At 44.3% G+C, this 122,620-nt stretch overlaps 5 protein-coding genes across 6 annotated transcripts; 3 read left to right on the top strand and 2 right to left on the bottom strand.

Moving 5' to 3' along the window:
* Positions 1-42,519: 42,519 nt before the first annotated feature.
* On the bottom strand, positions 42,520-54,894 carry c18orf25 (chromosome 18 open reading frame 25). The gene is given in 3 exon segments (NM_001016028.2): positions 42,520-43,105; positions 46,613-47,408; positions 54,840-54,894. Coding segments are annotated over 2 exon segments (786 nt in total). The 5' UTR covers positions 47,334-47,408; positions 54,840-54,894; the 3' UTR covers positions 42,520-43,040.
* Positions 54,895-55,439: 545 nt separating this feature from the next.
* fdx2 (ferredoxin 1-like) lies at positions 55,440-64,940 on the top strand. Its single transcript, NM_001126738.1, is given in 6 exon segments — positions 55,440-55,491; positions 58,253-58,515; positions 61,639-61,690; positions 63,028-63,134; positions 64,024-64,111; positions 64,200-64,940. Coding segments are annotated over 5 exon segments (582 nt in total). The 5' UTR covers positions 55,440-55,491; positions 58,253-58,337; the 3' UTR covers positions 64,357-64,940.
* Positions 64,941-66,589: 1,649 nt separating this feature from the next.
* Positions 66,590-78,275, bottom strand: haus1 (HAUS augmin like complex subunit 1). The gene is given in 9 exon segments (NM_001112969.1): positions 66,590-66,986; positions 67,256-67,303; positions 68,452-68,523; positions 69,721-69,786; positions 70,688-70,811; positions 71,662-71,796; positions 73,052-73,187; positions 74,245-74,419; positions 78,200-78,275. Coding segments are annotated over 9 exon segments (861 nt in total). The 5' UTR covers positions 78,221-78,275; the 3' UTR covers positions 66,590-66,902.
* Positions 78,276-81,117: 2,842 nt separating this feature from the next.
* On the top strand, positions 81,118-88,408 carry atp5f1a (ATP synthase F1 subunit alpha). 2 transcript variants are annotated; one of them, NM_001030439.1, is given in 12 exon segments: positions 81,206-81,325; positions 83,212-83,290; positions 83,919-84,088; positions 84,276-84,449; positions 84,531-84,697; positions 85,093-85,241; positions 85,454-85,605; positions 85,899-86,123; positions 86,207-86,314; positions 87,521-87,665; positions 87,768-87,918; positions 88,186-88,408. In NM_001030439.1, coding segments are annotated over 12 exon segments (1,662 nt in total). In that variant the 5' UTR covers positions 81,206-81,265; the 3' UTR covers positions 88,268-88,408.
* A 5,112-nt stretch (positions 88,409-93,520) lies between these two features.
* pstpip2 (proline-serine-threonine phosphatase interacting protein 2) lies at positions 93,521-122,259 on the top strand. The gene is made up of 15 exons (XM_031894933.1): positions 93,521-93,668; positions 101,442-101,542; positions 104,790-104,867; positions 105,715-105,749; positions 106,939-107,045; positions 110,733-110,795; positions 112,335-112,433; positions 113,217-113,262; positions 114,234-114,313; positions 115,582-115,680; positions 115,793-115,889; positions 118,708-118,789; positions 119,149-119,177; positions 120,870-120,924; positions 121,692-122,259. The coding sequence occupies exons 1-14, from the start codon at positions 93,636-93,638 to the stop codon at positions 120,914-120,916; spliced, it is 996 nt and encodes a 331-aa protein (XP_031750793.1). The 5' UTR covers positions 93,521-93,635; the 3' UTR covers positions 120,917-120,924; positions 121,692-122,259.
* Positions 122,260-122,620: the final 361 nt, after the last annotated feature.

Here is a 122,620-nt window from a genome sequence, read left to right as displayed (position 1 = left end):
CCTTCCCCATTATCCCACCCTTCCTCATACCCCTATATCCCACCCTCTTTCTCCTCCCTCCCCCATTATCCCACCCTTCCTCATACCCCTATATCCCACCCTCTTTCTCCTCCCTCCCCCATTATCCTACCTTACTCCTCCTCCCTACCCCATCACCAAATTCTCATTCTTCCTTCCTATTACACTTCCTTTTTACCCCATTATTCCACCCTCTCCTCCCAACCCCATTACATTGACCTTCCTCTTCTAACTTTCTACCACATTAACCTTTTACCCCACTTCCTAGTGCAGATAATACTAATTGCGTTTAATAGCAGTTACATTTACAAATAACTTTAAACCCAATGAGAATGATAAATTCATGAATATTGTGATGTAGCTTAGAATTATATTTTTTAATTAGGCAAAAAACCAACCGTTTTGGGTGTAGTTCCCCTTTAACAAAACTTCTTGTCGTGCCATCAGTGTCGGACTGGCCCCCCAGGATACCAGGAAAACTCCCGGGGGGCCCAGGTGTCAGTGGGCCCTCCTGCTCCTGACTATTTGGCCTGTTTCATGGTCATTTGCTATTTATGAATGGAAACACAGAGGAGAAATAGATGGAAGAATAGATGCCAGCGTGTAATTAAAAATAATAGGAGAATAAAGAGGTTGGGTGAGGAAAGGAGGAAAAATATTTTGGAGAGTGGGCCTATGATATAAGATTTTCTGGTGGGCCCTGGGGTCCCAGTCCGACACTGCGTGCCATCTTCCCATCTGGACACTTTGCTTTCCAGGCTCCCTGCAGTCTCAGCGATAATGATAACTGGGCCCAGCAATGATCCCTGTGCGACTCCCCCTATAGCAGTGGCCCAGTTGCAATAAGTTCCATTAATAACCACTCTCCCCTCTCTGTCCTTCAGCCCAAGTTCTACCCAACTACAACCCCCTGCTCGTCACTATATCCGCCTCGTATGTGGCACAGTAAATGTCCCATATCGGCTGATTAGCCTTGAACTGACTGCCTTTCTCCCCATTAACGCTCTCATATCAATGTATTGGCAGTTTTATAAGCTCCTCCTTATCAGTAAAACTAAGACACAGACATTAAATGTTGAATACAAATGACACAATGACCCGTCGGTGCTTTATAATGACAGGAATAGGCCAGTGTGGCGCCCAGGGGCACAGTGTGTGCGGCTGCAGGAGCGCAGGGTAAGCAGTAACATTCTCACAAAGTGATGAAGATGATGCTGATAAAAGTGCAAAGGCGCCATTAAGGGGCCCTCTCCCTTCCCAATGGATTTGCCTAATGGGACTACTAAGCGCTGAATGTGTATTTATTTTCCATTTATTGTCCACCAAGCTCCTGTGTAGGTATTACTGGCTGAGCTTGCAGTTTTACCCTCGTGTAAGCAGTCCCTGTCTCATTAGCAGGCTGCCCCCGACATCCCTGTAATCCCATCCCAATAATCCAGAAAGGATACAGAGAGATACAGAACCAGCATACTGTAGGTATTCCCCTGTACTAAGCACAATTCAGCAGGAACAGCCCCCTGAGTTTGCTCATAGCCTGTACAGAGAGATACCATAAAACTATGGCACATAGGGATTCCCCTGTACTAAGCACAATTCAGCAGGAACAGCCCCCTAAGTTTGCTCATAGACTGTACAGAGAGATACCATAAAACTATGGCACATAGGGATTCCCCTGTACTAAGCACAATTCAGCAGGAACAGCCCCCCAAGTTTGCTCATAGCCTGTACAGAGAGATGTAATTATTTGTATATGACTGATTTATCTGCACTATTTACATTATGATGAGTCCCTATCCCCGCCATAGCACAATACAGCCGCTTCTCTTTACCCCCCCATGCGTCTCCATAGCTGCTGACACTGAGTAATACACGCCTATTTACAGCCCCTATATAACACTCTAATAAACGCTCTACATTTCATTTTACTTCCAATAAGCCGACATCTCCGCTGGCCGTCACTTTTATTCCTGATATAAACGGAGGCGCATTAAACATCTGAGCGTTATTTACTAAGGGGGGCTAAACCGTAGGGATTGATTGCGCTCATATCCCGTTTAAATAGACAGTGATTAACGAGCCATAAATGTGATTCTATCCCTGCGTCAGGAACTCCTTGGGAGAAATCCAGTAATAGATATTTCCATAGCGCCGCCAGGCTGGGGACTCATTAATATCTCTCCATATCATTTGTGGCGGCCGCTGGCACTGCCCGGCCGGGAATGAAAGCTATCATTTATATGAGTGCGCTAATGTATTTCCAGTGGGTATAATATCATGCTTCCAGCCGCACATAATCAGGGATATAGGTCCTCCAGATATTGCTTATGTGCAAATGTAATCAGACACATCAGTCCCACACAGCTCTGGGCCTAAACTGGCACTAATGGCACTGTGGGCTTGCTTGCTGCCAGCTTTACTAATCATATATATGTTATAAATGGTAATAATATCCTTATTATTATATATAACCATGTAATGCTGTAATAGTGACCCCTAGTGGCCAGGGTGTGATTAGCAGTGGGGGGGCCAGGGTTAAACAGATTGGTGGGATGGGATATGGGCACTAATGGCACTGTGGGCTTGCTTGCTGCCAGCTCTACTAATTATATATATGTTATATATGGTATTAATATCCTTATTATTATATATATCCATGTAATGCTGTAATAGTGACCCCCAGTGGCCAGGGGTGTGATTAGCAGTGGTGGGGGCCAGGGTTAAACAGATTGGTGGGATGGGATATGGGCACTAATGGCACTGTGGGCTTGCTTGCTGCCAGCTCTACTAATTATATATATGTTATATATGGTATTAATATCCTTATTATTATACATCCCATGTAATGCTGTAATAGTGACCCCCAGTGGCCAGGGTGTGATTAGCAGTGGTGGGGGCCAGGGTTAAACAGATTGGTGGGATGGGATATGGGCACTAATGGCACTGTGGGCTTGCTTGCTGCCAGCTCTACTAATTATATATATGTTATATATGGTATTAATATCCTTATTATTATACATCCCATGTAATGCTGTAATAGTGACCCCCAGTGGCCAGGGTATGCTTAGCAGTGGTGGGGGCACTGGTGGGCACTACATGGTATACCCCCAGCTTGCACATCACGTGATTGATGTGTTTTACCACGATGAGAACTTTAGAGTTACTACTTAAAGCTATATACACGGGGCTGCTCTATTTCCTTTGTACAGCAGCCCTATGCAACTTAAAGGGAAAATTCGACTTTTCAAAATCTTTCCGTTTTCAGAAAATACGTCACAAATAAGTACTTTGCAACTAACTTCTTTTTTTGTTATTAAACATTTCTCTGAAATGGTTGTTTTCAATATGGATGTTTCACTTTCCCTCTAGTTTCCGGGTAGAAGTAATAAGCCATCACTGCCATCACCAGGTCTCCGGAAAGGGGGTTAAGACATCCACTACCCAGTAAGAGAGGGCATATTTTTCTATTCTCACCCCATCTGTACTGCACTGATGGATTCAGCAGTTCATAATCAAGAAGTGACTGCTACAGTCAGATTTCAGTAGAGAGAGGTCAATGATCGGAAAGAGAGGTTTCCTGGGAAAGCAAGGTCATCTGACACATGAAGGGAAAGTCTACCTTGGGCTTTTAGACCAGAATTGTTCAGACTTATTTGGGCTGAGACCTCCCTTTGTGACCCAGAATTAATTTATCAAATGAGCAGATCTTCCCTGAGAGGCCCACCTTGACCTAGACCCTCAGCAGCTTGTACAGCCATCCTTCATCTATGGTTGTAAGGATATCCAAGTCAGCAAATGTCCCCTTCCAAATGTCAACTAGCTTTCAGACTGGACTCCCAGGGCACTGCATTGGGCTCCTCCAGGTCAGTGATCCCCAACCAGTGGCTCAGGGGCAACATGTTGCTCACCAACTGCTTTGATGTTGCTCCCAAAGTAGGTGCCCATTCTTAAATTCCTGGCTTGGAGGCAAGTTTTGGAGGTATGAAGACCACATGGGGCTACCAAATAACCAATCACTGCCCTTATTGGTCTCTCCCATGGAACCTTCTTCATTGTTCCCCAACTGTTTTTTATTTAAATGTTGCTCATGGGTAAAGAAGGTTGGAGACCCCTTCTCTAGATAAACCAGCCACCCAGTTTGGAGACCACTGGCCCAGACAATGCTAACCAGCTATCTTTGGGCAAGCTCTGTAACTAGTACGGCTGCAAAAGGGAACTCATTACGTCCCTACAGGTACATAGAGCAGATCAGCGAGGGGTTTTATAGAGGCTCTTACGGTGGCGGAAATGTCATATATTGAGCGTCTGATTTAATGAGACAATTTCAGCTCTGAATCAGCTCATAAAGTTGTATCTAACAGGAAGGCAGATAATAGGATGTTTAATGCAGATAACATACATTCTGGGCCGGAGCCAGGCGGTCACTCAAAGCCCATATTAGACACGGGGGCAACTGATGAGGTAAATCACAGGCCCAGTTAGATCTCTCACTCGCGGGATTTCTAGGAGCGGAGCCAATGTTCATCACTAATATTGGCATTTGTCAAAAATGAAACCGTGAGATGAAAGGAGAAGAGACATGATGGTTATTCACGAGGCCGGATTAGCTGGGTTATCTCCAGTAACAGCAGCTCGGCAGGGCGCCCTCTCCGGAACCGGGGCAAATACATTAACAGGTCAACACTTGTCAACACAAAGCCCAAGGGTTGGAGGCTAAAGAAGAACTTGCAAGTCCACCATCATCAAGTTCCTTGTGGTGCCTACAGGATTGAGTAGTGACTGCCCACTTCCACACAGGAAAGGGGAATGGAAAAGTTGGAAATGGACTGAAGAACAGGCGGTGCTTTACTAGAGCACTAATTGGTCCAAACATGGGTGTAGACTAGGGTGTTAGGTCAGCATGACTTGGATCTTTTCTCTCTGTTTCTCATAGAAGGGACCTTCTTACCATAAAAGGTGGCACCTGAGGTGAGTTCATATTCTGACTGACCAACGAGGAAAAGTCCTGGTGGAAATGGAGTGTGCTAAGCAGTCTCCAATGGAAGAACAGGTGGTGCTTTACTGGAGCGGTAATTGGTCCAAACATGGGTGTAGACTAGGGCGTTAGGTGGAGCACGACTTGGATCTTTTTTCTCTATTTCTCATAGATGGGACCTTCTGACCATAAAAGGTGGCACCTGAGGTGAGTTCATGGTCAGACTGACCAACGAGGAAAAGTCCTGGTGGAAACGGAGTGTGCCAAGCAGTCTCCAACTGAAAAACAGGTGGTGCTTTACTGGAGCTGTAATTGGTCCAAACATGGGTGTAGACTAGGGCGTTAGGTGGAGCACAACTTGGATCTTTTTTCTCTATTTCTCATAGATGGGACCTTCTGACCATAAAAGGTGGCTCCTGAGGTGAGTTCATGTTCTGACTGACCAACGAGGAAAAGTCCTGGTGGAAATGGAGTGCACTAAGCACTCTCCAACTGAAGAACAGGTGGTGCTTTACTAGAGCAGTAATTGGTCCAAATATGGGTGTAGACTAGGGTGTTAGGTGGAGCACAACTTGGATCTTTTCTCTCTATTTTTCATAGAAGGGACCTTCTGACCATAAGGTCATGGTCAGACTGACCAACGAGGAAAAGTCCCGTTGGCCCCAGGCGTCGGTCAGTCTCTCCTGTTCATCCAACTATTTGGTTTTCTATGCTTCTAGTCTGACTACTCATCTTTATCTACAAGGCAGGTCTGAGGATAGTGAAGATAAATCCAGAATGGGAGAGAATGAAGGAGACAAATAGGAACACCATTCAAATAATTACCATTCATAAGGTAATTTGAACCCTAGCAACCAAATAGCTGCTGAAACTCCAAACTGGGGAGTTAACAACCCCTTTCGGAACACCCCCAATGGAATCAGGCCACACCCCACTGGTTTCCAGGTTACACCCTCTACTGGTGTTTTGTAATGGCTTATGATGGACCCTACACTGAAATGACCCTGGAATTGGGGGAATAATAGTGGACACATGACTCCCCTTCCCATTCCCGCATTCCCTCGCTATTTCTATTACATGTAATTGTGGCTTTGTGCCTCCGCGCGTCTGTAAGGCAACAATTTATTGGCAGTTTATCTTCATTTTCATGAGTCAGAAAGTAACTGCACGGTAAATGGCGCCGATTATGTGGAGCTGTTTGAAAGAGCTCGGTGCTGCGATTCTCTGAAATGACAGGTTGGTTCCCCGGCGTCCTGAACAACAGAAGCCATATGTCTGTCTCAGTAACAAGGCCGGGAATGGGGGGGGGGGAGTCGCACTCCGAGGGGCCACTCGGCAATTACATTTGATTCCAGCACATGTGCCTCTCACCAACAAGTCATCATTCATAACAGCCGCCATTATCTCTCATACAAACATGTCAGTCTGTGTTTCTGCCATAAGTCCCTTATCAGCATTGCTGAACTACATCCCCCTTGTCTTGGTTGCTCAAGCATCAGTGCCTAAAGCCAGTGATCAGTAATGAATTTAAAGCTCCCCAATTGGAGGACATGTAAGGGAACGCCCCAGCCCTGCCCGAATGGCACCCATAATGGCGTATGTGCAACTTGTGTTCCATTGGTGCTCAATTTGGGTGTGAGTTTCTGCCATTGCAATTACGCTGGAATTATGGGTAAAACCTTTATCCTCTGTAGTTTATTATGGGTGAGACCTGGCTGAGATAAGCCTGAGCCTTTCCTTCTGATAAAAGACTTGGACCCAACAGTCTAAAGAGACATCCCACACGGAATAGGGTTTCTCCTTGTACCTTCCCTTTGGGGCTTCCCAACGGCACCTTCATGATTGCTGGGACTCTGCCCATCTTGCTGATGCTCATTCCCTTCCTATTTCCCCTTTAACTCTCCTGGCTGGTCTTTTCCAACAAACAGACCCTCCTCCAAAATAACTGGGCCTCTATTTAGCCATTTTTGGCAGAATATCCAGTTTGATGTGGTCTCAAAGGTCTTGACCAATGCTAGAGAGCTTTCTGGTCCTGCATTTCTGGTCCTGCTTCTTTGATCTTTCACATCCATCCTGTTATTTTGCTTTTTCTTCAGCAGCTCTCCAGTTTGGATTTTCAGCAGCTATCTGGTTGCTAGGGTCTTGTTTACCTAAAGGTCCTCATACACGGGCCAATAGTGGCTGCCGATATGGGTCCCTTGGACCAATTCGGCAGCTTATCGGCCCGTGTAGGGACAGAACCAAGTGGCCTGGCCGACCCATATCTGGCCTGAAATTGGTCAGATATCGATCGACCAGGTTAGAAAATCCAGTCGGATCGGGGGCCACATTGGCTCGTTGATGCAGTCCCCAAACTGGCTGTCCCATGGCCGCAAATGTAATTCAATCGTTTGGCCCTGGGGATTTTTTTTTTTTTTAGCTACTTGCTACCCGATATCGCCCACCCGTAGGTGGGGATATCGGGTGAAGATCCGCTCGCTTGGCGACATGGTGCACCATTAGCAACCAGGCAGTTGCGTGAATGAGAGATTGGAATATGAATAGGACAGGGACTGAATAGAGAGGATTAAAAAGACATGAACTCTAACGCCATGCTAGTTACCTTGACCTTATGTCCCAGCCCTCCCTTTTAGAATGTAAGCTCTTGCGAGCAGGGCCCTCCCCCTAGTGTCTCCGACCCTCATCCAATGTAACTGAACTGTTTATATGTATATGTTAACTGTTCTGTCTTTTGTACCCTTCAAGTGCTGCGTAAATTGATGGCGCTATATAAATAATAATAATAATACAATAATAATATAATAATTATGAAATTATAAGCTCACAGAGCAATAGCTTATAGCTTTTTGGCTGCAGGGGTCAGTGACCCCCCCCCCCATTTGAAAGCTAAAATGAGGTAGAAGGGAAAGTCAAATAATTCAAAATGTATAAATAACAAAGACCAACTGCATTCTATAACATACTTAAAGATAAAGGTGAACCACCCCATTAAGTCATATGTACAACTAATAGTCAGTTAGTGTAGCCACAGGTGAGTCAATATCACTGCAGGAACTGTGGCTCTATCGACCCCATAAGGAATCATGGAAGTGGGGGTCATTTATAAAGACTGGCAAATTTGAACCCAGGCAGCAACCAATCAGGTATTTGCTACTATTACTCAGCCTGCAGCTATTCACTGATTGGTTGCTATAGGTAACTGCCCAGCTGCAGTCTTCAAAAATGACCCCCACTGTGCGTGCAACTTTTTGCCCCATTAAACACATATTTTATCTAGGTGGATATTGAATATAACCTCAAGTTTTTATATATATCAAAGCACCGGGTTGTTCCTTTTTTGTATGGACAGGAAGTAGAGAAAGTCATGTGAGTAGCAGCAAATACATTTCCCCACAAGAGCACGGAATCCCATGTTTCCCTTTACCAAGTGCTAAAAACCTCACCCCGGTAAATGTAGCGGCATTTTCCCTCCATACACATCTTGTGCCTGAGCCGCCTTCAATACTCTTTCTATTTATATAGAGATATTGATCGGAGCAAGGCGAGCTCCCCATAGAGCTTCATCAGGGAGAGAATAGAGAAGCCGCCTTAGTGACTGGGTCTGGAATCAATGTCTCTGTATGACTCAGTAGTACTCTGTATTACTCTATAGTAGCTAAGGCTGCCAGAGAGTTGTAGTACCACAAGAGCTGCAATGATTTATGTATTTCCTGGCATTTCCTGGGGGGGCGCTCTTACCTGACTGATATGTCCTTGCCCGAAGTCTCTTGGGGTGACCCAAATTCCTGCGCAGATCTACCATCCCCCCCTGGGAGTATCTGGCGCTGCATTCATTTTCCCAACAATATGCCCAGCCCATGCCTCACAGTCCCAGTGAATGATGGGAGATATATATATATATATTTCATTTACCCTCCAGAATCAGGTGACTATGTGGCCTAGGTGCTGGACCTGTGAGAGAACTTCTTTTCCAAGCTAAAGCCCATGGGCCCAGTTATATTTATAGTGGCCATATAGGGGCTGATATTGCCTACTTACTATTCAGCTTATTGGCCAAAACAACAGCTTTACAGGCCGACACCCAATTGGGGCTTGGTCACATATTAATGGGCCTGGCCATGGCCGCCATCAAAAATCACGGGGCTCCCCACAACAAGATTTTCTGGGCCCCCCTCCTCCCACACCCCCAATGGCCCCTCCCATCAATACAAAGGAAATACAGACTTTGGTAGCCAGGGCCCCCCCCCCAAGCATCCTCCTGCTCCCCCAAGCATCCTGCTGCTTCCTCCAGGGCCCCCCCCCCCAGCATCCTGCTGCTTCCCCCAGTGCACCCCCAGCATCCTCCGGCTCCCCCCAGCCCCTCCCAGCATCCTGCTGCTTCCTCTAAGGCCCCCCCCAAGCATCCTCCAGCTCCCCCCCAGGGCACCCCCAGCATCCTCCTGCTCCCCCCAGGCCCCCCCCCTGCATCCTGCTGTTTCCTACAGGGCCCCCTCCAAGCATCCTCCAGCTCTCCCCCAGAATCCCCCTGCTTCCCCCAGGGCCCCCCAAGCATCCTCCTGCTTCCCCAGGGAACCCCCCAAGCATCCTGCAGGGCCCCCAAGCATCCTCCAGCTCCCCCCTTCCCTCCCCCAGCGGTCTGCTCCTTCCTTATGCTCCGGTGGTGTCCTCTGCTATGTGCCGCGGCTCCCCGCTACTTCTGCGCTTTTATAAGGTTGCGCCCCGTACGTGTGACGTCAGTACGCATGGGCACAACCTTATAAAAGCTCAGAAGTAGCGGGGAGCCGCGGCACATAGCTGAGCACGCCAGATAAGGATAGGGCCCATACTTGATTAAAGGGGGCCCGAGCTAAGAAAACTCTAGCACGGCCGGGCCCCCTTCAAAGTTAAAAACGCCCGGGATGATTGTACCCCCTGTGCCCCCCTGATGGCGGCCCTGGGCCTGGCTGATATATCAGTTTGGGTGAAAACCTCACTGAGCTATGGATACAGCCCTCCCCATTGTGCCCTAGGGTTGGCAGCATGCCCTGACCAGTTACCCTACCGCCTCCATCTTGCCCTGCTATCACCAAATTGCCCTAGTTTCACCATCTTTCTCCAACTGGGCTTATCTCCCCGAGGGCCTAGGTGACCAGTGAGCAATCAATTGTGACCCTATGGAGGGCAGACCCTGCTAATGCATCTTACCCTCCTGTTACTACTACTGTACCCGCTATGCCCTCCCATATTAGCAGCCCCCCTAAATCCCTTTCTTTCTCCAACTGGCTCTTCTGTCTCCACTGAACCCTACTGTCACTATCAGGGCTTATATCCCTGGCCCCCTACATACAAACTTGGGGCTCCTCCACCTGGAGACACAACACACAATCCCCCACCATCAGGGGGTACAGAGGGTACTTCAGTCGGTGGGTTTATGGCAGACAGGGGCCTTCAGACGAGAAGGTGTGATTAAATGGTCTGAAAGGGGACAGGGGTGGACGGAGTTTGGGAACATTGTGGGTGGAGTTTGGGCATAATGGGGCGTGGCCAGGGCGGATCAGCAGACCATGTGTATGTGAGGATTTTTATTTCCTGAATTGACTAGTTGGCGGGGCTCATCTCCCAGAGGGCCTAGGTGACCAGTGGGCAATCAATTGTGACCCTACGGAGGGCGGACCCTGCTAACACATCTGACCCTAGTGTTACTACTACTGTACCCGCTATCCCCTCCCACCTTTGCTACAATTGCTGCCTGGCGGAGCCCACACCCATATTTGCAATCCCCCTAAATCCCTTTCTGATTCCTGGGGCAGGATATATAGAAGCCAGTGTACAATAATAATAATAATGTAACAAGGCAGCGGCATGCTTGGGGCAATTCCTACAGGGCAGACAATAAGGCGCAATGCAGTCCTGCTCTGATGTCATTGGCTCGGGGTTCCAATATTAGCTCAGCGCCGGGGTTAATCACCAAGGTAAATTGCCAGATGGATTTAGGGCCATTATTACAGGCAGCGGAGGCTCTGCACCCCCCCCGAATGGCTGACAGGAGCGAGTGATGTAGCCTGAGCTGTGCCGGGAATGTGCAATTAAACACGCAGGGCTTCCATCATAAAAGCAGCTCAGGGCACAAAGGGAAGAGATGCTGATGTAGCGGAGCTGCCTGTCGGCCAATAGACTGTCGGCTGCCTCTGAGCCCTTATATATTGTATGTCAATCCCAGTAAACTTGGGCCTTCCCAGATATTATAGTACGGCAGCACCCGGACCCCCGGCTGAATAGGTAACCGGCTAAACATGCTCATTATCTAGCTGTAAGGATCCCTATTGTAAGCAGCAGTCCTGCCCTGCTTTATGGCTGAGATTCTAGCTATCTGTGTAACAAAGCATTCTGTCACAGTGGCACAGATCCTATCTGATCCCCCCCCCATTGTAAGCAGCAGTCCTGCCCTGCTTTATGGCTGAGATTCTAGCTATCTGTATAACAGAGCATTCTGTCACAGTGGCACAGATCCTATCTGATCCCCCCATTGTAAGCAGCAGTCCTGCCCTGCTTTATGGCTGAGATTCTAGCTATCTGTATAACAGAGCATTCTGTCACAGTGGCACAGATCCTATCTGATCCCCCCATTGTAAGCAGCAGTCCTGCCCTGCTTTATGGCTGAGATTCTAGCTATCTGTATAACAGAGCATTCTGTCACAGTGGCACAGATCCTATCTGATCCCCCCATTGTAAGCAGCAGTCCTGCCCTGCTTTATGGCTGAGATTCTAGCTATCTGTATAACAGAGCATTCTGTCACAGTGGCACAGATCCTATCTGATCCCCCCATTGTAAGCAGCAGTCCTGCCCTGCTTTATGGCTGAGATTCTAGCTATCTGTATAACAAAGCATTCTGTCACAGTGGCACAGATCCTATCTGATCCCCCCATTGTAAGCAGCAGTCCTGCCCTGCTTTATGGCTGAGATTCTAGCTATCTGTATAACAGAGCATTCTGTCACAGTGGCACAGATCCTATCTGATCCCCCCATTGTAAGCAGCAGTCCTGCCCTGCTTTATGGCTGAGATTCTAGCTATCTGTATAACAGAGCATTCTGTCACAGTGGCACAGATCCTATCTGATCCCCCCATTGTAAGCAGCAGTCCTGCCCTGCTTTATGGCTGAGATTCTAGCTATCTGTATAACAGAGCATTCTGTCACAGTGGCACAGATCCTATCTGATCCCCCCCATTGTAAGCAGCAGTCCTGCCCTGCTTTATGGCTGAGATTCTAGCTATCTGTATAACAGAGCATTCTGTCACAGTGGCACAGATCCTATCTGATCCCCCCCATTGTAAGCAGCAGTCCTGCCCTGCTTTATGGCTGAGATTCTAGCTATCTGTATAACAGAGCATTCTGTCACAGTGGCACAGATCCTATCTGATCCCCATTGTAAGCAGCAGTCCTGCCCTGCTTTATGGCTGAGATTCTAGCTATCTGTATAACAGAGCATTCTGTCACAGTGGCACAGATCCTATCTGATCCCCCCATTGTAAGCAGTAGTCCTGCCCTGCTTTATGGCTGAGATTCTAGCTATCTGTATAACAGAGCATTCTGTCACAGTGGCACAGATCCTATCTGATCCCCCCATTGTAAGCAGCAGTCCTGCCCTGCTTTATGGCTGAGATTCTAGCTATCTGTATAACAGAGCATTCTGTCACAGTGGCACAGATCCTATCTGATCTTTTGAATGTACAGTATATTGGGAATTTGCTTATGGGTTTACATCCCCTTTAATTCTCCTTTATCAGAAGGATTGGGTGTCGGTAGAGATAAAGAGAAGGAAGCTTGGGGTATCCTACTTACACCTGAAAGCAGAGACGCCACAGGGAGGGATTAGGAGCCATTACTGGGCTTTCTCCTAATGAGCAGGAGTCGTGTTTCCTGCTATTTGTTCCTTTCACAGGGCCGGGGATGGAGTTACCTATCCTTCCCTCCTGTCAGGGCCCGGCTCATCTCCCTACCGAGTCCATCCACGTGCAGCCACAGCTACTTCCCACGGCTACTAAACACCAAAAAATCCCCTGCCATAGACAATACTGAGAATTGCCCCTGCTAAACACACGTAGGGACAATTATCAGTAAATGATCAGCATTGTCTGTTTCTGTGGCTGCTACTAGTAGCTGTGTGTCTTCACCCTAAAGGTCCCCATACACCGGCCGATTCTAGCTGCCGATATCAGTCCCTTAGACAGATTCAGCAGCTAATTGGCCCGTGTATGGGGACTACCGACGGGCCTGCCCGACTGATATCTGGGTCAAACGATCAAATTAGCCTAAATCCCCCCGATATCATCCACCCGTAGGTGGGGATATCGGGAGAAGATCCGCTCGCTTGGCGATGTGTACCTTAAGAGCTGGCAGGGAAGGGGTTACTGCTGAGACAAGGAGATGTATGTAGATTAATGCAGGTGATTAACCCATCAGATGCTGCCCAGGCAGGTGAGGGGCAAAGCTCTGAGCCCCTGTTAGAGAGGAGCGGTGCAGTCTGGTCCTGTAGCTGTAGGGAACACGGGGGTTTGTGGGTAGGAACCCCAGGGATTTCTGTGACATGTAATTATGGGAGAGATGAATGAAGGAACACACACAGTTGGGTGCTGCTGCTGCACAGGGCTTATAATGAAGGGAAAGCAGTCCCCAATCAGGCCAGGCTGACTTGCCTCGCAGCACAGGGGTAATTATCAGCCTTCTGGTTCCCAGCAGCCAACCAACACCCAAAGGCAACTTACTGTTGCTATGTTACCCTACTATCAACCCCTATCCCTTTGTCTCCATCTTAGCCAGTTCCACTCATCTGCCCCGAAGCCCCCGTAGTTGCCCCAACTCCCAGCCCAGCTCTGCACTGAAGGTCATTTTTGTTTATAGGGTGTTACTGGCCCTTTAAATAACATTGGTTAATTTATTGAGAAAAAAAAAAGCAGTTCATATAGGGGGAAATCTTCTTCCAAAGAGTAAGCATGTGCCCCACCTAGTGGTGTCTGTGCAAACTGCAGCAGTTACCAGGCTGGTCCCTCAGGGAAGTTACCCCAGTTAATCCATTACAAAGCATGGAGGACTGACTGTAACTACTGTAAGTGTGCAGTCCCGGACCCTGAGGGCCCCACAGTGTATACAATGGAGCAAATTTAAAAGCAGCCTTGTATGCAAGGACCCAGGGGAACCCTGAATCCGGGGGGCAGGGGTGCTACCAAGCTGCGGCAAATCTGTTACTGATACTGCAGCAACACATTACACAGTAAATGAGCCAGGGAAATGCTTGTGTCAGCAGCCAATGGGAATCCTTCAGTTCTGCCAACCTGCACTCTGCTGCCCCCTTGAGGGGAGAATTGGTACACTAGGCAACATACACTGTGCAGCTCTCTGGACTACATATCCCAGCATTCTCAGGTGGCCTTACTATACAAAAAGTAAATCTTCAAATGCAGATGAATACAAATCAGAGAGAACACAGAGGGATTAAATAATTCACTCTAGTTTATTCGGTCTTAAAATAGTTCTTACCTTTTTATGCTACAGACTTATTTCAAAAAACAGAAGGTCTCATCTCGCACCAAAAATATATGTATTTATAATAACACTCTCGTTCCATTCCCTCCCCACCCCGCAGAGCGAAGCTAAAAGAGGTGAGGTAAATGCATGTGAGGAGAAATTAAAAAATAAAATAAATGTGCCTTGTGAAGTATTTAAACCCAGAACCCCCGGCAGGGGTTTAAAGGGGAAGTTCATTCTGATTAAAAAAAAAAAAACACCCCCAAATCCTAGAAGGTGGTTTCAGAACTAAAAGAATCAGGCTAGAAATGCTGTATTTTATATTCTGCGCGTACTGTACCAGCCCAGGGGTTCCGCAGCCCTATAGCAGGAATGACCCCAGCATGCATTTTTAGGCATCGTTTGAGTGTCAGTGGCACTGCACGTGCTCAGTGGGCTGCAGATGAGATGCTAAGTTTAGGGGGGGGGGGGGGGAATGACCAAGCAAAAAATTAAGTTCATCTTGATGCTACAGGGATGATGATTAAATTCTGATGTGACTGCACTGGTTTCTGAGCTACCATGCAACGCGACTCAATTCATTGCTAATTAACGCTGCACAGTGAATGTTATATTGTATATATACTGTATATTGGAGTTGGTCCCTAAGCTCGGGTGCCCAGAGCACGTGCAGATAAGATGATGGGGGGGCACAGATCTCTGCTAAAGGGCTGCGGTAGCCTCAGCTGGGGTAGAACTCAAATCCATGCAGCATTTCTGCCCTGACTTCTTTAGGCTTCCTTTAAAAGGGGTGGGTTCACCTATACGTTTACTTTTAGTATGTAATAGAATCACCTATTCTAAGCCACTTTTCAATTGGTCTTCATTGTTTATTTGTTATAGTTTTTGAATTATTTGCCTTCTTCTTGTAACTCTTTGCAGTTATTAAATGGGGGTCACTGACCCCGGCAGCCAAAAATCTATTGCTCTGTGAGGCTCCAGTTTTGTTGTAACTTTCTTTTCTATTCAGTCCCTCTCCTATTCTTATACCAGTCTCTCATCCAAACCTTTCCCTGGTTGCTAAGGTAACTCATACCCTAGCAACCAAATACCTGCTGAAACTCCAAACTGGACAGCTGCTGAACTTAGAAATAACTAAAACTATTGTAAGCTCTTTTGGGCAGGGCTCTCTTCACCTCCTGTATCGGTTACTGATTGCTTTATATGTTACTCCTTGTAGATTGTAAGCTCTTTTGGGCAGGGCTCTCTTCACCTCCTGTATCGGTTACTGATTGCTTTATATGTTACTCCTTGTAGAGTGTAAGCTCTTTTGGGCAGGGCTCCCTTCCCCTCCTGTATCGGTTATTGGTTGCTTTATATGTTACTCCTTGTAGAGTGTAAGCTCTTTTGGGCAGGGCTCCCTTCCCCTCTTGTATCGGTTACTGATTGCTTTATATGTTACTCCTTGTAGATTGTAAGCTCTTTTGGGCAGGGCTCCCTTCCCCTCTTGTATCGGTTACTGGTTGCTTTATATGTTACTACTTGTTGAGTGTAAGCTCTTTTGGGCAGGGCTCCCTTCCCCTCTTGTATCGGTTACTGGTTGCTTTATATGTTACTACTTGTTGAGTGTAAGCTCTTTTGGGCAGGGCTCCCTTCCCCTCTTGTATCGGTTACTGGTTGCTTTATATGTTACTACTTGTTGAGTGTAAGCTCTTTTGGGCAGGGCTCTCTTCCCCTCCTGTATCGGTTATTGGTTGCTTTATATGTTACTCCTTGTAGAGTGTAAGCTCTTTTGGGCAGGGCTCTCTTCCCCTCTTGTATCGGTTACTGATTGCTTTATATGTTACTCCTTGTAGAGTGTAAGCTCTTTTGGGCAGGGCTCTCTTCCCCTCTTGTATCGGTTATTGGTTGCTTTATATGTTACTCCTTGTAGATTGTAAGCTCTTTTGGGCAGGGCTCTCTTCCCCTCTTGTATTGGTTGCTTTATATGTTACTCTGTATGTCCAATGTATGTAACCCACTTATTGTACAGCGCTGCGGGATATGTTGGTGCTTTATAAATAAATGTTAATAATAATAATAAAACTACAAATAATAAAAAATAAAGACCAATTGCAAAATGTCTCAGAATATCACCCACTACATCATACTAAAAGTTAACTCAAAAGTGAACCCCTTTAACACTATACAAAAAAATATTGGGGCTACCATACGAACAAGTGCTTGTACTTTGGGCCTGAAAATGGCTCCACATCTCCTTACCCCCCCCACCCCAAGAGGAATAGGGAAAAGCAATCAAAGCTGGGCAATTCTAAGCAAGAAAACAACAGCCACATACATCCAGTGATTGTATCTGCGGATCTGAACGCCACAACGTTGGCTACAGGAATAGAAGTAGTGTCTTAAATTAAATTAAAAACAGCAACAGACTAAAATACATGATCAGTCGGAACGGTAACAGTGCACAGTCGGAGGAAGCCAACCTACAGGGTCTCCATATTTACACGCTCGTTGGGGCTCATTTACCAATACCGGGCAGTAACTAATAGCAACCAATAAGCGATTGGCTTTTTTCAGCCAGCTGCAGGTAGAACGATTGCAGCAATTTGATTGGTTGCCGCCCATGGGTAAATCTGCCCAGTGTTGATAAATGACCCCTATTGTTTCCATGATGCACAGCAAAAACGCTCAACGCCCAACAGGCGACGTCACAATGGGCTGTATGGAACAAGGGCGTCACTTACTGACTGGGCCAAGAGCACGGTATTTAAGGAAACGGCAAATCTGCTCTGGATGAAACACAACTCCTCCTTAAATTATATAAAAAAATAAAAAAGCAGCAAAAATCAAACTGTATTAGGTGTTACGGTGGTGCATGTCCCTTTAATGGTGATCGAAGGCGAATATGCAGGTCGGGACTAGTGGGAAGATTTAATGAGAATGGGCTCAGCTGGTTCCGAACGGATTGGTGGAACAGAACACTCTAGCAAAGGAGCTTTCTAATTATTCCCAGGTAATGGCCGACAGCTACAGCCTCAGCACCCACATTACTACATAACTGCCCCCATATTCCCATTATGCCCCATTAAGGGGGTGGATCTGTGCAGTTCCAAAGGAAGGGCCTTCCTCCTGATGCTGAGGTGTGCATACGGCCCCCCCAACACTGCCCATGTGCCCCTCAGCATCAGGAGGCAGCAAGCTTGGGATTGGCTGCCATGGGTTGGGGGCGCTAGGACTTGCCAAAACAAGCTTTAATTAACAAAGATGAACCTTTTTCTCTATATTGAAAATTAAAGAAACAGTAACACCAAAAAAAAGTGTTTTAAAGTCATTGAAATATAATGTACTCTGGTACAACTGGTGTGTTTGCTACAGCTACTGTGTAGCCATGGGGGCAGCCATTTATGTAGGGGGAAATAGTAGAAAATAGTAGAAAAAACACAGGTTATATAGCAGATAACAGATACACTCTGTAGAATATAATGGGGCTTTATCTGTTATCTGCTATGTAACCTGAGCCTTTTCCCCTTTCAATGGGTGCCCCCAGTGCAGGGCAACTTTTATACACTTTTACGGTGTTACTATTCCTTTAGGGTAAAGACACATAGAGCTACTTAATAGCAGCTACTTGTCACGGCTACTTAATGCCAGAAAATACCCTGCCATAGACAGTAAATGATTAGCATTGTCTATTTCTGTAGCCACAATAAGTAGCTCCTACTAGTAGCTCTATGTGTCTTCACCCTTAAAGTTGCAAAGTAGCTGACATATAGTGTAAGAGCAAGTGGGGCCTGTGTGGCTTCAAGCTGCATGGCGCACCCCGACTCACATACTGCCCAACACTCACATTACCCATTTGATTTTACTGGCCTATTGCAGTTAGAATAGCGAGCACCTACATACAATTAGTTACCCCCCCCTCACACCCTAATTACAGACAGGCCCCTCTTCTCCCTTACTTTATGGGAATGGAGCTGATAGTTTTGCTCAAGAACAATTCCCTCCCATCCATCAGTAGCACCAAGGGTAGAATCCATACTGTATATTTCTATAGAACAGGGGTACCCGGACTGTTTCCCCCGGCCATTGACTTTTGGCTCCTCACCGCGTACTTACGCATACCCAATAAATGTGCGGGACCGCCGCACTTCCCGGCTTCGACACGGTCCACCAGAAATCCACGGGGGATCGACTGGTGGACCGCGATCGACGTTTTGGCCACAACTGCTATAGAAGCTTAAGGGCTTGTTTGTGCAAAGTGGCCAAATAACCAATGAAGTCAATTAAACCAAATGCCCAGGATGTTGGTATTTAAAAAAGGGACCCTATGAGCTAACAATCAGCACTCGCATGGAGGCTAAACCACTGTGTGGCCTATGGGTCATGTTCATACAATGTTAGCACAGACTCCTAAAGCCAATGTCTGACTTGGCCTAAACCATTATGAGCTATGACCTGTCCTGCTGGGAAAGCTGGGAGCTACCACTCTGCAGGAAGGTGGAATTCTGGGTAGTGAGAGGCACCATGAAACAACACTGACCTTTCCGACATGGGAAACCAAGCTCTCGCCATGTAAATGCCATGATTAACCCTTATGCGCCAGTGGGATCTTTGCTGAGAATAACCAATCATGTGCTTTCACTATTCAAACGGTTATTTTTTTTTTCTGTATTCCCTGAAACAAAGTTTTTTTCTAAAATGAAACAAAAGCAAATAACGTTAAGGTTCGGTCTCCTCAGTGTTCATGTCGCAAGAGTTACATTATTTCTGTTTATTTCCTAGCACGGTATAAATAGGAATATTTCTGCATATATTAATCTTTCTAAACAAATGCATTCCAATTCTGCGAGGGGGGGGGAAGACCTGATATGGGGGTGCTGCACCCAATTTAATTGGCGTAACGGGGGGGGGTATATAAGCTAGACTTATATCTCTGACCTACAGGTCACTGGGTCATGAAATCACTACTAGGCTCCACTTGGACAAACCTGCCCATAAATCATGTGATATCCAGCAACAGAAAAAATATAACAGTAATTCCACTGCTCACAGGAAGGCGAGAGTGTCGGTAACTTTACGGGGAAGATCTGCGCCACAAAAGGGAAAAAAAAAACCCGATGGGTGGAAAACACAGTGGGACCGATATTACAGTAAATATTTGCGTCTTGTATCCTCATCCAGAGTCAGATCAACTACTTCCTGGGGAGAAGTCCAGTTTGGCTGGGGGGCCACAGCCGTCCATGATGGGTTTTGGTGGGAGCTGTGGTACTGGTTGCTGGCGGTGTGCTTCCAGGAAGACACACTCTGTATGACGCCCCCTCTTGGATGAACAAACCTGGCAAAGATGAACGGCAAAAGCCCAGATTAGGGAAGAAGCACTGGTGTCTTGTGATAGAGCAGTAAAGCATAATCAGCCCTCGGGTCTAATGTATAATACTGTACTGTCTAAGGGAAACACTATGGCACCTCCTACCCATATGTATAAATACAAATATACAGAGAAGGAATGTTCTGGGCACACAATAAGCTGTACCCCCATACTGTACTGTCTAAGGGAAACACTATGGCACCCCCTACCCATATGTATAAATACAAATATACAGAGAAGGAATGTTCTGGGCACACAATAAGCTGTACCCCCATACTGTACTGTCTAAGGGAAACACTATGGCACCTCCTACCCATTTGTATAAATACAAATATACAGAGAAGGAATGTTCTGGGCACACATTAAGCTGTACCCCCATACTGTACTGTCTAAGGGAAACACTATGGCACCTCCCTCCCATATGTATAAATACAAATATACAGAGAAGGAATGTTCTGGGCACACAATAAGCTGTACCCCCATACTGTACTGTCTAAGGGAAACACTATGGCACCTCCTACCCATATGTATAAATACAAATATACAGAGAAGGAATGTTCTGGGCACACAATAAGCTGTACCCCCATACTGTACTGTCTAAGGGAAACACTATGGCACCCCCTACCCATATGTATAAATACAAATATACAGAGAAGGAATGTTCTGGGCACACAATAAGCTGTACCCCCATACTGTACTGTCTAAGGGAAACACTATGGCACCTCCCTCCCATATGTGGGTACACACAGACAGTCTGGAGATCTTGATAGTTGGTTTAAGCCTCACCATTCAAGGTCCAGCTCAGTTGTTGTTTAGAAAGTAACATTCCTTTGCTAATTATACTATAAAAATCACAGAGAAGGAAAAATCTGTGCCCACCTACCTCGCATGTTCCTGAACACCCACAATCTCCACTTCGCTGTCGGATGAAATGTTGATTTTGTCATTATTCTTCGCCGTCTGTGAAGGTATTTCTTCAGAAGCCGTCATGCCCGCTTCCAAATTAACTGCAGGAATTAAACATATAAATCATTAGACAAATGACATAATCTGCCCACGCCAGTGGCTCCCAGGCAGACGGCAGTTACGAGTGGGTGCAAGTGATATACAGAGACGACTATATGTATCACTTTATTACACTTGCAATTTCCCAAAGTGATTCAAACCTTTGCCACGGGGACGCCTACACATTCATTTAAAGGTGCTACCCCTTCCGTGATACACCAGCCAGATAATAATAAAACAAAGGGGGGTTATTTATAAACAATGGGCAAATTCTCATCTCAGCACTAACCCATGGCAACCAATCAAATGATTCATTTCAGTCTTTAACCTCCACCTTGCTGAAAAAATCTAAAAACTGATTGGTTGCTACAGGTAGCTGCCCAGTGTTTATAAATGAACCCCACTAGTGTCTATTAGAGATACTAAATTGTCCAGGGTTACTATGGAGAAACCCAACGCAAATAGCCAATTATGATTATTTCTGCTATTAATATAGCACCGATATATTCAATGGCACTTTTATAGATATTACACAGCGGCCTTACAAGGTAGGTATTTGATAGGTATCAATTGGTCATTTTTAAACATTTTTTTATTTTAATTCTGGGTAGTCTTGTGGGGTTCCTTAAGATATTATTGACCAACAGCATTAAGATAAAAAGCAACAGTTCCTATAACTGGGGTTTGGGGTGTTCTTTTCTTTTGCCATTTGTAATACAGTTTATGTAATTTGAACCCAAAGCCTTAAGGTCCCCATACACGGGCCGATTCTAGCTGCCGGTATGGGTCCCTTAGACCGATTCAGCAGCTAATTGGCCCGGGTATGGGCACTGCTGACGGGCCTGCCCGACCGATATCTGGCTGAAATCGGCCAGGTTTAAAAATCTAGTCGGACCGACTTTGCCTATGCCCGTCATTATAATTCGATCGAATTAGCCTGGATTCTCCAGATATCGGCCAACCATAGGTGGGGATATCGGGAGAAGATTCGCTCACTTGGTGACATCGCCAAGCGAGCGGATCTTAAGGTGTATGGGCACCTTTAGTAAACATTTTTGCCAGTAATAGCTTATCTATTATGATTTTCTAAACATTTCTGGGTAGGGTCCAAAACCTTTCAAGCCCACCCCCTCAGTCTATGGTTCCCATTGCTTTAACTTGGGTCAATTTGATCAGGAGACAATGAATCTGCATGTATGTTTTTGGATTGTGGGAGAAAAAAAAATCATTTGACTTCATTATAAGCCCTGGTTTGGGGCCCAGATTATTCTAAACCAGTAATGTTATATTAAAGGGGACCTGTCACCCTAAGAAATAATTCCAAATCCTTTTCTATCAGGTTAGTAGAGCCATTTAACTTTACTTAAACTATATAAATTATTCATTTTTTTCCCTTCAGGCTTGGAGCCCGCTGCCGTTTTGTGTACACTTATTAAGAGAAGCTTTGTATCCCCCCAAAATCTTTTGCATTTGCCATCTAGGATGTGCTGAATGGAAAGTAAAAGTAACTGTAATTAAATATCTGAGCTGTCAGTCATATATTGCCTGCCCTGCCTCTATGCCGGAGGCATAGAGGCGGGGCAGGCAATATATGATTGGTAGCTCAGATTTTTCAATACATTTATAACAGGGTGTGGATGATTTAATTAAAAAAAGAATGATTTTTATGTGTGGTTGACAGGTCCCCTTTTAAGAGGTGTATGGATAATGTGGATATGCTGGGGGGGGGGGTCATACAAATCTCTAGGAGAACTGAACCCAGGCAGCGTCCTCCAGTGGGATAGGCCTGATGTAAATATCAAAATTGTTATTGTATTATCAGCATTTTCTTACTGTGTATAGGCTACAGTGGAAATAAGGGCTAATGAGTATTCTCCTTGACTGGAGCCTACTGGGAGCCCCTATAATAGTGGTTCTCAACCTTCCTAATGCTGCGACCCTTTAATACAGTTCCTTATGTTGTGGTGACCCCCAACCATAAAATTATCTCTAAGACCATCGGAAATATGTGGTTTCAGATGGTCTTAAGTGAAACCTGTGAAGGCGTTGTTTGACCCCCAAAGGGGTCCTGACCCACAGGTTGAGAACTGCTTGCCCCAAACAACCAAATCGAGAAGTAGTACGATACCTGAGTCTGCGTTCAGCTCTTCAAGAAGCCCCCGCGTACGCCACGGCGCAAGCTCATCCTGGTTGGACAGAGAGTTGTTCAGTTCCTTTACGACCGTGGCTGCCAACATGCTGTGCACGTTCAACACGTCCGGGTCGGAATTGGTGTCATAGAGGTCAAAATGGGCCGCTACCGGGGGACCATCTGTAAAGAAAGAAAAGGGGCGTTTCATTAAGTGGCACAGTAACAATTAAAATGCCGTATATACACAGCATACAGTGTACAGAGCCAAGTTGCCCAGCAGAACCATAAAGCAATCTGTGCCTTACCCAGTCAGCTTCCAGGTAATGTTAAGTCTAAAAAGTTGGTAGTCAAGTCCCTAACAGCTGTAGACGTGGAGTTTTAGGGCAAGTAAGCAGTTAAAGGGTAAGTTTATATTTGAATTAAACTTTAATATGAGAACAGCAATATTCTGAAAGAAATTCCATTTCCCTTTATTGACAGCCACAAAAATTCCACCTTACATTTGTCCCACATAAACGTATCATAAATGGCTTAATAACCAGACAGTGTTTTTGAGACTGTACATCCAACATTAGACAATCCACCATTTTACCGAGGTTGGTTTTTTTACTATTAATATTATCACTTTCTCTTCTATTTATTTTTATTCATACCACTTTGTGGTTGCTAGGTTAAGCGGTCCCATAGCAACTAGAGAACAGCTTAAATCTCAAACTGGAAAGCTATCCATTAAATGTGTGAATAAAAAGGGGGAAAATCATGACAGCATTATTATTATGCAAAGCCAATAGGCAAAAATGGCCAATAAGCAGGGTCCCACTGGCCTTCCCTATTACCAGTGGTTTTCCTAGTCAACCCAGGACCCATAATACACACCACAGAAACCAATTTAACATAGGTTAGAAGTTCTCTGCAATTACAATTGGTTCATTAAACTGCTTGGTGGCCACAGAAAGGAGAATGCAATGAACATTTAGGGGCAGTGTGCAAAGCTAAATCAGTTTTAAAAAGAGGTGGATAGAGACAGAGATTGGTTTCTTGGCAAGCATATAAGGCATTGGGCACAACGGCATTTTACAGTCAAACCAGGTCAGAGTAAGGCAAATGTATCCTGCTAGTCCAGGCCACTGATTGGAGCAAATAGACAAACATATCGGATATAACCAGCCAACTTAGAAACCACAGAGCTGGCAATATACAACTGCTCGAATGGACTGATATAGGATAGTGATTAGGTAATAATAATAATAATAATAATAATAATAAACTCTATCCAGTCTTTCGGATGGGAGTGTCAGAGGCCTGCAAGACTATTGCTTTCCTGAAAAATCATCAAAAAAAAAAAAATCACAATAATAAAACATCACAAAGTTACTATTTTTTATTTCATCCTCAGTAAGGAAACCATAACAGTAAAGTTCTATGAAGTTCTTTGAATCAATCAGTTCTACCCCACCGCTCTTTTAGTCACCATTACACAAGGATTCATGCACATTTCATCATGAAAACATAATTTAGCATAAGGGAAACTATACCCATGGGAATAACTGGCTTGGGCATATACAGGACTTACTATAAATCTATACCAACCTGCCCACTCATTTTGTGCTACAGAAGGTAAATATTCGATGAGACTGGAAATATACAACCTACAGAATACATATAATGTATTAGCTATTTGACAAATGCGGGCACATTTATTTCAAAGGGTATAGTTTCCCTTTAACATTCAGTGATGCTGGTAATATGTTTAGTGCAGAAGATACAAGGGTCAAGTACAATATTGACAATAGTAAAGATGTATTGATATTGGGATGCTCACAAGCATGTAATTTATATACTGTATATATATATATATATATATATATATATATATATATATATATATATATATATATATATATATATATATATATATATATATATATATATATATATATATATATATATATATGAAACTGCACTGACCAGGGGCAATGGGGTCATCCCATCACAAGTATTAGGGGGGTAATGTGGCCGTAACTGCAAGGGCAACTATTGCACATCTATGGACCATACATGGCTGGCAGTTTGGCCGATTTATATCATGATGCCATGTCACCTATATACAGGTATAGTATGTATATAGGTATAGTACCCATTATCCGGAATGCTCGGGACCAAGGGTATTCTGGATAAGGGGTCTTTCCATAATTTGGATCTCCTTACCTTAAGTCTACTAAAAAAATCAATAAACCATTAATTAAACCCAATAGGATTGTTTTGCATCCAATAAGGATTTTTTTTTATATCTTAGTTGGGATCAACTACAGGTACTGTTTAATTATTACAGAGAAAAGGGAATCATTTAACCATGAAATAAACCCAATAGGGCTGTTCTGCCCCAATAAGGGGTAATTATATCTTAGTTGGGATCAAGTACAGGTACTGTTTTATTATTACAGAGAAAAGGGAATCATTTAACCATTAAATAACCCCAATAGGGCTGTTCTGCCCCCAATAAGGGGTAATTATATCTTAGTTGGGATCAAGTACAGGTACTGTTTTATTATTACAGAGAAAAGGGAATCATTTAACCATTAAATAAACCCAATAGGGCTGTTCTGCCCCAATAAGGGGTAATTATATCTTAGTTGGGATCAAGTACAGGTACTGTTTTATTATTACAGAGAAAAGGGAATCATTTAACCATTAAATAACCCCAATAGGGCTGTTCTGCCCCCAATAAGGGGTAATTATATCTTAGTTGGGATCAAGTACAGGTACTGTTTTATTATTACAGAGAAAAGGGAATCATTTAACCATTAAATAAACCCAATAGGGCTGTTCTGCCCCAATAAGGGGTAATTATATCTTAGTTGGGATCAAGTACAGGTACTGTTTTATTATTACAGAGAAAAGAGAATCATTTAACCATTAAATAAACCCAATAGGGCTGTTCTGCCCCAATAAGGGGTAATTATATCTTAGTTGGGATCAAGTACAGGTACCGTTTTATTATTACAGAGAAAAGGGAATCATTTAACCATGAAATAAACCCAATAGGGCTGTTCTGCCCCCAATAAGGGGTAATTATATCTTAGTTGGGATCAAGTACAGGCACTGTTTTATTACTACAGAGAAAAAGGAAATCAGTTTTAAAATTCTGAATTATTTGATTAAAATGGAGTCTATGGGAGACGGGCTTTCCGTAATTCAGAGCTTTCTGGATAATGGGTTTCCGGATAAGGGATCCCATACCTGTATATAGCAAGTTGAGCTGTGGCTATGGCTGTGGTGTTATAGCCAGCCATTTGGGCTGCGGCCGATCGGTCAGGTACAGGTGTATGGCCTTCATCAGACTAACTGTCCTGTATTGCAGTTGGTCATGGCCTCCAAAACCACTACCACTGCTAGCTGGCCAAAGAAAGACTAAAGGTCCCCATACACCTTCAGATCTGCTTGCTTGGCGATGTCGCCAAGCGAGCGGATCTTCTCCCGATATCCCCCACCTACGGGTGGGCAATATCGGGAGAATCCAGGCTAATTCAATCTTTTGGCCCAGGGGCCAAACAATCAAATTATAAAGACGGGTATAGGCAAAGTCGGTTCGGGGACCGCATCAACGAGCCAATGTGGCCCCTGATCCGACTAGATTTTTTAACCTGCCCGATGGATATCTGCCCGATTTCAGGCCAGATATCGGTCGGGCAGGCCCGTCGTTAGTACAGATATCGTCAGCTAGAATCGGCCCGTGTATGGGCACCTTACTGCCTTGGAACACTGAGTTGGAATGACACCATGTCCCCAGGGTCCCAACGATCCCCACGTACATAAATTATCCCGTGTTCCTATTTTTTGTTGAAACATGCAAAATTTAAATGTTTAAAAACCGAAATCTGCCAGATTAGGAAGGAAATGATGTGTGTGTGTTGGATCAAATCGTTGCACGTCAAGTCAAATTGTACCACTCCTACATGTATAATCATGCAGAAAATGTATTGGAAATGTATATACATGCAGAGTGATGGTGCCACCTACCCACAGAAAATACACTCGGAAAGGGGGTTACGTCAAATCTTCATCAGAAGGGAAAACAAGTGCAAACGTGTCTTTTTTTGTAGCTCCACACTGGTATCTTCCACACTTCCCAACAGCAAACCTTATAACTTATAATCTTTAAATACATGTACAGAATGAGCAGACAGAAATTCCATTCACAAGGTACAGTGCTTGCATGCAAAAGGAAACAAGTCACAGTAACGGCAAACAGACTTAAAAGGCATTTCATAGCAAAGTTCTCCCCCCCCCTCCTTAAAATGGGTCGGTCCCGTCTCAAAGGCTGTAAAAGCTGAACAATTCAATGGATAAATCATAGACAAACATTCCAGAAAGTGACAAATATTTCAATATTTTGTTCGGTTTCCAAGGGAAAGTCTACTATCTGAACACCTGGGTGCCCACCATTTTTTTTTTTTTTTAAAGGGACAGTAACAGTATAAAAACATGCAAGGCAAACGTCAGTCCATGCCCACACAAGTGAAAATGCAGCAAGAAGCAGAGAAACTAAAATAAAGAGCAGATTTGAGTTATCCCATAGGGCCTTGCCATGGCCTGTGCTATAATGACAGAAAATATATATATATATGTTTCTAAGCAATGTTCAAATACCTGCCTTACATTTTACTCATGGACTTATATTTATTTGTAAATGTAATTGATATTGAAAGCAGTTAGTCTCTTTTTGTGGTTCTGTTAACTAGGGATGCACGGAACCCACTTTTTTGGGTTCGGCCGAACCCCCGAACCCACCCTGAAGGATTCGGCCGAATCCCGAACCGAATCCTAATTAAAATGTGCTGATTAGGATTCGGTTCGTCCGGGACTGCGGATTCGGCCGAAGCCAAATCCTTAAAAAAAAAAAAAAAAAGCCTGGATTCGGCCCGATTCCCTACTGTTAATGTAGCAGAGATGGGTTCTTCCATAGATTTATTCCTCCAATGGTTTCTGCCATACAGATACAAATAGCAATTACATTTACAAACCACTGAAAATGGTTAAATATAATATAATAGTATATTGTCTCTTTTTGCAAAAGTATTTTTGGGTGTTAGAACTCTTTAAAACATCAACAGTATTACATGCCTACACAATATTTTACAGAAAACATACCATTTATATTTTCCAGCTGAAATACAAGTGCCAGGATAGAGAATACAGACAATTTGCTTAATATACTATTTTCTGGAGCCTATCTTCTCAAATTAATGCAATTAAATAACCTAGTAAGGAAAGGCCAACTAGTGATCAACTAGTAACCTTTGAGTATAGAGCAGGAGAGGCTGGGCAGATTGGGGGTGTTCCCCCCTCTAAAAGATACAGGTATGGGACCAGTTATCCAGAATGCTTGGGGCCTGGGGTTTTCCAGATAAGGGATCTTACAGTAATTCAGATCTCTCAGTCTAGTACAAAAATGACTGTTCTGCCCCCAATAAGGGATAATTATATCTTAGTTGGGATCAAGTACAGGTACTGTTTTATTATTACAGAGAAAAGGGAATCATTTAACCATTAAATAAACCCAATAGGGCAGTTCTGCCCCAATAAGGGGTAATTATATCTTAGTTGGGATCAAGTACAGGTACTGTTTTATTATTACAGAGAAAAGGGAATCATTTAACCATGAAATAAACCCAATAGGGCTGTTCTGCCCCCAATAAGGGGTAATTATATCTTAGTTGGGATCAAGTACAGGTACTGTTTTATTATTACAGAGAAAAGGGAATCATTTAACCATGAAATAAACCCAATAGGGCTGTTCTGCCCCCAATAAGGGGTAATTATATCTTAGTTGGGATCAAGTACAGGTACTGTTTTATTATTACAGAGAAAAGGGAATCATTTAACCATTAAATAAACCCAATAGGGCTGTTCTGCCCCAATAAGGGGTAATTATATCTTAGTTGGGATCAAGTACAAGTTATTACAGAGAAAAAGGAAACCATGTGAATTTTTGATTAAAATGGAGTCTATGGGAGATGGCCTTTCCATAAGCCAGAACTTTCTGGATAATGGGTTTCCGGATAAGGGGTCCGAAACCTGTACAATGATAAAACTAAGAAAATACACAGGGCTTTCCAGTTTTAAATATTACCATTTTCTGCTTTAAAGGTTCGGTGTATATTGAAATAGGTGCATGCACAGTGCTGGTGTCCTACTCAGAAGTGGAACAGGCAGTGAAAACAATCACAGCTGCACGATAAAAACAGTACCAGTCCAATGTGCCGGACAGTTATTAACCATGTCCTACTCCAGCCTACAGCCCTGTTTTTTTTTTTTTTTTTTTTTTTTTAACCTTGGGTCCCAAGATGTGGCTGGACAACTATCCCAGCATTCTTCAACATATAATAAAGGTTTAAAGGAACAGTAATACCAAAAAATGATAATATAATTTACTGTTGCCCTTCACTAGGGTGTTTGTTATAGCAGTGTTTTTCAACCTTTTTTGGGCAAAGGCACACTTGTTTCATGAAAAAAATCACGAGGCACACCACCATTAGAAAATGTTAAAAAATTTAACTCTGTGCCCAGCAGCAGTGCCCCCCTAGTACATTGGTGCCAAGAGCAGTGCCCCCCTAGTACATTGGTGCCCAGCAGCAGTGCCCCCCTAGTACATTGGTGCCCAGCAGCAGTGCCCCCCTAGTACATTGGTGCCAAGAGCAGTGCCCCCCTAGTACATTGGTGCCAAGAGCAGTGCCCCCCTAGTACACTGGTGCCAAGAGCAGTGCCCCCCTAGTACATTGGTGCCCAGCAGCAGTGCCCCCCTAGTACATTGGTGCCAAGAGCAGTGCCCCCCTAGTACATTGGTGCCAAGAGCAGTGCCCCCCTAGTACACTGGTGCCAAGAGCAGTGCCCCCCTAGTACATTGGTGCCCAGCAGCAGTGCCCCCCTAGTACATTGGTGCCCAGCAGCAGTGCCCCCCAGTACATTGGTGCCCAGCAGCAGTGCCCCCCAGTACATTGGTGCCAAGAGCCAGCCCCCCTAGTACATTGGTGCCCAGCAGCAGTGCCCCCATAAGTCAGTGTGCCCCGTGGCCCCCCCTAATACATTGGTGCCCAGCAGCATTTTACTCTTCGGCGGCTTCAGCAGCATCTTCCCCTCACGCGCGCCGCCTCTGCACTTCTGCCTACACGCGACCGCACACAGGCCCTTTTATAACGTTGCGCCCCGTGCGTACTGACGTCACCCGTACACACGGGGCGCAACCAATGACAGGGCCCGGATTTTTTTTTTTTTAAAGTAAAAATTGCGGCCCTGCCTACGGCACACCAGGCAACATCTCGCGGCACACTAGTGTGCCGTGGAACAGCGGTTGAAAAACTCTGTTATAGAACCCCTACTATAGTTTATATCAGTGCTGTCCATCAGTGCGACCCCCCTCTGTGTGGCCCCCCACCTGTCTGGCTGCTTTGATGGCTTACCTTTGTGTAAGCTTTAAATGGTATCAGTACTGCCCCCCCTGCATGGTTAACACCCCAGATTCAGGCTGTAAACCCCCTGTATTGTTTAAAAAGGTAATCCACTGTGTTGTTCACACCTTTTAATCTTTGTATTATTCACCCCCTGCAGTGTTCACACCTCAGGCTCAGGCTGTAATCACCCACATTCTTCCCCTGTTCACACCTCAGTAGAGGTGTGCAGTAGAAACCCACACATAAACCCTACACACTATAAAAAGAACATATACTGAGGTGGTACTGCAATTAAAAAGTTTTTTTAATATATAGTTATTGTGCAGACTGTAGGAACAGTGCCAGCATTGCGTCACTGTAGGCTGCCTGTGTGTGCCATACACACACATCATAGGGCAAGCAGAGTATGGCACACACAGGCAGGGTAGGGCAGGCAGAGTATGGCACACACAGGCAGGGTAGGGCAGGCAGAGTATGGCACACACAGGCAGGGTAGGGAAGGCAGAGTATGGCACACACAGGCAGGGTAGGGAAGGCAGAGTATGGCACACACAGGCAGGGTAGGGCAGGCAGATTATGGCACATACAGGCAGGGTAGGGCAGGCAGAGTATGGCACAGGCAGGGTACGGCACACACAGGCAGGGTAGGGCAGGCAGATTATGGCACATACAGGCAGGGTAGGGCAGGCAGAGTATGGCACATACAGGCAGGGAAGGCAGAGTATGGCACAGGCAGGGTATGGCACACACAAGCAGGGTAGGGCAGGCAGATTATGGCACATACAGGCAGGGTAGGGCAGGCAGAGTATGGCACACACAGGCAGGGTAGGGCAGGCAGAGTAGGGCACACACAGGCAGGGTAGGGAAGGCAGAGTATGGCAGGTTTTTGCGGTACTACCACCATTAATATGGCTATGGTCATGTGATAACGTGGGTGTGGTTTTAAAAAGGGGAGTGGTCAAAACTAGCTTCCATTATCGGCCCTCCACCACGTAGGTCGGAAAAATTCCGGTGCCACAGAAGTTGGACAGCACTGGTTTATATAAATACCCCGCTGTGTAGCCCCTGGGGCAGCCATTCCTGCACTGGTACAGCTGGGGTGTTTGCTACAGAAACCCTACTATAGTTTATATAAATACCCCGCTGTGTAGCCCCGGGGGCAGCCATTCCTGCACTGGTACAGCTGGGGTGTTTGCTACAGAAACCCTACTATAGTTTATATAAATACCCCGCTGTGTAGCCCCGGGGGCAGCCATTCCTGCACTGGTACAGCTGGGGTGTTTGCTACAGAAACCCTACTATAGTTTATATAAATACCCCGCTGTGTAGCCCCGGGGGCAGCCATTCCTGCACTGGTACAGCTGGGGTGTTTGCTACAGAAACCCTACTATAGTTTATATAAATACCCCGCTGTGTAGCCCCGGGGGCAGCCGTTCCTGCACCGGTACAGCTGGGGTGTTTGCTACAGAAACCCTACTATAGTTTATATAAATACCCCGCTGTGTAGCCTGTATGTAATTACCATATATACACTTTTTTTTGGTGTTACTGTCCCTTTAAACCTCTTTAGGATATGTAGCCCAACTTCTAGGGACCCATGTTTCAGAAACCTATAGGGAAGGTACTGCACCCTAAATGTGGGCACAAATAATGTCCTAAAGGCATCAAATGAGGCTCTACTTGCCCCCTTGAGAAGTAGGGAAAAAAACAAACAAACCAGGAGTCAGAATTCCATAAAAGCAACGTATATTTATTTCTTCTAACTTACAGTAGTTACATGTGGATGTCTTACAGGATTGTTGCAAAGGATATACATTGTAAATACAGTAACACTTATGCTCCAAATCAGAGATCTGCTACCTGTAGCTCCATTTCCCGCATCTATAGTTGCTTCCTGACCGGTATTTTCAGTACTGTATGTGCTCAGCCATTAGAAAATATACTTATATAATATGAACAGGGGAAAATGCTTACTGCTTTGTGCCTATATTCTGTTAAATCCTTCATGTAACACACTAGGCAGCGGATGATAAACACAACTAATCCTGTCCCGTCGAGCTTAAATTCCTTCTCTGGGAGATGAACAACATGGAGGGTCTGATTAGGGGACCTGTCACCCTAAGAAATAGTTTGAAATCACCCCAAAATCTTACACATTTGCCATCTAGGACATGCTGAATGGAAAGTGAAAGTAACTGTAATTAAAAATCTGAGTTGTCAATCATATATCGCCTGCCCCGCCCTACGCCTCCGGCGGTTTCATGTTCAGGACTTATTATTCAGCTTTTTATGTGTGGGTGACAGCTCCCCTTTAAGTTCAACAGCTGGAAGGACGCAGCTTGCTCACCCCAATTTAAATGAACAGCTGGAGGGATGCAGGTTGAATTCTACTATCAAGCATTTCTATAGGTTAGCTTTGTACAGGGAGATTCCATTCTGAGTTAGTACTGGGGTATAATTGGGTTCGGGATTATGGAGGGAGCAAAAACGCTCACATTATTAAATCATGTCATGAACAGCCCTTGCAGATTATTAAATTCATTAGTAACCCCTAATCATCTCCTATGACACCCCAATGCCCCCTACGCCCCGCTAAGGGTGGCGTTAACTGACAGAAAGCAATCAGAGGAAAAGATCACAAAGAACTGGCCAGCAGTAGCCAGTAGGATCAAGTACTAGATTTTTTAACCTGCCCGATTGAGATCTGGCCGATTTCAGGCCAGATGTCGGTCGGGCAGGCCCGTCGGTAGTGCCCATACATGGGCCGATTAGCTGCCAGGGTCCAATATCGGCAGCTAGAATCGGCCCGTGTATGGGGACCTTTACTCTTGGCCTGCACTGGTAAAACTGTTGCAAAAACTGTCATTTACATAAATATTTATATAAATATCCTGCTGTGTAGCCCTGGGGACAGTCATTCAAGCTGAGAAAAAAGTAGAAAAGTCACAGGATACATAGCAGATAACAGATAAGCTCTGTAGACTACAATGGTATTTTATCTGTTATCTGCTATGTAACCCCATCCCCTTTATCTAGCTTGAATAGCTGCCCCTATGGCTACACAGCAGGGTATTTCATAAACGGAGTATCAAAAAGCTTTTACCAGCACAGGGCAATAGTACATTATATTTTGATTACATTATAAGAGGCTGATGTTATACAGAGGGTGACCATCAAATTCATTTACTGCTGGTCAAGAGAATTCGCCAGGCAATGGGTGGTGCAATAAAGGAAACTATTTAGTATATTTTGTATTTCATGCAGTACATATGGGAGACCATCAGCAGTAGCTGGGCTTGGCAACAAGCATTCAAGTGGCTTATCTATTTGCAATTCCAGTCTGGGAACCCCTAAACTCTTTACAAAATTGATGCCAACGAAACAAACTCTGAGAGCATGTTAAGGCCTGACAAAGATGGCACGAAGAGAACACTGGTTTCTAAAGGCAAAAGCTGCAAGCAATTTACAGCCTGCAAGAAAATAAACTTTTTTTTTAATTTATTTTTTTAAAATATTTTCTTCATTAGCCATGCATAAAGTAAATAAAGATGAATGCAATCAAAAACTATTTTTACATCAATCGATTCCCCAGGACAAAACCCCTATAAAAATTGGGTTGGTGTGTCATTAAAGGGGTTGGTTACCTTTGAGTTAACTTTTAGAATGCTACAGAGAGTAATATTCGGAGATCATTTGCAATTGGTCTTAATTATTTATCATTTTTCGTTTAAGTTATTTTATTTTTATTTTTTTTGTTCAGCAGCTCTCCAGTTTAGAGTTTCAGTGGCTTTCTGGTTACTAGGGTCCAAATTACCTTAGCAATCAGGGTGCAGTTTTAATTAGGGATGCACCGAACCCAGTTTTTTGGGTTCGGCCGAACCCACCCTGATGGATTCGGGCGAATACCAAACCAAATCCGAATCCTAATCAGCTATGGACATGGAAGGGTAAAAATTGTTGTGCGCGGAGCAAAAATTAGGATTCTAATTAGGATTCTGTTCGGCCAAAACCAAACCCTGCCCAAAAAGGCAGAATCCTGGCCAAATACAGAACCGAATGCTGGATTTGGTGCATCCATAGTTTTAATGAGTATGATAAATGAATAGCAGAGGGGCTGAATACAAAAATAAGTTATAAAGAGTAACAATAAAACTGGAGCCTCACAGAGCAATAGTTTTTGGCTGCCGGGGTCAGTGACCCCCATTTGAAACCTGCTTAAAAAAAAAAAAAAAAAAAAAACACACAGATAAAAGAAATAATGAAGACCAATTGAGAAGTTGCTTATGAAAGGCATTTCCATAATATACTAAAGGTTAACTTAAAGGTGAACTACCCCTTTAAAGTGTGGAACTGGCTACAGCATACAAATAGCCATCAGTGATCCAGGATTCAGATCAATAGCCTATTGGCCCATTAGAACAGAGCGCAGCACGGTTACACACATCATTTCCAAACAAATGTCTACCCTACCTATAAATGTCTATCCTAAATCTAAAGGGAGACTATTTCATTTGGGTGCAGGGAAGCGACGATGATTATATTTATGAATAATGCAGTCTGGACGAGACAACAGCTTTCAAATGGGGGTCTCTGATCCAGGCAACCAAAAAAAAAAACTATTGCTCTGTGAGGCTACAATTTTATTGTTACTTTTTATTACCTATCTTTCTATTTAGACCCGCTCCTATTCATATTTCAGTTTCTCATTTAAACCACTGGCTGGTTGCTAGGGTAATTTGGCCCCTAGCAACAAGAGCTCTACCATTTAAAATGTTATTCTTCAACCAACAATTGTATGTGTAGCTGTAATATTGGTGTGTAGGCGCCATCTCAGTGCCTTGTGCCTGAGTCTGAGCTTTCAGCCAGCGCTACACATTAGAACTGCTTTCAGCTAACCTATTGTTTCTCCTACTCCCATGTAACTGGAGGAGTCCCAAGCCAGACTTGGATTTCTTACTATTGAGTGCTATTCTGATACCTACTGGGAGCTGCCATCTTGCTCCCTTCCCATTGTTCTGCTGATCGGCTGCTGGGGGTGAGGGGGGGGGGGGTATCACTCCAACTTGCAGCGCAGCAGTAAAGTGTGCCTGAGTCTGAGCTTTCAGCCAGCGCTACACATTAGAACTGCTAACCTATTGTTTCTCCTACTCCCATGTAACTGGAGGAGTCCCAAGCCGGACTTGGATTTCTTACTATTGAGTGCTATTCTGATACCTACTGGGAGCTGCTATCTTGCTCCCTTCCCATTGTTCTGCTGATCGGCTGCTGGGAGGGGGGATCAAATGAACTAAACTCGGTTTACACTTGCGATAAACTGTTCTAACAAGTGCAAGCATCTTGTGAAATACTGTGAAATGTATGATAAATACTGCCTGTGAAGATCAGATTTAAAAACCCAAGTGCAAAAGTGCATGAATATAAACACAATTCACATCCAGGTATTTGCTCCTAGTACCAATGCCTTATTGCTATCTGCGCTAGTAAACTGGACACATGGAGGAATTCTGGGAAAAACACTGCATTGTGGGGGATAAAACCATGGCAATATGCATGTTAGTTAGTACTTATGATAGTACATGAACCTCTATAGGTTTAGAAAGGGCTATAAAAGGCAAATTCTTTCTCCATATAATAACCTGACACACATCAATACCAGCTGGACTAAATCATAATTAAATGATAGGGGTTAGCATATACGTTCTTCATTGCCCTGGGATACCCTGCAGCCCTCCAGCTGTTGTTAACTAATAAACTGTGATCCAACCTTCCCCAAAACCTACTGTAATGGGACATATAAAGTAAATGACAGCAGCCAGCAATAGGGACCATTCGGGAACAAGCAGCACTGTGCAGAAATCCACCAGTTAGAGCAGGTGAAACTGTCAGGGGCAGACAGCATGAGTGGGGTTTTGTGCAGCCGGGGAATAAATGATGGATTGTAAAACTCACCAATCATTAAATGTCTAGCCAACGGTAAAGGAAAATCAAATAGGGACAACTGGTGCAACAGATTAAACACCCACTATTTCCCCTTTAACTAAAAACAGTTTATGCCCTTGCTGCAGTTGCAAGAAGGCTACAACACTAGGGAAATTCAGCGAGCCACAGTTTAGGCTAGCTACTAAATCAATAAAGCTATTAAGGTCCACATTAAGATTCGCTTGTTTGGCCAAGCAAGCAGATCTTCCCCTGATATCCCCCACCTACGGGTGGGAGATATTGGGGAGCGTGTAGGCTAATTCGATCAAATTATATTGGTGGCAATGGGGCAGTCGGTTCAGGGACCGCATCAACGAGCCGATTTTGTGCCCCTACACGGGCCGGATAAGCTGCCGAATCTGTCCAAGGGACCCATATCTGCAGCTACAATCGGCCCGTGTATGAGGACCTTTAGTAAGAGGCATGGGCAATCGCCAGCTCTCCAAATATTATTGACCAACTTCACCCCCACCCCCAGCCTGGAGCCTTTAGCTCTGGATAGCTGCAGGTTTCCCATAACCATATTAATTAGAATAACACCATAGCTTTAAAAAAAAGCTCCCATATAAAAGTATTTTGTTACCTGTACAGACACAGATGGGAGAGACCTGAAGATTTTGCCTGAAAGAACAGTAACATCAAAAAATTAAAGTGTATAAAAGTAATTACAATATAATGTACTGTTGCCCTGCACTGGTACAACTGGGGTGTTTGCTACAGAAACCCTACTATAGTTTATATAAATACCCCGCTGTGTAGCCCCGGGGGCAGCCGTTCCTGCACTGGTACAGCTGGGGTGTTTGCTACAGAAACCCTACTATAGTTTATATAAATACCCCACTGTGTAGCCCCGGGGGCAGCCATTCCTGCACTGGTACAGCTGGGGTGTTTGCTACAGAAACCCTACTATAGTTTATATAAATACCCCGCTGTGTAGCCCCGGGGGCAGCCATTCCTGCACTGGTACAGCTGGGGTGTTTGCTACAGAAACCCTACTATAGTTTATATAAATACCCCGCTGTGTAGCCCCGGGGGCAGCCATTCCTGCACTGGTACAGCTGGGGTGTTTGCTACAGAAACCCTACTATAGTTTATATAAATACCCCGCTGTGTAGCCCCGGGGGCAGCCATTCCTGCACTGGTACAACTGGGGTGTTTGCTACAGAAACCCTACTATAGTTTATATAAATACCCCGCTGTGTAGCCCCGGGGGCAGCCATTCCTGCATTGGTACAGCTGGTGTGTTTGCTACAGAAACCCTACTGTGTTTTATATAAAAAAAAAAAAAGCTGCCATGTAACCACGGGGGCAGCCATATAAAGGAGAAAAGGCTCAGGTTACTTTACAGATAACAAATAAAACCCCATTATATTCTACAGAGCTTATCTGTTATCTGCTATTTAACCTGTGCCTTTTCTCCAGCTTGAACGGCTGCCCCTGGGGCTACACAGCGGGGTATTTATATAAACTATAGTAGGGTTTCTGTAGCAAACACCCCAGCTGTACCAGTGCAGGAACGGCTGCCCCCGGGGCTACACAGCGGGGTATTTATATAAACTATAGTAGGGTTTCTGTAGCAAACACCCCAGCTGTACCAGTGCAGGAATGGCTGCCCCCGGGGCTACACAGCAGGGTATTTATATAAACTATAGTAGGGTTTCTGTAGCAAACACCCCAGCTGTACCAGTGCAGGAATGGCTGCCCCCGGGGCTACACAGTGGGGTATTTATATAAACTATAGTAGGGTTCCTGTAGCAAACACCCCAGTTGTACCAGTGCAGGGCAACAGTACATTATATATTTTAATTACTTTAAAACACTTTCATTTGTTGAAGTTACGGTCCCTTTAATCAGCCATCTTTTATCAATAAACCCAATAAAGTATCAAGCAGCCAGTGGGTCAAGGCTTCAATAATATCTGCTCTACCTGAAGCAGTTTCTATAAATCACTTACTGTATGAAGTGAACTTTATCTGCTGAACAGGAAGTTGCCCATGGTTTCCTGTTGTAAAGCTTTTGAAAAACAAGGCAGGGCCATTGCCACAGACCATAACCAGTGTCAATGCCAGACAAGAAGCACAAAATACTTTCTAATAGGAGCAAGGTGAACAATAGAATGCATAGAATTACATTTAATACAAAGGGGGGTTGCTGAAGCGGTGATCCCCAACCTGTGGTACTCCAGATATTTGTGAAATAAAGCTCCCAGCATACTTGGGGAGCCTCAGTGGAGTTTAGTAACAGGTGGAGGACACCCGGATAAAGAAATCTGAATTACAGACAGTTATATAAAAAAACAAAAACTTACATATAGACCACGGTCTACACCCTAAACATCATAAGACCTATAGGGGAAACCAACAGCTAGAAGGCTGCAGGGTTGGAAGGCCCTGGCACCAATAAATCCAATAACCTATGCCAACAACTCTCAGGATTTCCCACAATGGCCTTTGAAGAGCACCACAGGTTGCAGATCCCTGAATTTCTGCACTTGCAGTGTTGGGACATAATGCCAAAAACATTGTAACAGGCAATATTAAAGTAATAGCATCTTTTTTATATTTTTGGGCTTTCTCCATTCCCCATGTCAGTCTACTGGCATGCAAAAGGGTATGGAACACACTGGTGTCAATGCATTATCTGGCTCTCAATGATGACACAGCATAAGCTGAATTAGGCCAAGCTTTGGTTAGATTAACTGGTATTTTCAGCCTCTGCTTAGGAAAATATACACTTAATAAAGACAGAGAAGAGCACTTGGTTAGTGCAAATCGTGAGGGGGGGGACAAAAGGGATCCAGCGAGAGCTGCTGCCGGCCTAGGATGGGTTAAATTCCTGCTCTGCTATATTACCATTCTCTGGGAAGGGTGGGGGAAAGTTGTTGTTGTTTAGTGATGTTGGGAAATCTAATGTGTCAACATTCTGATAGCTTGCGTATGTGCCAAAGGACTGCTGCGGGGGCAATACAGGGCTTTCTGGCACCCCCATCAAGGTTCCTGAGGAGCTGCTCGGGGTAAGCCTTTGCCCGACTAGTTGAAGTTTAGCCTCCTTTGGCTCCAGCTGCTGTTTGCCTTCTTCATCGGTGTCCAGTCGCGTCAACTTTTCTATCCACATGCGGAACTTCTCTTCTGTCTGTCTCTGCATCTCCGCAAAACAATTCATGGCCTCTTCTAGGACATTGCCTATGCAGTTTCTATCCCACACGGTGCCCCTCTCAAGCAATCCTGGGATATCCCTGGTCGCTCCTGCAGATCCCCCAGCACGACTGAAGCCAGCTTTAAAGACATTGAGGCCATGGGGTAAGAAATCATTAAGCAAGCAAGCAGAGAACAATTATTAAGCTGTGAATAACCAGTGTTAGCATGCCTTAGCGAGTATAGTCAGCCCACTAACTGGACCCATTACATTACAGAATTTCCTGCCCTCAGAGCAAATTCCAGTTCATCAAATCCAGGAAATAAAACATCAGATCAAATCGCAACTTTTATCATTTGCAAATGATTTTTAAAATCAAAGTGACAAGAAAAATGATCACAAAAAAAAAATAAAAAAAAAATACACAATGAAACCGGGAGCAAACCATAATAAATTAAGACATACAGGTATGGCAAAAATTCCTAGAAATAGACAAGTCCTGAGATATCTTGTATTCCATTCAGCACAATAATTCTGAGTTCTGTCCACACCAGTAGTAAGCGAGTCTCTTTATGTGTAACATGGAAGCTACAGCACTGAGGCAAAAGTACCCCCTTTGCTAGCACTGTAGGTTCTATGTTCCCAGGGTTCTCTTTGATATATGCAGTGGTGTTTATTGGCAACACAAAGTACAGCTAGATCAAAAAGAACGGGCACACAAAGGGTTAAATGTTATCTGTTCAATTGCATCCACAAAACAGGTCAATTTTTTGCACGTTTGCAGTTCCCCTTGATACAACTTATTGTTTTAAAGGTTAGGCTTGGCTTAAAGAAAAACTATACCCCCAGAATGAATACCAACAGATTATATTATGTTCAGTAACCTTTTATATAATCTCGCCAAACTGGAATATATTTATCAGTAAATATTGCCCTTTTACATCCTTTCCCTTGAGCCGCCATTTAGTGATGGGCTGTGTGCTTCCTCAGAGATCAGCTGACAGGAAGTGATGCAGCTCTAACTGTAACAGGAAGTAGTGTGGGAGCAAAAGGCAGAACTCTGCCCATTCATTGGCTGATGGGGCCTAGCATGTATATGTGCCTTGGCTTGTTTGTGTGCACTGTGAATCCTATGATCCCAGGGGGCGGCCCTTAATTCTTAAAAAGGCAGTTTTTTATTTAGGATTACCCAATGGCACATACTACTAAAAAAGTATTTTTATATGAAAATGGTTTATTTAGATGAAGCAGGGCTTTACATATAAGCGGTTTATGCAATATATTTTGAGACCTACATTGTTTGGGGGTATAGTTTTTCTTCAAAAAAAGGATCACATAAAAATTAAAAAAGGCTTTAATTTCCCCTATATGCCCAAGTAGAGCTCAGCAAGCCCGTTCACAGATGCCTTAAACTGTTATATTCTGCACTAAGGAAATCTGTTACAATGCAAATCATACACCTTTATACATTAGTTGCTGTTAAATTGTCAAGTCGGGGAGAATGCTCAGTGGGGACTTCAGGGCAAAGACACGAGAGTTACTTGTAGCAACTACAATAATAGAAAATGCTGATCATTTCCGGATTGTTATTGCATGTGTTTTGACAGTGGCAATTCTCAGTATTGTCTGTGGCAGGGGATTTTCTGGCGTTTAGCAGCCGTAACAATAAGCTGCTACTAAGTAGCTGGCAAAAAATGTATAAACTATAGCATCAAGTTTGAACAGTTTAGAAAGAGGATGACCAGGTTTGCCGACATTCTTACCTGTGTAGTAAAACTGGTGGTGTCAAATGGCTCACTGAAAATAATGCAATGCTAACTTATAAGAATAGGCATATCAGAAGCTACTTTGGATATGTATAACCTGCAGCCTTGTGCCTTTATATGGGCACAGAACCCCTCAGGGACTGCTAATATCCTTATCATTTACAGTAGGGGGTACATTATCCCTTATAATACATGAGTGATACTCAGAGTTCCCTGTATAACTCAGCCTGCAGCCTTGTGCCTTTATATGGGGGGCACAGAACCCCTCAGTGACTGCTAATATCCTTATCATTTACAGTAGGGGGTACATTATCCCTTATAATACATGAGTGATACTCAGAGTTCCCTGTATAACTCAGCCTGCAGCCTTGTGCCTTTATATGGGCACAGAACCCCTCAGTGACTGCTAATATCCTTATCATTTACAGTAGGGGGTACATTATCCCTTATAATACATGAGTGATACTCAGAGTTCCCTGTATATCTCAGCATTTATGCAGTCTTCAAACTCCACAGTGACTAATATTCTTAATTTAAAGAGATGTTAAATTCTGGCGATTCTTACATTACAGTTGGTGCAATTTGTATTTGAGAAGTTTTATTATAAAGAAAGATCAGCAAAAGTGCTGGCAGAAAGGACTGAGCTCCACTTCGCCTGTAAATGGAAAGCACAGTAACCGGATCTTCCCTCTCTGTAGCATAGCACGTGCATCAGATACAGACATATCTAAAACAGGCTACTCCCCCCCTTAGTTACTAGATCTCCTGTGTGAGGCATCCCAAAATAAACCACAAATCCCAGAAGACCTGCTAGGTAAGAACCAATCAGCAGTTGTACTTTATATACACAGCAAAGCCAATGAAAGCAGCTATTAGAGTAACGTTCGGCTGGATGAAATGCATCTGTGACCACCCCAGTGGCTCCTATCAACACGAATGGGAAAAACGCTAAAGGGCAAGCAGGGGCATTTACAGACTGAAAGGTGCTTACAACATTAGGTCTCGGTGTTTCAAATCCATTCTATAGTAGGAGGCAGCCACAATTGCTTTAATATGTAGGCTGAACAGTACTTGGCTTTAAAATGCTGCAACAACACTGAGTTTATGGGACCATACAGATTTTTCTGCTATAGTAGTTTTATGGAGTGCAGGGGGTCCTTGAATGAACTGCTTAGACCTCATTCCTCTAATTTAATGCACAAGACAGTGGCTCAAACAAGGTGTGTTTTATTAACCATTTCAAACAGAAAAGCATGGCTCCTAAATTAAGTCACACAGTCACAGGAAAGACTTATAAATAAAATGAATAAATGCTTTAGTTGGATTTTTCAGTTTTCTTCTACGCCCAATACAGTGAAAGGAATGAAGATGAACTGCTACAAAAAAAATATTTATATAATAATAATAATAATAATAAAGGTTGGATCTCGGAATGGCGGGTCACAGAAATGTCCGCAGCCACAATAACTTAATGCCCATCTGGATAAATATAAAGCCTGTGCCGCAGAAAATCTGGAACAAAGGCTTGGTCAAACAAACCAAAGAAAATAAAAAACAAAAATCCCGGCTGGATACACTGGAGCTGGACTGTCCCATCCTCCGCGCCACGTGGGACCTACCCAAGCAGCACTAAGTGCAAAAGCTGCTGCCGGTCGCTGAAGGGGAAGATGAGGGACGGTGCTGTGGCTGCAGACTGGTCCTCCATTGGGATGCTCTAATGTAAAGCTCTTTCTTACAATCCTTCCTGTCTCAGATTCTCTTCTTCTACAGCTCCTTGTTCCACAGGGCTCAACTTTCCTGGGAGTCGCAGAACAGATAAAGCAAAATAAATTGCCCAGGAGTCTGCACAGGACTAATTTCACATCATTCTACCTGACAAGTCACTTTAGAGTTTACACTTTGACATGGTAAGGTCTTGAACTATGCAAAACTGTTGATCAATAAAGCATTATGAAAATCATAAAATTTACAAAAACGACTGATTTTCACATTGGAAGTGACGGGTTTTCTTAAGGGGCAATGGATGATGATATTAGGTGTGTGGAATAAAAGAAATGGAGATGTGATCTAAAATCAAATATTTAAGTGTAACTGGTAATTTCATTGAATTTCTATGAAGCAGGAAGGGATTGGCAAGGGCTTCCACAGTGAGGCCTTAAGGCAGGGGTCCTCAAACTACCAAGGTAATTTACCTGGCCCCCGCTGTGTCCTCACCCCTGGCTACTACCTGTCTGTCTCAGCGTGGCCTCGGCCCCAGTGTGTCACATCACTGCGTCCCACCGGCCGACATGGTGGCGTGACACACTGGGGCCGAGGACCACACTGAGGCAGACAGGTAATAGCCAAGGGTGAGGACGCAGTGGGGGCTTAGTTTGAGGACTAACTATAGTCAGGCCCCCCCAACAGACTAAGGGACAGTAAACTGGCCCCCTGTTTAAAAAGTTTGAGGACCGCTGCCTTAAGGGTAAGAACCCACGGAGCGAGTTAGTCGCCAATGATAGATCTCAGCTATTGTGGGCGACTAACCTCTCCAAAAAGGCTTTCTACCGGCAACAATAGAAGTTGCTAGTGGAAAGCCCTTCGCATAACTTTGGATTACTGAAGCGATGCAAAGTTTCCTCCAGCAGGCAACTTCGTAAAAAAGTGATGCAAGGGCCTTTCCACCGGCGACTTCTATTTGTTGCCGTCGTAAAAGCCTTTTCAGAGCGGTTAGTCGCCAGCAATAGCAGAGATCTATTGCTGGTGACTAACTCGCTTAGCGTGTTCTTACCCTTAAGGTTACCCCCATGCAATAGTGCTCCAGGGGTAAAACTCACAACACTGTTCAGCTTAAAATAAATATTTTTGGAGCCCAAGGTCCACTAGAGCTCTATAACCATTTTGGGCCAGCAAAGTGATAGGTGCCCTTTAAATAAGTCACTTGTCTTTGCAACTGGCCTTTTTTTGCAGGATTACATGAACCCATTCAGGGTTGCAGTTTTGCAGATCATAAAAACTACTTTACTGACACTGAAGTATCAGAGTCAATACTGTACCATTCTACATTATGTCATTGTCAGATATCTGCAAGTGTTAATAAAACAAAGTGTAAAAATACTGCCGATAAAGCACTTTCATTTCAAAGGCAACTGGATCTTAGTCTGTAATAAAGCAATGACCAAGTCAAAAGGCCAATATAGGGATGGGGTTTTTACGGGAAAGGGTGAATAACAAAAGCATAATATGAATGTGTCTGGGGCTGAAACATTTTTATCAGGCCCTAGTTCCATTTCAAATTTAAGTTGATGCTTTTACTGGAATGTATGAAAAAGCAAACTGTGTATATCTAAGACATGGGATGGAAACAGTACAGATTACGGGAATGCACTAAGGTGTCCAGTCACCTGTGCCATTTTCCAACACTACAAACCATGCACTAATTAATAAATTATGAAGAGAGCCCTAATAAGTCCTGCCCAAAGGTAGTCTGTTCCTGCTCACAGAACAGTCCTTAGGCATGTTCCAGAAAAAAAAAAAAAAAAACCTGCTGCAATTATTCCAGATTCCCGAGTCTGTTTATAGTATGAAGGGACTTTTATCCCTTCCTGATCAGAACTAAAATAGAATATACATGTAAAGTAACCCTGTTTAAACCCACAGTATACTCTCCTGTTCTTTCTAAACAACCGTCTACTGGAGCATCCACCCTTTTTTAAACAATCACAGCTGTTGGTTATCGGCCAGAGGTCCTCAAACTACGGCCCACGGGCCAGATATGGCCCCCCATGGTCCAGATATGGCCCCCCATGGTCCAGATATGGCCCCCCATGGTCCAGATATGGCCCCCCATGGTCCAGATATGGCCCCCCATGGTCATTTAACGGGACCCCGCTGCATTCTCACCCTTAGCCTCATTAGCATCGGTGTGACAAGGTGACGTGACGCTGGGCCAAGGACCACGCTGAGACAGACAGTCCTTAAACTACAGCCTCAACCCTGGCTACTAACTATAGTCCAGACCCTCCACAGTCAGAGGGACTGTGAACTGGGCCCCTGTTTAAAAAGTTTAAGGACCCCTGTTATAGACTATCATCCAATTTACAAGTTTCAGGACTGACTGAACTCTGTTTCATATGAACATCTGTCCCTTGGACAGAACAAATGGATAATATATAACTAGCCATAAACAATTATGGTATACGGTCCTGTTTTTAAGGGACAAACAGCCAGTATCAGCAGAACCACGGGCAGTTACTTTCTACCAACAGACACAATTTTCCCACAGACCCTGTATTTGCAGAAACAATTTGGACAGATCAACTACCATACCACAAGACAGAAGGATGGCCCATCGGAACTTTCCCCATCAAAATGAAATAAGTCCAACAAGATTATGTATGGTCTGCTTGATTCATTCATTTACCTTGGTCACATAAGATTCAGATATTACTCAGGAAAGGTCTATCAACTGCAATGGGAGTCTGGATCCTGCAGTGAGAGCAGATCCATCAAATCCACAATAGGGAGATCAGTGTGCAAAGTCTTATCAAGTTCTTAAAGAAACCAATTGTGTTTTCTTGCAGCTAAATGGTTTGAATCTGTAGTGACCAAGTCATGTTAAAGTCAGTATTCAAAAATAATAAGTATAATTGTTCATGTCGCATAATAGGACACGTGCATTTCTGCAACACAATTAGCAATAAACATTTTGACTTTAAAGTCTTGCAGACGGTAATGTGGATGCAACCCAGTTTAGGTAACATTAAATTTTAAAAGCTGAAATGTGGACAGGATCAGCAGAATATTCTCTAAAGTAATTTGCACTGAATGAATCATGAGTACATTTCCTCCAGTCCTAAAGAAACAGTTGTGTCAGTTTGCACTAGAATAATGTATAAGCACCAGGACCAGATGTCCTTAAGAAAGCCCTTAAGAAAAAGCTCAACTTCAACCAACCGACATCTCCCCTTTCCCACAAAAATACAGTACTTTACTTTCTAAAGCTTAAAATCCTTCAGTCTTCCTATAAAGGTTTTCTTTGATGAATGTGAAGATAACATTTCAGAACACGGAAGACAGTTGGAAAATAAATCATATACATACAGTATGTTAGTACAATAAATAAAGCATTATGGGAAAAGACTGGGGTTTTTAAAACTGCCAGCAGGGATGAAAGCTAATATATGAACTTGTCAATAAAGAATTGCTTATTAAGCACATAATCAATTAACCTGTATAGTGCCGACAGCAAACCAATTTCTGTTCAGGAGAAGACTCCCCATTTATGTCTATGTCACTCATTGGGAGGTAGTGAAATAGATTTACCTGGTAACTCTGCTGTGATTGTCTTGCTGCTCCCTGAAACTTCCTCATCGTCATCGGATGAGCTTGTACTAGAGTCACAGGTAAGGTCACTGTCACTCGTGCTGCTATCTTGTAACAAGTTGTACTTCTTTCGCGCAGCCGCCTCTCTCTTCTGCCTCAACAGTCGGATCCTTTCCTTGTGCTTTTGGCTTCGGTGGCCCTTAATTTTTGTAACTCTACCATTTTGCTTGTCGGTCGACTGACGATTCTTCTTGGCAGCCATAGTTGAGGTTTCGCTCTCTGATCGGGACCTCCTTGATTTACGGGCCGCCACGACTCCTGGAGTGGAGGCGTCACAGCCTTCTGTTATTGCTTCTGGACGACATGGTGCATTTTCTTCTGCGGAAGACAACGTGTCGGAATCAGCCAAGTGTCCACTGGAAGAAGGCGAAAGCATGCAGTGGTTTGAAGAGTCGCTTTCGTAAACACGCCCAGCAGTTGGTTTGTCGCTTTCTGTGGATGCTAGCTGAGACTCTGAAGAGTCCCGCCTAAGCTCCATTAGCAAGCAAGGCATTGAAGAAAGACTGGAAGAGTCCGGGACATCTTGCGCACCATCTTTTAGAGAAGCCTCTAGTTCTAGAGAGCCCTCGTCAGCTTGACTGTCCGCCTTCTGCTGATCGACTTGAGGAGGCACTTCAGAATCTAAAAGTTCTTCACCTTTTCCTATTGCCTCCATCTTCATGTCAGATCTAGAAATGTCTCCAAGTTTCAAATCATGAAGCACAACCTGGAAGCCTTCTTGTTCAGTTGATGATGGCTGTAATTATGAAAAAAAACAATGTCACGCATTTAAAAAGAAAACATACACTAGTCATATGCAGTGTTTACATTCACTGACATTTTAACTCCAAAACAAACACACTCAGAATTCACTAAACTGGAGTTTTTGTGTATATGACTTTTACATACCTTACATATATGAAACCTAAATTTCCTAGATTTTTTTTTTTTTTTAATAGATCTCTTTTGGAGGAAAAATCATCCTTTGCTATGGCCTCCCCCTTTTTTATTCGACATAGCGTTAACAAAGTATTCAAAAGTCACTGGTTATCACAAGAAGAATAAAAAGCTCAGTTTGGAACTCAGTTTGCCTTTTTCATATTTTGTTTAGCTTCTCTTCTGCTCTTTTTCCACTAGGTATCATAACCAGGGCCATTAGGTGGTATTGCCTAATATTTGGGAATGTTCCCTAATGACGCAGTATAATGATTAATAAGAAGAGATCTAACTGAGTTTAAAGGTGGCCATACACGCACCGATATTATCGTACGAAACCTCGTTTCGTACGATAATCGGTGCGTGTATGGCATGTCAGCGAGCCGACCGATATCGCAGGAAGCTGCTGAAATCGGTCGGCTCGCCGATCGGCCAAGTTAGAAAATTTTGATCGGGCGCCATAGAAGGCGCCTGACCAAAATTCTCCCTTCAGAGCTGAATCGGCAGAAGGAGGTAGAAATCCTATTGTTTCTACCTCCTTACCTGCCGATTCAGCCCTGAATGGTGTGTGGCGGATCTGACGATGTTTCGTGCGACCGACGGTCGTACGAAACATCGTGAGATCGCCACGTGTATGGCCAGCTTAAGTCAGACACTACCATGCTGAAAGACAAGAAGCACGACCCAGTCAACTAAAAGCAGCTAATCAGAAATCTAACACTAGCACACGTTTACAAAGTACACTGGTTAGATGAGCCGTAGCACTTACTCTCCATCTTCCATAAGCAAACCAATGTCTTCTCTTAACCTAGTTCTCTGATGTTTTGATATTGCACAAAGACTTAAGTAAAAGGCAGGACTAGAAAGTAGAAACTGCAATTAAATGGCTGAAAACTGTCCAGATTATCTGTTGAGCAGAAGGACATAACTATAGATAAGCCGTATCATTCATCAGACACATGCAGTAAACACCTACTATGGTTGTTGGGGGTTAATGACCCTGGAAGCAAAAATAAATAATTATAGCTCTGTGAAGCTACCACTTTATGGTTATTTATTCTTATCTTTCCATGCGTCCATCCCCTATCCCTGAAATCTGTCACTGCCTAGTTGCTAGTCTAAACTAAACCCAGGCAACCAGAGCTGCTAGACAGTTTCAAAACTAGAGAACAAAGGAGGACAAAGTCCTAAATAATTTTTAAAAATGACCAGTTTTAAATTAGCTCACAACATCACTACTAAAAGTTTATTTAAACATCATCAGCACAACAGCAAAGAGCCAATAAATCCCCCTGCAGGCCGATAATGGCAGGAAGCCAGCCAGGAATATTGGACTGTGAGGGAGTTGCTGTCCATCCCTTTGCGCAGCGCTAATAATTTTACATTTAGTCCTTATTATAAAAATGCAGTGGCAGAACAAAATGTAACCTTTAGACTGTTTCCTTGGGACAAATACAAAGGGACATCAAAACAGAAGCATACTGCATATTTAAAAGAGAATATACACTGTGTAAATTACCCCACAGTGACAGCACTATAAATGTGAAGCTGCCAAAACCGACCTCAACATTCTAATCGCACTGATATATCTATAGAAGTTATATAGCAACAGACACTACGCAATAAATTTGCTCAATTCAGCATGTAACTAATATATCACTTGTGTAAAGCCCCTATGACTCTATAGCCCAATATGTGCCTGGCATTCTGATGGGTTAGTCAGATTACATGGTAATTCCTATAAGCACACACCCTTAGCATTCAGCGTATGCATGAAATACATAAGGGCACATATCACCCTAAACTGGCTTCCTGCACTCCGGTTGGGGGAAACAATGTTTTTCTTTTCTTTCCAAAAAAGTCGTCGCCGGTGATAGGCCGCCCGCACCGCTTGAGGCATTCGCTTGTTATGTGGTTGTCAATGCCACAACATGAACGCCCAAACCAAGAGCTCCCTCCCGATGCGGGCAGTCTAACAATGTAGGGGGGCTCTATTAGCCTGCACCTATGGTAGGGGAAGCAATTTTAGGGTGATCTGTGCCCTTTAAGTAATTACATGTATCAGTAAAAATGTGTGAAAGCTGTGGGAGGAGGCAAGAATGCATAGCTAGTTTTGGGGAAAAAATCATCTACAATATACAATGAGCACAGGGGCTGCAATTAAACCCTGCATTATACAACAGAACCCCAATATTTTCCAATGGACAACATAACCGCATCAGTTCTGGGGACATAAAACCAGGGTTCTACTGTGATAAAATTGGACAACAGCAGCTCCTAACACCCCCCTCCCCCATAACAAAAACTGAATAGCAGGCAGTGCCCCAGCCACTCCAAGGGAATAGCAGCTACTTGTGCCGCCTTATATATAAAATATATTTTACTTTAAAACACTTTCATTTTTTGTTGTTACTGTTCCTTTAAGCACATTTCACCATTAGAAGGGGAAAAAACCTAGATAGAAATTCTAGCTTAGCAACTAACATTGGTGTGTGTTATCTAATGCACCTCATATTGCAGACTGGCAGATTTCCTATGGTTACCGTCATTCTTTTCATTACCCTTTGCATACAAACTCAGCAGCCCTGGCTAGAACTGATCTCAGGACCCTGACAGTGATCATAATGCTTCAGGTGCCAACACCCATTTAGCACTTTAGAAAATCTAGCCTTGCAGAGTACAAGCCAACAAAACACTAAAAACCTTACCCCATCAAGATCTACAACCAAACCATTTTAAAGTAGACATTGAAGGTGTGCATCTCTATCTATCTATCTATCTATATTATATATATTATCCAGGTGAATAAATACTGCATTAGGGAAATGCAGGAATGAGAAGAGACTAGGTTACCTGCCAGCACTTGGTTTCAGGGAATAAATACACTCGGTGACTCTTGGCATAGCGGAACTTCACAGCCGGAGTGATATTAAGCCTCCCTGGGGTGCAGCGTGCCCGGAGAGGGAGTATTTCCCTTATTAAACATTAACAAAGAGATTTTCATTGCAGCCATTGCGGGCTGAGGCAGCCAGAGTTCAATTAGCTGATCTGCTCGGCTACCTATTTTGAGATGCGATAGCTCTCACAGTGCATGTGATATTAACCTGAGGCCAAAATGCCTACAAATGTGGTAAATGCTATAAAAAGTAGAATGTAACAGCGAGCCTTTCCCCTACTGTAGCAGAGGTTTTGCAATGCAGACACTATTATTTTCTATCTCAGCACCAAGTGACAGTAACTCTCAGGCTGAGAGACAGAGGAGGTGCATAACAGCCTGAGCCGACATTGCTTTTGACCTTTCTGTCTATGCTCCATTCAGTGAGCTGAACCTTTGCTTCCTTCCGTTAGCTACTGGGGAAAGAATCCTCAGCACCCACAGCAGAACTAAACATCAAATTATATCCCCCTATTACATTGTAGAAACTGCAAATATTGACTACTTAAAGGAAAACTATCCCCCCAGAATGAATACTTAACCAACAGATAATATGATATAAACTAAGTGACCTATTAAAAAGAATCTCGCCAAACTGGAATATATATATCAGTAAATATTGCCCTTTTACATCCTTTCCCTTGAGCCGCCATTTAGTGATGGGCTTTGTGCCCCTCAGAGATCAGCTGACAGGAAGTGATGCAGCTCTAACTGTAACAGGAAGTAGTGTAGGAGCAAAAGGCAGAACTCTGCCAATTTATTGGCTGATGGGGCCTAGCATGTATGTGTGCCTTGGCTTGTTTGTGTGCACTGTGACTCCTATGATCCCAGGGGGCGGCCCTTACTGCTTTTCTATTTAGGATTACCCAACAGCACATACTAATAAAAAAAAAAGTATATTTTTAAGAAAATGGTTAAAGCAGGGTTTTACATATGAGCTGTTTATGCAATACATTTTTATAGAGACCGACATTGTTTGGGGGTATAGTTTTCCTTTAAGCAAGAAATCAATAGCTTATGACTTGTAAAAGTGTAGATGGATGAAGCTATTTTGGATAAAACTTGCTGTTGGATAAGATACAGTCAATGGATTTGCGTGACAGAATGATAAATAACCGGTGTTTGAGATGTGATCACGCAGCATGGATGTGTGTCTGGAAACAGGAACTGAAGTACAAATGATTTGCTACAATGTATACTTGTCTGACAAACACACATACATATGCAGGTACCCGCAGGGCTGAGCTCAGCATACACGCCTTCCTATACTACGTGCGTTATTATTAAAATGTATTTATAAAGGGCCAACATATTCCGCAACGCTGTACAAAATACAGATTTACATTCAAAGTTGTCAAACAAACAATAGTGATCTAAAAGGGCTGAGCTTCATGGGAAAAGCCATTACAGGTATGGGATACATTATCTGGAAACCTATTATCCAGACAGTTGCGAATTACAGGAAGGCCATCTCCCACAGACTCCATGATAAACAACTAATTCTAATTTTTAAAAATGACTTTCTTTTTCCTCTATAATAATAAAACAATACCTGTACTTGATCCCAACGAAGATATAATTACCCCTTATTGGGGCAGAACAGCCCTATTGGGTTTATTTCATGGTTAAATGATTCCCTTTTCTCTGTAATAATAAAACAATACCTGTACTTGATCCCAACGAAGATATAATTACCCCTTATTGGGGCAGAACAGCCCTATTGGGTTTATTTCATGGTTAAATGATTCCCTTTTCTCTGTAATAATAAAACAGTACCTGTACTTGATCCCAACTAAGATATAATTACCCCTTATTGGGGGCAGAACAGCCCTATTGGGTTTATTTCATGGTTAAATGATTCCCTTTTCTCTGTAATAATAAAACAGTAGCTGTACTTGATCCCAACTAAGATATAATTACCCCTTATTGGGGGCAGAACAATCCTTTTGGGTTTAATTAATGTTAGAAAGATGTATTAGTAGACTTAAGGTATAAAGATCCAAATTATGGAAAGATCCCTTATCTTGAAAATCCCAGGTTCTGGATAACGGGTCCCATACCTGTATTTTATTTACGGCATTCTATATAAAACTTCACAATAAAGCCAGAGCTTTTGGCACGGTAGTGATCATTTTGATCAAAACACGCAGTAATTCTTATGAAAGGATACAAAAGCATTCAACGTACAGACATCAGCCTGATTACAGTGGAAAAGTAGACAATTCTGCCCCCTTTATAATTCCCACACAACATATGTGAGAATGAAAGTAATTCGAGTAATACGCACTAGTACTAGATTAATTACAATTGGTCTTTTTCTATGCCGATAACAGAAAAAAGCAGTTGTTGAATACAGACTGCCCCCCACTTCCATAGAACTAACATCACATAGACAGATACACGTGCCTAAGATTTTTTTAACCATATTTCTGCCACATTTAAGTATACCTAGAACAAAAGGGATTGGCTAAAAAATAATCATTGGGGTAGTAAATGCAATGGCATTACCGTAAACTGTTTCAGCAACTGCATTTGCTATGGGATGTCAAAACCACAGCTGTTGCTAAGCCCCTGACAGATGCTGGGAATTGGATTACAACAGATGGGTCACAGGTTGACAGTTAAGAATGACTCTGCAATAGGTGGGTGTCTGCCATAAAGATCTAATTTAAGTCCAAGGTAATGGGGCACTTCAGAGGCAAGTGTTTGGGCTGCGGGAGGGAACCACTGAACCTAGTCGGGCACCACAAAGGGCATCCCGCTATAACAAGTGCACAGGAGCAACCGCACAGGCAAGGAGCATCTGTAACTGGGACACAAGCAAAACCACATCATTTTCACTTCTTCAGCAAATCTGCCTGATATTAATACAACCAAAGGCAGCCATGTTTTCTAATGGCAAACTACATACAGAGGTTTAAAAAGCGAGAACAGAAGGAAATATATGCAATATGGAAGATCCCATCCCTCTGGTAAATTACAATTTAAGAAGTCCTTGGCATGCAATAAGCTGTACCCCCATACTGTACTGTCTAAGGGAAACACTATGGCACCCCCTACCCATATGTATAAATACAAATATACAGAGAAGGAATGCTCTGGGCACACAATAAGCTGTACCCCCATACTGTACTGTCTAAGGGAAACACTATGGCACCCCCTACCCATATGTATAAATACAAATATACAGAGAAGGAATGTTCTGGGCACACAATAAGCTGTACCCCCATACTGTACTGTCTAAGGGAAACACTATGGCACCTCCTACCCATATGTATAAATACAAATATACAGAGAAGGAATGTTCTGGGCACACAATAAGCTGTACCCCCATACTGTACTGTCTAAGGGAAACACTATGGCACCCCCTACCCATATGTATAAATACAAATATACAGAGAAGGAATGTTCTGGGCACACAATAAGCTGTACGCCCATACTGTACTGTCTAAGGGAAACACTATGGCACCTCCTACCCATATGTATAAATACAAATATACAGAGAAGGAATGTTCTGGGCACACAATAAGCTGTACCCCCATACTGTACTGTCTAAGGGAAACACTATGGCACCTCCTACCCATATGTATAAATACAAATATACAGAGAAGGAATGTTCTGGGCACACAATAAGCTGTACCCCCATACTGTACTGTCTAAGGGAAACACTATGGCACCTCCTACCCATATGTATAAATACAAATATACAGAGAAGGAATGTTCTGGGCACACAATAAGCTGTACCCCCATACTGTACTGTCTAAGGGAAACACTATGGCACCTCCTACCCATATGTATAAATACAAATATACAGAGAAGGAATGTTCTGGGCACACAATAAGCTGTACCCCCATACTGTACTGTCTAAGGGAAACACTATGGCACCTCCTACCCATATGTATAAATACAAATATACAGAGAAGGAATGTTCTGGGCACACAATAAGCTGTACCCCCATACTGTACTGTCTAAGGGAAACACTATGGCAGCTCCCATTTTTCCAAAACCAAATGCGCAGTATTTATCACACACTATTAGCGCTATTGTTATACAGTTTTGCACACATACGAATAATGGCATATTTAGATATTATAGAGCACAGAAATCAGTTCATATAAGTGTAACCCTCCCAGAGCGGCTGCCCGTGTGATGCGGGGCCCAGAATAGCGCAGAAGGCAGTTCGAGGCTATTGTTAGGGAAGCGCTAGAGGCGCACAGAGAGAAGCCGCGGGATAAATCCGGGCCCACAGCGCTGCAGGAAGGGGAGGCCTGGGCGGTGGGACGGAATGGCCGCCCCGGGGTTCGCACGTACACTCACCAGCTCAGGGCTCCTTTCACTCCTCGGGTCCCAAACGCGCCCCGGCAGCCTGACACATTCCTACTGGGCCCGCAGGCGGAGAGACATTCCCCTCACGGCCCCGGCTTTCTCTTTCCCACCTCACCAGCCGACAAGCCTAACTCCAGCGAGATGTCATCACAGGGCCGCTGCGCACGTCACTTCCGGAAGGCTAGAGGGAGGGAAAGGGCGGGAAGAGTCGGAGCCGGGCTAACCAATGGCAGGGCTGAAGCGGCAGGACCAGCCGGACTAGCCAATGGCAGGGTTGAAGCGGCAGAACCAGCCGGACTAGCCAATGGCAGGGTTGAAGCGGCAGGACTAGCCAATGGCAGGGCTGAAGCGGCAGGACCAGCCGGGCTAACCAATAGCAGGGGTGAAGGGGCGGGACTAGCCGGGCTAACCAATGGCAGGGGTGAAGGGGCAGGACCAGCAGGGCTAACCAATGGCAGGGCTGAAGCGGTAGGACCAGCCGAGCGCCGACCATAGAGGAAGTGGTGTTGGGAAGGATTGTCTGCCTCTCGATGGCTGAGACCTGAGGGAGGTGGGGTTGTGGGGACCAGGGTGGAGGGAAAGAGAGATTCCATTTTGGAGGGGGCAAAGGAGGTGACCGGAAGTGGGAGCGTAGGGTTGCTAGGTGCGTATGTTTGAAAATGTCCTTCCCCTCGGGTAATGTGAGGCCCTGCCTTCCGGGATGCTAATATACTTATGCACATATTTATATAACTGCTGTTACTGCCTGAGCCGACTGTCTGTCCCAGAACTCTCTTACCCCTGCAACTGTCTGTCCCAGAACTCTCTTACCCCTGCAACTGTCTGTCCCAGAACTCTCTTACCCCTGCAACTGTCTGTCCCAGAACTCTCTTACCCCTGCAACTGTCTGTCCCAGAACTCCCTTACCCCTGTAACTGTCTGTCCCAGAACTCCCTTACCCCTGCAACTGTCTGTCCCAGAACTCTCTTACCCCTGCAACTGTCTGTCCCAGAACTCTCTTACCCCTGCAACTGTCTGTCCCAGAACTCTCTTATCCCTGCAACTGTCTGTCCCCCCTTCCCAGAACTCTCTTACCCCTGCAACTGTCTGTCCCAGAACTCTCTTACCCCTGCAACTGTCTGTCCCAGAACTCTCTTACCCCTGCAACTGTCTGTCCCAGAACTCTCTTACCCCTGCAACTGTCTGTCCCAGAACTCTCTTACCCCTGCAACTGTCTGTCCCAGAACTCTCTTACCCCTGCAACTGTCTGTCCCAGAACTCTCTTACCCCTGCAACTGTCTGTCCCAGAACTCTCTTACCCCTGCAACTGTCTGTCCCAGAACTCTCTTACCCCTGCAACTGTCTGTCCCAGAACTCTCTTACCCCTGCAACTGTCTGTCCCAGAACTCTCTTACCCCTGCAACTGTCTGTCCCAGAACTCTCTTACCCCTGCAACTGTCTGTCCCAGAACTCTCTTACCCCTGCAACTGTCTGTCCCAGAACTCTCTACCCCTGCAACTGTCCTGTCCCAGAACTCTCTTACCCCTGCAACTGTCTGTCCCAGAACTCCCTTACCCCTGCAACTGTCTGTCTGTCCAGAACTCCCTTACCCCTGCAACTGTCTGTCCCAGAACTCCCTTACCCCTGCAACTGTCTGTCTGTCCCAGAACTCTCTTACCCCTGCAACTGTCTGTCCCAGAACTCTCTTACCCCTGCAACTGTCTGTCCCAGAACACTCTTACCCCTGCAACTGTCTGTCCCAGAACTCTCTTACCCCTGCAACTGTCTGTCCCAGAACTCTCTTACCCCTGCAACTGTCTGTCCCAGAACTCTCTTACCCCTGCAACTGTCTGTCCCAGAACACTCTTACCCCTGCAACTGTCTGTCCCAGAACACTCTTACCCCTGCAACTGTCTGTCCCAGAACTCTCTTACCCTTGCAACTGTCTGTCCCAGAACACTCTTACCCCTGCAACTGTCTGTCCCAGAACTCTCTTACCCCTGCAACTGTCTGTCCCAGAACTCTCTTACCACTGCAACTGTCTGTCCCAGAACTCTCTTACCCCTGCAACTGTCTGTCCCAGAACTCTCTTACCCCTGCAACTGTCTGTCCCAGAACTCTCTTACCCCTGCAACTGTCTGTCCCAGAACTCTCTTACCCCTGCAACTGTCCTGTCCCAGAACTCTCTTACCCTGCAACTCTCTGTCCCAGAACTCTCTTACCCCTGCAACTGTCTGTCCCAGAACTCTCTTACCCCTGCAACTGTCTGTCCCAGAACTCTCTTACCCCTGCAACTGTCTGTCCCAGAACTCTCTTACCCCTGCAACTGTCTGTCTGTCCCAGAACTCTCTTACCCCTGCAACTGTCTGTCCCAGAACTCTCTTACCCCTGCAACTCTCTGTCCCAGAACTCTCTTACCCCTGCAACTCTCTGTCCCAGAACTCTTTACCCCTGCAACTGTCTGTCCCAGAAGGTTCTTGTCCCTGCAACTGTCTATTCCCAGAACTCTCTTACCTCTGCAATTGTCTGTATCCAAAACTCTCTTACCCCTGCAACTGATCTTACCCCTGTAAATGTGTCTCCCCCAGAACTGGCTTGTTCCAAGAACACTCTCTCCTGCATAATTGTTTCTGTTTTCAGAACCGAGAGTCTTCTGTCCCTGCAATCGTGTTCTTAGAGCTGACTCTCTAACATTATCACAGTGTTATACATGTTGTAGCAAAGGAATGTATCCATTGCCAAATGATAGAACCCCTTAAATATTATTCGTAACATCAAAAAATATAAACCAGCAACATGGTAAAGAGCAACACCTCAGCCCTGGGGAGAAGAACACTGACCAATGAATGTTGAGAATGAAAGAGCTGCTGTGGGTATGCCCAGGGTCGGACTGGGGGGTGCAGGTCAGACTGGGGGGTGCAGGGCCCACCGGGGCTGCCTTCCCAGGGGCCCTGCAGGTGCCTCCGCCCGCTGCGTCCCCCAATCCCACTCCCCCCCTCACTAAAAGTCCCCCACCCGAAGTCCTCCCCTGAGTGCTCAGAAATTTAAGGCGTCAGGGGACGAACAGTCGGGCAGAGGGAGCGCCGCCAGGGCCCACTGGGATTTGTACCGGCGGCCCAGTCCGACCCTGGGTATGCCTAATGTTTGGCAAAAACAATCAATAGGGCACTCCTTCAGAAAATTTAACACAAACCCAACACATTTTAGTCCTGTTGTATGTGTCCCTGACAAAGGCCCCTGAGGGCTGAAACGCGTTGGGTTTGTGTTATTGATTGTTTCCTCAGGTGGTCTCCTATAGTGAGCACCCTCTTTTGGTTTTCCTTTTTGGTGTGCCATCCTAAACCCTGTGTTTTGTAATGTTTGGCAAACGCTGATAGGATATGATTGGGCAACCTGTGCATTGACTGATTTGTCTCTCTTCCTAGGTGCATCCGATCACATAAGAACTGACTTGACTTGTAAGTCCCAGAGGGGGATTCTCAGAGGCAGCCTTGGATCCTGCGCAGGGGGATGGCTGTCTCTCTCCTAAAGAGAGGAGTCAGGGCATCTCTAATGATTGGCAGGTTTGACCCCAGGGTTGTGTTATATCCCAAGCCGGGGCAGAGCCTTGGAAGGCTTAGTCAGGCAACACCAGAGAAGCTGGTGACATCAAATGAAGAGGAGGGAAGTAGGTCAGTCCCAACCCCAGGTGAGAATGCAGGGCACAGCAGTATAAATAATGCAGTATCTTACTAACTTAATCCAGCTAAAGGGGAAGTTAAACTTCAAATTTGCTTGTAGTGTGTTATAGATTGACTTAAGGTGCCCATACACTATAAAATCCGCTCGCTTGGCGATGTCGCCAAGCGAGCGGATCTTCACCCGATATCCCCACCTACGGGTGGGCGATATCGGGTAGCAAGGGACTTGAAAAAAAAATAATCCGATCGTTTGGCCCTGGGGCCAAACGATCGGATTACATTTGAGCTTATGGGGCAGTCGGTTCGGGGACCGCATCAACGAGCCAATGCGGTCCCTGATCCGACCGGATTTTCTAACCTGCCCGATCAATTTCAGGCCAGATATCGGTCGGCCAGGCAGCTCTGTTCTGCCCATACACAGGCCGATTAGCTGCCGAATCTGTCCAAGGGACCAATATCGGCAGCTATAGTCGGCCCGTGTATGGGCACCTTTAGTCTTTGCAGCATTTAATGATTAGCATTCTTTATCTGAAATACTGTCTGATAGCCAGGGTCAACTTTGGAAATGTGTATGCAGACTTTGTTTTCATTGTTACTTTTGTTTTTCTTACCTTTCTGTAAAGGCAATTTCTATTCATCTTCCATGCTGACATCCACACCACGGCCTGGTTGCTACGGTAACTAGGACCCTAGTAATCAGAACCATAGCAATTCTGTAGTTCTGTAAAACAAATTATTATAAAAACAAATTATTTAAACAATAAAAAAAGATGCAGGCCACAAGCCAGACTCTAATCCATTTAACAGGACCGCTGATTACAATGCGTATCACATAGAGCAGGGGTGGCCAAGACATCGATCGTGGCCCACCAGTCAATCCCCCGTGGATTTCTGGTGGACGGCGATGAAGCCGGGGATGCGGAAGTGTTGAGTGAATGCGTACGTATGCATTCAAACCGCACTTCCGCATTCCCGGTCATCGGTCGATCGCCGGTGAAAAAAGTCTGCACACCCCTGACATAGAGCAATAGGAAACAGATAAGGGCAAAGCCTGGCAGTGATGATGTAAGCATAAAGGAAGTTGTCAGTGTGTCAGGTTCAAAATAGGCCCCTCCCATCCCAAGCACTAACAGTAATGCTGCACTGAGTCCTCTATCAAAAGAAACCCAAGATTTCTTGTCTATTTTCTTGTAAACATGTTGTTTCAGTGTCTGACTTCCTCTCTCAGAAACAGCCTTAATTCCCGGGGCCAGAGTCTGCACAGTTCTCTCCTCTCCCCGCCCACGAGAATGCTAAGAACTCCTCCCCCTCTCCCTTAAGAGTGTTTGATCTGAGCTATAACATTTAGACTGCAGGCAGGAAGCTACTTAAAATGGCAGCTGCTATCTTAAGCAAATGGAGAAAGCTTCTAGGGCTGTTACTCAGGTATGGTAATGCTTTCTGCAGAATAAATATATTGGTCTAGGTGGCACTAATGTGGCGAATCTATTGGCAGTAAAATGCCAATACGACTTTCCTTCTCCTTTAACAGGTAGAAAAAGTAGCTTTTACAACAGCTTTTACTATTTTTTTATGGAAAATTGATTTTCTAACATGCTAAGAGCATTGTTGGTGGAAACTTAGTGTTCATCAGCAGCCAAGGTATAAAGACAGGTCAGCACTGTATTGTGTTACACATCTCATTGGTATCCTTTGTATTGAGTGTCACCATGATAAAATACGAGTAAACTTAAAGCCACTGTGTATGCACCCAGCTAGGGGTCTCCCTGTGTCCCTGGGTGCCATCTCCCTTCAGCTGCACATTATTTAGCTGAATATTTGGCTTTATTCATTCATGGGGAAGCTGCCTATAGTTTGTATTTGAATCTGTACCAGACCTATGTGCTGAGACGGGCTTTATTCTCATTTTTGTTAGGCAGTAGTTGCCCTTTAAATAGGTTGTTCACCTCTGTGTTAACTTTTATGTATAAGGTAAGTAATATTCTAAGATAATTTGCAATTGGTCTTCATTTATTATTATTTGTGTTTTGGAATTTTAGCAGATATCTGGTTGTTAGGGTTCAAATTTCCTTAGCAACCAGGGAGTGGTTTGAATGAGAGACTGGTATATGAATAGAAGTGAACCTAAATAGAAAGATAAGTAATACAAAATAGCAATGAAATTGTAGCCTCACGGAGCAATAGTTTATTGGCTACCGGGGTCATTTGAGAGTCAGAAGAAGACAAATCGTACAAAAAACTGTACAAAATAAATAATGAAACCCAATAGGGCTGTTCTGCCCCCAATAAGGGGTAATTATATCTTAGTTGGGATCAAGTACAGGTACTGTTTTATTATTACAGAGAAAAGGGAATCATTTAACCATTAAATAAACCCAATAGGGCTGTTCTGCCCCCAATAAGGGGTAATTATATCTTAGTTGGGATCAAGTACAGGTACTGTTTTATTATTACAGAGAAAAGGGAATCATTTAACCATGAAATAAACCCAATAGGGCTGTTCTGCCCCCAATAAGGGGTAATTATATCTTAGTTGGGATCAAGTACAGGTACTGTTTTATTATTACAGAGAAAAGGGAATCATTTAACCATGAAATAAACCCAATAGGGCTGTTCTGCCCCAATAAGGGGTAATTATATCTTAGTTGGGATCAAGTACAGGTACTGTTTTATTATTACAGAGAAAAGGGAATCATTTAACCATGAAATAAACCCAATAGGGCTGTTCTGCCCCCAATAAGGGGTAATTATATCTTAGTTGGGATCAAGTACAGGTACTGTTTTATTATTACAGAGAAAAGGGAATCATTTAACCATGAAATAAACCCAATAGGGCTGTTCTGCCCCAATAAGGGGTAATTATATCTTAGTTGGGATCAAGTACAGGTACTGTTTTATTATTACAGAGAAAAGGGAATCATTTAACCATGAAATAAACCCAATAGGGCTGTTCTGCCCCAATAAGGGGTAATTATATCTTAGTTGGGATCAAGTACAAGGTATACGCTGCACAGCAGGACATTCCTGTAATTTAGTGTTTATTTCCCATAACTCATTAATAATTAGTTCACTAAAAGTTGTATATGTATCTTTTCTCATATTCTGCTATAACCATACTCTTTCTAATTAAGCTGGCACAGAGTCAGATGCTGAAAATCAAAGGTCCGAGCTGTCTGAAGAAACGTAAGTTCTGATCCAATCATAAGTATTTTTACTAGGATTGTATGCCCTCTAGGTACACCTTATTTCCCTTATAAACTACAAGTTTGTAGTTGTTATATTGCTATCTTTACTGTGTGTCCAGAACATTCCTTCTCTTTATATTTGTATTTATACATATGGGTAGGAGGTGCCATAGTGTTTCCCTTAGACAGTACAGTATGGGGGTACAGCTTATTGTGTGCCCAGAACATTCCTTCTCTGTATATTTGTATTTATACATGTGGGTAGGAGGTGCCATAGTGTTTCCCTTAGACAGTACAGTATGGGGGTACAGCTTATTGTGTGCCCAGAACATTCCTTCTCTGTATATTTGTATTTATACATATGGGTAGGGGGTGCCATAGTGTTTCCCTTAGACAGTACAGTATGGGGGTACAGCTTATTGTGTGCCCAGAACATTCCTTCTCTGTATATTTGTATTTATACATATGGGTAGGAGGTGCCATAGTGTTTCCCTTAGACAGTACAGTATGGGGGTACAGCTTATTGTGTGCCCAGAACATTCCTTCTCTGTATATTTGTATTTATACATATGGGTAGGAGGTGCCATAGTGTTTCCCTCAGACAGTACAGTATGGGGGTACAGCTTATTGTGTGCCCAGAACATTCCTTCTCTGTATATTTGTATTTATACATATGGGTAGGAGGTGCCATAGTGTTTCCCTTAGACAGTACAGTATGGGGGTACAGCTTATTGTGTGCCCAGAACATTCCTTCTCTGTATATTTGTATTTATACATGTGGGTAGGAGGTGCCATAGTGTTTCCCTTAGACAGTACAGTATGGGGGTACAGCTTATTGTGTGCCCAGAACATTCCTTCTCTGTATATTTGTATTTATACATATGGGTAGGGGGTGCCATAGTGTTTCCCTCAGACAGTACAGTATGGGGGTACAGCTTATTGTGTGCCCAGAACATTCCTTCTCTGTATATTTGTATTTATACATATGGGTAGGAGGTGCCATAGTGTTTCCCTTAGACAGTACAGTATGGGGGTACAGCTTATTGTGTGCCCAGAACATTCCTTCTCTGTATATTTGTATTTATACATATGGGTAGGAGGTGCCATAGTGTTTCCCTCAGACAGTACAGTATGGGGGTACAGCTTATTGTGTGCCCAGAACATTCCTTCTCTGTATATTTGTATTTATACATATGGGTAGGAGGTGCCATAGTGTTTCCCTTAGACAGTACAGTATGAGGGTGTAGATTACTGAGTGCCCAGAACATTCTCTGCATATTTGTACATTTGAGTGGGCACTGCCATAGTTAAACCAAAGCTTTTCTCTCTCCCCAGGGTAGATGTTGTGTTTGTGGACAGATCTGGGCAGCGTGTCCCTGTGAAAGGGAAAGTAGGTGAGAGCGTGCTGTGCCTTGCCCATAAGTGCAACATTGACCTGGAAGGTATGTATGTGTATAACTGGGCTGTGTAACCCCTATGCATGGAACTGTATAAATGGAGCCAGCCCAGTGTATAACATATAATAAGATCCCCTGGAGCCCTTGGTGGTCTTGAAGCCAAGCCAAATGTTTTACTCATGATGAGGTACAGGGGAACGGGGGGCTTATTATAATGCATGTGTGGCGCCATTCAGGAGGGGGAAGGGAAGCCTCCGTGTGGAATTGAAGTAGAATAAAGGGCAATTAGTAATTTTTTTTTTTTTTTTTTTTTTTTACATATTTTCTTCTCAAGCTCTAGAGCAACTTATCAACCCAGGAGAATTTTTTTAAAACAAAATGTAAGATTAATAGCAGAGGCTCTGCAAAAACCTTAAATATTAGTAAGTGACTAAGTGTATGGCAGGGAGTTACATGATAAGGCTAAAGGGAGGAGAGCCCGGGTTGGAGTGCTGTGTTTTTTGTTCATTAATAGCAGAGGGCCTGAAAAGATGGTTACGTATTATGGTGAAGACACACAGAGCTACTAGTTGCAGCTACTTGTCACGGCTACTAAAATAGACAATGCCGATCATTTACTGATAATTGTCTCTATGCGTATTGTCTATGGCAGACCGAATTAGCCTACATTCCCCCAATATCGCCCACCCGTAGGTCGCCAAGGTGTATGGCCATCTGAAGGGACCGATATCGGCAGCTAGAATTGGCCTGTGTTTGGCCACCTGTACTCATAGGAGGCCAGTCAAATCTAATTGCTGATTGGTTGCTATGGGCAACATTACAGGTGTTGTTTGTCTCCATTGTTAATAAATACACCCCTCAACGTGTAACCGTTACGTGAGGGTAGGGTTAAACCGTATGCAAGAGTTATAACTGGGTTTGTTCTCCCCTTTAGGCGCCTGTGAATCCTCCCTGGCCTGCTCCACGTGCCACGTTTACGTGAATACTGAGTTTTTCGATAAACTTCCAGAGCCCGATGAAAGGTGAGAGCATCATTGTTGCTATATATTTATATGGCTGGGAATTCTTTTACTGCAAAGTGGAGCTGATGGTGTGCTCCTCTTGCCCCAGGGAGGATGATATGCTGGACATGGCACCGTTGCTTCAGGAGAACTCCCGGCTCGGCTGCCAGATCATTCTCACCGAAGAACTGAACGGAGCCGAATTCACTCTCCCCAAAATTACCAGAAACTTTTATGTAGATGGTCACGTCCCAAAACCCCACTGAGGAGAATTCGGCTGCGCTGATTCTGAGGGCCACACCAAAGACTGGCTGGGAAGAACCACGAGACAATCCGGGCCACAGAGCTTAAGGGCATATGGAAATACATTTTTAAGGAAGGGGTGACAGCTGGAGAGAAGTCTATATTTATATGGGGCTTTCTTTTTAAAGTGCTGCATCTCTGGCCGAGGGCCCTTTAGCACCCAAATCAGTAGAACGTTCCACATGGTAGAACCCAGCCGCTGTCTGCACAACATAAAGAAGCCATTGCTGCGGGCCACTGTTACATGTACATAGTGTTGGGGTTGAAAGAAGCTGCTTTGTTTCCATTACTGCTTCTAGTTCCTTAAGAGGTGTAATTGGATGTATTCTGATACAGAACCTTATTATGTGGGCTTCTGGCCAATAGCCTGCTGGCTTGTTCTCCATATCACAAATCTGTATCATTGGACATATCCGTTGCTTTGTGATTTTTGGTAGTTCTGCAGCTTTGGTTTCATTGCTTTTCCTATGGAAAGAGAAGGTGATTCCACGATGTGTTGTAAGTCAAGATAATGATTTAGTTGCAATAAAACAATTTACAACCATTAGCCTATTGTTTCGCCCTATGGTGTCTCTTTATATAGCTTATTTGCTGCATATTCAATCGAAGGGACTAATAACTCCATTAATACAAATTATTCATTTAAAATTACTTATTATTGGTTTTCTACATTGTAATGTCTTGGTGTTACTAGTCAGAAAGGCTTCCACTCATAGTGTCTGTGGCAAGCTGTTCAACATGGTGGCATTCTTGCCATAAGTCGTTAGCTGTTATTTGCTCTTCATAGCGGTAGAACATGCATGGAATACGAGCCTTCATACATAGCTATTAGCAACTTATTGTGCAAAACCCATCAGTTAATAGAGCTTCTCCAGCAGAATCCTGCATTGTAATCTGTTTTTCCCATGGGGCTAGCCATATTCTTCATTTCCCAGGGTGCCACAGCCATGTGACCTGTGCTCTGATAAACTTCAGTCTCACTTTACTGCTACGCTGCAAGTTGGAGTGATATCCCCCCCCCCTCGCCGATCAGCAGAACAATGGGAAGGGAGCAAGATAGCAGCTCCCAGTAGGTATCAGAATAGCACTCAATAGTAAGAAATCCAAGTCCGGCTTGGGACTACTCCAGTTACATGGGAGTAGGAGAAACAATAGGTTAGCTGAAAGCAGTTCTAATGTGTAGTGCTGGCTCCTTATGAAAGCTCAGACTCAGGCACACTTTACTGCTGCGCTGCAAGTTGGAGTGATATCCCCCCCTCACTCCCAGCAGCCAATCAGCAGAACAATGGGAAGGGAGCAAGATCGCAGCTCCCAGTAGGTATCAGAATAGCACTCAATAGTAAGAAATCCAAGTCCGGCTTGGGACTCCTCCAGTTACATGGGAGTAGGAGAAACAATAGGTTAGCTGAAAGCAGTTCTAATGTGTAGTGCTGGCTCCTTCTGAAAGCTCAGACTCAGGCACACTTTACTGCTGCGCTGCAAGTTGGAGTGATATCTCCCCCCCTCCCAGCAGCCGATCAGCAGAACAATGGGAAGGGAGCAAGATAGCAGCTCTCAGTAGGTATCAGAATAGCACTCAATAGTAAGAAATCCAAGTCCGGCTTGGGACTCCTCCAGTTACATGGGAGTAGGAGAAACAATAGGTTAGCTGAAAGCAGTTCTAATGTGTAGCGCTGGCTGAAAGCTCAGACTCAGGCACAAGGCACTGAGATGGCGCCTACACACCAATATTACAGCTACAAATACATTTGTTGGTTCAAGAATAAAAGGTTAAATGGCAGAGGGAATTATTTGCTGTGTAACAGTGTCATTTAGAAAAAAAAAATCACAACAGTATCCCTTTGGTGGAACAGGCTGTAGGGAATATATGGGCCAATAAGCTGCCTGTAGGGGCTGAGTTGGTAGCTTTTATAAGCCTGTGTATGTCATCTCTACATTATGAAACCATTTGCACATATTGCACACAGATCTGTACATAGGAGTCACTGCCAATGCATCTGCAGCGTAAAAACCAAAGCAAGTGCAACAATAATATACTGGGATAAGCCAATCCTTGCATGACCATAAAGCCCTCGCTGGCCGGAGCAATGCCATTACATCATTTAGACAAAATCCTCTGTCCCATACCCCCCCAAAAAAAAAATTGTCTTAAAAACCAGCAGCAATTCAGTTCCTAGAAAGCACGATGAACCCAAATGAAATGCAGTGTTTATTTACAGCAATTAAATATAACAATAGGTATCTGCATCACAGCAAATCTTTAGAAAATATATAACAAATTATTATCAGAACATTTCCAATGTGGTGGGGGAGGCCATATTTACAGTATGTAATGCCTGGAACTCCTTGTGTCCGCTCCATGTGACATTAGCTGGCCAATGAATGGCTGTAGTACCTACTGAGTAGGTAGGTACATGAACATTCTTAGGGTTGGAATGCTTTCCCATACGCTGGAGAATATTTTAGCGCAAGTGCTCTAAATACAATATGGCTGCACAGACGGCAGGGTTCATTTTAACCTCCTCTTGCTTGGCTCCGGGACCACAAACTCCATCATGTTCACTTTGGTCGTCAGTTCTGCCTCGGTAGCTTTCTACGGAAAGACAAAAACCAAGCAATTACAGATTTAAACAGACACCCACAGGTAAGATTCAGTACTCCATACTATATAGCAACTGGACCTAGCGCCACCTTACACGTACGCAGATTTCTATCACATTTGGGTCGGCACCAATCACATTCATTTACAGCTGAATGTGATTGCAGCCGAGTCTAATGTGTGTTTTAAAGGGGAAGTTTACCTTTAAATACATTTTTTTTGTATATCACAGATGGACCTATTGTAGGCAAGAACACACTTACAAGTTCTCTCTTTGCCTCTTCAATCTTCACTTTCACAAGAGAAGGATTCTGGGGAAATAAAAAGAAAGAAGTCACAATACGGAGAAGACCTGCAGAATATCTTCATCCAGAGATTGGCCCTGACCAGTCAGTTGTATGAAAGGAATCACCTCTACATGCATATCTTATGGAAAATCCCATCAGCTGAGGACTGGGGAGAACTTGGTCACCCTTAGAGACAAATACCCCTATAGCTGCACATTCACAGGCAGATGAACTCGGCCAGCTGGGCTTGATGCAACCTGTCCCACCAGTTTGGGTCCAAACTGACCAATTTCTGATTACAACTTGGCCAAAATTGCAATTCCAGATCTAGAAGTGGAGAAGTTGTTTTGGCTAGGGGTGTGTCTACCGTGAACCTGGCCAATCATCTTTTTCTTTCATTAACAAAGCACATCAAGCACCCCAGTTATCAGTTATACACAGAAATCCATATGCACCCCCAGAAATCCATGATCAGTGCAATCACATTTCTGCATTCAGAGCTAATTCTGACACCTGCGGATGTTTATACATGGAGGGCTGCACTGAGTCCTCTGTCAAAAGATACAGGATTTGTGGTCTTTTTTTTTCCTGTGCCAGAGACACACAGCTCTCTCCCCTCTCCTGCTCCCCCTCCCTCCAGAATGCTAGGAACTCCCTCCCCCCCTTCCTTAGGAATGTGGATCTGAGCCAATCAGCAGGAAGCTTCCTCGTCATCTTACTAACTGAGCATGTACACCGGTCTTGGTGCAGGAGCAAGGCATTATGGGAACTTTCTTTACAGAGCTCAGCAGTTTTTTTTTCCTATGAGGCTTCTGATTATCTGAATGGGAGAAATATGGGGAGACTTAAGGGCACTATTGAGAGAACTGAAGGTATGCCTGCAGCTTGAGATTAACTCTTTATTAGCCTTTCCTTCTCCTTTAAAGGGGAACTCCACCCAATACTTGTTTTCTGCATAAAGAAATTCTAAGCAACGTCTGCAAGAAGTCTGTTTTTCTCCCTGTTTCTGCATTGGGTTTTCCCACACTCCAAATACCTACACGAAGGCAAAGCAGCTATTATATTGCAAAGTAGCTGGTGATCACATTTTCTTCCGCTGTGCAAAATACAGGTTCTAGATGCAGTTCCCATTTATAGAGAGAGACAAAGTGTAACAATAAGGGAGCACTTACAGGCGCCAAGTCAAGGTAAGAATTCAGCTTCTCCTTAGCAGCCATGGATTGTGCGTTTAGTTCTGTCTGTGTCTGAAATGAGAGGCAAGAGGTGGCACTTTTATTAGCAATATACAATTCTCCCTCCCTGCAGCGATAGAACCTGCTCCATACAGTGCAATGGAGGACAAACTGACCTATTCCTACACCACAACCAGGTCCGGACTGGGCTTCAGAATAGGCCCTGGCATTTCCAGTACACAGAGGCCCAAACAGCCCCCCCCCCCCCCCAGGCCCAATAAATAGTGACCGTCTGTGGCACCTTATAGCCCCCCTGGCATTCCCAGTACCCAGAGGCACAAACAGCCCCCCCCCAGCCCAATAAATAGTGACTGTCTGTGGCACCTTACAGCCCCCCTGGCATTCCCAGTACCCAGAGGCACAAACAGCCCCCCAGCTCAATAAATAGTGACCGTCTGTGGCACCTTACAGCCCCCCTGGCATTCCCAGTACCCAGAGGCCCAAACAGCCCCCCCAGCCCAATAAATAGTGACTGTCTGTGGCACCTTACAGCCCCCCTGGCATTCCCAGTACCCAGAGGCCCAAACAGCCCCACCCCCCCAGCCCAATAAATAGTGACTGTCTGTGGCACCTTACAGCCCCCCTGGCATTCCCAGTACCCAGAGGCCCAAACAGCCCCACCCCCCCAGCTCAATAAATAGTGACTGTCTGTGGCACCTTACAGCCCCCTGGCATTCCCAGTACCCAGAGGCCCAAACAGCCCCACCCCCCCAGCCCAATAAATAGTGACTGTCTGTGGCACCTTACAGCCCCCCTGGCATTCCCAGTACCCAGAGGCCCAAACAGCCCCACCCCCCCAGCCCAATAAATAGTGACTGTCTGTGGCACCTTACAGCCCCCCTGGCATTCCCAGTACCCAGAGGCACAAACAGCCCCCCAGCCCAATAAATAGTGACTGTCTGTGGCACCTTACAGCCCCCCTGGCATTCCCAGTACCCAGAGGCACAAACAGCCCCCCCCCCAGCCCAATAAATAGTGACTGTCTGTGGCACCTTACAGCCCCCTGGCATTCCCAGTACCCAGAGGCACAAACAGCCCCCCCAGCCCAATAAATAGTGACTGTCTGTGGCACCTTACAGCCCCCCTGGCATTTGCCAAAATCCATAGATTTTCCGTCTGGGCCTTACCACAAATGTAATTTATATACTGTAGCTTCAGATCCCTCAATCAGCTCTTTGAAAATTTGAAAAGAAAAACAATTGCACAAACCTCAGACAGAGAGACAAGAGAACGATGGGTGAGAGACTCTTCCATCCCAGCAGAGCTCAGCTGATCCTGCAAAAGGCAACAGTGTCAGTAACAGAACAGCAAAATGTCCAATCATTAGGGAAGTGCTACCAGCCAATCACGGAACAAAGATGAGCCCAAAAATAATGATCAAATTCAGTTTGAAAATCTGATGAGCCAATAATCACACAAGTGTGTTTAGTAATTGGCCAACCAATGTGCAGGCATGACTTCCAAGCTTATTGTTGGCCCAAATGCAAAGGTTACAGAGACATATTAGGTAAATGAAAAAAAACCCTTAATCCTGTAGGCAATTATGAATAATATACGGTGCTGGTTTCACTTTGGGCTAAAAATTAACCCTATCTGCAAAAATGGCCCCTTTATTGGAGCTCCCCATAGATCCTCCCAGGTCCCTGTCTGGGTTTCAAATGAGAGGTGGGCGTGTCCTAGCAGCCCCTGCCAGAAGCACAGTAGGAGGGGGAGAGCCAATCATGGCCCTGCACTCACACAAGCACAGACAGGCTTCAGTTCCCTATCAGGTCAGCCTAGCTGCTGATTGGTTCCTATCCTACAGTGCAGTGTACTGAGAGCCGCCGGCCCCCCTGCACATCCAGAGAAATCATCCGGCAGGAAGTGGAACAGATGGGCGGGACCAGTAGGGTTGTGGGGAAATTTCTCAATAAATCAGCCCAAAACACTACTTTTTTAAGTAAAATCCTTCTATATCTAGGAGTATAATGCACTGGTACATTCTTAATTTTCACATGATAGATCTCCTTTAAGAATTGTGCAGTCTCCGCCCCCCCTTTCCAATTTAGGCCACCAATTGGCCAGTAAATTAGGCACATAATTTGGCAGCCCACTCCCAAGACTGGACCTGTTCATATGAGAGTGGGAGAACTACCCCGATGGCTTTCCCTGGCCCCCAGTATGGCTTGGTACTGACCTTTGCAGCATGGATTTTGTATTTGTATTCTTCTGATTTGTCTTTCAGTTTCTTCATGTTCTGGGCTCTGACCTCCACCTTGGCTTTCTCAAAATTGCACTGTTCCTCAGCTTTCTTCAGATCCCTTTAATAGGGTGAAAATGTGCACACTTTACTGCTGTGCTGCAAGTTGGAGTGATATCCCTCACCCCCAGCAGCCGATCAGCAGAACAATGGGAAGGGAGCAAGATAGCAGCTCCCAGTAGGTATCAGAATAGCACTCAATAGTAAGAAATCCAAGTCCGGCTTGGGACTCCTCCAGTTACATGGGAGTAGGAGAAACAATAGGTTAGCTGAAAGCAGTTCTAATGTGTAGCGCCGGCTCCTTCTGAAAGCTCAGACTCAGGCACACTTTACTGCTACGCTGCAAGTTGGAGTGATATCCACCCCCCTCACCCCCAGCAGCCAATCAGCAGAACAATGGGAAGGGAGCAAGATAGCAGCTCTCAGTAGGTATCAGAATAGCACTCAATAGTAAGAAATCCAAGTCTGGCTTGGGACTCCTCCAGTTACATGGGAGTAGGAGAAACAATAGGTTAGCTGAAAGCAGTTCTAATGTGTAGCGCTGGCTGAAAGCTCAGACTCAGGCACAAGGCACTGAGATGGCGCCTACACACCAATATTACAGCTACAAATACATTTGTTGGTTCAAGAATAAAATGTTAAATGGCAGAGGGAATTATTTGCTATGTAAAAAGAGTAATTTAGAAATAAAAGGTACATCATAAAAATCATGACAGTGTCCCTTTAAGGAAGCTCCAAAGCTTCTCTATGAGTGCTCTGTGTCACAAATCCAAGCTTTAGTTCTAACCATGAATACAGGGTGGCCCTATAAACCCATAAAGAAATGCTCTCACACAATAAGTGAAATGTGTGTGTCACACTGTGAGAATATATACGCTGCCAGATGCACTTTCCTTTTGGGCCCCACTTACTGTTGCAGCGACTTCTCCAGCACCAAAGCCTCTGTGAGCTTCTTCCTGAGACCCGTCAGTTCAGCTTCCAGCTCCTGATTGCTTAGCTCAATAGCGACCAGTTCCGAACTCAGATCGTTGACAGCAGGAATGTAACTGAGGGCACAGTAATGAAGGATAGAGGTTAATGTACCCTAAGAAGGTGCTTTTAAGAATGCAGTTAGGCAAGGAGAAGGCAAGAGCAAAGCCCCGCATTAAAGCAACTCCTTGCACCCAAATCCAACAGCCTTTAGATCCTGGTTAGTGCTGGGAGTTCTACTTGGACAAAGAAAGGCAGCTGATTGGATAACACTGATATAAATATTGCTGTTACCATCTTACCCTATCTGCAGGGCCCAGGGCAGTCGCACATATGCCGGCTCACCGGGTCCCTTCTATCTGTGTCCATAAGCTGCCTAACCACTTGAAGAATAACGCTGTACAGCCCCCAGAATAACATTCCTTTCTCCCTGCATCCAGGTTTATTTTGTTTCTCGAAGTGAAGTGCAGCTCTTTTACTGACTTCCTTGTCTATCATGGAGCTCCACCCCCTTTTGCTTTCTGAGCCCTCCTTTTCTATCCCGGCTACCAAGACCTCAAAGAGTTGCCTACTGCGCATGCCTGATTCATTTTCATTGGAGCAGCAGCAGTGACCATGCACAGAAAGCAAAAGGGGGTGGGTGCTTCACGCTACACAAGGAAGTCAGTAAAATAGCTGCAGTATAAATCTACATGCAGGGGGAAAGGAGTGTTATTCTGGGGGCTGTTTAAAGTAATTTAGGGATTTAAAAATAAAAGTCTTATTTATTCTTTAAGATTATAAATGAATATATAGGCACATACAGAGGTAATTTGGGCTGAGCTTGCCACACAAACCCATTATTTATAGCTACTGCAGGCTGGGACTTACAGTGCTATTTGGTCAAGTAAAGCCAGTGGTCCCTAAACTGTGAGCCCTCTGGGAAAACATGGGTCAGAGCACTAGCTTCAAGTTCAGCCTAAATGCCATTTAGCAATTCTCCCCAAATTGACCCTACATGTATTCCTAGGTACTCTTAAAATCCAGTTTATATTACAGACCTAGTGTAAAACCGTACTGGGCCCATAGGTGAAACACCATTGTAATTGTCACAGTAATATAACATGTAGAGTTTTTTTTATAGTTATCACTTATACCAACCAATCAGAAGGCAGAACTGGTCACCTGTTTAAAAGCAAATATCTTATTGGTTACTATGGGTTAATGCAACAGGGCAAACTTAGGTTAGGTGTGTTTGCCAAATCCCATGTAGGTATACTGTTTTTTTTAATACATTATAATAATAAAAAGGTGCAATCCTGGCATAACTCCTCATAACTAAAAGGAAATTACCTGGATAAGGAAGAATTCTTTAGCTCCAGTGCCAAGCAGCTGTCCACTATCTGATTCAAGTAGTTGTTGCCCATACGAGACAGGTTGGTGTAAGAGGGGCCGAGGCCCTCAGTAAGGAGATCCTGAAGGTATTTTGCTATGTAAAAAAATGAACCAAGCAGAATATTAACAAATACATTTATATATAGCTGAACTGTGATTTACAGGGGTGCTGTTCCCCAACTAATGCTGAGCATGAGGCTATTTTTAGACAGAGGCTCCCAAGTTTTGTCTGTGTATATCCTTCCCACTAGGAACACTGTTGCTGGGAGTTGCTGCACTGATGTTGGGGATCAGGTCTGGCTCACAGTTGGGGTTCCAATTTATACCAAAGAGTTCAGCTGGGCTGAAGTCAGAGCTCTGTACCCTCAGGTTCTTCCCATCCAGTTTAATCAATGGCTTTGTACGAGGGGGCATTATTGTGCTGAAACAAGATAGGTCCCCCTCCAAATGGTTCCATAAGGTAGGAAGTAAGGAATTGTCAGAAATGTCAATGTACCCTGTAACCTTAAGGCATGCTTTCACTGGAACCAGAAGCCCAAACAGGTCCGGCCTGGGATACATAATAGGCCACGGCATTTCAAATACACAAAAACAGCCCCCACCAGCCCAATAAAAAGTGACTGTCTATGGCATCTTGCAGCAGCCCCTCTGGCATTTGCCATTATCGACAGACAGTCAGTGCCTTGGCCCAAACCCAAACCATGGAATCTGCCATCACCCAGCATTACTGCTGCCATTATGCATTGAAGCAGTAAGTGTTCTTCTGGCATCTTTCAAACCCAGACTGTCAAATGATGAAATACCATTTATCCCTCCAGAGCCCAGTGGCAGTGCCTTTATCTCACTCCTGACCTTTGACCACCTATAAAACATTCATTCCCTATAAATAGATTTTCTGTTGTTGTTGCTTCTGGGGTCAGTTTGGGACCCGGCAGTGAGTACATGGCATGTTACATGGGGTGCATGGATACTTTTGGCTGTATAGTGTACACGTTACCACTATAATGAATGCTCTTACTACAAGGCTGATGTTGCCATTTTTAAATTATAGAATCTCTTCCTTTCTTAAAGTTGGCAGCTGAAGTCTGAGTGTCAGTGCTACCATGTACAGAATGATGTATATAGGATGGAAAGGGATACGACTTACAGACCTTCAGCTTTAACCTCGGCTGATTTAAGCTTCAAATCTTCTGTGACCAGGGTTAAATCCTTATCCCGTGCCTCGTTCCACTCTGCCAGCTGATACAGGATCTCCACCGTCCTGGTGTTCACCTCGTAGGGCGGAAGGGGTTTGTCCCCAAACATTTTCTTGAGCCACGTGATGATCTGCACAAGTAGGAGACAGAATTCTGTGCTGTGACCCAATCTTCCTCTTCCCATAATATTACATACCAATCATGATTTGTAATTACAAAAACAATAGGATCTTATTCACAGTTCTGGGGTGTTTTTTTTCTTTATAAGTTTTGTATTTAGAGTTTTAACAACAATAACAGTTTAGAGGAAAGAAAGAAGAGGGAAGGAAGAAAGACGAAGGTAGTGAGCCTGGTCGAGTTTATCCAGATTGTGCATTTAACCAGGTGTCCCACACCGCATTGAACTTGGCTGGATAGCCTCTGGAAATGTAGACCGATTTTTGTGTAGGTAGCACATCACTGACTAGTTTTTTCCAGAGGGTAAGCGAGGGGGCAGTTGTTGATTTCCAATTTAACATAGAATAGCAATTGCAAGTAACACAACCGTTGATATGCCGATAACCCCAAGTCCTCTAGCACCCCCAATAAACATATCTTTGGAGAGTGAATAATGGGAAAAGCCAACGTTTCATTAATGGATTTCAGTATCGCTGACCATAATTGTTAAACGGCTGGGCATTCCCAAAATACATGGAGAAACGAGCCTACTGCTGTGTTGCATATGGGACATAGGTCTGATGTTTGAGGATATAATATTTGCTAGTCTGTGGGGTGTTAAATAAATTTAATTTGGATAAACCTGTCTCTGACTGTATGTATGTATAACTTTATTTATAAAGCGCCACAAGGGTACGCAGCGCTGTACAGTCTTACAGAATACAAAATTACACACAGGGAGAGCAAGTGATATAATAAATAAATACAATAAATAAATATATATATATATATATATATATATATATATATATATATATATATATATATAGCAAGAACAAATGGCGCACACCCTATTGAAATTCAAATGCCCAGGGTGCTAGCTAAAAAATATAAAGCAAGAGAATGAGCTGCACTCACCAGGACTTGGCAAAAATATAATAAGTTTATTTAAGAAAAGAAATCCAACGTTTCGAGCACTAACTGTGCTCTTCCTCAGGAAAAGAAATCCAACGTTTCGAGCACTAACTGTGCTCTTCCTCAGGAAGAGCACAGTTAGTGCTTGAAACGTTGGATTTCTTTTCTTAAATAATTATATTTTTGCCAAGTCCTGGTGAGTGCAGCTCATTCTCTTGCTATATATATATATATATATATATATATATATATATATATATATATATATTTTATATATATATATATATATATATATATATATATATATATATATATATATATATATATATATATATATATATATATATATATATATATATATATATTGGAAAAAAAGACCAGCAACACCGGATCTATTGCAAACAATTAATTATGAATTAAAAACATGCATGAACAGCTAGGCTTTTTTTTAATACATAATTGTTTGCAATAGATCCGGTGTTGCTGGTCTTTTTTTCAATATTTAAACTTTTTTACCGTGCACCCGGGACAAGGATTGAAGCGGTGTGCCACCCTTGGCTCGATATATATATGTATATATATATAAGTGCCATGTGGTATGAGACAAAGTGAGGAGGTCCCTGCCCCATAGAGCTTACAATCTAACTGACATTGTTGTTTCGGGAATCTGGTCAAGAGCATCGTCCCATATTTCATCATCCAGGTCTGGAATATCGCTCTGCCATTTAGCCTTGGCTAGGGGGCTTGGGGTGGATTGCCATAGTAGGCTATAAAACCACGACACAGCTTTACTCAAGTCCGGTCTATGCAGGTATTTTTCAAGTGAAGTATCCATCACCTGTATAGGTCTAATAGGGGCCTGGGCGTACGAGGCATGCCTGAGATGTAGGTAGCGGAAATACATGGCAGGGGGGGCTCAAATTCCTCCTTGAGGGTCCCAAATTGTTTCAATTCCCCCATCCTTCACAATACCTTGCAATGTTTTGATGCCTTTACCTGCCCACTGACTAATCTCGGGCATAGAGTCAAAGTGGGCCGGTGTGGGATTGCCCCATAAAGGAGTTTGAAGAGACCAAGGGGATTTCTGGGTTTGTTGGAGAGGCCCTGGCGTAGCCAAGGCAAATTCTGACTCACGAACCCATGTACATAAAACCTATATATAATATATATATTTCTAGACTGCAGGACTGATTTTAGGGTAGATGAGAAAGCTGGTTCCCCTTCATATCAGCATACCCCCCAACTGTCCCGCTTTTCGCGGGACAGTCCCGGTTTTTACAGCGCGTCCCGCTGTCCCGGATTGTTCAATGAATGTCCCGCATTACGGAAATGCAGAACATTCATTAAACTATCCAGGCCAGCGGGACGTGCTGGCTGCAGAGGAGCGCTCCTGCTCCTTATTTGGCTCCTCGTACAGCGGCGACAGGTCCTTTTATAAGGTTGCGCCCGTGCGTACGTGTGACGTCACACATACACACAGGCGCAACCTTATAAAAGGTCCTGTCGCCGCCGTACGAGGAGCCGAATAAGGAGCAGGAGCCGCAAGAAGTCTATGGGGGCCGCTATGTATGGGGGCATTTTCTATTGGAGGTACTCACTATGGGGGCAATTGGGGGGCTCTCTGTATGGGGGGGCATTGTATGGGGGGCACTGTGTAAGGAGGGCTACTGTGTATGGGGGGGCACTGTGTATGGGGGGGCACTGTGTATGGGGGGCTCTGTGTAAGGAGGGCTACTGTGTATGGGGGGCTCTGTGTATGGAGGGCTACTGTGTGTGGGGGGGCACTGTGTATGGGGGGGCACTGTGTATGGGGGGGCTCTGTGTATGGGGGGACACTGTGTAAGGAGGGCTACTGTGTATGGGGGGACACTGTGTAAGGAGGGCTACTGTGTATGGGGGGCACTGTCTATGGGGGTGTTGTCTATTGCAGCGTTTTTCAACCGCTGTTCCGCGGCACACTAGTGTGCCGCGAGATGTTGCCTGGTGTGCCGTAGGTGAAGACAAGACTCCCCCGGTCCCCTCTGGGACACCTTCCACTTCCTGGCTCCATGATGCCCGGAAATCGTCACTGCCTGTGACGTCATCCGGCATCGGATCCAGGAGGGCGGAGCAACCAGAGAGGAGAGGCAGCACTATCCTGCCCTGGCACAACCCGACCGGGGGGAGCAACTGCCCAGGCCCTGCCCTGACAGACCAGATCCACCAGGGGCCAGGCCCATGCACAGCCGCCCTACTCCCCACCGGAGGACAATCCCGGGACACCCCTGGATGCCGCAGCCTGACATGTAAGAAAACAATTAATAATAATATATATATATATAATATAAAATTTTTATGTGTATAAAAAAAAAATAAAAAAATCAGTGGGGGGGTGGGTTTGTGGAGAAAATGTCCCGGAAAATACTTTCTTTGTGTTTATTTGATTCCTATTCAAGAGAATTACTTTATATATAGTCAATATAGGCACAGAGTTAAATTTTTTAACATTTTTTAATGGTGGTGTGCCTCGTGACTTTTTTCATGAAACAAGTGTGCCTTTGCCCAAAAAAGGTTGAAAAACACTGGTCTATTGGGCCATCGCGGGCACTATTTTAAAAATGGGGTGTGGCAATCGGGGCGTGGCCACAAAGTGGGCGTGGTCAAAAAATTTGATATCAGGGGCCCAGTGAGAGATGTAGTTGTGTAGAGACAGTGTATTATATTGTATAACAATTGGTTATGTCATTTACTTCCGCCGTTTACAGGGTCTCATCTTTTCTAACTTCTGCCCTGAGTTGGACTAGTAACTAACTGCTAACCATGCCCTTCCCGCTCCCCGGTAGTTGCACGACCCTCTTACCTTTGTGCTTTTCTCGTCCATTGAGCAAAACCCACCGTTACGCAGCTGGCGCCACAACTTCAACCGTACATGTGATTAAGGCCCACAGCCAATCACAAGTCAGAAACGTTGACGGCGCTCACTGGTCACATGATCGAAGGGAGCTGTCCGCGTCTCGCTGCCATGTTACGTGGGGAAAATAAATAAATGCTGCAATTCCCCGCAGAACTGGTAGGAGTTATGGTTTAGCAAGGTCTGTGCGGGGTGCTGCAGTTGGTATGGAGGCCAGTCGGGCTCGTAATGCTCGGAGACCGTGTGTTATTACTATTGGCCTTGAGCTGACAGACAATGACAGAGAGCGGAGTAAGGGCAGAACCATGTGCTTCCGGGACACGCCCCCTCCCAGTGCCCTTACATGGGAAGCTCATTCCCGCCAGTAACAGGCGCTGTCCTGTCTGACAGTAATAGGGTCATGGTCAATTACATGAGAACAGTAACACCAAAGTATTGCGTAGGATGCTGGGAGTTGCAGTATAAATGTAACGCTACTAGTTTGAACTGCAACTCCCGCATCCACAGCAGATACAACTGAAACTTTATGCTGCCTATATTTACACAAGGGCATCTGGGCAAGAATTTAGCTAGTTTGGCCTTGTCTAATGCAGGCCCCATGGGGTGTGTTCTATAAATCAGGCCTTCCCAATGCAGGTCTGCTGCCTCCCAAACCTAATATGATATTTGTGTCTGTTCCCAAATGCTGTACCTGTACGGCCTGTGATATTCCTGTTACTGGGGGGAACAGTGATGCATGTGCGACCCCCCCAATACTGAAGATTCCACCATCAGCAGAAGAAGGGTTTCATAGTGTAAGGGCAGTCCAGTGATGGCATTTCCTACAATTAGAGGGGGAATAAGAGATCCATTAGTGGTGCTCCAATTGGATTAGAAAAGTGCAAAAAGCCCTAACCCGCCTCTCCAGGTTCTCTCCAGTGGTGCCAATGTGAGCGAAGGGGCAGGTACTGGGAAGGATAGAGCTGTGTGAATAGGGGAGTACTGAGGGGTATGGGAATATATAGATTTGACGCAAGGGCAGGGGTACATATGTGGATGCAGGGGCAGGTACCAGGAGGGACAGGGCTGTATAGATAGGGGAGTATTGAGGGGGCAATACAGAACACAAGGGGAGGGATACATATATGTGTGTGTGTAGGGGCAGGTACCAGGAGGGACAGGGCTGTATAGGTAGGGGCAGTACAGCACATAAGGGCAGGGGTACATATGTGGGTGTAGGGCCAGGTACCAGGAGGGACAGGGCTGTATAGGTAGGGGCAGTACAGCACATAAGGGCAGGGGTACATATGTGGGTGTAGGGCCAGGTACCAGGAGGGACAGGGCTGTATAGGTAGGGGCAGTACAGCACATAAGGGCAGGGGTACATATGTGGGTGTAGGGCCAGGTACCAGGAGGGACAGGGCTGTATAGGTAGGGGCAGTACAGCACATAAGGGCAGGGGTACATATGTGGGTGTAGGGCCAGGTACCAGGAGGGACAGGGCTGTATAGGTAGGGGCAGTACAGCACATAAGGGCAGGGGTACATATGTGGGTGTAGGGGCAGGTACCAGGAGGTATAGAGCTGTATAGATAGGGGAGTATAGAGGGGGCAGTACAGCACATAAGGGCAGGGGTACATATGTGGGTGTAGGGGCAGGTACCAGGAGGTACAGAGCTGTATAGATAGGGGAGTATAGAGGGGGCAGTGCAGAACACAAGGGCAGGGGTACAGTTTATGTTTGGTTTTAATAATTTCTATATGGTGTAGGGTGGTTGGGGACCATCTATATTGTAATTGTATTTCTAAAGTTTAGTATATGAACTTTTCACAGATTTAAAATCGATGTTATTGATGAAACACAATGTTAAAATTGGAATGAATGGCAAGGAAAAACAAGCAACACATGAGAAAAATTTGACTTTTGATGGACAATTCTGAATACCAATCAATGGACACAGAGGGTGGAGTTATGGTTTAAATGGTTCATCTTGTTTAAGTAATACTTACACTTGATAAAGGGCGTCACACTGCCCGAAACATGTTGTGTTTTTTGGTCTGAAATAAATAGCATTTTAGCAGAATTCTGCTTTATGGTGCTCTCCTCTATATTTGGATGGCAGGGGTACATATGTGGGTGTAGGGGCAGGTACCAGGAGGGAGAAAGCTGTATAGATAGCACACAAGGGCTGGGGTGCGTATGTAGGTGCAGGGACAGGGCTGTTGGGATACGGGAGTATATAGATTTCAGTGAGACACACAAGGGCTGAGGTGTATGGATACGGGAGTATATAGATTTCAGTGAGACACACAGGGGCTGAGGTGTATGGATACGGGAGTATATAGATTTCAGTGAGACACACAGGGGCTGAGGTGTATGGATATGGGAGTATATAGATTTCAGTGAGACACACAAGGGCTGAGGTGTATGGATACGGGAGTATATAGATTTCAGTGAGACACACAAGGGCTGAGGTGTATGGATACGGGAGTATATAGATTTCAGTGAGACACACAAGGGCTGAGGTGTATGGATACGGGAGTATATAGATTTCAGTGAGACACACAAGGGCTGAGGTGTATGGATACGGGAGTATATAGATTTCAGTGAGACACACAGGGGCTGAGGTGTATGGATACGGGAGTATATAGATTTCAGTGAGACACACAGGGGCTGAGGTGTATGGATACGGGAGTATATAGATTTCAGTGAGACACACAAGGGCTGAGGTGTATGGATACGGGAGTATATAGATTTCAGTGAGACACACAGGGGCTGAGGTGTATGGATACGGGAGTATATAGATTTCAGTGAGACACACAGGGGCAGAACACTCCATGCGTTCCAAATGTCATCGACCAATAAAGTTTTGTTGAACAGCAGACTCCGGGCTGGAGTGGGCGTGGCTTAGCAGGGGGCGTGAGTGACCTTCCCTACACAAACCCTCTGCCGGTGCCGCCATCTTCTCAGTGTGCGCGGAGAGGCGGACACGGCACATCCATCTGCAAGCAGCAACCCGAGTCCCAAGCCGCAGCCATGCTGTCAGTCCGTGTAGCCACCGCGCTGGCCCGCACCCTGCCCCGACAGGCAGGCCTGGTGAGTACCAAACCTCCGCCTGATAAGCAACCTGTCTGCCTGGGGCTCTGCAGCCGGCCGGGCCGCCATCTTGGAAGTGAGGCCTGTCAGTGCGGCAGGGCATGGGGAAGGGGACATGGGGTATTACGGCTGTATGGGGGTCCCGGTGGGGGTGCTGGGCCCGGGTTCGCTGCTTTCTCCTTGCCCCGCTGAGCTGTACGGGCTGCTGTGCGGAGGCGCCGGGGGAGCGCTGAAGGTCATGCCGGGCACTGTGTCATTGGGGCAGGCCAAGGAGATGCCCTTCCTACCCGCCCTGGGCTGGATGTACCCCTTGTATTACCCCTACCCCTTCTGCCCCACATTGGGCCCTATGTCCTTTGTACATGTGGCAGCCCGCAGGCTAATGTCACTAACTGCCCGCTCATTGGCTGCTCCCTCACTGTCACCTGCTGAAGGCACACGGAGCTACTAGTCGCAACTACTTGTGGCTACTAAAGTAGACAGTGCTGATTATTTACTGATAACTGTCTCTACGTGTGTTTTAGCAGAGGCAATTCTCAGTATTGTCTATGGCAGGGGATTTTCTGGCATTTAGTAGCTGCTACTAAGTAGCTCTGTGTGTCTCCAACCTTAAAGGGCAACTCTGCCTCAAAGCTTCTTTTTACTAATTCTTAGTGACTTTCCAATATACATTCTGGGTGATTTCAGAGCTATTTCTGCAGCGCTTGGCTGCTTTGTGCCACTGCTGGTTCTGACTCTTGAAACATTGTAGCAAAAGGCACCTGATTTACAGTCCTGGAGAAGATTGTTTCAAGACTTGGCCACAAAATGCTAGGCTACTGACACATTAATGGCTACTAGCTGGGCAACTGTGTTGGGGTTCTGTTGGTTTATGGTTTATTTATCACTTCCCCACATCCCCATAAAGCAGAGACCCTCAACCTTCATTTCTCTAGACTGTTAAACTCTCGGCAACCCCCTGACACCCCTTTTTATGGCTGTACAGCCTGGCAGGAGTCTCCCCTGTTTATATGCCTCCTGCAGGGCTTTATGGGTTATTATGGTATGTGCCTCCTGTCCCCAGAGCTTTCCATTCAGCTGCTGCTTTTGCACTTGGGGCCTCGGTTATCCCGGATCCGGCAGTGGCTTTCCCAGCACTGACCTATCGTGCATAACCTTGACTCTCCTCTCTGTTTAACCCCGGTGACTGCTTCTGTTGCTAGTACAATTGCTTCTATATCCCTCCCTGCTGTGTGCCGCTAGCCAGATCCGACTTCTTCACTATCTGGTCTTAACTGTATTTGCAGGATTATTCACATTTGGCAATTAAATGGCTGAATTAAAGAGATACTGACACCAAAAATTAAATCTTTTTTAACATCTTACATCTAACATAACTTTGCCTTTGCATGCTATTTATAAGTTTGCCATAAAAAAAAAAAAATGCCAGTTGCTTTTACATTACCAATCTGATCCCCCATGGATCTCTAAGGGGCGGCCATATTTGTGCAGCAGTATGATCAACATGACCTATAGGGAACTTTTAATGTGCGTTTATATTTTGAAGAGTGTTTTTTTTTTTTTTTAGTGTCAGTATCACTTTAAAGACTGAGCTGCCCGGGGCACCCCAGGAATTAGATGGGTTTAATTGCATTATCTTCAAATGACATTGCTCTAACAGTAATAGTCACATATATCTGGGCTGTTCAGTGAGAGGCTGGAAGGTTTGGCAAGTTTTCTAGGCCATATTTATGCTCTTTAGTAGCTTTGGGGGTTTATATACCAGGCTTGAATGCACAGGTAGGTCTGTTTATAGCAGCTCCTTAGTGTTAATGCAACTTGCATACTATGTAAAGAATAATGCATTTGTGCAATTGATCTTTTTAATCTTTTGCCTTCTGGTCTAGGTGTCCAAGAAAGCCCTCGGTGCTGCTTTTGTTGCAACCAGAAACATTCATGCATCTGGCGCATGGCTCCAGAAGTCCGGTAAGCTGCCTTTATTCACGAGACCTTCTCCCTGAGAACAAGTCACTTGTTTGATGCTGGACGCATTACCTTGTCTTTAAAGATGTGTGCAATGGAAGCCATTAGCTTGCATTGCCACTGGTTCTTTTAAGCCTCACAATATATACTCTCCAGCAGGGATTTTAGCCAGTGGAGAGGAGTCTTAAACCTGGCGCTATGATAGGACAGATGGTTTGCGTTATTACAGATGGCAGGGTTTAAGAACTTCAGTGGTGGCAGAAAAGATCACTTGCTGGGAAATTGCTGATCAGTACCCAACAGTGTTGGTGCATATTGGGGGATATTAGAGGAGTGCTATAGTAATTAAAGCCCTGTATGCTGATGTTTATGGTTACGCTGCTTCTGTTGAGGGGGCAAAGAATTGCTCCTTAGTAAAAGCCTAACTCATAGCATTCAGCTAGCAAGGGTGTGCAATACTGCAACTCAAAGAAAGATGATTGCAATGTGCAAGTTCTGTTGATGTTTGTACCGGCTGTCAGAGCACTTTGTATAGACAGGTTGACCTGGTGAGATTTCAGAACTATGTCTAGATCTAGTTTGCATAAATGAAGCTTTGCTGTAATAAACTTTATTACATTGTTCCCTGCAGGCACCGCTGAAGTGTCCTCTATCCTTGAGGAGCGTATCCTTGGTGCTGACACCAGCGCTGACCTAGAGGAGACCGGACGTGTCCTTTCCATTGGTGATGGTATTGCCCGTGTCTATGGGCTTAGGAATGTCCAGGCTGAGGAGATGGTGGAATTCTCATCTGGCCTGAAGGTGAGTTTCTTGCTTTGGCATTAACCTTTTACACTTTCCTTCTGTTCAGTTGGGGGTCTGTGATTCTTCTAGCTAGGATGTAACTCCCTTTTATTTAATTGGCTAGCACTTTTGCCCTGCTAATATGTCTATATTCATTGTAAAATATGATTACATATGACATGATTTTATCATTCGTTAATTTCAGGGCATGTCTTTGAACTTGGAGCCTGACAATGTTGGTGTTGTGGTGTTTGGTAACGACAAGCTCATTAAGGAAGGTGACATTGTGAAAAGGACAGGGGCTATTGTGGATGTGCCAGTTGGTGATGAACTGCTGGGTCGTGTTGTGGATGCTCTCGGTAACGCTATTGATGGCAAAGTAGGTATACAAACCTACAGTTGTACGTACTTTTACAGTAAAAAGACAGTAAAAGATGGTTAATTTTTTATTTATTTATAGGGTCCCCTTGCATCTAAAATCCGCAGGAGGGTTGGTCTGAAGGCCCCAGGCATCATCCCCCGTATCTCTGTGAGGGAACCCATGCAGACTGGCATTAAGGCTGTTGACAGTCTGGTGCCCATTGGCCGTGGCCAGCGTGAGCTGATCATCGGTGACAGACAGACTGGGTAAGAATACACTTCTACCCTGCCAGGGTCTTATGTAATATTCTTATTAACCTAGGAGGTATTCTTCTGGCAACTGTTCTTTGCCTACATCTAGTCTAAGCCAATAGCTTGGTTCTTGGGTTTATAACCCTACAGAGTGTCAGTGGGTGTAATAGGAAGGCTGTGACCAGCCTGTCTGATATTAGCATTACCTTAGGGGGTACTGAAAATGCGAGAGAAGTCATTAACTGCTTCAGTCATCTAAAGCAAGGGAGATGTATGTTTTGTGTAGGCAGGTTAATATATACTGTCAGTATGCATGTAATCTTAATGTAAAGGGGTGGTTCAAAGTTAAGGTTTCATATTAACGTCCACTTATTGTAGCCATTACTTATACCTACTATCTCCTTCACTAGCAAAACCTCCATTGCTATCGATACCATTATCAACCAGAAGAGGTTCAACGATGGAACTGATGAGAAGAAGAAACTGTACTGTATCTATGTGGCCATTGGTCAGAAGAGGTCCACCGTGGCTCAGCTGGTCAAAAGACTGACTGATGCAGGTACAAATGCTGCTAAAGTGCTATATTGTTTCTCAGATCTGCAAGTCTTAAGATGTTTTGTGAGCCGCCTTCATTTATGTGTTCATTTGTGCAGCTTGTCCTATGAAGCCCATACATTTTCTTTACGCTATATTTTTATTATAGAGACTGATGATTTGCATCTCTGTGTAAGGCTTGCAAGATACCTAACCAATGATTTCCTTCTTGCACAGATGCCATGAAGTACACAATTGTGGTGTCTGCTACAGCCTCTGATGCTGCTCCCCTGCAATACCTGGCTCCATATTCTGGCTGTTCCATGGGAGAGTATTTCAGAGACAATGGAAAACACGCTTTGATCATCTATGACGACTTGTCCAAGCAGGTGAGAACTCCTAATGGGATGCTCATTTGCTAATGCTCCCCCCTATGCTGGTCACTTGCACTCTCTCCAGGAATTTTCCCCTCCTCCCATCTTGACCAGTAGTCATGTCTGTTGCCTACTTGGTTCTGGCCAAACTGTTCTACAGATAAAAATAGTTTCTAGTATTTGCCTGACTTGGTCTTAATGAGCCCACAACATATGGCTCCCTGACCAGCTTCGGCTTCTCCCCAATATGTAGACTGATCAGAAAATTGCTTCTTGTTTTCCATAACTATATAAATCTTGCATCCTAGGCTGTTGCCTACCGTCAGATGTCTCTGCTGCTGCGTCGTCCTCCTGGTCGTGAGGCCTACCCCGGGGATGTCTTCTACCTGCACTCCCGTCTTTTGGAAAGAGCGGCTAAAATGAACGACCATTTTGGAGGCGGCTCCCTGACTGCTCTCCCCGTTATTGAAACACAGGCCGGTGATGTGTCCGCTTACATCCCAACCAATGTCATTTCCATCACTGACGGACAGGTATGGTGTTTGATGAAGCCTGCCTACATGTATCAAAGTGCAAGTTGTAAACTGAGCTAACAGGGCTGTGTTACTTTTTGTAGATTTTCTTGGAGACAGAGTTGTTCTACAAGGGTATCCGACCTGCTATCAATGTAGGTCTGTCTGTGTCCAGAGTGGGATCAGCTGCTCAGACCAGAGCCATGAAACAGGTAAATTGCTCTAAGTAACAGTACAATGCAGCCCTTTCGATTACTTGCTTCTATTAAATACTGCCACCTGTTATATAACTTTAAATCCTAAAATGGGAAGAGATCTGGTAAGACATGAAAATGTTCTTTTGTATATCAAATCATCTCTTCCTCAAACGGGTTGTTCACCTTTTGAGTTTACTTTTAATATGATGTAGAGAGTAATATTCTAAAACAATTTGCAATTGGTCTTCGTTTCTTTGTAAATTTTAAAATGATTTTTTCCAGTTTGGTGTTTCAACAGTTATCTAGTTGCTAAGGTATAATTTACCTTAGCAGCCAGGAGTTGTTTTTTACTTTATTATACATACATATATACCAGTCTCTCATTCAAACAACTCCTAGCAATAGTTTTTTTTTTCTGCTGGGGTGAGTGACCTCCATTTGGAATCTGCAAAGACTTAGAAGAAAGCAAATAATTCAAAAACTATAAATAGATAATGAAGACCAGTTGAATAGGTGCTTAGAATTGTCCTATCTGTAAGATACTAACCGTTAACCTAAAGGTGAACAATACATGTATAGCAGGATGAATCTGAATACTGTGATTTTATTGCAATTCTTTGCCCTTACTGCTCTGGTTGCAGTATACTTACCCTAGCACACAACTTCTAGGCTAAACTCTTCCTTAGAAACGGCCACGTGCATTATAAATGCAATCATTTAACCTGCCTGTTGGTGACGACTTGCATATTCTGCACCTGGTAATGCCCGTTAAATGGGTAGATGCTGTATCCTTGCGTGGTAGTGATGTGCAGGCCGGCCTGATACGCGCAAGTTAATATGTGGGTCAGTTTGATTTGGTCCGACCTTTTCACACCAACGGCGGGTTCCCCCTCCCCGCCCACAACCCTACACTGCCGGCTTCCTCTTCCGGCACTCTAATTTATACACACGCCCCCCTTCTGTGACATCATTGCGGGGCGGGCACAGGTCCTATAAATAGAGGGAGGAAGCCGGGTAGGGTTCGGGTTGGGAGGTATTTCTCGACCCGCACGTCACTATTGTGTGGATCTGTGCCCATTGGGGCATAGTCTTCAAGGAATGTACTGTGTTGGATAATTGAATCTCTAAGAACAAAACTTTTTAATTAGCTTTAACTTACTGTCTACTAGCTTTATTCCATACTGAGTGCCAGGCGCTGATTCAGACATAATCTGTTAATAGGTGGCTGGTACTATGAAGCTCGAGTTGGCTCAGTACCGTGAAGTCGCTGCTTTTGCTCAGTTCGGCTCTGATTTGGACGCTGCTACCCAACAACTCCTGAATCGTGGTGTGCGTCTCACTGAGTTGCTGAAACAAGGGCAGTACGGTAAGTACCTATTGGGCCCACAAAGGCTTAGTAGACTGCCCATCTGTGTAAGTGCTTGCAGTTCCAGAGCCATCTCATTTCACCAATGTGCTTTTGTTGCAGTTCCCATGGCCATTGAAGAACAGGTAACAGTTATTTATGCCGGTGTCAGAGGACATCTTGACAAGATGGAGCCCAGCAAAATCACAAAGTTTGAGAATGCTTTCCTCGCTCACGTCAAGAGCCAGCACCAGGAGCTTCTTGCTACAATCAGGCAAGTGCCCCCCTAGTTGTAACTCCTCATCTGATTGGTAACTTTCTCACTACAAGGAAAAGTCATGCTCTCAAAAGCCAATGGTATGAATCCTCATTTACCCAGTAGAGATTAACCTGGCCAGGATAGAAAACATGATAGCGACTTGCTCCTTAGGGAGAAATCATTCTCTATCTGGCAACACTAAGTTCCTCCTAAATTCCATTTTGCCTGAACCCTTCGAAGCAGTCATTAATGTGACTTTTTTTTTTTTTTTTCCCCTTCTAGGGCTGATGGAAAGATCTCAGAACAGGCCGACGCCAAACTCAAAGAAATCGTTCTAAGTTTCCTGTCCACATTCGAAGCATAAATTCCGTTTTTCTGCCACCAGTTTGTGATGTCGCTGTTCCCAATTGTTCTGGTTTTCATCCTCGCTAAACTTATTGAAGCACTTGTGCTTTTAATGTACAGAAATATCTCTAATGGAGAGTAAACTTTCACGAAAATTTAACACTTGGTAGTTTTTGTTTTTTTTTGTTTTTCTTTTCATTTTGTGAGGGATCGGTAATTAGAAATGTGCTTTTAATGGCAAGGTTTCTGTAATCACTGTTCTATGTGACCAGCATATGATAAGACTAGGGATAACCATGTCTATACCTGTTTGGGCGTTAACAGACTCAAGAGTCATGATTTCTTGCAACACAAAAGTTCCCTAGTCAGGGTTCACTGTCTTGAGACTGGGGACCTTATATACACAGGGTTACTATATGAAGGTGCCACATTGGACTTCTGTACTTCTGTCACATTGGACTGTACTTATTAACAATGGAGACAAACATCACTGGTGATGTTGCCCATAGCAACCAATCGGCAATTAGATTTGAACGGTAACCTAGAAGTTAGAAAACAAACGCAAAGATCTGATTGGTTGCTACCAGTGATGTTGGCTTACACAATATAATAAATCTGCCCTTTGGTATTCTATGATATGTTCAGAGACAACTTGCCATTTTCAGCTGCTATCTCGTTCTTAGGGGTCCAGTTTTTCGGAGCAGCCAGGCAGTGGTTTAAATGGCACTTTAGTAGGTCAGGGCCTGAATAGAAAAATATAATAATGCAAAATATCTTCATATATTTACGGCTTCAACCAGACAGGGTTTTAATAAGTTGGAAAAAGGTAGAGAAAAAGCTTGTAATCAGAAATGAAAGGTGCAACAATATGGCACTTGATAACTTCACTGAAATGTTAGTTTGCTGTGGTCCCTCTGTATTCTTATGGAATCTTGCTATTGTTGGGTAGTGATTCAGTACATTCGGCTCACTTCCGTTCTACATGCACCCTACTATTTAGGATTACTTAGAAGTGGCCCTTAAGTTGTGACTGCGTGGAGGAATCAATACCCGTTAACCTCCCCTCTATGGGCTTCCAGAATTATATACGAAAACACTAAAGAAGCGCACGAGAATAAAGAATATAGTGCAATATATCCGAGATAAAACAACCTCTGTGCAAGTGTTAAAGTCCACTTATGGACACGTGTGCAAATTGTAAATGATAAATTAAGTTCCCAGTGCAGAAAATCCAAAGTAAGAGGTCACTCAGTCTGCCTTCTCACCGGACCCAGTCTAGCGCTTACCTAAAGAACAACCTCTCGAGTATGGTATATGTTATTATAACTAACATTCAATAGCTCTGTGCTAGGTCATTGTGATTGTAAAATATAGGGGTATTATGAGTTACCAAGGTGTTCCATGACCATATAAAAGCATGAGACTGAAGGCCATGGAACTCTGAGTTCACCTTGGTGATGGGCCCAAGGAAGGTAAAACAATCTGTTCATTAATATGAAATTTTATAATTACTTAGGAAGGAATCCTAGTAGCCCTTAACATTTAATTTATTCTTATAAAAGGCCAAATAGGGAGGATCAATAGCGAGGGCTCACTGATTCTTCTGGCCAAGGTAAGTGCTACCAGAAAAAAAGGTCTTCAGAGAGAGGTCCAACATCAGGCAAATGGCTTTAGTCAGTGGCTGAAGAACAGAAAAAAAGGTGTTAAAAAGTCAGACACAAATCTGTTCCAGGGATTCAAAGGGACCCATTGAGAGAGATTTTCCAAGAAGAGAAAGGTCCAGCATGAGGCAAATAGCATATATCAGTGGCCTGGTTTGAAGAACAGCTTGAAAAAACTATTTGGGGCTCTTTCAGCCACTACCTCTCCAAAATCACTGATAAGCCTGAGATCTGACCTCTAAAGGTGGTCCCTTGGACCGATTCGGAAGCTTATCGGGCTGTGTAGGGGCAGCAACGAGGGGCCTGTCTGAGTGATATCTGGCCTGAAATTGGGCAGATATTGATCGGGCAGGTTAAAAAATTTAGTCGGATCTGGGACCCCATCGGCTCGTTGATGCAGTCCTTGCACCGACTGCCCCATTGCCTCCAATATAATTCGATCATTTGGCCCCAGCGAGCGGATTTTCACTCGATATCCTCACCTACGCGTGGGCGCTATCGGCCGTTGCGGTCCCCGGTCCGACTAAATCTTTTAACCTGTCCAATATCTGCCCAATTTCAGGCCAGATATCGGTCGGGCAGGCCCCTTGTTCCTGCCCCTACATGGTCCGATAAGCTGCTGAATCGGTCCAAGGGATTGGGCAATTGGCCCATGTATGGCCGCCTTTAGCCTACATGTTCCCCGATATCGCCCACCCGTAGGTGTATGGGCACCTGTAGGGCACTTAAACTAAGGCCCTACTGGAGAAATTCCAGAATTTCAGCCATAGGAGAAAGCAGATTGAGGCCCAGGAAGAAAAGTAGGTCCAAATAGTATAGTACTTGGCTAGTGTACATATCTTTCTACCTTTGATAAGTGCACAATGCTTATTTCAACCTCCATGCCATCAGGTTAAAGGTTTGCAGACTTGGATGTGTCCTTCTGTCCTGCACTACAAGTTCTGGAATGTGAGAGATATCCAGGGATTCCATTATTGTTTCAGAAGTGCGTACCAAGGCCTCTTGGCCCAGTTGGGTTGTATGGCAATCCCTTCCATTTGGGAATATAATATATTGTGAAGGATTATCAGAACCCTCTACTCCTTGGGTAGGACGTGCTTAGAAAGTCTGCCTAAAATTCTGTGGGTTCCCAAAATGAATAGAGCGATTATATTGAGTAAGCATTTTTGATCCCATTCTGTTTTGGGCTTGTCTCCCTGAATCAAGCTGAATGAGAGTCCTTCTTGGCTCTTGAAATAAATCACGCTGAAACATTGTCAGACCTCTTTTCTAAAAGAAGATTCTAGAATGCTTTTTTATATGGACCCGGGTTCTAGTATGTTGGACTGAATATGGGAAACATCCTGACTCCATGGATTGAAATAAAATTGTTATATTTTTAAATGGCTTTTTTGAGACTTTTTTTTCATAGTTATATCCCTCAGTGATCACTAGAGGGCGCTCTCTATATGCCACATTAACAATGTATATTCTTTTGAGTACATTTTCTCCATTTTATTCCTCTTTAAAGTTTAAGATCCTGACTCCAGACACCCTTAGTATGATAGCTGAAGATATGAGCTCCTCAGCCGTTTCCCCAAACTTTGCACAGTGGTTTTTACTATATAATTGGGGGTCCAAGGTTGGGGAAAGTGGGTGGAGCCAACAACAGATCTGATTTCATTCACTGACTTCACGTTTTTCAACCCGACATGAAGTTTCTTCTCAAACTTCCCTATCTAGTTTCTTTATGGAAAGGAAAATCAGGATTCTTCTTTATAGAGAAGAGAAGTGAAGAAAAAGAAGGCAGTTGCTCAGATTCTTCTCAGAAGTAAATCTTTCTGGTCAAAAGTAGAGGATAATTTACCCCCCTCCTCCTTGTGAGAAGAAATCAGAAGATCTTTCCTGTACAGGATCATCATAAATGAATGGGAAAGGGCTGTACAATACAACATCCTTTGCAACTGAATTTGCCTCCCCCCCCCCAGGGACTTTCCTAGTTGGGGGGCAAATCCCCTTCTGCCCTATTCCACAGCCAGTGCTGGAAGAAAGCCTTTATTGAGCTGGAATCTCTTCCAGGCCCTCGTCCTAATCTCACCATTGGTCGCAGGAAGGATCGTTCTTTCCCTCCATTGACATTCAGAGCTGAATCGTCAGATATGGAGCTAGAAACAATAGGGATTTTACCTCCATCTGATGCAGCTTTTGCTTGGGCGCCTCCAACAACGCCTGATCAAAATATTTTGTCCCGCCCATCCCGCTGAGATGACCTGAAGCTTTTGTGATATTGTTCATCTCATTGATCTGCCATACACGCACCTAATATTGTATGAAATTAGGTTTTTGTAAGATAATATCGGTGTGTGTATAGCCAGCTTTGGGGTGAAGACACACTGAGCTGAGCTACTTAGTAGCAGCTACTTGTCACAGCTACTAAACTCCAGAAAATCCCCTGCCATAGAGAATACTGAGAATTGCCTTTGCTAAAACACACGTAGAGACAATTATCAATAAATGATCAGCATTGTCTATTTTAGTAGCCGCGACGAGTAGCTGCTACTAGTAGTAGCTCTGTGTGTCTTCAGCCTAATACTGAGTGTAGTGCCACTGTCCCACACCTAGGGGCCGAATTATTAAAACAGGAGTTCGAATCCCGAATCGGAAAAATTTGGATTGGATACGATAATTTCGATACGAAATTTGGATTGGATACGATAAATATCACAAAAATGCTTACGAAAAAATCGTATTAGTCATGATAATATCGTATTGGCAATCTGAAAGTCACGAAATTTTGTGTAAACAGTGGCAGACAGGGTCGGAACTAGGGGTAGGCAGAAGAGGCAGCTGCCTTGGGCACAACGATTGGGGGGCGGCAGGCAGGAGCCTCTTAGTTTTGCGCTGCGCCGCTTTGCATCGCACACCGCGCCGTGCCCCCGTGCTCGAACTGCGCATGTGCGTCAAAACACATGGGGGGGGTGCGCAATGTAGGTGCAGGGGCGAGGTAGCCGACCAGGTTACTTAGGGCGCCCGCTCGGCTTGGCCTGCCCCTGGTGGCAGAACCTTTCTGAATTTTTTCTTGCAAGTGTACGAAAAAGTCACGCAAGCGTCCAAAAAAGTCGCACGGGCGTACAGAAAAGTTGCGCAAGTGCAAAAAATTGTCGAAAATACACTCAGAGCATTCGAATGAACGCTCCGAGCATACGTATATTAATAAATCTGCATCCAAGGCGAATAAGCGAGTGTTTGGATTGCTATTTTGGTTGGCTATGTTATACCAAAGGTTCTACCCATTCTGTAGAAACAGCTTTTCAGACTTTGGGCCAGATTTAATTCGATGAGAAAAGCTTAGGGTTTACCTCATGAAAACTCGATAGATGTCTTTAGAGAAATCTGGAATTGAATTAGGAGATAATTCTCATTGAACTGAATCTGATCCAGCTTTTGGCGCTTAGATTCTCTGCCTAATGTTCCTGGTTGTGCTACAATATATCCCTGCCCTAAATGGGTTGTCTTTCTCTAATATGCCAGTAGGGGTCGCCCTGGATCCACCATTTCCCCATGCACTTGCTGTGCTCAGTGTATTACTCAGTATTAGAGTCAGTTGCACAAGGGCAGATTAAGCAGAAGAGGGAAGAGCTTTTGAGGAACTAAAATCAATTTTACTGTCTGCTGCATCTGGGTTTCCTGACTGCCAGCTGCTCACTGCCTACGGGACTGCAAACTGCTCCGGCACATGGTTCCAGCATGAAAGGGATCTACTTCAAGGAGAACTTTTGGGTGAGTGAATGGCACTGTTGGCTAAACAATGGCAAGGTACATAGAACTGGGGCTCCCACAGCTGCTACTGGGATACAGATACCGGAATCTCCATAATCCAAAGTCCACTGCTATTTATGGGGCTGTGGGATAGCAGGTATAGTAGGGAGAGATGGTGCCTATAGTAGCAGTGGGGGATAATAGCCTCTGGGAAGGGACTGGGGCTGTGGGATAGCAGGTATAGTAGGGAGAGATGGTGCCTATAGTAGCAGTGGGGGGATAATAGCCTCTGGGAAGGGACTGGGGCTGTGGGATAGCAGGTATAGTAGGGAGAGATGGTGCCTATAGTAGCAGTGGGGGGATAATAGCCTCTGGGAAGGGACTGGGGCTGTGGGATAGCAGGTATAGTAGGGAGAGATGGTGCCTATAGTAGCAGTGGGGGGATAATAGCCTCTGGGAAGGGACTGGGGCTGTGGGATAGCAGGTATAGTAGGGAGAGATGGTGCCTATAGTAGCAGTGGGGGGATAATAGCCTCTGGGAAGGGACTGGGGCTGTGGGATAGCAGGTATAGTAGGGATAGATGGTGCCTATAGTAGCAGTGGGGGATAATAGCCTCTGGGAAGGGACTGGGGCTGAGGGATAGCAGGTATAGTAGGGAGAGATGGTGCCTATAGTAGCAGTGGGGGGATAATAGCCTCTGGGAAGGGACTGGGGCTGTGGGATAGCAGGTATAGTAGGGAGAGATGGTGCCTATAGTAGCAGTGGGGGGATAATAGCCTCTGGGAAGGTACTGGAGCTGTGGGAGAGCAGGTATAGTAGGGAGAGATGGTGCCTATAGTAGCAGTGAGGGGATAATAGCCTCTGGGAAGGGACTGGAGCTGTGGGATAGCAGGTATAGTAGGGAGAGATTGTACTTATAGTAGTAGAGGGAATAGTAGTTTATTTCCTGCAATAAGTTATATGTCCATACTGTACTGTCTAACTGTCAGCTCATGATATATAATATAGTATAATGCTATACTAATGATTTTATGAAAAATTTTGGGGGGAAAGCATATAAAAACCACAGATAATCTTTTCTCTTTCCAGCCACAGTTATCCTCCTCCTCTCAGTTACCACTCAGTGCTACTATAGATCTCCTCAGAGTCTTCTTCCCTCACTATTTCCAGGGATCTCCCCTTAATGAGCAATATTTGCATGTGGATTATTTAAAGGGCACCACTCCCTCCTGTGTGTCCGACAGCCCCAAACAACTGTCTGCACCGATACGGAAACCATCCTTTTATTTTTTTAAGATTAGATGTCTGCCCCACCCCAAACTTCCCAGCAGGGAGGGGGTAACCAGGTGCAGCACCCACAGTAAGGTATGTGCCCTCTCAACTTTACTGCATTATAGAACATTCTAGAATGTTTAGAATATTTGACGTTTCAGTTTAAAACAGATTATTGTAGGCAAAGAACCCTTTGGAACAAGAGAGGGAGCTGCCATATTGTTTGAGTATAAAAGCTAAATTACTGCACAAGAGCCAATTATTGAATTCTGTAGCTTGAGTTCTGGTGCCATCTATGGACCATCCTTTAGTCTCTGTAACCCTATGTTTGCTATAAAGTGCCTTGTCCAGGGACATAGGGGTAGAACATGGGTCCCACTGGTCTCTCTCACCCAGATGGGCCCTCGCTAAGGGAAGGAGGAAGGGAAATGGTGCTGTGCAACTACAACCGCTGTGTAGGAATAAAATATAGAGATACCTGGAACACAACAACAAAGGGTTTATTGCCAAACACAACCCACAGGGTTAATACAGGTTTATGAGGCAGGGTTACCAGCTAGTGGGCGGGATCTCCTACAGTAGAAATGGTTCAAGGGGTGAAGAACAATAATCAGAATCCCTCTTTAGTACTGCAGTCCCTTCACTTTAGGCCAGTATTGTCAGTAAAGGAGAGCTACCTCCAGCTATCAATCCTAAGGTGGAGCACAGGCTGCTTTTTAAAGCTATATCTTACTCTTATGCTCCTAGAAGCTACTCTTGACAAAATCCCTGACTTTCACTAGAAGGGCTGTAGGTATCAGAATAGCACTCAATAGTAAGAAACCCAAGTCCGGCTTGGGACTCCTCCAGTTACATGGGAGTAGGAGAAACAATAGGTTAGCTGAAAGCAGTTCTAATGTGTAGCGCTGGCTCCTTCTGAAAGCTCAGACTCAGGCACACTTTACTGCTGTGCTGCAAGCTGGAGCGATATCCCCCTCACCCCCCCAGCAGCCGATCAGCAGAACAATGGGAAGGGAGCAAGATAGCAACTCCCAGTAGGTATCAGAATAGCACTCAATAGTAAGAAATCCAAGTCCGGCTTGGGACTCCTCCAGTTACATGGGAGTAGGAGAAACAATAGGTTAGCTGAAAGCAGTTCTAATGTGTAGCGCTGGCTGAAAGCTCAGACTCAGGCACACTTTACTGCTGCGCTGCAAGTTGGAGTGATATGCCCCCCCCTCCCCCCCCAGCAGCCGATCAGCAGAACTATGGGAAGGGAGCAAGATAGCAGCTCCCAGTAGGTATCAGAATAGCACTCAATAGTAAGAAATCCAAGTCCGGCTTGGGACTCCTCCAGTTACATGGGAGTAGGAGAAACAATAGGTTAGCTGAAAGCAGTTCTAATGGGTAGCGCTGGCTGAAAGCTCAGACTCAGGCACAAGGCACTGAGATGGCGCCTACACACCAATATTACAGCTACAAATACATTTGTTGGTTCAAGAATAAAAGTTTAAATGGCAGAGGGAATTATTTGCTGTGTAACAGTGCAATTTAGAAATAAAAAGTGCCCCATAAATATCATGACAGAATCCCTTTAATGATTTTTAATCAAGATAGCTGAGTAATTCAATCCGGAATAGGCGGGGTAAAGGCGTAACAATCCTTATAAGGGGGAAGAGAGGGATTGTAGAAATCCAAAAAATAGGAAAAAAGCTTCAGCAGGTTTGCTGCAAAACATTTATTGTGGGTAGTGGTAACACAATATAATAATAATAATAGTAAGTGTACAATGACCATAACCATGTGTTCTCATTTAAAGCCAAATTGACCTATGACCCACCAAGCGCACAGCATTTTAGGAAACTCCTTAAAGTGATAGTACAACAATTAAACATAAGTGATGGGTCATTATATAATATACCTTATGAAAAAAGTGCTACAATTAAGCAAGGAAATGTTTTATTATACATTAACATTAAAGTGCAGCGATTAAAGGTCCCCATACGCGGGCTGATTGTATCTGCCGGTAAGATCCCCATACATGCTGAGATCCGCTCGCTTGGTGAGATCGCCAAGCGAGCGGATCTGCACCCGATATCCCCACCTATGGGTGGGCGATATCGGGGATCATGTAGTGCATAGATTTATCAAAACAATAATATATAAGAAAAACAAGTGCAAATAAATAAAGCATACAGTCCATGTTGGGCGATATCGGGGCCAAACGATCGAATTATAACGGGGGCAATGGGCACAGTCGGTTCGGGGACCGCATCAACGAGCCCATGCGGTCCCCGATCCGACTAAATCTTTTAACCTGCCCGATCCATATCTAGGCAATTTCAGGCCAGATGTTGGTCGGGCAGGCCCGTTGTTGCTGCCCCTACACGGGCCAATAAGCGGCTGAATTGGTCTAAGGTACTGATATCGGCAGCTCCAATCGGCCCGTGTATGGCCACCTTAAGAGAAGAACCTCTTTTATAAGTAAACCTAGGGAACTTGCTGAATAAACTACCATGTTTCGTATCTGATTGCAAAATGGGCCAGTACTTTCTGATAACATTTTCTATTTTCTGACTTTTCTTATCAAGTTTCCCCACAAAAGTCATTCTGTTGTCATTATAAATATTGGGCTTTAATAATTGCTCATTAGGCAACTTACCAACCTCATTGGCGACATTTACAGGCATTTACATTATCGGTAAATTTGTAATTTCCAGCCCTAGCCGCTGCCAAATATCGGCCGGGAGTCAACCCTATTCTGTAGGAACTTGGCTTTGTACATGGGGGGCATTATTGTGCTACAAACAGGAAAGGGTCTCCATGTCATTGTACCCTGTAGCTTTAAGGTTTCACTGGAACCAGGGGCCTAAACAACATTTATGGAAACAGGTCCACAATAGTATTCCGTTTCCACCAGTATTACCTATTGGCATTCAGCATTACGACAAAGAACTCAGAGTCCCTGCCCCAGAGTCACTGTGGGACCCCAAGTGTTAAACCTGTAACATTATATATAAAAATTATCCGGATACATTAGGCCGTACAGTGTGTCTCCCCCATACAGCTCAGTAATCCCTGAGGGGCTGGGAGTTCCTAATGTATATACTACACATATCCTCTCAAATAAACCATGTCGCCCAGAGGTGCCGGGAGTCGCTCAGTGCCCTGTTTTATATCTGCGATCCCCAGCCATGCTTCCCCACCTGCAGTTTTTTAGCTCAGCAAAATTCGCAGCGCTTGCATATTCCTGGTTTATTTCCAGCTTGCTTCCGCGTTCATGTTTCTCTGCATAGAGTTCAGCTGTATGTACTTTGCTCAGGGTTTCTGCTATTATTCTACTCGTTTCCGTCATGCAACTTAACCCCTGCTTAGCCTGACAAAAATATTTTTACATGAGAAAAATGTTGTGTATATATGTGTAATGTGAGATAGCAGGTATAGTAGGGAGAGATGGTGCCTATAGTAGCAGTGGGGGGGATAATAGCCTCTGGGAAGGGACTGGGGCTGTGGGATAGCAGGTATAGTAGGGAGAGATGGTGCCTATAGTAGCAGTGGGATAATAGCCTCTGGGAAGGGACTGGGGCTGTGGGATAGCAGGTATAGTAGGGAGAGATGGTGCCTATAGTAGCAGTGGGATAATAGCCTCTGGGAAGGGACTGGGGCTGTGGGATAGCAGGTATAGTAGGGAGAGATGGTGCCTATAGTAGAAGTGGGGGGATAATAGCCTCTGGGAAGGGACTGGGGCTGTGGGATAGCAGGTATAGTAGGGAGAGATGGTTCTTATAGTAGCAATGGGGGGATAATAGCCTCTGGGAAGGGACTGGGGCTGTGGGATAGCAGGTATAGTAGGGAGAGATGATGCCTATAGTAGTAGTGGGGGGATAATAGCCTCTGGGAAGGGACTGGGGCTGTGGGATAGCAGGTATAGTAGGGAGAGATGGTGCCTATAGTAGCAGTGGGGGATAATAGCCTCTGGGAAGGGACTGGGGCTGTGGGATAGCAGGTATAGTAGGGAGAGATGGTGCCTATAGTAGCAGTGGGGGATAATAGCCTCTGGGAAGGGACTGGGGCTGTGGGATAGCAGGTATAGTAGGGAGAGATGGTACCTATAGTAGCAGTGGGGGGATAATAGCCTCTGGGAAGGGACTGGGGCTGTGGGATAGCAGGTATAGTAGGGAGAGATGGTGCCTATAGTAGCAGTGGGGGATAATAGCCTCTGGGAAGGGACTGGGGCTGTGGGATAGCAGGTATAGTAGGGAGAGATGGTGCCTATAGTAGCAGTGGGGGGATAATAGCCTCTGGTAAGGGACTGGGGCTAAAAGATAATAATTATATAGCACTAGCACTAAAGAGAGCCCTAAGGCCATTTTAGGACATAAGAGAATATATGAAACGGTTGTTGACATTTTACACATTCGTACCCCACTCGGCTTCCGGTTCTAGTGAGCATTGCACAAGGGCGTTATTCCCTAAAGTCCTTTATGTGCTTTGCAGGAATTAAACTATCAGTTTCATTTCCCCCAGCCCATATATTGCAGTGCAGATGTACAGGCCTGTACCGTACAGTAAATGATTTAAATCAGGTCCCTGCGCTTTATTCCGGGAAGAAAGAAGCGGAATTTACGACTTCCTGTTTAAAGGGGAAGTATTCTCTCTAGATATAGCGCTGGCCATTTCACTCAATATTGCTGTGCCAGACAAATACTGACATCTCTCTCCCCAATAGTAGAGCCCAAGGGGTAGCCCTTTGCCATTGGCTGTGGGTTGTTTAGCTTTAAGCCATAGATCAGACAGTAGATGTGGGGATAAGGGGGGGTAGCGCCCCCTGTGAGCTTCCCATGCAGTCGGAGTCTGGGCCTTGCGGATAAAAGGAACATTATTGAAACATTTTATCTTTAGCTCTTTGAGTACATAGAACAACTTGATAACAATTCTCTTTCTTTATAATCTATAGTAATATTACTTCCTTCTCAGTAAGAGCCAGGCTTGAGTCAGGCAAGGTGACATTGCTTCGCTGAATAAATATCCTCTTCATTTCCCTATGTTCAGATATATTTATTAACTTTCCCCAAGCTTCTATATGGGTACTAGTAGCTCAGCCAGCAGATTCAGCCTTGCCTAAGTAGCCACTGTCTCTCTGTAATGCTAGCCGTAAGGACCATATTCTAATCTCCTTAAATGAAGGAGGGGAGGGGTTTGGCCTGGCAGTACAGTACTTGGAGTGGCCCGGTGACAATAGCTGAGATTACTGTTGCCATAAATTATATCCGCATAGGGATTCCCCTGTACTAAGCACAATTCAGCAGGAACAGCCCCATAAGTTTGCTCATAGGCTGTACAGAGAGATACCATAAAACTATGGCACATAGGGATTCCCCTGTACTAAGCACAATTCAGCAGGAACAGCCCCCTAAGTTTGGTCATAGCCTGTACAGAGAGATACCATAAAACTATGGCAGCATAGGGATTCCCCTGTACTAAGCACAATTCAGCAGGAACAGCCCCCTAAGTTTGCTCATAGGCTGTACAGAGAGATACCATAAAACTATGGCACATAGGGATTCTCCTGTATTAAGCACAATTCAGCAGGAACAGCCCCCTAAGTTTGCTCATAGCCTGTACAGAGAGATACCATAAAACTATGGCAGCATAGGGATTCCCCTGTACTAAGCACAATTCAGCAGGAACAGCCCCCTAAGTTTGCTCATAGGCTGTACAGAGAGATACCATAAAACTATGGCACATAGGGATTCCCCTGTACTAAGCACAATTCAGTAGGAACAGCCCTTTAAGTTTGGTCATAGCCTGTACAGAGAGATACCATAAAACTATGGCAGCATAGGGATTCCCCTGTACTAAGCACAATTCAGCAGGAACAGCCCCCTAAGTTTGCTCATAGCCTGTACAGAGAGATACTATAAAACTATGGCACATAGGGTTTCCCCTGTACTAAGCACAATTCAGCAGGAATAGCCCCCTAAAGGTGCCCATACACGTGGCGCGATCGCCAAGCGACGGATCTTCTCCCGATATCCCCACCTACGGGTGGGCGATATCAAACAATTGAATTATAACGGCAGCAATGGCTGCAGTTGATGAGGTCCCTGATCTGACTACATTTTTTAACCTGTCTGATCGATATCTGCCCGATTTCAGGCACGTGTATGGCCACCTTAAGACTTCGCTTCAATATTCTCAATATCCGCCACATGTGCCTGCCCCCCTGCTGACACAATGGTTCTGGGTGCAGGCAAAGATCCGCACCCATGTGGCATTAGCCATAGGGCTGGCATGTTAGCATTCTTCCTTGTTAAAGGGCAACTTTACCTGAAAACTGTATGTAAATGTCATTTTAAGCAAAACTTTCCACAAATACATTAATTAAAAATACTCAATGACTTAAAATTTTTTTATTGCTATTGTAAACAAATATTTCCATCTGTTTATAGTCCCTAAACTGCTGGTACTGACTCCTGAAACAATATAGCACAATGAACAGACCTTCTTTATAAGCTTTTTTTGTGTTTGTTTGTTTGTAGACTGCTGATATTACAAGCACCGCTGGGTACGAATGTCTTATCCAACATATGAACGAGGGGCGCAAGAACTGTAAGGAATATGAAGATTTCCTGAAAGAAAGGTACGCAGAGTTACGACTCCAGAGCAATAATACATGAGCAAAGAATGAAAGATTAAAGGGCAAGAAAAGCCTAATTCACAGCACATTGGGGTATCAGGTATTTGCTGGCTGAGATACAAGTGCCGTAATCCTTAGGGTGTGTGTTTATAGGGATATTTAATATACTGTATATCTAATACATAATGTTATTTACTATGTATATAAATACGTTTACCAGATCTCTCGGAAATTTGGGGATATGGTTAGAAAATGCGTCCAGTAGGGCTGAACTGATTGCAATTAAGATTAAATGCAGCCCTGCAACATGTATTTTATATATATTTTATATTTATATATATTATACAGTTTGGTCATTTCCCTATGGGACCAAACTGTAAATGATATCCTTATCAACGGTGCTTTGTGATGTCATCAGTTATAATCAGAGCTTAGTGATGTCATTTCTGTCACATGACATGATTTGTATATTATAATAAATATACAAGTCACAGAGGAGTTCCATAACCTGTATAAAAGCACAAGGCATGGAACTCCTCGGTGACTTATAATATCCCTATATGTTACAATAGGGGGTACTTTATTCACTATATATTATAAGGAACCCCTCTGTGACTTATAATATCCCTATATGTTACAATAGGGGGTACATTATTCACTATATATTATAAGGAACTCCTCGGTGACTTATAATATCCCTATACGTTACAATAGGGGGTACTTTATTCACTATATATTATAAGGAACTCCTCGGGGACTTATAATATCCCTATATGTTACAATAGGGGGTACTTTATTCACTATATATTATAAGGAACTCCTCGGGGGCTTATAATATCCCTATATGTTACAATAGGGGGTACTTTATTCACTATATATTATAAGGAACTCCTCGGGGGCTTATAATATCCCTATATGTTACAATAGGGGGCACTTTATTCACTACATATTATAAGGAACTCCTCGGGGGCTTATAATATCCCTATATGTTACAATAGGGGGCACTTTATTCACTATATATTATAAGGAACTCCTCGGGGACTTATAATATCCCTATATGTTACAATAGGGGGCACTTTATTCACTATATATTATAAGGAACTCCTCGGGGACTTATAATATCCCTATATGTTACAATAGGGGGCACTTTATTCACTATATATTATAAGGAACTCCTCGGGGGCTTATAATATCCCTATACGTTACAATAGGGGGTAATTTATTCACTATATATTATAAGGAACTCCTCTGTGACTTATAATATCCCTATATGTTACAATAGGGGGTACTTTATTCACTATATATTATAAGGAACTCCTCGGGGGCTTATAATATCCCTATATGTTACAATAGGGGGTACTTTATTCCCTATATATTATAAGGAACTCCTCAGGGACTTATAATATCCCTATATGTTACAATAGGGGGTACTTTATTCACTATATATTATAAGGAACTCCTCAGTGGCTTATAATATCCCTATAGTTTACAATAGGGGGTACTTTATTCACTATATATTATAAGGAACTCCTCGGGGACTTATAATATCCCTATATGTTACAATAGGGGGTACTTTATTCACTATATATTATAAGGAACTCCTCGGGGGCTTATAATATCCCTATATGTTACAATAGGGGGCACTTTATTCACTATATATTATAAGGAACCCCTCTGTGGCTTATAATATCCCTATATGTTACAATAGGGGGTACTTTATTCACTATATATTATAAGGAACTCCTCGGGGGCTTATAATATTATTATATGTTACAATAGGGGTACTTTATTCAATACATATTATAAGGAACTCCTCTGTGACTTATAATATCCCTATATTTTACAATAGGGGGTACTTTATTCACTATATATATACTGGGTTTGCTTGCAAGGACCCCCTGCAGGAACAAAGATACAGAAGAGGGACCCTCTGACAATGCAGGAAGGATGGAGCCCCCATTTAATATTAGATATTAATTATTAGGGGTGTCCAATTTCAGACCCTCCAGCTACAACTCTTAGAGCAGCCCCCCTGCATTTTCCAGAATTAGGGTTGAGGGGTGACCCAAAGCGTTTAGCCAATCCCTGTGTCAATCAAGGGGAGGCCTGTGTGGATTTGCTTATCTGAAAAACCAGGCAGGCAGTTTTGACCTAGACAGCCCTTTTGAAAACCAGGCTGTCTGGGCCAAAACAAGAATCTACAGATTGCCAGTCTGGCCTGTCTATGTTAAAATTATTTCTCCATCCGGAGACATGCAGCTGTTAGTTCCCCTTTATAAATGAAACACAAGAGCCCGCGGAGGAACCCAGGCATCTCTGGTCTGGCCGGGCAAGAATAGAACCCATGTATACTCCAATAGCCCCTGTTATTATATTGCTTGCCTCTTATCTGCTGATTATTTACCTTCCGCTTATTGATTTGGGTGCTTTTGTTGCTTTAATATCTCTTAATGATATCATTTTTATTCATATATCATTCATTAATGAATTATTTTAGAATAAAGGAGAAATGGCAGATAAAATGAACATTTGCTTTGTGGCTGTAGTGCCCTGTGACATTTGCATTTACACCTCCAGTAAAGGGGAAGCAAACAGGGATGGATTTGAATGAGAGGCTGATACAGTATATGCATAGGAAAGGGACTGAATAGAAAGATAAGGAATAAAAAGTAATAATAACAATAAACTGGTAACCTTGCAAAACAGTCGTTTTTTGGCTGCCGGGGTCAGTGACCCCCATTTGAAAGCTGCAAAGAGTTAGTAGAAGACATAGTTGAAAATCGATAACAAATAAATAACGAAGACCAATTGAAAAGTTGCTTAGAATTGGCCATTCTATAACATACTTAATGTTTACATAAAGGTGAACAACCTGTCGTGCAGCATGAATGGCAGAATTGACGTTTTATCTCAAGTAGAGGCAGGAGTCAGAACCAGCAGTGCAGAAAGGGACAGATACTGTTTTCAATTGAAGTTGCATTGACAAATAACATTAAAAACATTTTTATTAAATGTTTAATTGAAAGGTGCCACTAGCACTGTGGGGCTGGGGGTGCAAATACATCGGGGGCCCCTGGGAGAAATGCAGGGATGCTGGTTTGCACTGTTGCACTAATGGCTTTGGTGTGGTGGGAGGGGGCCCAATCAACCCGGGGAGGCCCTGATTGGCTAAGCTTTTGCAATTTCCTCTTTATCTGAATTAATATTTCCCCATCTTGTAAAAATTTTCAAGTGTTTCATATATTTCTAGGGCCAGCATAGAGGAGAAGTATGGGAAGGAACTGGTTAACCTGACCAAGAAGAAGCCATGTGGACAGACGGAAATAAAGTAAGTGCCCCGTTGCCCTTGCATCTGTCTGTGTCTGACTCTGCGCTGTCCATTCTCGTGGTGAGATCACAATCAGGCCAGGGCCGGAAGCAGGAAACATTGCTACTCACACTGCTGGAACCCTGTAAATATCGAAATATGTTTTTTTTTTAAAGAGGAACTCCAGACAAACACTGCTTTTTGCACAATAAAAATGCCTCTTTCCCATATACATTAATATAACAATTCTATGGTTTTGAATGTGAACAGCGTCTGTCTGGCTGTTTGTATTCTCTGCACTGCTGGTTCTGACTCCTGAAACAATGTGACAGAGATGTGACGGTGATGAACAGACCTGTAGGAGAACTAACTCCTGCTATATTGTTTCAAGAGTCGGACCCAGAGAATACAACAGTGACAGACAGATATGCCTTCCCATAGCAATTACATTGAACTCGGTGAGAATGTGCAATAAATGCTTAGAATTACAATTTTCTGCCCTTGCACATATTTTAATGCACAATAAAATGCCCATCATGGGAGAGGGCGGTCTTGAGTTTTCAAGTCCATCGTGGGTTGCGACTGATCCAAATGCAGTACTGTTGCTCAATCCTGTCTGACCTACTCGCTGGCTGGGGGTTAACTAAGGAATGTTGCGACATCCCTCTAGTTCAGCTCAACGCAGACATTACTATGTCAAGATATTATTCAGTGACATCATAAGCGCTGTGTATTTAAGCTCCTCCCCTTTAAAGGGGACTTTGACACTGGACATCAAGAGAAAAAGTAGCAATAATATATTTATAGTGACTTTGGTTGTAATTTATTAATGCAAGTCTAATGGTCTCTTCTGTGTCTTCCCCCCCAGCACCCTCAAGCGATCCCTTGATGTCTTTAAACAACGTAAGTACCCCATTAGCAAGCTTCATGCCTACGGGGAGATATGGAATTACGCTCATATATTGGCTTCCTGGGAATTAATTCCCCTTTGCCTCATATCAAATATGTCTGGATATTACTCATTGGTCAGAACTAAACATTGAAAAATGTGGGTTGTTTGAAGCCCCCACATGGGCAATTGTTGGCCTTATAAGCCCCCAGGTTAATAGATCTGTGCTTATCTGCAAGTCGCCAGTCACAGCGAGAGGGAGGGGTTTAATTGCAAATGCTCCCGGCTGGCAGAAAGGCGGCAAATGGTAGTCAAGCGAGTGTACATGGCAGTCATAAATCCCCTGAATCTTTATTTCGTCATCGGCCTCTGTCCCTTGCTCCTCGCCACAAGCAGAAGGAAGAGCGCAGGAAGCTGAAGCAGCAAAAGCTGAAAATAAAGTGAAAATAGGGGAACTTATAGGCCCAGACACTTCTAACTGGACAGGAAAGAACCCTACTGGCTGTCACGCTTACTACGAGAGGGGACGGTCTCATTAAAGGAAAACTATACCTCCAAATAACCTACTAAAGAATCTCCCCAAACTGGAATATATATATCAGTAAATATTGCCCTTTTACATCCTTTCCCTTGAGCCGCCATTTAGTGACGAGCCTTATACCCCGGGGTATAAGGTAAGCGATTACAATCACTGTGGGTGCATAACATTTTCCCCACCTCAGTGACTGTACCTTTCCTTCTCCTTTAACTATAACTTATTGGGGTAGGAATGTGCATTTTTGTTATTTTTTGTTATTATTTATATAACTTTTCATCTGCGTTGACCCTGTTTTATCTCATTTAAACCCCTGGCTGGTTGCTAGGGTGCATGACCTGTAGGAATCCGATACTGTAGCTGGAGAGGAGGAGATAAATAAAAGCCAATCAGTATGTGTCAATGGGCCAACCAGTGCCAGCCTGTGGGAGCCAATACTAGGTGATGGTGTAATAAAGGGTAGAGTGTTTTCACCTAGTAACCTACAGTAACCAATCAGATGCTTGCTTTCAAACTGAAAGAGATCTGAAGAGTTCTACTGTATATACCATCTACAATATCCTCTTTACAGGGTCTTTCTTTACTCAAATATTTTTTTGTACAATTACCTTCGGTCAGCTAATGTTACTGGGAAATACCTGATCATTTCATGTCATTTGTTTCTGTAGAAATTGATAATATAGGTCAGTGTCACATTCAGCTGGCACAAACGCTACGGGACGAGGCGAGAAAGATGGAGGAATTCAGGGAACGGCAAAAGCAGGAGAGAAAGAAGGTAGAGTGAGAGCAAGCAGCTTTAATGTTTAGGAATGGATAGAATGTTATTTTTCATAGGAAAAACATCAGTGTAATTGCCCATCTTGCTAGCAGTTACCCCAGCCCCCACAATACCTGCTACGCCACAGCCACAGTCCCTTCCCAGAGGCTATTATCCCCCCACTGCTACTATAGGCACCATCTCTCCCTACTATACCTGCTATCCCACAGCCCCAGTCCCTTCCCAGAGGCTATTATCCCACTGCTACTATAGGCACCATCTCTCCCTACTATACCTGCTATCCCACAGCCCCAGTCCCTTCCCAGAGGTTATTATCCCCCCACTGTTACTATAGGCACCATCTCTCCCTACTATACCTGCTATCCTACAGCCCCAGTCCCTTCCCAGAGGCTATTATCCCCCCACTGCTACTATAGGCACCATCTCTCCCTACTATACCTGCTATCCCACAGCCCCAGTCCCTTCCCAGAGGCTATTAACCCCCCACTGCTACTATAGGCACCATCTCTCCCTACTATACCTGCTATCCCACAGCCCCAGTCCCTTCCCAGAGGCTATTATCCCCCACTGCTACTATAGGCACCATCTCTCCCTACTATACCTGCTATACCACAGCCCCAGTCCCTTCCCAGAGGCTATTATCCCCCCACTGCTACTATAGGCACCATCTCTCCCTACTATACCTGCTATCCCACAGCCCCAGTCCCTTCCCAGAGGCTATTATCCCCCACTGCTACTATAGGCACCATCTCTCCCTACTATACCTGCTATCCCACAGCCCCAGTCCCTTCCCAGAGGCTATTATCCCCCCACTGCTACTATAGGCACCATCTCTCCCTACTATACCTGCTATCCCACAGCCCCAGTCCCTTCCCAGAGGCTATTATCCCCCACTGCTACTATAGGCACCATCTCTCCCTACTATACCTGCTATCCCACAGCCCCAATCCCTTCCCAGAGGCTATTATCCCCCCACTGTTACTATAGGCACCATCTCTCCCTACTATACCTGCTATCCCACAGCCCCAATCCCTTCCCAGAGGCTATTATCCCCCCACTGCTACTATAGGCACCATCTCTCCCTACTATACCTGCTATCCCACAGCCCCAGTCCCTTCCCAGAGGCTATTATCCCCCCACTGCTACTATAGGCACCATCTCTCCCTACTATACCTGCTATCCCACAGCCCCAGTCCCTTCCCACAGGCTATTATCCCCCCACTGCTACTATAGGTACCATCTCTCCCTACTATACCTGCTATCCCACAGCCCCAGTCCCTTCCCAGAGGCTATTATCCCCCCACTGCTACTATAGGCACCATCTCTCCCTACTATACACAGTGCTAGTTTCATTACTTGCACAGTCAAAAGATACAGTTGTGGTGAATATTCAGATTTCCCACACTCTTCCTGCTAACATCTACCGCTCTGTGAGGCCTCAGTATTCATACAACCTCCCACCAAAAGAAAACTGTTTATAGGAAAACTGATGGTTTCTTGTTGCCATAATGAAACATTTGCCTTGCAGTTCAGATTATTACTTACAATAGGGTCTGTTCCAAATTATATCTCACAATTCAAGTTTTGTTACATAACAGACATACCAGACAGCACTGTATGTTCTTCATGACAGATTTGCTTTCATGTAGAAACCGCATGTTTGGCTTTAAGTTCTGGTCTGAAACCTCAGCAAAACCATAAGTAAGAAGGTGTACAGCTTGAGTGTGAGCAGTGGGGTATGTGAATGTAAGCATTAAAGAGGTTGAAAACTAATGGGCATTTGGAGTTAAAAGGTTTTACAGGTATGGAATCTATTATCCAGAGTGCTTGGGACTTTTCCACATAAAAGGTTTTGACGTCATTTAGATCTCCATTCCTTATGTCTACTAAAAGATCATATAACCATTAAATAAACCCAATAAGATTGTTCTGCCCCCAATAAGGGGTAATTATATCTTAGTTGGGATCAAGTACAGGTACTGTTTTATTATTACAGAGAAAAGGGAATCATTTAACCATTAAATAAACCCAATAGGGCTGTTCTGCCCCCAATAAGGGGTAATTATATCTTAGTTGGGATCAAGTACAGGTACTGTTTTATTATTACAGAGAAAAGGGAATCATTTAACCATTAAATAAACCCAATAGGGCTGTTCTGCCCCAATAAGGGGTAATTATATCGTAGTTGGGATCAAGTACAGGTACTGTTTTATTATTACAGAGAAAAGGGAATCATTTAACCATTAAATAAACCCAATAGGGCTGTTCTGCCCCCAATAAGGGGTAATTATATCTTAGTTGGGATCAAGTACAGGTACTGTTTTATTATTACAGAGAAAAGGGAATCATTTAACCATTAAATAAACCCAATAGGGCTGTTCTGCCCCAATAAGGGGTAATTATATCTTAGTTGGGATCAAGTACAGGTACAGTTTTATTATTACAGAGAAAAGGGAATCATTTAACCATGAAATAAACCCAATAGGGCTGTTCTGCCCCAATAAGGGGTAATTATATCTTAGTTGGGATCAAGTACAGGTACTGTTTTATTATTACAGAGAAAAGGCAAACCATTTAAAAAAAATGTTAATTGTTTTATTATAAATTGTTTTTGGAAGATGGCCTTCCCATAATTCAGAGCTTTCTGGATAAGGGATTGCATACCTGTATACTAACCCTGGTAAATAGAAGCAAGCAGCTAGTTTATATATAATTGTTAGTGGGCTTGTTGGTGCCACTCAGTTTGTGCCCTGTGGCATGTATGAGATCCTGAACAAATTCATGTTTCCTTGTTATTCTATATGCTATGTATTTGTTGAATCCACAATACAATGGGGTTCATTTTGCCTTTAAAGACCACTTTCTGTGGCTTTAATTTGATGCAAGGAAGGTAATAGGACGGAAGTCACAGAACACAGGCAACAACCAAAGAAAGCGAGGAACTGATTGTTTCACTTGAAAAGACTAATCCTGCATTTTTAATGCATATCATCAGTTAAAAGATGGGGGTTGGCAGGCTTAATTGAAATATTAGATGAAATCTTCATAACTCCACTACTTCAAAAAGAATTGCAATCTCAGCCTGGCAATTATAGACCTGCAAGTTTGACACCTGTTGTGAGCGGTGCTGCATAAACGTTTGCTTTCTAATCTAAGGTTTACTGCCAGTACCTGGATAGTGAACGGGCTAATGAATTCTGTAGAAAGGGTGGCTGTGAAAGGTACATTGTCCAATTGGAGTAGAGATCTCATTGGGGTGCCATAGTCAGCAGTCTGGAGGAAGAGACTGCTGACTGTTCTATGCCAAAACTGCACTCTGACTGTCTGTTACTTTGACTTAAAATAGAGGTCCTTATAATAGGAGCTTTATTGGCTGTAAGTGGAAAGTCAGCAAAAAGCAAGAAAATTGAACTTCACTGTTCTTTTCTGGAAGAGCAAAGTAACATACAAGGTTCCCCAAACAACAAAGTGACCCCTTCTGCAGTGTTTTCTGCCTGCAAGGAACTCTTTTTCCAACCCATAGTTGGAGATGATAAGGTCAATACCTTGAGGGTTGCAAGTTGCCTTCCCCTCTGTCAGTCACTCTTTGCCCAATACAAATACTCTGCAAAATACCCCCCCATAGTCAGCAGGGAGAGAGAGAAATCCATAGTATTATCTTAGCCTCTATCCTATTATTTGCAGATAGAAGCTGTTATGGATGCCTTTCATAAGCAGAAACTGAATCAGTACAAAAAGACAATGGAGGTAAGTTTTCTTTGATCTCTTAATAAAAAAAAGAAATGTTTTAGACACCAGGTATCCTGTAAATACTGTCATCATATCCCATCATTAGGATACCAATACTGCTATAGTTATGGTATCTCTCTGTACAGGCTATGAGCAAACTTAGGGGGCTGTTCCTGCTGAATTGTGCTTAGTACAGGGGAATCCCTATGTGCCATAGTTTTATGGTATCTCTCTGTACAGGCTATGAGCAAACTTAGGGGGCTGTTCCTGCTGAATTGTGCTTAGTACAGGGGAATCCCTATGTGCCATAGTTTTATGGTATCTCTCTGTACAGGCTATGAGCAAACTTAGGGGGCTGTTCCTGCTGAATTGTGCTTGGTACAGGGGAATCCCTATGTGCCATAGTTTTATGGTATCTCTCTGTACAGGCTATGAGCAAACTTAGGGGGCTGTTCCTGCTGAATTGTGCTTAGTACAGGGGAATCCCTATGTGCCATAGTTTTATGGTATCTCTCTGTACAGGCTATGGGCAAACTTAGGGGGCTGTTCCTGCTGAATTGTGCTTAGTACAGGGGAATCCCTATGTTGCCATAGTTTTATGGTATCTCTCTGTACAGGCAGGGTCGGACTGGGCCGCCAGGACACCGGGAGAAATCCCGGTGGGCCCTGGCCCTAGTGGGCCCCAGCGGGCCCAGTCCGACCTTTGCCGGCGCTCCCCGCTACTGAATGTTCCTCTCCTAACGCGTTCAATTTATACGAGCTCAGGGAGGACGTCAGGCGGGGGCCCTTCGGGGGGGTTAGGGGGGCCCCTGGGGGGGTTAGGGGACGCGGCTGGGGCACCTGCAGGGCCCCCGGGGCGGGAGCCCCGGTGGGCCCCGCACCCCCCAGTCCGACCCTGTGTACAGGGTATGAGCAAACTTAGGGGGCTGTTCCTGCTGAATTGTGCTTAGTACAGGGGAATCCCTATGTGCCATAGTTTTATGGTATCTCTCTGTACAGGCTATGACCAAACTTAGGGGGCTGTTCCTGCTGAATTGTGCTTAGTATAGGGGAATCCCTATGTGCCATAGTTTTATGGTATCTCTCTGTACAGGCTATGAGCAAACTTAGGGGGCTGTTCCTGCTGAATTGTGCTTAGTATAGGGGAATCCCTATGTGCCATAGTTTTATGGTATCTCTCTGTACAGGCTATGGGCAAACTTAGGGGGCTGTTCCTGCTGAATTGTGCTTAGTACTGGGGAATATCTATGCTACAAAAGCTGGTAAATCAAAGAGGAAATTATAAATCCATGTTTTGTTATTTCCGTTAGATTCAGGGTTATATATAGGGGTGCCTGGGGTAGAGTTGCTCTTAGACCTGTCTGTCCTAGTTTCCCTTATTTTCCTATGACAAGCTGCAAGGTAACTGGCAATGCATTGGCATGATGGAAGGACACATGTCCCCGACAGGATTATTCTGTAATTTAAATTTATAGCCGATACGAACGATAGATACTGTAGCCATTCCCTACATTAATGGGGCAAATGCTGAGATTTTACCTCTGTTCCCCCCGGTAGTCGAAGAGGAATTATGAGCAGAGGTGTCGGGAGAAGGATGAAGCCGAACAAGCCGTGAGCCGCTGCAAAAATATGGTGAATGCCAAGCAGCAAGAAAAGGTAATGATGGAACGTTTAGCCCTGGCACAGCCAATGGCCAGTCACAGTGCACACAAACAAGCCAAGGCATACATACATGCTAGGCCCCATCAGCCAATGAATGGGCAGAGTTCTGCCTTCCACACTACTTCCTGTTACAGTTAGAGCTGCATCACTTCCTGTCAGCTGATCCCTGAAGGAGCACACAGCCCATCACTAAATGGCGGCTCAAGGGAAAGGATGTAAAAGGGCAATATTTACTGATATATATATTCCAGTTTGGGGAGATTCTTTAATAGGTCCCTTTATATGATATAAACTGTCTGTTGGTTACGTATTCATTCTAGGGGTATAGTTTCCCTTTAATAGTGACTGTCTATGGAATCTTTCAACAACCCTCCTTGTTTTTAAAAAAATGTAAATAAAGGTAGACCGCCCCTTTAAGCATGACCAGAGATTCAGGTGGGCCTCCTGGATTTCCAGTGGTCTCCCTTCTTTGCTTATCATGTCTTTTATCTTCTCCTCCCCCATTTTCTCTGTCCCTCCTCCAACATGCAGAAACTTATGAAGGATACGAGGAGAAGTTTGGGTAGGATTAATGTATTGCTGATCATTGATGGCCTGGGTATGTTGGCATTAAGGAGGGAGGGCAAATAAAACCAGTGATAGAAACTAAACATCAGATTGGGACTGTACCATCACAGGGGTTGGGGGGGAGACAGGGACCCTGCCAGTTGACACCTACTATCTATGAAATCAGTGTTTCTGAATGATATGAAATAATACTTTTGATCATATTTTCAGGTTTTTGCTAAACTGGCGCATTCCAAGGTGACTGCCGAAGCTGCTGGTGAGTCACTTCCTGTTATAAAAGTCTGCCGATACTATTGGTCCATTGGCACCATTGTTACATCTGTAGTCCTTCTTCAGGTCTCATTATAATGCTCTGAATGGCTACTGATTCTGTTTTCCAGTTGGGTCCAGCCCCCACATTTCACAAAAACATCTTAGACATACACAGTACAGTACCTTCTCCTACAAGCCAAGACCAATCTCTTCATGTCCCCCCTCCCAGGGCCAAAATTATGTGCCACGTGCCCAGAGGCTGGCACCCTTTACTGCCCCTCCCCCAGAATTGTGTGCTTGCACATTGTTTGACCTAAGATGGCCATACAGGGGCAGATTTCAGCTGCCCAAATTGGTTCTTCAGAAAGATCTGGTAGCTTATCTGCCCGTGTATGGGCACCACCAATGGGCCTCTCCAACCTACATCTGGCTGGAAATTGGCCCCAGAACCGATGCCCCCTATGCCCGCCTTTTAATTTGATCATTTGGCCCTAGATCAGATTAGCCCAATATTGCCCACCCATAGGATACACTCGTTTGGCAACCTCATCAAACGAGCGGGTCTTACCGTACATGGCCACCTTTAGGCACACAGCACAGAGGACAAGCTCTGGGTCTACAGTGCTCTGGGGGTGCAACTGGCCAGCATGTCACCCCTCAATTTGTGCCGCCCTAGGCCCCAGCCTTTGTAGCCTTAACCCAAATCCGGCCCTGCACCTTCCCACTTGTTATGTCTCACAGCGACCAGCAGATGGTGGGATCTACCTGATGGCATCATGACCAATTGGAATAAGCGCTGCAGAACTGTTAGCAGAACACAATGTACACTGATGCTTGCTCCTCCTCTTCCTGTGCAAACATAGAGGTAGCCATGTCTGTGCCCATTGCTGTTCTTTTACTTGATGGTTGCTATTAGTTGTATAATTCATGACTGGTTTGTGTTCATCAGTTATCAATGTTTATTCTGATTTGCAGATAAGTCTTACCAGCAAAATATCAACTTACTTGACAAAATAAGGGAAGACTGGCAAAAGGAACATGTCAGCTCCTGTGAGGTAATGGCATTCATTTGGCTTTAATGCCCCTCTCTATCCATTGAAATGCACAGTGACATGTTGTTCTGCCCCATATGGACCTTGTGATCCCAAAATAACTATGTACAGGTATGGGACCTGTTATGCAGAATGTTTGGGACCTGGGGTTTTCCGGATAAGGGATGTTTCCATAATTTGGATCTCCATAACTTAAGTCTGCTAAATATAATTTAAATATTGAATAAACCCAATAGGCTTGTTTTGTCTCCAATAAGGGGTAATTATATCAAGTACAGGTACTGTTTTATTATTACAGAGAAAAGGGAATCATTTAACCATTAAATAAACCCAATAGGGCTGTTCTGCCCCCAATAAGGGGTAATTATATCTTAGTTGGGATCAAGTACAGGTACTGTTTTATTATTACAGAGAAAAGGGAATCATTTAACCATGAAATAAACCCAATAGGGCTGTTCTGCCCCAATAAGGGGTAATTATATCTTAGTTGGGATCAAGTGCAGGTACTGTTTTATTATTACAGAGAAAAGGGAATGATTTAACCATGAAATAAACCCAATAGGGCTGTTCTGCCCCCAATAAGGAGTAATTATATCTTAGTTGGGATCAAGTACAGGTACTGTTTTATTATTACAGAGAAAAGGGAATCATTTAACCATTAAATAAACCCAATAGGGCTGTTCTGACCCCAATAAGGGGTAATTATATCTTAGTTGGGATCAAGTACAGGTACTGTTTTATTATTACAGAGAAAAGGGAATCATTTAACCATTAAATAAACCCAATAGGGCTGTTCTGACCCCAATAAGGGGTAATTATATCTTAGTTGGGATCAAGTACAGCTACTGTTTTATTATTAGAGAAAAAAAGGAAATCATTTTTAAAAATTAGAATTATTTGCTTATAATGGAGTCTATGGGAGATGGTCTTTCCGTAATTCAGAACTTTCTGGGTAACGGGTTTCTGGATAAGGGATCCCATACCTGTATAAATACGTTTTTATACTTTGGGTATCTGGACAAAATCCAATGGGCCAATGTTGTAAGAATCATTGGCTAACAGGATACAGGATAAGAGTACAACCACAGCTCCCTGCCCAATCAGATTGCTTGGCTTAGAAGCTTGCCCAACCCATTTGGAGTTTCACTTATGTAGCCAATCACTGGCCAACCAGTTGAGTGGCTTGTTATATATTTGGATACTTTTAATACCCAATACCTTTGTATTGCTCTACCATCAAATTTTCTGATTGTTGATTCCCGTATTTGCAGTTTTTTGAGAATCAGGGATGGGAGCGAGTAAATTTCTTCCGTAACGCGGTGTGGACGCACGTCAATCAGCTATCCCAGCAATGTGTAACCATCGATGTGGTAAGAGATGCATTTGGGGTGGCTGAACCAGTGGGATAAAGGCATACGAGAGATGCTTAGATCTGTATTTGCCTTTGTGACTGTCTAATGGGCCCCTCCTTCTGTTGCTCAGATGTGCGAGGAGGTGCGGAAGGCATTCGAAGGCTGTAACATAGAGAAAGACATTGAATATTTTGCAGAAAGTCACAAGACAGGAAACGTCCCACCAGGTACTTTCATGTTTCACCACACAAAGATGCCAGTCGGCCACCTTAGTACTGACTACAGGGCCGCCATCAGAAATCACGGGGCCCCTCACAAAAAAAAATTCTGGGCCCCCCTCCCACAAATACAAAGGACTCACAGATATGAGACATTGGTAGCCAGCAGGGCCCCCCCTAGTACATTGGTAGCCAGCAAGCCCCCCTAGTACATTGGTAGCCAGCAAACCCCCCTAGTACATTGGTAGCCAGCAGGGCCCCCCCTAATACATTGGTAGCCAGCAAACCCCCCTAGTACATTGGTAGCCAGCAAACCCCCCTAGTACATTGGTAGCCAGCAAACCCCCCTAGTACATTGGTAGCCAGCACAGCACAATCCTCCAGCGACGGCTCCGGCGATGGCTCCTCCGGCGAGGTCCTTCGTTCCCAACAGCACTGCACTTCTGAGTGCCGAACGACGCCAGGCCCTTTTATAAGGTTGCGCCCCGTGCGTACTGACGTGCATGTACGCACGGGGCGCGACCAATAGGATTACCGCTGACCACCAATGACAGGGGCCCGGAATAGATTAAAGGGGGCCCGAGCTAAGAAAACTGTAGCAGCGCCGGGCCCCCTTTCAAAGTTAAAATCGTCCGGGCCCGGGACGGCTGTACCCCCTGTACCCCCTTGATGGCGGCCCTGACTGACTATACATTAAAGTGGAAGCAACAAAATACTGTATGCAGTTATTGCAGCACTCTCCCCTATGCAAGAGAAATGCATCAGATCAGTCGTACGTTAATAAGCTTCTTTATCAGTTTTTGAGTTTGTGAGTTTATTTTTCTAAATCAAACAAACTCGCATATCGAATGTTCGCTTAATTATTAATAAGGAAAACTCGTTTGAATAAAAAACTCAAATACCTCAAATTTTTGAGTTTACAAAAAAAAACTTTAAAAATTTGATTTCGCAAATATGGCTTGACTTTGCCGAAGACCAGTCCCATTGACTTCTATAGAGACTTGCAAGCTTTTAGATGGCAAATTTTTACATTTGAGTTTTCAAGTTTTCGGGTTTTAGTGCAAAAAACTCCAATGAGCACAGTAAGGCATACAGGTACATATGGCACACACCTCCCCATGATCTCTCCTATTCTCTCTGTTTATTCACCTACTTTCTCTTCTCCTAATGTCCTTCTATTCTTTTCTTCTTCCTCCGCACCTTTTTCATTTCAATTTTTCCATTCTTTTGCTTTTTATTTTCATCCTCTCTCCCTCTTTCCTAAAATGTAATCATCTTTTCCTCCAATTACTCCACCCTCTTTATGCACTCCATTTACTCTTACCCCTTGCCCTTCTGCTAATACCCCTATTTACAGGATCTTGTATGCTTTCATAATTCCCACCTCTCCACATCCTAATAAACCCCCCAATTTTATTTTCCCTTTTTTATTACAATTTTATTTTCCCTTTTTTATTACAATTTTACTTTCCCTTTTTTATTACAATTTTACTTTCCTTTTTCTATTACAATTGTACTTTCCCTTTTCTATTAGTCTCTCTCTCTCGTTTGCTCCCCCAATGCTCACCTTTGTGACACTTGCTCCCATCTCCCTGTCCCTTTCCCTTCTTATCCTTCATCCCCTGCTCAACCCACCCTTCTTTCTCTTACATTCTCCTGCCTCCATTTTCACATACACATTTCTCCATATGGCTCCTTTCCCTCCATTCTCCCTCTGATACTTTTCGCCTGTTATCCACTTCTCCTCCCCTGTGCCTAGATGCATTATTGTTCCAGTCCTGCCTGCTTGTAGATAGGACCTCATTCTGCTGCCTCCCTCTTATATTACACATAGCCTTTGATTGTTCATCTTTCCTCCCCCCATAGCTCCCTGACCTTTATTAGTTCCACTGCTCCCCCTTTTCTTTCCCCTCCCCAATTCTGCTTCTCATGGATTCTTTCCCCATTTCCAATTAAGGGACCCTGACACTTACTTTTGCTTTTCCTATTCTCTTTATGTTCACCTTTGGCTGTTCTGTAGTGTTGGACTGAGCCCAGCAAAGAACTCCACAACCAGACTCAACCCTTGCAGCAACTGCTGTACCACCTAGGTGTTATGTGGGCTTGTGATAGGCATAAGAAAGGGCTGATGGGAATGGTCCATGCCTGGGGTGTTATGTGGGCTTGTGATAGGCATAAGAAAGGGCTGATGGGAATGGTCCATGCCTGGGGTGTTATGTGGGCTTGTGATAGGCATAAGAAAGGGCTGATGGGAATGGTCCATGCCTGGGGTGTTATGTGGGCTTGTGATAGGCATAAGAAGGGCTGATGGGAATGGTCCATGCCTGGGGTGTTATGTGGGCTTGTGATAGGCATAAGAAGGGCTGATGGGAATGGTCCATGCCTGGGGTGTTATGTGGGCTTGTGATAGGCATAAGAAGGGCTGATGGGAATGGTCCATGCCTGGGGTGTTATGTGGGCTTGTGATAGGCATAAGAAAGGGCTGATGGGAATGGTCCATGCCTGGGGTGTTATGTGGGCTTGTGATAGGCATAAGAAGGGCTGATGGGAATGGTCCATGCCTGGGGTGTTATGTGGGCTTGTGATAGGCATAAGAAAGGGCTGATGGGAATGGTCCATGCCTGGGGAGTTATGTGGGCTTGTGATAGGCATAAGAAAGGGCTGATGGGAATGGTCCATGCCTGGGGTGTTATGTGGGCTTGTGTTCCAAATGTGATATTTATTCTGTTTATCAGCCTACTGGCTTTAATGGGATTGTATCTGCACTTAATGGAAGGGCTTCTGGGTGCAGAACAAGGTTCCGATAATCTCTTTACTCTCTGTGCAGCTCCTGTTCCTTATGAAAATTACTATAACAACCAAAAGCGCAGTCCGGCCAATGCCTGGAACCATGGGACTCCCGACATAAGGTATTGATGTCCCACCTTCCTTACATACTGTCCTGAATGAATGAATGAGAGAAGGGTGATAGTAAAGTCTATGGAACTGGGGTGCTATTGCCTGAACTGTGCATTTTGTATACATGTACCGTATTGGTTTAGGAATTGAGTGAAGGGTGGAACTTGATGATACAACCTCAGCTACTACTACAGGCAACACCTGTTACCATATGACATAGTCAGGCGGAATGATGTCATATAAGTGTCATATAAGTGGGTGGAGCCTATACACCTACACATACACTGTACATACACGTCTATATCTGCATTATAAGCCTCTTGTATATCAGCACAGTGTTTCTGACATGAAGCCATGTTTTGTTTTGCAGGCGAGGGCAGCTTCCCACCCCTGTTACAGGTAATCCTATAAGGCACATTTGCATCGTCAGCTTTGCCATTCAAAGCAGTGATAAAATTCCATTGTACCTCTCCACCACAACACAAGCGCCCAGTATCCAGGGATCTTCTCTTCACAATAAGCGTCTTCTCTGTGGCTTTAATTTCCCCACATGTTAAACAAAGCCTGTTTGTGAGTTTTGGAGGTTGTCTTCCCTCCAGCCGATAATTAGATTAATGTTTTAAAGGGACAGTAATGTTTTACAATTTACAAAAAAAATATGCTGTACCTTCATACTGTACAGTATGGCACCTCCTACCCATATGTATAAATACAAATATACAGAGAAGGAATGTTCTGGGCACACAATAAGCTGTACCCCCATACTGTACTGTCTAAGGGAAACACTATGGCACCCCCTACCCATATGTATAAATACAAATATACAGAGAAGGAATGTTCTGGGCTCACAATAATCTGTACCCCCATACTGTACTGTCTAAGGGAAACACTATGGCACCTCCTACACATATGTATAAATACAAATATACAGAGAAGGAATGTTCTGGGCACACAATAATCTGTACCCCCATACTGTACTGTCTAAGGGAAACACTATGGCACCTCCTACCCATATGTATAAATACAAATATACAGAGAAGGAATGTTCTGGGCACACAATAATCTGTACCCCCATACTGTACTGTCTAAGGGAAACACTATGGCACCTCCTACCCATATGTATAAATACAAATATACAGAGAAGGAATGTTCTGGGCACACAATAAGCTGTACCCCCATACTGTACTGTCTAAGGGAAACACTATGGCACCCCCTACCCATATGTATAAATACAAATATACAGAGAAGGAATGTTCTGGGCTCACAATAATCTGTACCCCCATACTGTACTGTCTAAGGGAAACACTATGGCACCTCCTACACATATGTATAAATACAAATATACAGAGAAGGAATGTTCTGGGCACACAATAATCTGTACCCCCATACTGTACTGTCTAAGGGAAACACTATGGCACCTCCTACCCATATGTATAAATACAAATATACAGAGAAGGAATGTTCTGGGCACACAATAATCTGTACCCCCATACTGTACTGTCTAAGGGAAACACTATGGCACCTCCTACCCATATGTATAAATACAAATATACAGAGAAGGAATGTTCTGGGCACACAATAAGCTGTACCCCCATACTGTACTGTCTAAGGGAAACACTATGGCACCTCCTACCCATATGTATAAATACAAATATACAGAGAAGGAATGTTCTGGGCACACAATAAGCTGTACCCCCATACTGTACTGTCTAAGGGAAACACTATGGCACCTCCTACCCATATGTATAAATACAAATATACAGAGAAGGAATGTTCTGGGCACACAATAAGCTGTACCCCCATACTGTACTGTCTAAGGGAAACACTATGGCACCCCCTACCCATATGTATAAATACAAATATACAGAGAAGGAATGTTCTGGGCACACAATAAGCTGTACCCCCATACTGTACTGTCTAAGGGAAACACTATGGCACCTCCTACCCATATGTATAAATACAAATATACAGTGAAGGAATGTTCTGGGCACACAATAAGCTGTACCCCCATACTGTACTGTCTAAGGCAAACAATATGGCACCTCCTACCCATGTGTTCCTAGCTTTACTATGCTCTCATATTATTTGCAGATGATCCTGCTTATGCCACCGTGGGGGACTTCAATGTTTACCAGTAGCAAAAAATGTAAGTGTCCAGCTCAAAAACTAACTAGCTCTCCTCCTATAGGCTTCTACTTGCCACTCGCTGGCCCCTCTTGCACTATATCCCTGCTAAACCCCCCCCCCACCCTCAGCCATGGAACAGTCTCCATTTCCATAGCCTCCAATCTCCTACTCTATATATTTGCTAGCAATGTCTGCAGTCCTTCCGGCAATGGAACTCCTACTCCTACTTTATTCCTTTATGGCTTCCATTTTGTTGGGAATCTCCTTATGAACATATCCAGCCCCATTTTAGAGGGTTTTAGGGATCCATGTTGAAGCCCACCACACTATTGTTACAGGGTTATCCAATCCTACAAAAAAAACCTTCATCCAAAATGTCCATATCTTTCAGCCTGCCCCCCAAATTGGTGTGCCGGCAATGCACTTTGGGAACCAGCGTTAATTAAGCAATATGGTGGAATCTCTGTACAAATAGTAGCTCTGTGATTTGGCCAGAAGCCCATCTGGCCAGGGGAAATGGGGCTCCTTTAGGCTCCACACCCCTGGGTAAATATGGGTGAATATGGGCGAATATGGGTGAATATGGGTGAAGATGGGTAAATATGGGCGAATATGGGCAAATATGGGTGAATATGGGCGAATATGTGTGAATATGGGCGAATATGTGTGAATATGGGTGAATATGGGTGAATATGGGTGAAGATGGGTAAATATGGGCGAATATGGGCAAATATGGGTGAATATGATTTTTCTCTCCTGTTGCTAAACTTTTCATTTGCACCACAGTGGCACAGAATAATGGCAGAGGGTTCATTTTGCCCCAGTTGGAAGCAATGACACAGCGGGAGTTAATCTGGAGTGTAAAGACATTTGGGTCAAGGCTGCAGTGCCCCCCACCCAGCGACGGTTCCGGATCCGGATCCAGTCCAAAAGACCAACACTCTCAGAACATATGCCTTTCAGCTGATAGATTTCTGGTACGAAGCCACAACAGGAGTACTGCCAGCATTCTGTGACATGGTGTAATTTCTGGGATCTGAAATAGGCCCTGGCATTTCATGTACACAGAGGCCCAAAGAGCCCCCCACTAGCCCAATAAATAGTGACTATGACTATGATGACTATGGCATTTGCCAGAACCCACAGATTGCCAGTCCGGGCCTGGCGTAAATAATTCCGGCTAGGGTACTAGCCAGTGTCTGGCAGTAAACATTAATCGTGGAATGAACTAAGGGAAACGGTTTTACCCATCAGACCCTGGGTATGGAGAGGGCCCAATGTAACACTGTTAGGGGTTGCACTGTTTTTACTTGTTGCCTGCTGATATTTTCTTAATAAAGTCTCTAATATCTCACTGTTCTGCCTTTTCTCTGCCAGTTACTTCCCAGGGTACACTGCACTAAGTCTCTTGGCTCAATGCAATGATGTCCTACCACAGTCACTGTCTGACTTTTTGCTGTCCCTGCAGAATTGTGCTTAGTACAGGGGAATCCCTATGTGCCATAGTTTTATGGTATCTCTCTGTACAGGCTATAAGCAAACTTAGGGGGCTGTTCCTGCTGAATTGTGCTTAGTACAGGGGAATCCCTATGCTGCCATAGTTTTATGGTATCTCTCTGTACAGGCTATGAGCAAACTTAGGGGGCTGTTCCTGCTGAATTGTGCTTAGTACAGGGGAATCCCTATGTGCCATAGTTTTATGGTATCTCTCTGTA

Source organism: Xenopus tropicalis, chromosome 1 (assembly GCF_000004195.4).
Source record: "Xenopus tropicalis strain Nigerian chromosome 1, UCB_Xtro_10.0, whole genome shotgun sequence".
Classification (NCBI taxonomy): Eukaryota; Metazoa; Chordata; class Amphibia; order Anura; family Pipidae; genus Xenopus; species Xenopus tropicalis.
Note: the sequence above shows the minus strand (reverse complement) of the source record. Positions and strands in the feature narration are given on the sequence as shown.

Coding starts and splice junctions, on each gene's coding strand:
- atp5f1a (XM_031900896.1), top strand. CDS start 81,266: ATGCTGTCAGTCCGTGTAGCCACCGCGCTGGCCCGCACCCTGCCCCGA. Junction 83,291..83,918: donor CGCATGGCTCCAGAAGTCCG/GTAAGCTGCCTT, acceptor TGTTCCCTGCAG/GCACCGCTGAAGTGTCCTCT. Junction 86,315..87,520: donor AGACCAGAGCCATGAAACAG/GTAAATTGCTCT, acceptor ATCTGTTAATAG/GTGGCTGGTACTATGAAGCT.
- pstpip2 (XM_031894933.1), top strand. CDS start 93,636: ATGAAAGGGATCTACTTCAAGGAGAACTTTTGG. Junction 107,046..110,732: donor AAAAGCAGGAGAGAAAGAAG/GTAGAGTGAGAG, acceptor TATTATTTGCAG/ATAGAAGCTGTTATGGATGC. Junction 114,314..115,581: donor AACATGTCAGCTCCTGTGAG/GTAATGGCATTC, acceptor CCGTATTTGCAG/TTTTTTGAGAATCAGGGATG.